General features: G+C 42.8%; 2 protein-coding genes, 1 non-coding gene and 1 pseudogene across 4 annotated transcripts; all 4 read left to right on the top strand.

Annotated features, from left to right (window-relative positions):
- The first annotated feature begins 22407 nt into the window (after positions 1-22407).
- LOC148775340 (large ribosomal subunit protein eL39-like) lies at positions 22408-22763 on the top strand. The gene has a single exon (XM_088844361.1). The coding sequence runs from the start codon at positions 22429-22431 to the stop codon at positions 22582-22584; it is 156 nt and encodes a 51-aa protein (XP_088700487.1). The 5' UTR covers positions 22408-22428; the 3' UTR covers positions 22585-22763.
- A 28850-nt stretch (positions 22764-51613) lies between these two features.
- Positions 51614-142493, top strand: TOP1 (DNA topoisomerase I). Of its 2 annotated transcripts, XM_055437372.2 has the most exons (21): positions 51614-51883; positions 52197-52221; positions 84489-84591; positions 101073-101196; positions 102534-102589; positions 105253-105348; positions 106265-106340; positions 111120-111232; positions 116160-116275; positions 119560-119681; positions 120598-120720; positions 122903-123090; positions 123354-123498; positions 132768-132911; positions 134178-134363; positions 135380-135448; positions 135961-136075; positions 137019-137146; positions 140010-140104; positions 140325-140474; positions 141467-142493. In XM_055437372.2, the coding sequence occupies exons 1-21, from the start codon at positions 51851-51853 to the stop codon at positions 141567-141569; spliced, it is 2310 nt and encodes a 769-aa protein (XP_055293347.1). In that variant the 5' UTR covers positions 51614-51850; the 3' UTR covers positions 141570-142493. The 2 variants fall into 2 exon arrangements, with proteins under 2 accessions (XP_055293347.1, XP_088699909.1); XM_088843783.1 differs by lacking the exon at positions 51614-51883.
- LOC129535463 (U6 spliceosomal RNA) lies at positions 85786-85892 on the top strand. Its single transcript, XR_008681660.1, has one exon. It is a non-coding gene; the product is annotated as a U6 spliceosomal RNA (small nuclear RNA).
- LOC129535556 (U6 spliceosomal RNA) lies at positions 133608-133705 on the top strand (annotated as a pseudogene).
- Positions 142494-144179: the final 1686 nt, after the last annotated feature.

Raw genomic sequence — 144179 nt, 5'->3', positions numbered from 1 at the left:
CCTCTGTCGTCCCCTTCTGATACCAAGCACTGTTGATGAATTGTTTTTGCACAATACATCATTGAATTCTAAAAACACTCTAAGGAAGGTATTGTTACCCTTTTTACAGGTGAGGACACTGAGGCTCAGAGAGTCAAGCTGAATTGCCCAAGATCACACAGCCAGCAAGTGGCAGAGCCTGGACTCTAGCTCAGACTTTCTGACACCAAAACCTTCCCTAAACCTCAGAGGAATCAGTGAGAAAGAAAATAAATACTTCCCCTGGCCTCACAGAGCTTACAGGCTAGTTGGGGCACAGAAATAGCAAATTCATTTATTAAGCGTCCACTCTGCATTAGATGAGACTTCCCGAGTGTCTCAGATGGTAAAGAATCTGCCTACAGGGCAGGAGACCCGGGTTCGATCCCTGGGTCAGGAAGATCCCCTGGAGAAGGAAATATCAACCCACTCCATTATTCTTGCTTGCAAAATCCCATGGGCAGAGGAACCTCATGGGCTACAGTCCCTACAAGGCATTATGTGCTGGGGATTAAGAAAGTGGCCAGGGTCCCTGCCCAAATCAAGCTTGTGGGGAAGATGGACATTAATCAAGCAATCACACAAATAAATATTGTTGTCATTCAGTCCCTCAGTCATGTCTGTCTCTTTGCAGCCTCATGGACTGCAGCACTTCAGGCTTCCCTGTCCTTCACCACCTCCCAGTTCAGTTCAGTTCAGTCGCTCAGTCATGTCCAACTCTCTGCGACCCCATGAATCACAGCATGCCAGGCCTCCCTGTCCATCACCAACTCCCAGAGTTCACTCAAACTCATGTCCATAGAGTTAGTGATGCCATCCAGCCATCTCATTCTCTGTTGTCCCCTTCTCCTCCCGCCCCCAACCTTTCCCAGCATCAGACTCTTTTCCAGTGAGTCAACTCGTCGCATGAGATGGCCAAAGTATTGCAGTTTCAGCTTTAGCATCAGTCCCTCTAATGAACACCCAGGATTGATCTCCTTTAAAATGGACTGGCTGGATCTCCCTGCAGTACAAGGGACTCTCAAGAGTCTTCTCCAGCACCACAGTTCAAAAGCATCAATTCTTCGGCGATCAGCTTTCTTCACAGTCCAACTCTTACATCCATACATGACCACGGGAAAAACCATAGCCTTGACTAGACGGACCTTTGTTGGCAAAGTAATGTCTCTGCTTTTTAATATACTATCAAGGTTGGTCATAACTTTCCTTCCAAAGAGTAAGCGTCTTTGGCCAGACATCTTGGAATGTGAAGTCAAGTGGGCCTTAGAAAGCATTACTAAAAACAAAGGTAGTGGAGGTGATGGAATTCCAGTTGAGCTATTTCAAATCTTGAAAGATGATGCTGTGAAAGTGCTGCACTCAATATGCCAGCAAATTTGGAAAACTCAGCAGTGGCCACAGGACTGGAAAAGGTCAGTCTTCATTCCAATCCCAAAGAAAGGCAATGCCAAAGAATGTTCAAACTACCGCACAATTGCACTCATCTCACACGCTAGTAAAGTCATGCTCAAAATTCTCCAAGCCAGGCTTCAGCAATATGTCAACCGTGAACTCCCAGATGTTCAAGCAGGTTTTAGAAAAGGCAGAGGCACCAGAGATCAAATTGCCAACATCCGCTGGATCATGGAGAAAGCAAGAGAGTTCCAGAAAAACATCTATTTCTGCTTCATTGACCATCTCCCAGAGTTTGCTCAAACTCAAGTCCATTGAGTCAGTGATGCCATCCAGCCAGCTCATCCTCTGTCATCCCCTTCTGCTCCTGCCTTCAGTCTTTCCCAGCATCAGGGTCTTTTCTAACGAATTAGCTCTTCACATCAGGTGGCCAAAGTATCGGAACTTCAACTTCAGCATCAGTCCTTCCAATGAATATTCAGGGTTGATTTCCTGTAGGATGGACTGGTTGGATCTCCTTGATGTCCAAGGGCCTTCTCCAGCACCACAGTTAGAAGGCATCAGCTATTCAGCACTCAGCCTTTTTTATTATCCAGCTTTCACATCTGTAAATGACTACTGGAAAAATCATAGCTTTGACTATATGAACCTTTGTAGGCTAAGTAATATCTCTGTTTTTTAATATACTGTCTAGGTTTGTCATAGTTTTTCTTCCAAGGAGCAAGCATCTTTTAATTCCATGGCTGCAGTCACCATCTGCAGTGATCTTGGAGCCCAAGAAAATAAAGTCTGTCACTGTTTCCATTGTTTCCCCATCTATTTGCCATGAAGTGATGGGACTGGATGCCATGATCTTCATTTTTTGAATGTTGAGTTTTAAGCCAACTTTTTCACTTTTCTCTTTCACCTTCATCAAGAAGCTCTTTAATTCCTCTTTGCTTTCTGCCATAAATAAACAACAGTGAAAAAAGACCTGAAGGAAAGGTATAGGTCCTGAGACTGGATTTCAGAGTGCCTACTTGCCCTGGGGTGGTGGTAGACTGGGGTAGGGCAGGAGAGGGGTAGTGGGTGGGGGGCGGGAAGCAGGGAAATCTTCTCTGAAAAAGTGATGCATTGAGCTGAGATCTAGAAGATGAGTGGGACTTAACTAGGCAAAGAGGCATCCATTCATTCATCAGCACATGAAGACAATGTTGCAGTCAGCCTTGTTTGCATTTTTTGTTGCACGTATAAAAATCCAGAAATAGAGGAATTTCCTGGTGATCAGTGGTTAGGACTCAGTGCTTTCACTGCCATGGGGCCAGGTTCGATCCCTGGTCAGGAAACAAAGATCTCACAAGCTGCATGGTATGAACAACACAACAACAAATCCAGAAATAATACACAGAACATTTGCTTCTGCAACTTGTGTTTTTACTCCACATTGTTCTTCAGATCTTCACACGTCAACACATAGAACCACTCGCTTCAACTAAGGAGGCCCTCATGCCGTTGACACCTGCCACATGCCCTGAGATTTGTCCATCCATGACCCTGCTGATTTCATTTGGGTTGTTTCCAAATTTTCTTGCCTACAGACAGTGCTATGGCCAATAGCCTCCAAATGGGTGCATCTCAAAGTGAATCTCAAAATAAGGCTTCCCAGGTGGCTCAGTGGTAAAGAATCCGACTGCCGATGCAAAAGATGCCACTCCAGGATTCTTGCCTGGAAAATTCCACAGGCAGAGGAGCCTGATGGGCTACAGTCCATGGGGTTGCACAGAGTCAGACATGACTGAGCAACTGAGCAGAAAGGGCACGGATGTTCCCCTGAGGCAGGGACCTGTGTGCTTTTAAATACTTTTCAACACCATTTTGGTGGAAATGGGGAGAAAATACATTTCTATTGTATTAGTAAAGAATGTATCTTTCTGCCACCCCTCTGTGCTGCCACAATGGTACATGTGAATGACCTGGCTGATGCTTTGAAGGATAGCAACAATGCGGGAGAGAGGCAAACGCCAGGTTCTTATCAGGCCGTGCTCCGAAGTCATCGTCAGGTTTCTAACTGTGATAGTGAAGCACAGTTACATTGGAGAGTTTGAAATCCTCGATGACCACAGTGCTGGGCAACTGTGAACCTCACAGGCAAGCTAAACGAATGTGGAGTGATCAGTCCCAGATTCAAGGTCCAGAAAAACGGCAGAAAAACCTGCTCCCATCCCGTTAGTTTGATTTCATGGTATTGACAACCTCAGCAGGCACCATGAACCCTGAAGAAACAAGATGAAATCACACAGGAGGGAAACCCTTGGATTCTTCTTCTAGGGTTGCAAGGTTGTTGTCGTTCAGTCACTCAGGCGTGTCCGACTCTTTGTGACCCCACGGACTGCAGCATTCCAGGTCTCCCTGTCCTTCACCATCTCCCAGAGTTCGCTAAAACTCATGCCCATTGAGTCGGTGATGCCATCCAACCATCTCATCCTCTGTCGTCCCCTTCTCCTCCGCCTTCAATCTTTCCCAGCATCAGGGTCTTTTCAAATGAGTCAGCTCTTCGCATCAGGTGGCCAAAGTATTGGAGTTTCAGCTTCAGCATCAGTTTTTCCAATGAATATTCAGAACTGATTTCCTTTAGGATGAACTGATTGGATCTCCTTGCAGTCCAAGGGACTCTCAAGAGTCTTCTCCAACACCACAGTTCAAAAGCATCAATTCTTCAGCGCTCAGCCTTTCTTACTGTCCAGCTCTCACATCTGTACATGACCACTGGAAAAACCACAGCTTTGACATACGTGCAAATAAAATGCCTCGGAGCACTCTGGAGAAAATAAATACAAAAACCTAAAAATGTATACAAAAACAAATGCATTTACTAGTTCCTGTACCTTAGCTGAAGCCACCTTAAGGTCATATTTCTGTAGACTTTGTTCTTTCTTCCCTTCTTTTGTATAACTTTTCCAAGATGGAGAACTTTTAGAAAACATACTTAAAGGGCTTTAAATGAGGTGGGGTTTGGGGGGGAGGCTTAAGACTGACTTTATTTATTTAAGTTTGCTGCTCTGGGTCTGCACTACTGTGCAGGTTACTCGCTAGTTGAGGCGCATGGTCTTCCCCCTGCAGCGGCTTCTCCTGTTGCGAGTGCGGGCTCTAGGATGTAGGCTCAGTAGCTGTGGCTCCAGATTCCAGCACACGGGCTCAATAGTTGTGGCACAAGGGCTTACTTGTTCCTTGGCACGTGGGGTCTTCCCAGAACAGGGATTGAACCCATGTCCCCTGCATTGGCAGGCAGATCCTTAATCACTGGACCACCAGGGAAGCCCCTGATGTGTGTTTTGTTTTGTTTTTAACTCACTCATTTCATAAACAGGACCACCTTTTGCAAGCCTGATTTCAAGGTTTCAGCTGAGCACTCTGTAGCCTTCAGGCTGGCAGGTCTCAGGCAAGTGGCATCCCTATAGTTACACCGGGTCCCCTGAAGATGTACGTTACCTAGAGGTAGGTGGCAGCTTGGAGGAGGGGCTTGTGTTTCTATTTAAGCTTCTGCACATTCGACCAGGGTGTACCCTGCCCAGTCTGTGAGGACCTTCTTGGGAAAACCTGAGTTAACCAGAACCCCGCTTCCTGCTGATCCCCTTCTGTGTTATGGCCCCTTCACCTGGCTCCAGGTGTATGTGTAAACTCTACGGGAGAGGTTTTAGAGCTTCAGGTGTGACACAGACCTTGAAGCCCATGGTGGGGGTGGGGCACCAGGGGTGCCTGCCTAGTTCTCATCAACCCCTTTTCTAGAATTGCCTCTGATTCTCAGAACTATGGCTAGTGACGGGTAAAATGGACTCTAAGGCCAGGACACACCACCTTCTCTACCGGATTCACTCACCAGGCACTCCCTTCTGTTCATGCTGTCAGGAGACAAACAGATGAATCGGGCTGAACAGAAAGTCGCATCCCTGGAAACGGACATCGGATCCAGCGCCACGAGGTGGCAGCACAGCCCCGGCTCTGGCCCTGGTCTCTCACTAGTTTCTAGTTCCACAGCGACCCTCAGATCTGTATCCAGACCTTGTCTTGCGGTTTCTCTGCTTATCTCAGCTGTGTGACTCACTCTGAGTCCGCCGTACCCATTAGGAAACCCCCTCAGCTCGCTCAGTTCAGTTCAGTTCAGTTCAGTCGCTCAGTCGTGTCCGACTCTCTGCGACCCCATGAATCACAGCACGCCAGGCCTCCCTGTCCTTCACCAACTCCCGGAGTACACTCAAACTCATGTCCTCCAAGATACTGCAATCTACTGGGATACAAGGAATCCTGTGCCCCTGAGAGTCCCATCACACTGGAGACAGAGTGGGGTTACCAGACAGCCCAGGAAAACCTAGAGGGGTCAGGAGGAGGTTCGGGCCAGTGTGCAGCAGAGACAGGGCTTCCAGAACCAAATAAAGTAGCCCGAGTCCCTGTCCTCAAGGCAATCAGTCCTGAATATTCATTGGAAGGACTGATGCTGAAGTTGAAGCTCCAATACTTTGGCCACCTGATGGGGAGAACTGACTCATTTGAAAAGACCCTGATGCTGGGAAAGATTGAAGGCGGGAGCAGAAGGGGACAACAGAGGATGAGATGGTTGGATGGCATCACCAATTCAATGGACATGAGTTTTAGCAAACTCCGGGAGTTGGTGATGGACAGGGAGGCCTGGCGTGCTGCAGGCACTAGAATCAAGGTGTCTGCTGGGCTGCATCCCTTCAGGAGGCTCTGAGGAGAATCCTATTTCCTTGCCTTTTCCAGAGTCTAGAAGCTGCCCGCATTCTTTGGTTCATGATCCACTGCCTCCATCTTCAAAGTGGACAATGTCACATTACTCTGACTGAAGCCAGGAAGGGTTCTCAGCCTTTAAGGACTGAGACTTAGCCTTAAGGACTCCTTTAAGGATTACATTGAGATCTCCGGGATGATCCAGAATAATCTCCCCATCTCAAGGTCTGTAATCTTAATCACACCTGCAAAGTCCTTTCTCCAATGCAAGGGAACATATTCACAGAGTCCAAGGATTAAAACCTGAATATCTTGGGGGTGGAAGGGAGAGGTTTTATCCAGCCTAGCATACACAGATTCAAAATCAGAGGTGAATTAATCTACCTACCCCTCCCAGCTTCTGACTAATGAAGTAGATTCAAAACAAAGCCTTTGGGGCTGCAGAATCTGAGCTCTCTCGCCCCTTGTTGCCAATGCAAATACCCAGGGTCTCCAGATGACATTTTAGAAGCCAGAAATGTAGGACATACCAGCCCAGCCCCCTTTAAGGGTAAATAAAGAATCTGCCTGCAATGCAGGAGACCCAGGTTCAATTCCCTCGGTCGGGAAGACCCCCTGGAGAAGGGAATGGCTACCCACTCCAGTATTCTTGCCTGGGAAAATCCCATGGACAGAGGAACCTGGCGGGCTACAGTCCACGGGGCCAGAAAGAGTTGGACACAACTGAGCACCTAACACTTTAACACACACTTTATATTTAAAAAAAAAAAAAAGGAGTGCTTGTCTAGACAGTGGGAGCACGTGGGAAAACTGTCTTTATTTCCCTTTATTGTCATTGTTTTACCATAAACACAGTTGCTCCTTGAACAAAGTGGGTCCAAGAGCTGAAAATCTTCGCCAAACTTTGACCCTCCAGTCGCAGGTCCACATCCGGGGATTCAACCAACCGAGACGCGTGTGGTGTGTATTTAGTGAAAAAAACCCGCGTGTGAGTGGACTTGCGCAGTTCAAAGCCATAGTTTTCAAGGGTCAACCCGGCATCGTTTTCAAGCAGAGGCAGACAGGATTAACCCACGTTACTGGCGGGAACTAGGAAAGTGGGCCTGACGCGGCCCCTTCTGGTTAATGGAGCTTCTCGCTGCAATTAAACAAATGGCCAGCAGATGGCGCGCGAGGCTCACAGCCGGCTTCTCACCCCGGATTATCCCTTTTCTGGGGTTGCAGAGGTGTGAAAGAGGTTCTCCCTTCTCTTCTCCAAAACTCGTTCTAGGAGAAGATGCCCGGAGGGGTCCCAGCAGGGCAAGGCAAGAGCACAAAGCTCAAGGGCTCACCCAGCTTCAAGGCAGCCAGCTTGGGGGCCTGTGCGCCCCCATCCTCTGAGGCAGTTGCAGGCTACGATCTCAAACCTGCACGCCTTGAATGAGAGGGTGAGTCCTGGCTGCAAGATAGCAGAAGGAAGGAGCAGCCGGTTTACCAGACCCTTAAGATGGTCCCTTACATACTTTTACGCACCTGTGTTATTTTATCTCATCTTTCCTGCAGCCCTTTAGGGGAATGAGCATTAAAATTAGTGACTTGCTGGGAATTCCCTGAGGGTCCAGTGATTAGGACTGGATGCTTTCACTTCCTGGGGCAGGTTCAGTCCCTGATCCTAGAGGAACTAAGATCTTGCAAGCTGCACAGCACGTGCACATCCAACAACAACATAGTGACTTGCTGGGGAGATAGTAGCCATGCTGGGGAGATAGTAGCCATTTTTTTAATCTCTCCAAATTCCAACAAAAATAAGCAAGGCAAATTAGCAAAAACAAAACCCACCAACAACAGTCACTTCAGAATTAGGTGCCAAAGGTATCCCCCCGAAAACACTGAAAGAATTTAAGTAGGGGAGCACAGCCCCCAGTAGCTACCTGGGTGTTATCAGATGTCCTGAGGTTCCCCCACACACACACACCAGGCTGTTCTAGCTCAGCCACTGGCCTTTGGCATCCCACCTGTTGCCAGCAAAGGGAAGCAAGGGGGTGTCTGAGGAACCTGACAAGCGGACCAGCCCCAAAGAGCCAGCACGTATTCAGTGGAGGGCGTGGAGGGACAATTCGAGAAGAGCAACTGAGTCTGGGAGGTGCCTGGCCGACCCCCTAGTGAGGGTGAGAGCCCTCAGGAAGGACTGAGAACTCTTGAAACTGCTTGGTTCCCTCCCGGACAAGGTTCCTCACTGCAGAGGAAATGCCTTGGAGCGGGATCAAAACAGGCAGTTTGACCAAGACAAAGGAAGAAGATGCAAATCGAAGTGATGGGAGGAGATGGAACCAGGAGACCTCAGAGAGCAGGCCACCATGTCTGTACCCTCCATGCAGACAAGAGGGGGAAGTAACCTTGAGGTTAGAGATGCATCCTGAACATCACCCTCAAATTCAGGAAAACTTGTTATGTCATTGTCTAGTCACTAAGTCATGTCCAACTCTGCAATCCCATGGAGTGTAGCCCACCAGGCTCCTCTGTCCATGGGATTTCCCAGGCAAGAGTCCAGGGGATCTTCCCTTCTCAAGGATCAAACCTGAGTCTCCTACATTGGCAGATGGATTCTTTATCACTGAACCACCCGAGAAGCCCTCAGGAAAACTTCATTTCAGTTCAGTCGCTCAGTCATGTCCGACTCTCTGCAACCCCATGAATCACAGCACGCCAGGCCTCCCTGTCCATCACCAACTCCCAGAGTTCACTCAAACTCATGTCCATTGAGTCGGTGATGCCATCCAGCCATCTCATCCTCTGTCGTCCCCTTCTCCTCCTGCCCCCATTCCCTCCCAGCATCAGGGTCTTTTCCAATGAGTCAACTCTTCCCATGAGATGGCCAAAGTATTGGAGTTTCAGCTTTAGCATCAGTCCTTCCAATGAACACCCAGGACTGATCTTCTTTAGGATGGACTGGCTGGACCTCATTGCAGTCCAAGGGACTCTCAAGAGTCTTCCCCAACACCACAGTTCAAAAGCATCAATTCTTCGGCGCTCAGCTTTCTTCACAGTCCAACTCTCACATCCATACATGACCACTGGAAAAACCATAGCCTTGACTAGGACCTTTGTTGGCAAAGTAGTATCTCTGATTTTTAATAGGCTATCTAGGTTGGTCATGACTTTCCTTCCAAGGAGTAAGTGTCTTTTAATTTCAGGAAAACTTAATTTCACATAAAAATGAGCCATAGCAAATCTGGAGGTCAGATCTCATACAAAATTAACTTAGGCAAAAGAATAATCCGGAGCCAATAGCATTCCTAAAAATAGGATAAAGCATGCCAGTGACACATTTCTTAAGGACAGATCAAAACCATAACCTTCTAGTTCAAAATGACCTTAAAAGCATCATCTTTAAATATGCAAGATGTGAAAGAACAACATAAACTAGCATTAGAGTTTTCATTAGAAAACAGAACTGCGGAACAAATTAGACATACAAAGGAAAGAACTTATTTTAGAAATGAAAGCTAAAATAGAAGAAACACAAGAGCAAATTAACCCAACCTTGAGATAATGCCAGAAGAGAAAAAGGTGAAAAGGGAAGAATATTATAAATCAACCAGAAATGAAGACAGAGGTTTTTTAAATATTTTAGAGAAAATGACAAATATTGAAATTAGGCCAAGAAGTTCCAACATACAAGTAATAAAAGTTCCTGAAGAAAAAAACCAAAGCAAGGAACAAATATTAAAAACAATTAATCAAGAACACCTACTGAATTTTTTTATTAAAATTATATATTGAAGGAGCATACTGAATACCTGAAAATATCAACCCAGCATAATCAGACATATTCAAGACATTCTAATAAAATGACTGGACTCCAAGGAAAGAGAAAAAAATCCTTCAGGCTTCTCAGTTCAGTTGCTCAGTCGTGTCCAACTCTGCGACTCCATGGACTGCAGCACACCAGACTTCCCTGTCCATCACCAACTCCCAGAGCTTGCTCAAACTCATGTCCATCGAGTCAGTGATGACATCCAACCATCTCATCCTCTGTTGTTCTCTTCTCCTCCTGCCATCAATCTTTCCCAGCATCAGGGTTTTTTCCAATGAGTCAGTTCTTTGCATCAGGTGACCAAAGTATTGGAGCTTCAACATCAGTCCTTCCAATGACTATTCAGGACTGATTTTCTTTAGGATTGACTGGTTTAATCTCCTTGCATTCCAAGGGACTCTCAAGAGTCTTCTCCAACACCACAGTTCAAAGGCATCAATTCTTTGGCACTCAGCTTAGGTAATAATAGTGGTTGACTTATAAAGAAAAAATATTCTATTATTATCAGGCTTTTCAAGAATAATACTGGGGACTTCTGTAATTGGTCCAGTGGTTGAGAATCACTCCTTAAACCTCAAGAAGAGATAACTCCTTAAGGATCCTTCCAGTGCAGAGGGTACAAGTTCCATCTCTGATTCAGGAGCTAAGATACTGTATGCCTCATGGCCAAAAAAAACATAAAGCAAAACAGTAACAAATTCAATGAAGACATTTTTTAGAATTGTTTTTAAAATACTTGTAAATGATTGTAACCCATCAGATATGTTAAAGTCTTAGAGTTCATAATGACATTGAAAAGGAGTTAATTGGTCCTCTCCTCTGGAGGATAATAAAGAACCAATTCATTTTCTTGTAAACTGGTGAACAAAGGGATAGAAGTAAACCTGTGTCCTGCCTCTCCTAGATGACCTGTATCCCTGAGCATCAAAGAGTAAATGAGGGGAAGCTTGCCTTTCTAAAAGTCTCTTTCCCTCGAGCCTGGTACTCTGTGATGACCTAGAGGGGTGGGATGGGGTGGGAGGGAGGTTCAAGAGGGAGGCTGATATACTGATGGCTGATTCATGTTGATGTGTGGCAGAAACCAACGCAATATTGGAAAGCCATTGTCCTCCATGTGAAAATAAATAAAAGCCTCTTTCCAGCTGATAAATGGTAAAGAAATGGTGGAACGTTGCCACCTTCAGCCCAAGTGAATTCAGGGACTGTGATAAGACCATGCATGCTATGTCACTTCAGTCATGTCCGACTCTGCGACCCCATGGATTTTAGCCCAACAGGCAAGAACACTGGAGTGGGTTTCCATGCCCTCCTCCAGGGGATCTTCTGGACCCAAGGATCAAAGCCGTGCCTCTTACATCTCCTGCATTGGGAAGTGGGCCCTACTGGCAGGACCATCCACTGCTACTAAAACAGGAAGAACATCCAACATTGTGTGTCACCAGAGGAAAGCACACAGGCTCCCTGAGGAGCTGGCCCAAGGGCTTAAACCCAGATCTGGCCAAGCCTCTGGATCCAGCTGCCAACTTCCAGGAAGCACAGAGGACAGAGGAGCACTCTGAATGGTGTTTTGCAGATGAAGTCAGCCAAGTCCATCCTGTGGGAAGCTCTATGAGGCAAATCATGTTCCCTCCCAGATAGCTTGTAAGGAACAGAAAGGGTCCAGGGACACCTCCGGATTAAAGGAAACTTTAAAGATGCATTTTTTATTTTTTAACAGACAAGTCTAAACAATCACATCTAGAAATACACACTTACATGATAAAGTATTGCAAGAAGATGATTACTGGGGCTTCCCTGGTGGCTCAGTGGTAAAGCATTTGCCTGCCAATGCAGAAGACGGGGGTTCAACCCCTGATCCGGGAGGATCCCACATGGTGAAGAGCAACGAAATCCATGTCTCACAACTACTGAGCCGGTGCTCTAGAGCCCGTGGTCTGAACCAAGAGAGGCCACCGAAATAAAGCCCACGCACAGCGACTAGAGATAAGAGCCCCCACTTGCTGCAACTAGAGACAAGCCCAAGCAGCGACAAAGACCCAGCACAGCCAAACGTAAATAAAATTACAAAAAAAAAAAAGTTGGAGAGAAGATCTCCCTTTCTCTTTAAAATAAAAGCTGGGAAGGAATCAATCGCATCAAGAAAGAGCTCTTGGGACTTCCCTGTGAGCCAGTGGCTACCACTGAGCCTGTGCTCTAGAGCCTGGGGACCACAGCTACTGAAGCCCGTGTGCCCTAGAGCCTGTGTTCCACAAGAAAAGGGACCGCAATGGGAAGTTTTCACACCACAGCTGGAGGGTAGCCCCTGCTCACTGCGACTAGAGAAAAACCTGAGTAGCAGTGAAGATCCAGCATGGTCAAAAATAAATACATTTTTTTAAAAAGAAAGAAAATGATGACTATAAAAGTCAGGCTACGTGTTCATTTCAGGGGAATGAGAGAGCTTAGATTGGAGAGGAAAACCTGGAGTTGAGGGGAGAGGCGTGCTTGCAAAGTTCTCTTTATTAACTTGGGATGTAGTTACAAAGATATTTGCCATAAGATGACTCATCAAGCCATACGTTTATTGTGTGTGGTTTTCTGTACCTGTGTTCACTTCGCAATAAAGGCTTCTTTTTAGACTGAAATAAATGATTGAATGAACCACCCTAAGAGGTCTCACGGTTCTCTTTTGACGGATGATAGAGGGACAACTCAAGAGAGGAACAAAGTTTGCCTAAAGCCATGCAGCTGCTAAGCCGTCCAGCTGGGCTAGAAACCCATATGAGATTCATCTGCTCTTTCAACAAACAGTTGCTGACACCTGCTGAGCTGGTTGTTGGGCAAAGAGCTGAGTTAAAACAGTCTGGCTTCAGATCCACCTGTCCTGCACGGGAGGGACGCAGGCAGTAGGTGTAAGGGAGACACGTCAGTCTCGGTACCCAGCTGGGTGTGGTCACAGCTCCCCCCCCAGGGCCCCTCCTTTCTGCAGGATCCACACGGTGCTCTCAGAAACTGTGCCCACGCAGCTTTTCTCAGCCCAGACTCTGGACGTGGAGATGACCTCACCTGACCACCTGATGAAGTTTCGCTTCTGTTTCTCATCATCTTCCCAGGCTGTTCTGTCCCCTGGAGAGGGAAGAGGATGTGGGAAAGGGTCCTGGCCTGAAACTAAGAGGTCAGCTCGCAACCCTCCCTTCTTATCCCTCCTGGGGGAGGCGCCAAGGGTTTGCGGCAAATGGGGTGATGATGAACCGGTACCATCAGCTCTGCAGGCTAGAGCCTCTCGCTTATCTGCCTTGGGATCTATCACTCCAGCATTTGACCTCATTCTCATAGAGAACAGGGCTTCCCTGGTGACTCAGGCAGCAAAGAATCTGCCAGCAACGCAGGAGACCCAGGTTCAATCACTGAGTCAGGAAGATCCCCTGGAGAAGGGAATGGCAACCCACCTCAGTATTCTCACCTGGGGAACTCCATGGACAGAGGAGCCAGGTGGACTACAATCCATGGGGCTGCAAAGAGTCGTACGGGACTGAGCGACTAACACACACACACACTTGTGGAGAGCAGGAGCACATTAGGTTTGTTGAGTGAGTCCAGGAATGGATTTGCTGTGTCAGCTTTTATCTATTTCACACAGAGTCCAAGGCTCAATCAACACTTTTAAAATACACCATCCAGTTTGAAGAAATAAAGTATATTTGAAACCTTAAATATATATACACACCATCCATAGACCCACAAACATAGAGGACAAACTCTATGGTTACTGGGACAGAGAGGGAGGGATAGATCAGGCATTTGGGACTGACATATAAACACACTACTATATATAAAATAGATAGCCAATAAGGACCTACTGTATAGCAAAGGGAACTAGACTCAATGTTTTGAAATAACCTGTAAGGGAAAAAAAATCTCAGTGTGTGTGTTGTGTGTGTGTGTGTGTGTGTGTGTGTGTGTATCATATACATGTGACTGAATCATTTTTCTGTACACCTCAAATTATCACAACATTGTAAGTCAACTCTACTTCAATTTTATATATATATATATGTTTATATGCTCTTTCACTCTAAAATGGGAGTTATGGTAATGCCTACCCCTAGGGTCATTGAGAGACTGAACCAGTTAGTAAATGTTGGATTGGCCAATATCTCTTTTTGGCTGCGCAGGGTCTTGATCGCTGCCTGTGGGGTTTCTCTAGTTGCGGAGCAGCTTCTTCTCTCCCGTTTCGGTGCTTGGGCTTCTCTTGTTGCACGGGTTCTAGATGCATGGGCTCAGCAGATGCAGCTCTCAGGCTCCAGGTCATGTGGGTTTCGGTAGTTGTAGCACGCGAGCTTAGCTGCCCAGAAGTATGTGGGATCTTTGGTTCCCGGACTAAGAATTGAACCCGTGTCTCCTGCATTGCCAGGCAGATTCTTAATCACTGGACCACCAGGAAAGTTCCACCTCTTTTCTTTATGTTGTCGAATCCATTTGGCCAGATGAGGACAAGTCCACAGGGCTTATTTCCAACGCTGCACGTGTGTGCACGCCCGTGTATTTGGGGGCTGTAGTTTTCTGTTGCTACTATAATAACCACTGGAACAAGAGCATCATAGTCCAGCAAGTCAGAGCTGGACTGAAACCAAGGTGTTGGCAGACCTCTGTCCTTCCTGGAGGCTCTTGGGTAGAAGCTCTTCCAGTCTTGCTTTTTCCAGCCTCTGGTAGCTGCCTGCATTCCAGACGGCCCTCGTCTGTCTTTAAGCCAGCAATTATATCACAGGGTTTTGCTTCCTGTTGTCACATCGTCTCTTTGACCCTGCCCTCCTCTTATCAGAACCTCCTGATTTCACTGAGCTCACCTGGATAATCCTGGATAATCTCCGAATCTCAAGATCCTTAATCACACCAGCAAAATCTTTTTTGCATGTGAGATAACAGATTCACAGGTTCCAGAGTTTAGGACAGCACCATCTTGTTGGGGCTCAGAGGGCATTATTCTGCCTCGCCTAGGAACCTAGTGTTGTAATCCTAGGATGCTGACTCCCCTGCTCTCACCTCTACCCACTGGAGTGGGGGGAATTTGGAAGCAAGGAAACATCCCTTTTCTCAGTCCAAAGAAATCTTGGGGAAATGTCCCATCAGAAGACAAAGAAAAGTGGACTTCCCTGGTGGTCCAGTGGTTAAGAATCTTCCTTCCAAAGCAGGGGACGTGGATTCGAGCCCTGGTCAGGGAACTAAGTTCCCACATGCCACAGGGCAATGAAGTTGCGTGCAAGACACAACTAGAAAGAAGCCTGCCCGCCACAATAAAGATCCCGCGTGCCACAACTAAGACCCAACACAGCCAAATAGATAAATAAATATTCAAAAGAAGAAGACAAAAAAGTGAAGCATCTTTGGGATCCTTCTAGAGTTTGGACAAGAAATTATGCTCATCTCCCTGGGGTTCCAACATACCCCTGTGATACCAGCCAAGGGGACAGCCAAGGGTAAGGGGCAGTGGCCAGCATTAAGCTTCTCCTGCGGGGGAAATCCAGTCCAGGAAAGACTTCCCTTCTGTGCTCACTTACGATTAAAACTATTATTTCTTTTCCAAATGAAATGGCCCAAAGAAGCAATGGCCCAGGGATCATTTTGAAAGCTGTCTTCCAGCTCTGCAGGAAGTATGAGCCAGATCCTTCCAGCTCTGCAGGAAGTATGAACCAGATCCAAACAAACAAAAAAAAAAGCCTTGAAATGCCCAGATTCATGTCTCCCCTGCCCCCGACCCCACACTTTCTTAGACTTGCTGGCTCCGGGTCTAGATTCCGAGTCGCAGAGACGGTGTAGGAAGGAGGAGGCAGAGGAAGGCAGGAGACCTTCTAGCCCCCAGTCCGCGCAAACCGCCACAGCTGGGGCCCATCAGGCATGCCTCCTGTAAAAATGGTTCTTTTAGCTGGAAGTCATAAATCTCCTCTTGTTTTAGTGACAGCTTGATTGTTGCCTTTGCTTTTGGGAGACACACACATAGGAAGTGGTCAACCTTCACAGTCACAAGGGGGAAGTCAGTCAAATGCCAAGATCAGAATCTGGGCTGTTAATCCCCCGGCAGGAGTGTGGAGAGGAGGTCATGCTGGGGATTGGAGACTCCGCTGGGATCTCACAAACCCAGAGCATCGCCAAGCATCGTGCCCAGGAGCTGTCCTGTCCCCACCTGAAGCCTTTGAACGTTTCTGCTCCAAACCGACCCGGCTGGTCCCAGCATTTAATTCTCAAAGGCAACCTGCTACTCTCATGCCCATATTGCTGAAATGGCCCTCTCCCTGTATCCCTCAAGAACTGACAGACAATTCAGGAGTAAAAGGGTTTTAAAAAAAATAAGAAGAAGAAGGTAAAGAAATAGAGTCAGAAGAGAAGTGAGAGAAGGGAAGCTGAGAGCAACCAGGGGTGAGGTTAGTGTAGACAGCTCAGCTCAGAGTCCAAGGGAAATCGTGGACTGCAGATATGATTCAGCTTCTTAGCAGCCATGGTGAAAAGGGAAACAAGATCCATCACGTGATTCATAAGGCCTGTGTCGGCTAAAAAGCAAAACCATTCCCTTCCCCCTCCAAGGAAAATGCTTATTTCTAGTGCAATGATGTAGAAGAAATTTATTCTGGAGTTCCCATGGAGAGGCCACTGTGGACAGAATGAATGAACACTGCCCCCAGGAAGATCCTGACAGCAAATCCAGCAACCGGTTTCCTAAGGCTATTTCTTAGAACTCTTCTTTTAAAAAAATTTTTTTTTATTAATTTATTTGGCTGTACCAGGTCTTAACTACAGCACACGGGATCTTGGATCTTCATTGCAGTACGCAGGATTTTTAGTTGCAGCTTGTGAACTCTTAGCTGTATCTTGTGGGATCTAGTTCCCTGACCAGGGATGGAAACATAGGCCCTTTGCACTGGGAGCTCAGACTTTTAGTCCCTGGACCACCATAGAAGTCTGCAACTACACCTTCTTGATGAAGGCCCAGAGTATAAGGCTGAAAGCCAGTTTAGTAAAAACAGTGAATTCCTGGGGAATCCTCCAAGGTTAAGTGCTACAAAATACCTGTTCAGATAGAGATTACGAAGAATTAGCAGTTAAGTGGTGGAAGTGGTCCATAATGAGTGTGTGCAATTGGGAGATGAACAAATTTTTACCTCTGTGCTTCCTGCAAGTTGACAGCTGGATCCAGAGGTTTGATCAGATTTGAATTCCTTTGCCTAGATTCTCGATGATTTGTGAAACACAAAACACTGATGAATATGTGTGTATGTGCTCAGTCGTGTCCAACTCTTTATGACCCCGTGGACGACAGTAGCCCACCAGGCTCCTCTGTCCATGGGATTTTCCCAGGCAAGAATATTGGAGTAGATTGCCATTTCCTTCTGCATGCTGATGAGTATGAGCTATCAACAAATACACACAGAAATATGGATGATTTCATCAACATGACATTGAGCAAAAGAAACCAGACACCAAAATATATGTACTGTTTGATTTCAAACACAGGAGACCCTTGAACAATGCAAGGGTTAGTGGGTGTCAACTCCCAGACAGTCAAAAGTCCCTGCACATCTCTGTCTGCTTCAGAGACAAAGGCATTGATAAAGAACTCACCCAAGGGTAGGAAGTTGAAAGAGTTTGGATAGAATCAGAACTCAAGTCTTAGTTTTTTGTTTGGTTTGGGGGCTTTTTTGCTTTTGTTTCTTTATTTGACTGCGCCAGGACTTAGTTGCAGCACTCAGGATTCTTTTCTTTTTTTTGGTTGGACCATGCGGGATCTATAGTTGCAGCATGCAGCATCTTTAGTTGTGATTGTGATCGCTAATCACGTACAAATTCCTCCCCACTCGAACTGTGGTGTTGGAGAAGACTCTTGAGAGTCCCTTATACTGCAAGGAGATCCAACTAGTCCATTCTAAAGGAGATCAATCCTGGATGGTCATTGGAGGGACTGATGCTAAAGCTGAAACTGCAATACTTTGGCCACCTCATGCGACGAGTTGATTCACTGGAAAAGACTCTGATGCTGGGAAAGGTTGGGGGTGGGAGGAGAAGGGGACGACGGAGAATGAGATGGCTGGATGGCATCACCAACTCTGTGGACATGAGTTTGAGTGTACTCCGGGAGTTGGTGATGGACAGGGAGGCCTGGCGTGCTGTGATTCATGGGGTCGCGGAGAGTCGGACACGACTGAGCGACTGAACTGAACTGAACTGAAAATAGAAATACAGGCGCTACATTTATTGAAAAAAATCCACATATGTGGACCCAAGCAGTTCAGACCTGTGTTGTTCAAGGGTCAACTGTATATAGAAGTATAAATACAGGTAAAACTGATATAAGCTTCCAGGAGTCAGGATGGTGGTAAACCTTAGGAGGTTGTGGCTGGTAGGGTGTGAAAGATGCTGGCAGAGTGTTGATTAATTGGATGTGTTTCATCTGTGAAGATCCTTATGCTATGGGCACTTTTTCAATGTATGTTACACGTCAATAAAAAGTTTTTTTAAGTGGTATCAAGTCATTATAGTACGAAATTTAAATTAGGGGTACTGTTTGGGAGTTGTTGATGGACAGGGAGGCCTGGCGTGTGCCAGTCCATGGGGTCGCAAAGAGTCAAACACGACTGAACAACTGAACTGAACTAAACTGTTTGGGAGGACAGGGCTCTAGGTTGTGACCAGGGTTAGAGTTCACTCCAGGGCTAGAAAGCAGGATAAGCAATAGCGTGGACGTAGGGTCAAGACCCAGGTCTTCAGGTTGATCAAGAGTCCGTCTTCAGCATGACCACTGCCATTCCAGGGTCTGACCACTTGGTGTCTCCACTCGACAAATTGCTAAGTGAGTAGCAGGCAGAACAGGGACATCTAGATCCATTAACTTCCCTGAGCTGGAATTAGGTTAGGAATGACTAATAGGAAATGTCAGAGGATGAATCTGAGTGGAATAGAGCTGGCCCACTTGGGGCTGGGGTCCAAGCCCTGCAGAACAGTGGGCAATAGAGGGGACCATGGAAGCGAGGCCAGCTCAGAAGCCCCCAGCTTTGTCCCCGATCTCAAGTCAGAATTGTTTCATTCATTCATTAATACAGCGTTTAATGAACTCCTGAACCAGACACTGAGGATCCAAGGAGGGGCAGATGGCCCACCGTCCCTGTCTTCACGGAGCTCACGTCAACCGCACACCTCCTCTCTCCCTGCCTAGCATCCACAGCTCCTTCTAAGCCCAGAAGAACCACCCATATTAGAATCCACTACGAAACAGCAAGGAGATCAAACCAATCAATCCTAAAGGAAATCAACCCTGAATATTCATTGAAAGGCCTGATGCTGAAGCTGAAGTTCCAATCCTTTGGCTACCTGATGGGAAGAGCCACTCACTGGGAAAGACCCTCATGCTGGAAAAGATTGAAGGCAGGAGGAGAAAGAGATGACAGAGGATGAGATGGCTCGATAGCATCACCGACTCACTGGACATGAATTTGAACAAACTCCAGGAGATGGTGAAGGACAGAGAAGGCTGGCGTGCTGCAGTTCGTGGGAGCGCAGAGTCGGACACGACTGAGCGACTGAACAACAGCAATCCAACCAGGTCCTCAGATAGGACCCCTCGCCCTTCTTGTTCCTTGTCTGTCTTCCCCACCAGATGGACATTCAAAGGGCAGGGGCCTCATTTGTCTTCTCAACTCTGATGTTCTCCAGGCCTGGCCCAGAGTAGATGATCAATCGCTGTCTGTTGAATGGAAGTGGGATAGCAATGAGGTGGTCACATCATCCCTACAGGAGCAAGCAGAGCAGGGGGCTTCCTCTGAGTCTGGGGCTCCAGGGTCCTAGACCTTCCAATTTTGCAAGAAGCCTCTGATGAGGCTTTTTGTGGGGTGGGCGTGATCATGTGAGTAGGACTGAGAGCTGGAGGTTTTAGGGCTGGGAAGGTTGCAGGGGAACAGAGAACCAGAGCGGTGCTGTCAACCCAGTTCACAGCCCCTGGGGTGGTTCCACTTCCCCTTTTTCAAAAGCAAACACAGTGGAGGAAGGAAGGGGCCAGCTTCCACAGCACACTTTGATAGGCCCAGGGACCTGGTGACAGGAACAGGAAATATGAGCCAGCAAAGATTAAGTAGGAACCAGCTGGGGGGTTGCCCTGCCTGCCTCCACCTGCAGGCAGTCCCCCAGCCACCTCCATCCAGCCTTGGCAGAGGATGAAAGGCAAATACGTCAGCTGAGTCTGGGCCTACTAGGACCCTGAGAAAGAGACTTGGGGGATGAGACAGGGCATAACTTTGGGGAGACAGGCTGGAGGGAAAGGGATGAAGAGCAGGAGCTGCAAGCAGATGCTCCCTGGAGGAGGGAGGAGGGTGGGGGAGCTTGAGACATGGATTTGGATGACCATGTGGTTCTGGGTGGTTAGCCTGGACCTTCAGAGAGTCAGTTTTACCCCATTTCGGGGGGCATCAGAAATGGGAACACCAGGGTCTACTTCCCCAGGGCCATCCAAATGACATCTCCACATATGCTGTTCCACTGGAGTGTGGAGTAGATCAGTACTGTTCAACAGAACCTTCTGCAATGAATTAGCCGTTCTGTAGCTACGTTTTCCAACATGGTGGCCACTAATCACACCATATTGGACAACACAGCTCCAGGCTCCTGTGTAAGGTGAACAAAGCCTCTTCCCACTATTTGTTTTTACCCCCTCCCCATCGTTCCCATTCTCTCGAATCCTACTTTTATTATGCCTCAAGCTAATCAGTCAAAATTATGTTGTAACGGGTACAAATTTCACAGGCTGTAAACTCATACAAAACAAATACGCAAAATGATTGATTTTTCTGTCGTTAAGTGGAACATCTGTCTCAAGTATCCACCCTCTGGTAGAGATTTACTGTCAATAAATTCAGGTTAAATGCAGTCAAGTGGGGACTTCCCTGGTGGTCCTGTGATTAAGGGTTCACTTGCCAATGCAGGAGACGCGGGTTCGATCTCTTGTCAGGGAAGACCCCACATGCCTGGGAGCAACTAAGCCCGAGCACCGACTCGTGAAACCCGTGGAAGCTACCACAGTGAAGGGCAGCCTCCGCTGCCGCAGAGAAAGCCCCTGTGCAGCGACGAAGACCCAGAGCCACCAAAAGTCAACAAGTAAACGCAGTCAAGTGACGATTTCCTTCTTCTTTTCCCTCGGAATACATGCAAGTCCATATCCTTTCACTGAATCTCTTTTTTGAGCTCCAAACTTCATCTCTGGATTCTCCTAGTCCTACATCTCCTGCAGGGGCAAGTGAAGCAGGCATAGAATCTCTTCTCAAAGACTCGTCCCAGCATCCAGTGTAACATACCATCCTTCCTGCCCACATACTCTTGCAGTTCCCACGCCTTATTAACATGACTGAACACCTCCTGTGGGCCAGGCATATTCTAAGCACTTTAAACCTTCAGCCGGTTTGGTCTTCCCAAAAACTCCCTGAGGGAAATGCTGTTAATATTCTCATTTTGCAGATGAGAAACTGGAGCACAGAGAGGTCCTCTGAAAAAGCTCACACAGAAGGTATTCTTGGGCTAGAACTTCAAAAATCAGTACCACATAGGATTGCATCCCCCAGCAATCCTACTTCTAGGAATCCATCCCCAAAATATGCTGCCAAAAGCCTGAGAGTAATTACGCACAAGACTTTTTGTTATTATACTCTTTGTAACAGCAGATGGATGGAAACTACCCAAATGTCCCTCAACAGGGGATTAAGTGAATAAATCGTGGTACATTTACCTGATGCACTACTTTGCAGCTGTGAAAAGGGAATGAGTTGTCTCTACATATTATAATAGGATGAATTTCAGAATATATCATTAAAGACATAGAGACATATTGTTAAAGACAGACTGAGAACTTCAGAACATATTTACCAAAAGAAGTGTATGTAGTACGCTACCAGTTAGGTAAGAAAGAGGGGATATAAATATATATACACATATATGCTTATATTTCTTAAAATTAAAGAAGAGGGACTCTCCTGGCAGTCAAGTGGTAAGGACTCCATGCTTACACTGCTGAGGGTTCAGTTTTAGTCCTTGGTCAGGGAACTAAGATCCCCCAAGGCTCGTGGTACAGTCAAAAAATTAATTAGTTAAAAATTAAAGAAGAAAACAAACAAAAAAGACACTTTAACAAACAATTACCTCTCAAAAGCAATATATATGGTATTCTACCAGTTACGTAAGACAGAGGGGATATATGTACACACATACACTTACACTCTTTAAAATTAAAGAAAATACAAAAATAAAACTTTTAAAAAATGACTACCTATGACAGAGGGAAAGACCAGAGTGGAGGGAATAGCTATGGAATCTAGACTTACCTGTCTACTTTATTTTGAAGACTTGGCTGTAGGACTATATCACTGTTCTACATCATTATTAAAGCAAAACTGAATTTCAAATAAAGTAATCCCTAAAACTCGAAATCAAAATGAAAAAGATGTCTTTTCTCTTCTCCGCCATCCTATGTGCGGTTGAGTTCACACCTCACCATGTCTTCTCACAAGACTTTCAGGATCAAACGATTCCTGGCCAAGAAACAAAAGCAGAATCGTCCCATTCCTCAATGGATTCAAATGAAAACTGGCAATAAAATCAGGTACAACTCCAAGAGAAGAAATTGGAGAAGAACCAAGCTGGGTCTATAAGCAGCCTCACATAAAAAGTGGCACACATGTTAAGACCACTTTTTTAAGCAGCCAAATCACAGTGAGAACATCACTACTGTAATGCTTGACTCCTGATGTTTCTTATTTCCTTACTATCAGTCCGAGACTCAGTAATAAATATGAAACGTTGGAACTGTTAAAAAAAAAAAAAAAAGAAACAGATGTATCAAACTAGGAATTCAGTTGATAGTGGAATCACTCACAGAAGAATCATTTCAAATAATTTTGATATGTTAATTTGACTATACATTCTTGGATTATACATAAATTTAGTGTTATTGCCATTAGAAACCCAGACTCTCAGTAGAAGGGAAAAGAAATATAAAACTGAACAAGTTAAGTGAAGACTCTGTAATCTAAATTAAATTTGAATTTATCAGTGTGAACTCAAGACCTCTTAAATTTTTTTTATCTCTATCCACTGAAATGACCTGGAAACAATTAGCAATGGAGTAACTATGAGTGCGCCTAGAGGAAAGATTGTGAAAGATCTAAATATCATTTCCCAAGAATCAAGGCTTTTTGGAGAAATGGCCAATTCCAGGTTTGGTGCAAAAAAAAAAAAATGTACAAGATGATCCCAGAACATCTTGCTATTCCAGAAAGCAAATAAGCTAGAAGGTCATGTCAAAAGGACTCAGAAATCAATTTGAAGAGATTCTATCTGGCTAAAGATGAGACAATTTGAGTATGAATAAGGTTTAAAATCAACACATTTAAAGTCCTTAAGTTCATAATGATACTCAAAAAAAAAAAGAAGAAGAAAAAGAAAATCTCATTGGATTCTCTTTGAACATGTTAGGGAAGCAAGTCAACATTTTGAAAGTTGGTAAATAAAAAGAAAGAATCAGTATTTTTTTTCTACTTTTCCTATATTAACTGAATCTCATTGTAATCAACTAATTCATTAGAGGAAGTTTCTGTTGATAGACGAATTTCTGCTAATTCAGTTCAGTTCAGTTCAGTCGATCAGTCGTGTCCGACTCTTTGCAACCCCATGAATCACAGAACGCCAGGCCTCCCTGTCCATCACCAACTCCCAGAGTTCACTCACACTCATGTCCATCAAGTCGGTGATGCCATCCAGCCATCTCATTCTCTGTCGTCCCTGTCTCCTCCCACCCCCAATCCCGCCCAGCATCAGACTCTGTTCCAGTGAGTCAACTCAATTTCTGCTAATAGGTGAAAAAAATTAAGAATTAGAGTTTTGGACTTCCCTGGTGGTCCAGTGATTGACTCTGTTTCCACTTCAGGGTGCGTGGGTCCAATCCGTGGTTGGGGAACTAAGATCCCACATGCCACATGGTATAACCAAAAAAAAATTTTTTTTAATTAGAATTTTGCATTTGGGGTTTTGCAGCCTTTAACAAAATAGGCTGAGGCCATGATCATCAATGGCTCGGAATGTCACTGAGAGAGAGATAAATACATATTCATGGTGTGCTTCCTGGTGGAGGTGTGCAGCATCACCTGTGAGGTATTCCTGCTAAAAAACCATCTAACCTGACTCTGTTAAGATACTAGTCACATTATATAAAGGGACACATTAAATGACACCACAGGGATGTGATCAGCAAAATCCACACTGTAGAAAACTCTACAAGACAAATACCTCATTTCTTCAATAAATAAATCGAAGAAAAGGGATTATCTCTCCAAGTCCTCTCTATTTTACTTCCCACTCTTACACAAAAATAGAGAGACAATGGAAGAGCCCGTACATTGAAAGAGTTTTAAGAGACATATCATTCAATGCAATCTATAGACCTTGTTTTGATCTTGATTCAAGCAAATACATCATCTGTTTTCAAATAACACAGCAATTGGGCATATTTGAACCCTGAAGGGACATTTGACAGTGTTAAGAATGTGTTGTTGATTTTGTAGGTACAATAATGGTATTGCAGTTACATGCTGAAAGTTCTTATCTTTAAAAGAGACACAAGGAAAGGTTTACAGATGAAATGATGTATACAGTGTGTGATATTTGCATAAACTCATACAGCGGAGGAGGGGGAGAGGTGGGCATATAGGAAGTTCACCCACGAGTTGATAACTGTTGAAGCTGGGTGATGGGTATGTGGAGGTTCATTACATTATTTTATCTTTGTATACACCTAAAATTTTCTATAATAGGGGCTTCCCTGGTGATCCAGTGGCTAAGACTCCACTCTTCCAATGCCAGGGGACCTGGGTTCGATCCCTGGTCGGGGAACTAGATCCCACGAGACACAATTAAAGAGCTTGCATGCCACAACGAAGATCCTCCAACTAAGACCTGGCACAGCCAAATTAATAAATTAATATGTATTTTAAAATTTCTATAATAAAAAATCTTAAGGGAAAAAGCTAACACTAATTGTTTTGTAGTGGTTCTGCATTTCTGCTACAAAAACCACCTCTGAGGCCAAAGGTACTTGTCTGAACCTGAGAAAGATGATGGGTTATAAGGCTGTGAAGAAGGAGAAGGAGGAGGAGGAAGGGAAGGAGGGGGAGGGGAGAGGAGGAGAAGAAGGAAAGAAATAATTGATTAATGCTTCAGTCTATTTTTTTAATTGGGGTGAAGTTTACATGACATTACATGAGCTACTTTAAAGTGTAAGTTCACTGGCACTCAGTACTTTCATCATGCTGAACACCCATCATCTTTGTCAAGTTCCAAAACATTTCCACTCCCCCAAAATGATCCCCCCACCCCTGCCCGGCCCTCTCCTGGCAACCACCTGTCTGCTTTCAGTCTCCATGGATTCACCTGTTCTGGATATTTCATATACGTGGAATCAGAGAACAGTTTCATTTCAAACTGTGTTCAACCACATGCGCCCTGACCTCTATTGTGTACCAAGCACCAGCTCAGCTCTAGAGATAAGATGATGAAGATGGATATATGACCCCAACCTTCATGGGGCATGAGACCATTGTGCAAATAAATACAATTAACTCTCTAATTACAAATGTGCAAATGCTGCAGAACTGAAGAACTGAATCTACAGGGACAGTAAAACAAAGGAGTGGGCCGTGAGTATCTGATCAGTGAATGAGGGAGGGCGTCTCTGAAGAGGTGACATTTTAACTGAGCCCTGGGGAATTCCCTGGCTGTCCAGTGGTTAGAACTCTGCGCTTTCACTACTGAGGGCCTGGGTTCAGCTCCAGGTTAGGGAACTAAGATCCCACAAGCTATGTGCCGTGGCCAAGAAAATACTTAAAATGTAAATAAACTGAGCCCTACAGAATGACTAGGGATGCATGAACCGGGGGAGGAAGGACAGAAAGATGTTCCTAGCCAGGTCAGAGGGTAGACATCGGAAGTCTTAAACAGAGGGGTCATGAAACTTGTTTGATTTTGTGAGTTTTTTTTTAATTTTTATTAACTGAAGTCCAGAGTTTACACCAGGGTTCACTCTTTGCGTTGTATATTAATAGTTCTGAGTTTTGACAAATGTCTGAGGACACGAGTTCACCATTACAGTATCATACAGAAAGTTTCACTGCTCTAAAAATACCCTGTGCTTGACCTTTCTTTTCTCTCCAGTTCCTCCCTGACCTCAACTGATCTTTTTACTATCCCTACAGTTTTGCCTTTTCCAGAAGTTGGGCTCATATAATATATAGCCTACTCAGATTGGCTTATTTCAGTTAGCAATACGCATTTACAGTTCTTCCATGTTTTTTCATGGCTTGATAGCTCATTCTTTTGTGTGTGGGGGGGGAGGGGTAAAATATACATAACATAAAATTTACCATTTTAAACATTTTGAAGCATGCAGTTCAGCAGAATTAAGTATTTTCGCATTGTCGTGCAACCATTCAACCCAAAGCTTAGCTCATTCTTTATTGCTCAATAATATTCCACTGTACAGATGAACCAGGGTTTGTTTATCCACTCACTTGAAGAGAGATGATTTGTTTTTGAATAAGACTACTGGCTTCCACGTAGAGGACTGATTGGAGAAGCACTAAGAATGCAGGCAGGGAAGCTGGGGAGGAGGCTAATGCTGTGGTCCAAGCAAGAGAGGATAGTGGCTTCTACTGGGGTGGTCTCAGCAGAGCTGGAAAGAAGTGGCCAAATATTAATATGAGATCACGAGAGGGTGGAATTATCAGGATTTGAAGATGGATTGGATGTGGGGTTTCCGGGAGAGGGAAGAGTTAAGGATGAAATCCAGCCTCATAGCTTGGGGGACTGGGTAAGTAGGTGGTGGTGCCATTGCCTGAGATGAGGAAATGAAAAAGGAAGGATGGATTTAGGAGAAGACCACAAATTCAGCTTTGCATTTGATACTTTGAAGCGTCTGAGAGATGTCCAAGTGGAAATGTGAAGTGACCCATTGAATACATGCGCCTCAGACCCCTTTCCCCTTTCTTATCAAACAATCCATCCCACTGACCTTAATTCTATTCCTAAACAGGCCACATTTCCTCCAGCCTCAGGACCATGGCATTGCTGTTCCCTTTGCCCAGAACATCTCCCCTGAGATGGCCATATAGCTAGGTCCTTCTGAACACTCAGATCTCAGGTCAAATAGCATCGAATCAAACAATCCTTCCTTGAACCCAAGTTAAGTCAGTCAGAAGGAGTGAGTTAGAGATCCACATGCACCAGATTTTGCTACAACGATGCTGCATTAAAAAAAAAAAACTTCCTTGCCATGGTGATGATTTTGAAATGTATAGAAATATCCAATCAGTATGTTCTGTAACAGGAGCTGACATAGTATTACAGGTCAATTATACTTCAGAAACAAACTCCTAGAAAAAGATATCAGATTTGTGGTTACCAGAGGAAGAGGGTGAACAAATTGGAGAGAGGTGGTCAAAAGGTACAAACTTCCAGTTATAAGATAAGTACTAGAAATGTGATGTACAACACGATAAATATAATTAACACAGCTGGATGTTATGTATGAAAGCTGTTAAGGGAATAAATCCTAAGTGTTCTCATCATAAAGAAAATTTTTTTCTGTTTCTTTAATTTTGCTTCTGTATGAGACGATGGATATTCACTAAACCTGCAGTGGTCATCATTTCATGGCAGTATGTAGGTCGAATCATTATGCTGTTTACCTTAAACCTATCCAGTGCATATGTGCGTGCATGCTGAGTCTCTTCAGTCATGTCTGACTCTGTGTGACACTACGGACTGTAGCCCGCCAAGCTCCTCTGTCCATGAAATTCTCCAGGCAAGAATACCGGAGTGGGTTGCCAGTATTCCTCCAGGAGTCCTTCCCAACCCAGAGATGGAACCCGCAGTCTCCTGTTTCTCCTGCATTGCAGGCGAGTTCTTCACCACTAGCGCCGCCTTCGAAGCCCAAACTTACACAGTGCTGTCTGTCAATTATATCTCAATGAAGCTGGAAGAAGAAGAAAAATAGCAGCTTCTACAAACTGAGTGCTTATAAAAGTAAGCGTGCATTTCTCACCCAGGGGTCTACAAGTCAGTTTGGGGTTCATCGCAGCTCTCCCAGGCTGGGCCCCAGGCCGTGGGGTGCGTGCCCCATGTGTGCCTTCTCCTTCTGAATCCAGGCTGAAGCAGCCCACACTGTCTGGGACTCATGGTTCTCACGATGAGTGACAGCTGCTCAAGAAGGGGAAATGGAGACATCGTCACACACATTCTTTTGGCCAATGCAAGTCACATGGCTAATTCCAATGTCAACACAGTGAGGAAGTGTATTCCTCCCATAGTGAGGAGGGCTGGGGGAAGGAAATATTTGCTGAACAATAATACAATCTACCACTGGACTCAACTTTTTTTTTTCTAGATAGCTATGTTTATTGAGTAATCCTCCCACACGCTTATGAAATACCATCTACTATTGCCTAGAAAATCCCATGGATGGAGGAGCCTGGTAGGCTGCAGTCCGTGGGGTCGCTAAGGGTCGGACACGACTGAGCGACTTCACTTTCACTTTTCACTTTCCACTTTCACACATTGGAGAAGGAAATGGCAACCCACTCCAGTGTTCTTGCCTGGAGAATCCCAGGGACGGGGGAGCCTGGTGGGCTTCCGTCTATGGGGTCACACAGAGTCGGACACGACTGAAGTGACTTAGCAGCAGCAGCAGCAGCAGCAGCATGGATGGATGGATGGATGGCTGGAAGGATGGACATGTAGATAGATGGCTGGATGAATAGATGGAAAGATGGATGGATGGATGGGGGAATGTGCCTTTCAAGGCAGGAAGATTCTCCTCATTCTTCAGATGAGAATCCTGAGGAAAGAGAAGCAACTTGCCTGAGGTCACAGAAACCACCCGTGTCCAGCCCAGCCTGGCTGGCTCCTCCAGCTCAGTTCCCTACACACAGTGAGTAAGTGATGGGTGGGGGTGGGGTGGGCGCTATTCTCTGGGCAGTGGGGCCACAGTTCCCATTCTGCCCCCTCACAAAGGCTTGGTTGACTTGCACATAATCGAGGTCAAGTACACCAGAGGATCTCCTTGCTGAAACGTAATTTCAGGACTCACTCCGAAGCCAGGTGGGAACTTGATTCGTCATTTCCGGGTCTCAGAGTCCTGAAGGCTAATTGTATACCAGGGGTGTGAGTCATCGGTGGCTTTAACTGCTGATTAAGTGTTCCATGAAATTCTGCATCCTAGCCCAACAATGCCCACCCTAAAGTACAGTCAGTCATCTAGATTTATACCACGGAGTGGGACACACAGCAGAGCTCAAACACCAGGCACAGGAAAAATCTGGAAGGACATTCTTCAGATAAATGGTGTGTGTCTTAGATAAACAGTGAACACTTCTTTCAAAGCAGGATTACTCAGGACTTTAGCTTGATATCTGTGTGTAATGTTTGAACAGTTCACAGTGAACATACAAGTGGCTTCTGCCATCAGGGAGGCAAAAGGCGTCTGAAAATATTTTCAAGTTCATACTAGCGTGCAAAAAGCAATCCCTCGCAGGATGGTTGGGAAATTCCCGAAAATCTTCCTTCAGGATCCTCCTCCCACACATTATCAGATACTCGTTTTCAGAAACACTGAGTCAATCCCCAACCACTCCTGCAGTCAGCACGCCAGCAAATACCTACCACACGCCAAGGGCTGAGTGAGCCACCAGGGTGACGGGTGTCAGGCTGGGGAACAGGTCGGGCAGGAGTCCATGAGGTCCGAATCCATATGCAGCTGACACGGATGGAATCGGCCCCTGGGCCAGACACTGTGCGAAGTGTTCCACATGGATTATCACATTTAATCCGCACGACAAGTCTATGCAGTCAGAGCTATTATTATCATGTTTTACAGCTGTGGAAACTGCAGTACGGAGAGGCGAAGGAACTTGCCCAAGGTCACAAAACGAGCAGATGGCGGAAGTGCCTTTCAATTCCAGAGTCTGTGCTCTTACCCGGCTACACCCCGCGCTGCCTCCCCGTAGGAACCTGCCCGAATTCCACAGGCAGGAAATTGTAGAGTCAGAAGTGAAACCAAGCAAGGTTCAGCAGCAGCCTCCAGCCTCATTGATAAAGTATCCTTCTCCCTTCCAGCCCTCCCCGTTCCTGGAGCCACCGCCAGCACGCTGGGTGACGTGGGTGGCTTCCCTGAACCTCATTTCCCATGGCTGAAAATGACAAGGTTATTGCTTATCCCCGGGAGCCAGAGAGGCTTGTGGGAGAGGACAAGTCCTCCCCTGGCCTGTGGGAGGCTCTCAGTTTAGATATATCTGTGTGCTTGCTGCTTTCCAGGAGTTAGGCGCAGTTGGCCAAGTGGGCACGGAGCAAGCCTATTCTGTGAGCTTTGTGATGGAGAGGTGTGTTAGGTGCCCTGGGGCCAGAGGCCGGGCACCAGCTGAAATGTCAAGCGTTTTCGATGGATCTGGAAGACTCGGCTGAGGGAAAACTGGAATAAACAACCCCCAGGAGCAGGGCGGGGTGTGGGGGGAAGAGAGGGGAGTCTGGTTCGTCATCTTTCCTGTTTTCCCAGCCTGGCCCAGTCCCAAAACCTCTTCTTAATCTTGTCAAGATTTTGGCCCTCTGCCCCAGCAAGGAGACGCCAGGAGGCCCACAGTGAGCCAAGTCTTCAAGGAAGTGATGTCTTCCGTGGGTCAAGAAAAGGGAAGAGGCTTTCTGGGAGCCAGGAGAAGGCAGGGACTAAACTCCTCCTTGAACCAGTGGAGAAATTGAAGCTTAGAACAGGGCAAGGTCTCTTCTTGATTTGCTGATGGCAGGTTTGGGGCAGGTGGCCCCGGCTCCGGTTACCCAGGACAGCATCTCCTCCACTGCAGAGCACTGACTGCCCTCTCCCTTCCCGCTCAAGGATAACCCAGGCAGGGGGAAGTTGACCTCACTCCCTCTCCCCACAGCTTTTTCCAGCAACATCTCTCCATCGGTGCACTGGGGACTTTGAGAACAAAGATGAGGGCCCCGTGGGTACTGGAGGAGGAAGCAGTATCTGCAAAGCACTTGGTACATTTGACCATGTAGGAAATGGAATTGATGGACCTTCTGAAACAAAGAGCCAAATCTCCCTAAGCACCTACTGTGAGCCTGTGTGGGGCCTGGCACATTCAACTCGATACATCATCTGATCATCACAGTAACACTGGGAAGTAGATCACGGCCTCATTGTGCAGATGAGGCAACTGAGGCTCACGGGGGAGATGTTTCCTGTGGACCCTACCTCCACCCCATAGCTCTCTTCTGAGAACCACACTCAGCAGTCCACTTCATCTTGGGCATCCTCACTGTATGCACATTTTGTTCCACCCTCCACTTGAACAACCCTAAATTCATCATCTTCCCCTCCCAAGGACTTCTGTTTTCCCATCACAGCCTCACCATTCAAAACCAGGGGACTTCCCCAGTGGTCCAGTGGTTAAGACTCGGTACTTCCACTGCAGGACACACGAGTTCCGTCCTGGGTAGGGGAACTAACATCCCGAATGCCTTGAGGCACAGCCAAAGAAATAAACAAATAAATAAAATTTAAAACAACATGGGATATCAACCCTGGCTCCACCCTCTCTGGGCTTCCCTGGTGGCTCAGTGGTAAAGAAGCTGCCTGCCAATGCAGGAAACCCGGGTTCGATTCCTGGGTCAGGAAGATTCCCTGGAGGAGGAAATGGCAACCCACTCCACTATTCTTGCCTGGAGAACCCCGTAGACAAAAGGTGCCTGGCGGGCTACAGTCCACGGGGTTGCAAAAGAGTCAAACATGACTTAAGCGACTAAACAGCAACAATTACAACCACTCTCTCGCCTGGTCCCACCTCCAAGTAGGAGTCCCTTCCAGTGGTCCCATCTCTGACTCTTTTGCCAGACGCTGGATTTCCTTAATTCTGGGGTTTGTAGAATAGTTTCCAGACTTCTCACTCCTCAATGACTCCAACAGTTTCTGAGTAGACATCCTCCCTACGCTCATTTACGCCCCATCCAAATATCTATTCTTTCTAAAAATTCAACTCTTCCTAATCTCACCTAGCGGAAAACCCTTCAATGGTGTCTCACTGCCCTCAGGAGAAACTCCTTACCAGGGCTTACATGCGTGCATGCTAAGTCGCTTCAGTTGTGTCCAACTCTTTGCGACCCTATGGACCGTTGTCCACCAGGCTCCTCTGTCCATGGGATTCTCCAGGCAAGAATATTGGAGTAGGTTTCCATGTCCTTCTCCTTCTGCAGGGGATCTTCCTGACCCAGGACTTATCAGACCCCCAAAAATCTTGACCCTGGCTGCCCTCTCTGGTCTCATGTTCGGTCACCTACCTTCTGTTCTCCAGCCCCAACATCAGACATTCCGGAATACTCACAGTTTGTCTTTCACTTCCAGGGCTGGGCTCATGCTATTTTCTCTGCCTTCCCCTGTCTAACTCCTTTTCATCTTTCACGTCTCAGTTTAGTCACCACTTCCTGACCAGCCTGTCTTGAAGCTTTGTGAGCTGCCCCTTCAGTGAATTCCCAGGGTCCCCCGTACTTCCTCCACTGGGCTGCAAACCCGCTCCCTGTCCATGCCCCTCTTTCAGCCCACAGAGCCTGCACAGCACGGCAGGGTGTTGAAGTAGCACCCTCCAATGGAAACATAATGCGTGCCACGTGCATAACTCGGTATTTTCTAATAGTCACATTTTAAAAAGCAAAATAGAAAAAGATGACATTAATTTTTTAAAGAATTTTTTTCTTGATGAGGAACATTTTTAAAATCTTTATTGAATGTGTTACCATACTATTTCTGTTTTATGTTTTGTTTCTTTGGCCACGAGGCGTGTGGGAATCTTAGCTCCCTGAGCGGGCATCAAACCGGCATTGCCTGCATTGGAAGGTGAAGCTTTTACCACTGGACCACCAGGGAAGTCCCTGATGAAGTTAATTTTAACGGTACATTTTAACCCAATATCTCAAAAATTGTCTTATTTCAACATATAAGCCAGATAAAAACTTTTAACCTTTGATTTTCTTCTAAGATTTTGAAATCTGGTGTGTGTTTTACACTCACAGTGCAGTGTCTGTGTGCTCAGTCGTGTCTGACTCTTTGCCACCCCATGCACTGTAGCCTACCAGTCTCCTCTGTCCATGGCCCACGGGATGTCTCAGGGAAGAATACTGGAATGGGCCGTCATTTCCTTCACTAGGGGATCTTCCTGACTTGGGGTATGAACCACCAGTCTCCTCTGTCCATGGCCCACGGGATGTCTCAGGGAAGAATACTGGAATGGGTCGTCATTTCCTTCACTAGGGGATCTTCCTGACTTGGGGTTTGAACCCGCGACTCATGCATCCCCTGCTTTGACAGGCAGGTTCTTTACCAACTGCGACACCTCGGAAATCTCTTTACACACAGCACATCTCAGTTTGGAGTGGCCACATTTCAAGGGCTCAGTATCACCATGGGCTAGTGCAGTTTGGGAGGATGCGTAAAGTTACCTGGTCTGTATCCTGCCCTGAGGACACTAATTCTTAGAAGTACTCACAGGCCTTCTATAGGAAAAGGAATTCTAAGTCATGTAAGTCTTCAAAACACTGACAAAGTGAATCAGTTTTTACGCTTCCGGATCTCCCGGAGTCTTATCTGTGCTAGTATAAGATGTGATATGAGACATAGGCCAGAGAGCATGAGAGCATGGAGCATTTGCTCAACTCCTTTGAGCTCCAAGCTCTATTTTCACAAAGCATTTCTGGGGATTAGTGTCCAGTGGAATGTTCTGTAGTAAATGTTGGTTTAGCCACATCCCTGAATCAGTCAATTCCAGGATCTCCATAAGAAGAATTCAGAGTTCAGAAAGCCCCACCTCATGTGCCTCTGAGCCTGGCACTCAGGAAAATACCCAAAACCTGAACATTGACTAATTAATTCAAGGAGATTGCAGAGGGCAGGGCTAGGATCAGTAAGCAAAAGCCGCAGCATATCTGAGCACAAACAGGACAGCTTTGGGGGTTTTGAGTGTGGTATGTGTTTAACAGTTTAAAGCTAACTTGCCACATTTTCTTGGAAAATGCAGTAGGTAGCCTTATGAGGTGATTTCTCCACCTAGGAGTAATCAAAGCTGGAGTTATGGGGAGGTGGGGGAGGCAGAATCCCCCCTAGCATCTCTAATTTCCCTCCTTCAGAACTAAACAAATAAAATAAAATCAAGAGGAAAGAAAGCAAAAAAATAAAAAACCCAGTGAGATAAGCACTTGAACTTTAGAGGAAGTGATCAGATGGACTTGCATGTTCTGGGCACTTTATGAAGGATACGCTTTGAGATTCTGCAGGCTCAGTGAAGGGTCAGTTTACAGCCAAAGACCCTTTGAGGCCACAGGTTCTTGGTTTTTGCTTTTTGGGGGGTTTCAGCCATGCCCCACAGCATATGGGATCTTAGTTTCCTCCAGGGATGGAACCTGCAACCTCTGCCTTGGAAGTGTGGAGTCTTAACCACTGGACCGCCAAGGAAGTCCCAGAATTTTTTGTTTTAATTCAGATTTTTGATCCATTTTATACACAGTCAACATCTGGTCAATGATGAACTGAATCAATCAATCAATTAAAATATGTGTCTAAGGGTGTGGATAAGAGAATGATCCAGTTCTCTTAAAATTGTTTTTGTGGGACAAAACCAAGCAGGACCAGTCTGTGCTGTTAAAGGTCATCAGGATAGTGGTTATGCTGAGGGCAAGGAGAGGAAGAAAGCACAGGGGAGTGGTGTTTCAGGGTGCTAACCCATTCTGTTTCTTAACTGGTTGCAGGTTATACAGATGGGTTAAGGTTCATCAAGTTGCCCGCTTTTGAGATGCGTACTTTTCTATGTCTATGTTACACTTTGGTAAGCAGTTTTATAAACTGCTTTTGTAATGACCGACTATTTTATCACACTAGAAGCAAAAGTGTGATTGTGATTAACCTAACTAAAATGATCAGGCCGGTCTGAGATTTGAGCTGAAGAGGAAGAGGTTAACCAACAGCCAGGTGTTTCTCATGGAGGCGCGGCCTTAGCCATTGGCAGACAGGCAGCAGATGGATTCAGACCAATCATCTTAGAGCCTCCAGGTGCCCATCAGTAGGATACCTGGAAGAACCTGGAAGTTGGAGGCTTTAAAGTTTGGAGTCTGGGCCCCCAGGCCATGCATGAGGCCTGACCCAAAGTAGGTCCTCAACAGCGTGTCCCTTTCCTTCCTCTCACCTGGATTTCAGGTATGGCAAGCCTAGAAGTGCCAAAGCCTTCTGCCAGAAGGGGTTGGAGTGCCAGCAAGGATCCCAGAGTCGGGCACAGCTGGGCTGAGTGGAAGGGGAAATGAAACCAACCCTTGCATGGCTCACATGTGCTCAAGCAACTGCAAAGAAGCCACCTGTGGTCAGTTGAAAACGTGGATGGGGGAGAAGGAGAGAGCTTCAGAGAAGTGGGGGAGGTGATGTGACTTTCAGGTGACAGGGAGAGGGGAGGTTAAAAAAAAAAGCAGCAGTTGAGAATAACAGGCAACACACCATGGGGTGTGGGGAGGGGGCAGAGGTAGGTTTCAGGTGGTGGAGATAAAAGGGTCAAAGGAAACAGCAGTTTATAATGGGCAACACAATGTGGTACAGAGGAAAGACAGCCTGGACTCAGAGTGGTGTTGGCAAAACACATAACCATGGAGTTCTCTCAGCTGTGACAATGGGCCAATAATAGTTCCTTCCCCTTGGGGTTGTTAAGAGCACAAAATCAGCTGATGCGTGAAAAGAGGTTGTGCAAATCGTGTGGCTGCTGTTCACGACAATAAGGGTATTGGTGATAATGTGATAGGGAGACACTTTTGATTCTAAAATTAGATCTGATTCTAAAGACACTTCTGATTGACTGGAGCGCCAACAACAATCGGAAACCTAGAGGGGAGGGGAGAAGCAGGGCTCTTAACTGGGGTGAATTTGAACTTCTATGCAAAATGCTGTATTTAAGAGCATCTGTGAATCTTTCATATATTATTTGTTGCTTATAAATGGAGAACAGCCTTTAAAAATTGTGAATCACTATATCGTAAACTTGTAACTTAATATTGTATAGCAATTATACATTTTTAAGAAATTTTAGATAAAAAATAAAACACTGTAGAAAAAAAAAAGAGTATATGTGAACTATTATATTTAGAATGGATAAACAACCAGGTCCTAAGGGATAACATGGGGAATTATAGCCAATCTCCAGGGATAAACCATAATAGAAAAGAATATTTAAAAAGAATGTATACGTGTGTATAACTGAGTTATTCTCTATACAGCAGAAATTAGAACACTATAAATCATCTATACTTCAATTAAAAAAATATAAAAAGTTTTTTAAAAAAGAGTATATGTGGGTTTTTTTGGAGGGAGAGGACCCATAGACCACATTCTCAAAGGGGTCTAGGACCTCTCCCTGTAGTTTAAGGATTACTGATCTAGAGAACTGAAGGCTCAGGAGAGAGAAGCACATGAAATAAGTGAGCCACCATCACCCTTGGATGGAGTGAGCCATCTCCATGACCTAAGGCAGGGGTTTAGCGGGTGGAGGAGAGTCTGAAAAGAAGAGACAGGGTTTCCCCGGTGGTTCTTTGGTTAAGACTCAAGCTTCCACTGCCGGAGGGCACAGGTTTGATCCCTGGTTGGGGAAGTTCTGCATGCCAGAAGACACAGCCAAAAAGAAGTAATGATTATACAAGCCACCTTTCCTGATCACAGAGCGTTAAAATTAGAGACTAACAATAATTTTAAAATAAATAAATGAACTAAAAAGAAGAGGCAAAAGAGAGCAAGTTTGTTGGAATGAAGACTCAGAGGAAAAAGCCAGCTCATTGTGGGGATGGAAAGGCGGGGAGGGGAAACTCAATTTTCAGTGTGGCCCAGGGAAGGCAGCAGAGACTGCTGGCTGAAGGCTGAGTGAGTGGGTGGTGGGCAAGCCGCCCAACCCAGCAGCTGAAGATTGGGAAAATTAGTGGGGCAGAATGCAGATTGGGGCAAGATCCTAATCACAGATATGAACTTAGGTCGTCTCAGAATGTAATTGGTGTTTAAAGGCGCAAGAGTAGATGAGACAGTAAGTCGGGAGAACACAGAGGCGAGGTCTGAAGATTAACCTTGACTGTGTGTCTGGGAACTGTGAAAGGACTGAGTGGAGAAATTCTTTCCGTTTGCTTGATGTGTGATGGGAAAAAACTGTCAGCCAGTGGACACTGTTCTCCATCTGAAATACTCTCAAGAAGAGTACTCTGCCAAGGGGAGGGACTCTTAACTATTGGCTCCATGGCTGTTTTAGGGACCCCCCCAGCCCCCGTAGAGTGGGGTGAGCTGAGACTTTGCTATCTGACAGCTGGGGGTTTGTATCCTGATTTGGCCATTTCAGTCATTCATTCGTACAACAAACATCTCTTAAGCATTGTCTACATGCCCAACTTTCTACCAGGTGCTTTTAAGCAACAAGGAGTAAGAGATGACCCTTGGGCTCAAAATTCTTACGTCTAGTTGGGGAAATGGACAACGACAGTAGCGTTCTGGGGATATGTTGCTATGAGAACAGATAGGAAGCTCATACTTCTCCAAGCTTCAGTCTCCTTATCTGCAAAATGGAAATCGTGTCACCACTTTAGGGAGTTTTCTGGCACATCCCAGGCCCCCACTTGATACATGTAGGAGCTCACTGCAGCCCATGACTAATTAATTTATTCAACAAATATTAATTGAGCATCCATAGGTGCCAGACACTGCTGTAGATGCTAGAAATTTGGCATTAAACTAAACAGATAAATAGAGTAGTCAAGAAAAGTCGCTCTGAAAAGGAGATATTTTAGTAAGGATCTGAAAGAAGTGAGGAAGTAGGCCAGGGAGATATTTGGGAAAAGGATGTCCCAGGCAGAAAAATCTACCAGTGCAAGAGTGCTAAGGCTGGAGGGTGAGTGGTAGGGAGACCAGTGAGGCTGGGGCAGGGTGATGAAGGTGGGGAGCATGATCAAGTCAAGGGACCAGGCAGGGGCAGGGGCAGGCAGGGGAAGACCTTGGCGGCCACGGTAAGGACTTTGACTCTTATCCTGAGTGAGACGGGAGCCACTGGAGGGGTTTGAGCAGAGACGTGACAGAATTTCATATTTTTCAAAGGATCACGATTTTAAAAGATTCCTTGTTCTGAGGATGTCCTACAGGAAGACAAACACGGAAGCAGGGAGATAATGGAGGCTAAACCAAGTGGAGGTGATGGAGTCTTGGGCTAAAATGGAAGCTGAGGGGATGGGGAGAGAAGTTTAGCCTCTGGATATTTAAGGTCGTGTCCATGGGATTTGCTGACGGGTTGGATATGGGTGCTGTGGGGTGGTAGGTAAACAAGAGAAACAGCCAAGGACATGGACTTCCCTAGTGGAACAGTGATTTAAGAATTTATCTTTCAATACAAGGTTAGATCAGGGAAATAATATACTGCATGCTGTGGGGCAACTAAACCCGAGGGGCCATGGCTACAAAAACCCACAGGATGCAATGAAGACTCGGGGAAGCCAAAAGAAAAAAAAAAAAGGAAGAAAGCCGAGAGCCAAGGTTGACTCAGAGGTTTGACCCGAGCCATTGACTGTGATGAGGAAGACCAAGGGAGTGGCGGGTTCGGGGTTGGGGGAGAAAGAAATTTGGTTAGAGGTGTGTTTAAGAAGCCCATTGGAAGGAATTCCCTAGTTGTCCAGTGGTTAGGACTCCGCGCTCTCACTGACAAGGGTATGGATTCGATCCCTGATCAGGGATAGTGGGTAGGCAGCTGGATATATAAATGAGGCCAGGGTGGTGGTGTGGGTTGGCCAAGGCCCTGACTACCGATATGAACTCAGGACTTGTCAGTATGTAACTAGTATTTAAAGCCACAAGTTGGATGAGAGAGAAAGAAAGGAGGTCTGAGGACCGAGTCCAGGAATTCTCTAACATCCAGCAGTGACAGCCTCACCTGCTTTTCATCTGGGGTTTCCAAGGCTCAACTTAGATATTCTGTAAGGTTTGGTGCAAATATTTTCTGTCTCCCAGTTCTCAATACTCACACACAACAGGAAGGGGTAAATTCCCCCAGAGGAACAAAAAGTCAATTTGAAATAGATTGCGTTGCCATTTTCCCCCAAATAACAGAAGAGCCAAGCTCTGGGTCTGATTTGTTGTTCATTGCTAAGTCATGTCTGGCTCTTTGCAACCCCAAGGACTTCAGCATGCCAGACTTTCCCATCCTTCACCATCTCCCCAAGTTTTTGCTCAAACTCATGTCCATTGAGTCGGTGATGATATCCATCATCATTGGACTCTTCAGCTTTCTGCCATCAAACCCTTCAGGCCACGCTTCTGAGGAAGAGTCTGCCTGACTCCCTAGCCCTGCCGGCTCTCTCATGAGGTTCCTAGACCCGTTGTCTTGTAACTGATGGTTTACTTGTCTAGCTCCCCTTCTGAACTGTGGGGTCCTCCAGGTGAAGGCCCTGTCTCATTCATCCCAAGACTACTACCAGAACCTGGCACTAAATATGCATCAGGAAATGTTAGTGGACCGTAACCACATGGCAGAAACCAAGGAGGATAATCCAGCTCCCAGGCTCAGGGTGTCTTTCACCCCAATCAGAGTCTGTTCTGTTGAACACCTTCTCTGACACCTGCAGCTGAGTCCTGGAAAGGTAGAGATAGATCCTGCAGAGTTGGACTTGACCCTTTGGGAAGAGACTATTCCCTGGGGGCCTGGATAAGCCATCCTGAAAAACAAGTTTTCTGAGCCAATCCTTCTGCGAGTTGTGGTGGGAAAGTCCTCAGAGCCCTGGAGGGGAGGTCGAAGCAGCCTGTGGTGTCTGAGAAGAAAAGAGGGGTCTCTGCTCCAAAGGGACCTGCTTCTTTACCTGATCCAGAATTCCTGGTGAAAGTGTTAGCCACTCAGTTTTGTCTGGCTATTTGTCACCCCACAGACTGTAACCCGCCAGGCTCTTCTGTCCATGGAATTCTTCTCTAGGCAAGGATGCTGGAGTGGGTTGCCATTTTCTTCTCCACAGGATCTTTCCAACCCAGGGATTGAACCCAGGTCTCCTGCATTATAGGCAGATTCTTTAACATTTTTGCCACAATTCCTGGTACATCAACTCAATTGTGCCATCACTTTGTCCAAGGAATGGAATGATCCAAAGGCCCTCTTCTAGACTAGATATAAGTGTGTCTTCTCCATCATAAAACAGACAAACAAACACACACACAGAAACCCTCTTAACCCCAGGTTACTCTGGTTCCTGCACTGTGTTCCTCCTTTCATGTATAACTAAACCTCTTCAAGAACTTGCCTAAACTTGTTATCCTTTACTTCCTCCCTCAGGCCCATCCCTAAACTAAGACGTTCCTTCCAGACCCTCCCGAATGAGCTCATCTAGTCTAGTCACTTCAGGTACCTCTTCCAGTCCCTCTCGTGAGCCCCAAATCCATGTATCCAGCTGTCTACCAGATATCTTGACCAGGCGACCCCACAAGCACTTCAAGTTTGAATGTACAGGAAGCAATTCATCATCTTTCCCTCAAACTAGGTCATTCCCCAGTGTTCCCGAGCCTCTGTGAATGGCACGCCCATCCTTAGCCTCAGTTCCTCCCCTCTCCCTTTCTCTGACACCTGATACATCAACCCTCTGTCGTGAATATCCTTCAAATGCATATCCACTCCTTTCCACCCTCACGGCTCTTCTGCTGATTAGGGTAGCATCGTTGTCATTTTTCCCTAGATGATGGCATCAGCCTTCTCTACTGTGGCCTAACAAGCCTCTCCTCTTGACACTTTCAAATCCATTTTCTATATTGTAGGTAGCATTTACTAAAATAGATATGACTGGACTCCTGTTGGTCCAGTAGTTAAGATTCTGTGTGTCCCTTATCTTCGACAAAGGAGGCAAGAATATAAAATGGAAAAAAGACAGTCTCTTTAACAAGTGGTGCTGGGAAAACTGGTCACCCACTTGTAAAAGAATGAAACTAGAACACTTCCTAACACCATACACCAAAATAAACTCAAAATGGATTCGAGAGCTAAATGTAAGACCAGATTCTATAAAACTCCTAGAGAAGAACGTAGGCAAAACACTCTCCAACATAAATCACAGCAGGGTCCTCCAAGACCCACCTCCCAGAATATTGGAAATAAAAGCAAAAATAAACAAATGGGACCTAATTAAAATCAAAAGCTTCTGCACAGCAAAGGAAACTATAAGCAAGGTGAAAAGACAGCCTTCAGAATGGGAGAAAATAATAGCAAATGAAGCAACGGATAAAGGATTAATCTCCAAAATATACAAGCAGCTCCTGCAGCTCAATTCCAGAAAACTAAGTGACCCAATCAAAAAATGGGCCAAAGAACTAAACAGACATTTCTCCAAAGCAGACATAGAGATGGCTAACAAACACATGAAAAAATGCTCAACATCCCTCATAATCAGAGAAATGCAAATCAAAACCACAATGAGATACCATTTCACACCAGTCAGAATGGCTGCTATCCAAAAGTCTACATGCAATAAATGCTGGAGAGGGTGTGGAGAGAAGGGAACCCTCTTACACTGTTGGTGGGAATGCAAACTAGTACAGCCACTATGGAGAACAGTGTGGAGATTCCTCAAAAAACTGGAAATAGAACTGCCATATGATCCAGCAATCGCACTCCTGGGCATACACACCGAGGAAACCAGAATTGAAAGAGACACATGTAGTCCAATGTTCATTGCAGCACTGTTTATAATAGCCAGGACATGGAAGCAACCTAGATGTCCATCTGCAGATGAATGGATAAGAAAGCTTTGGCACATATACACAATGGAGTATTTTTCAGCCATCAAAAAGAATGCATTTGAATCAGTTTTAATGAGGTGTATGAAACTGGAGCCTATTATACAGAGTGAAGTAAGCCAGAAAGAAAAACATCAATACAGTATACTAACGCATATATATGGAATTTAGAAAGATGGTAACCTTAACCCTGTATATGAGACTGCAAAAGAGACATAGGTATATAGAACAGTCTTTGGGACTCTGTGGGAGAGGGTGAAGGTAGAATGATTGGGGAGAACGGCATTGTAGCATGTATATTATCATATGTGAAATGAATCACCAGTCCAGGTTCGATGCATGATACAGGATGCTTGGGGCTGGTGCACGGGGATGACCTGGAGGGAGGATATGGGGAAGAGGGAGGTGGGAGGGGGGTTCAAGAAAGGGAACACATGTACACCCGGGACGGATTCGTGTCAATGTATGGCAAAACCAACCAATATATTAATGTAAGGTAATTTGCCTCCAATAAAATAAATTTAAAAAGAAAAAAAAATCTAAAAAAAAAAAAGATTCTGTGTGTCCACTGCAGGGGGCTCGGGTTGAGTCCCTGGTCAGGGAACTAAAATCCAAGAGGCTACATGGCACGGGCCCAAAAAATTAAAAAAAAAAAATTTTTAATGCATATGATTATGTTCTTCCATTGCTTACAACTCATCAGTGGCTCCCCATTGCTCTCAGGATAAATTGTAAACTTCTTAACCAACAAAAAATATCCTGCATGAGTTGGGCCTTGCTTACCCCTTCAGCCTCACCTCTTACCCTTTCTCTCAGTCTACCCCTCAGCCACACTAGCGTAATTCAGGGGTCTTACAAACCCCACTCTGGAATTCCCAAGTCTTTATTTCATCTGTTCTCTGGGCCTCTAGTGGTCATCTCCCTCACTTGTGTTCTCTGTCTTCCCTAATTTTCACTGGCTAGCTTCTGCTCCCAGTTGTAAGGCAGGCCTCAGGTTTGAATGTCATTTACAGAAGCCTTTGTTTGACTACTCATTTCTGGCATGACAGCATCCCTAAAGGGCTCCTGTAGCAAACATGCTGTGCATTATCCCCAAAGCATTTAACAGAGTAAGTGGCAACAACTTGTTCTCTTGTCTGTCACAACTACCAGGCCTGAGCTCCTTGAGGGAAGGGACCTTGTCTGTCTAATTTGTAGCTGAATCCTTCGCACCAGGCACCTGGTTCATAGGTGTTGTGATATTTATGTGTATGTGTGTGTTATGCAGGAAAGCCAGGGAAGGGGCAAATGCCACATGTACCTAGGGAGAAGAGGGACAGATAATCACAGAAGTGATTGGCAGGCTCCACAGAGATAGCCATTAATGGGACGGGGAGGAAGGGATCAATTCAAGAGACTCCAAGAATTTGAGCTGCTTGACTAGGAAGCGGGTAGATCGACCTATTCACCAATCAGAGACCATAGAAGGGAAGGGTAGATCCAGGGGAAAAGTTGAACCCAGGAGCAAAGGACTGAGGGGATCATCAAGGGGACACAAGCAGTAATTTGTGTGTGTTAGTCACTCAGTTGTGTCTAACTCTTTGCAACTCCCATGGATTGTAGCCCGCCAGCCTCCTCTGTCCATGGGATTCTCCAGGCAAGATTACTGAAGTGGGTTGCCATTCCCTTCACCAGGGGATCTTCCCAACCCAGGAGTCCAACCTGGGTCTCCTGCATTGTGGACAGATTCTTTACCCTCTGAGCCATCAGGGAAGGGCAGATGGGTAAATGTTTCTATAGCTCCAAAAAGAAGTCAAGCCTCAAGATACCCATTTGAGAGGCTCTCTGTAGGAGTCAGCATAGAGTCCATAAAGCTTCCAAGAGGAAGGTGGATAGAAAGAAAAGAAGATTGAGGACAGAAGTTTTGGGCATGCTGACATTGTGCTGGGAGAAGAGGAGGAGGCAGAAATAATGGCATTTGCAGAGGTAGGAGGAAAACCAAGAGAATTCATGGTCACTGGAGCCAAATGGAAAGGACCCAAAGAATATGCCCAGCATCACTGAGTACCGCAGGAAGGTGGAGGAGAATAAAGCTAATCTATTTGCAAACAAGGAAGTCTCTGATTAGAATGGAAGTCAGATCAACACCATTTAAGGGGTTGGATTATAAGGCAGAAAAGGCAGCAAGCATGGACTATCCTTTCCAAATATTTCAAGCATGCCAAGAGAAACAGTGACCTAAGGACCTTCAGAGGCAGCACAGGAATTAAGAGACTGTCGGCTCTATAGTAACACAGCTTGGGTTCAAATCATTACCCCACAACTTAAAAACTATTTAACTAAGTTAACTTAATCTTCCGAAGCCTCAGTTTCCTGGTTTACAGAATGATGAAACTAGTAGTACCGACTTGATAAAGGTTATTGTGAGGATTAAGTAAGATGATGTACGGGGAGCAGTTAGTCCAGGGGAGAGCACGTGGGAAGTAACTGCTTAATGTGAGAGATTATTTTTAACAAGTTCAAGAGAGAAAGCTGAGAGGGGGGAATAAGTGGAGAAGTTGCCAGGCAGGAGGGAGAGAAGATGCTGGAGGTGGAAGAGATGGGATGTAGGAGTCAAAGAGCTTGTTGGGGGCACGGGCAGGTATGTCTCTTCTGAACCTGATCTTGGCAAAGCTGTTCCCTGCTGATTATTTTATTATTATTATTTTAAATATTTTGGCCACACTGTGTAGCATGTGGGATCTTAGTTCTCCCACCAGGGATGGAACCCAAGCCCCCTGCACTGGGAGTTCAGAGTCTTAACCACTGGACTGCCAAGGAAGTCTCGTTTCTTTTTCTTTGTGTCGATAACCCCTGCTGGTTATCGAGCGGGGCTGTCATCTCTGTTCCGTTTTCTTGGGAGAGGCATTATCCAGGATTTCCTGGAGCCCCAGTTCCTGCCTCTTTGCCGCCCCCAGCCTGCTGGTGCTCCATGTGGAGGCAGCTGGACCCAAGTGGCAGGAGGATGTCCCAGCAGCATATCTGATGAGAGGGAGATTCAGGAACAGCTGCTGTCCTAAGTTCTCCTGGGGAAGTACCCTGGTCACAGGTCAGTATCCTGCTGTCCCCTTCAAGGGCTGCCTCTTCACAGTTATTCCAAAGACCTCCCAACCCCGCGTCTATTGATGCTTCTGAGACACTTGCAGTGGTCTCCATGGGCCTCCTGGATAATTTGCCCGTCTCCAGCATCAGCTCTGCCAAACTCTCCCCTACCATGCTGCCCATGGTTTGTCTCACACCTCCTCAAAACCCCATCACAGCTCATCCTGCGGGAGCTCCACTGTCACCAAGGGAGGCATCCCCACCTGCTGGGCCTCCTTCTCTGGTTTATCTTCACAGGTACCCTCTGCTCCACCCTGACCAAAGCTGTCCCTGCCCAGGATGCTCTGCCTTGGCCCAGGTGGCTCTTCTTCCTGCAATACCTTCCTTTTTCTTCCACAGGCCGCCTCCACATCTTTAGAGAATGGCATCTGACCAGAAATCTTTCATATTGCCCGCTCTGCCACCACTGGTGAGTTGAACACCTCCTTCCCAGTGTTCCCATAGCAACTGGTAGCTGGCCACCTCTGCCATGTGATTCTTCATACCTTATGGTAACAGTTGGGAAATATGTTTATCTTGTTATCAGACTAGGAACTTCTCCAACAAAAGGATTTGATCTTATTAATATCTGTGTTCCCAGGGCGTAGCATAGTACCTATCTATCATATAGCCTCTGTGTGTGTGTGTGTGTCCTCAGTCGGCCAGTTGTGTCTGACTCTGTGCAACCCCATGGACTATATAGATTGCTAGGCTCCTCTGTTCATGGGATTCTCCAGGCAAGAATATTGGAGTGGGTTGCCATTTCCTCCTCCAGGGGATCTTCCCAACCCAGAGATTGAATCTATGTCTCCTGCATCTCCCGTATTGGCAGGCGGATTCTTTACCACTGAGGCCTCTGGGAAGCCCCCATATATAAACTATATACTCCCTCATTTCTTGGGGAATAGTGGAATCAATACATGTCCTCATCACAGAAAAGGTATCTTCTGGCAGAAAGACAAAGTGAAAATGTGAAAGTAGACTCCCCAGGTGACCAGGCTCCTACATCTTTATCATCTGTCCTCTCGTGACTCTTCTGGTAAAGAATCCGTCTGCAGTGTTGGAGACCTGGGTTCGATTCCTGGGTTGGGAAGATCCCCTGGAGAAGGGAAAGGCTACCCACTCCAGTATTCTGGCCTGGAGAAGTCCATGGGGTCACAAAGAGTTGGACACAGCTAAGTGACTTTCACTTCTCATTCCACGACTCCAGGGCTGCCAGCTTTTCTGTTGTTCTCTCCTTTTTTTATTCCACAAAATTTAACCTTTGCTGGGCCATTACCAACAGGCAAAGGGTGTGTCTAGTTGTTACTGTGATGGCCAGCCTGGATCTCCTTTCTGGGGGTATCAAGCAGGTTCTATTCTGAGCATCATCTAAGTCTTGAAAGGGCAGCAGGTCCTTAGGCAAGGCACACATAGGAAAGGAGAACTAGAAGATGCTGCTGCCCAAGAATTGCCAGTCAAGGCTGTGCCAACATCCAAGATCAAAACCCTAGTGGGCATCCAGGTACCATAACAAGAGGGGCCCAGGTCCAGGACCAAAAGAAAACAGAGGCCTTGAGATTGCACAGGAGTCTAGTGTAGATTAGGACTTGGTATAATGCAGAGTTTTTTAGTCTTTAGTGACCCATCAGACCTCCATGAAGCAAAAGGAGAATTTATTTAAAGGCACAGGATCCGGGGAAATAAAGCTTCAAGAGATACTAAGAGCTGAGGACCCTGAACTCCATCAGGGCCTTCTCTTCTCTTCCTTCTCTCCTCCTTGCCTCCAGCTCTCTCTGGCCCTTTTGGCAGAAAATACCAGAGGGGCAGCTTCCTGATTTACATACTACAGATCCATCTGCAGGAAGAGAGACCAAACCACTTTCTCTTTCCTGGTTCCAAAGTCTCAAGGAAGTTGATCTGAGTGGCTCAGCTTGGGTCACACAACTGTAGCCAGAGGGACAACATCATATCTGTACCTTTGTGTACACTGTGCAGAAGCACAGGTTCCCTGAAAAGCAAAAGTTGTTCAGATAACCCTAGACATGTGCAGTTCTGGGAGCCAAGACTTGGGTTAAGGCAACAAGAACAATCCCATGCAAGCCAGAAGCAAATGACTATGGACTGTATCTTGGGTGACCATCTAGAACAAGAAGCCTGAGGGCTGGTCATTCCAAAGAGCCCAGTCTTAAGAAGCACTCTGGGGGAAAAAAAAAAAAAAAGACTTCTGTGCTTACATACATTTTGGAGATGCTTCCTGCCATGTGTATCAGCATATGGACAACTCTGGGAAGTCTCATGGGAAAAGACCTGTTTAACTTTAAATCATAACAATGTATGTATTTGTATATGGAGCCCTTCTTTTAGTGGAATATTGATAAATCATCCACCTTTCACATTGGAAACAGGCCTAAAACATCAGCTGTCATCTGCTAGTTATTTTTACAGGGGCTGGGATGGTCCATGAGTGAGCAGTCTTGATTTAAAAAGTAATGTTTCCCAAGCCTCATTTGTTTCCCTCTAACCTTTCTGGAGTTTGTCTTATATGTTCCCTCTGTGCCATTCCTTCACATTTTTATTTAAATCAATCAACCAACTTTTTAAAAAGCCCCATTCCAAACAGAGATATCCTGATTTTACATGGATTTGATGTGATGATTAAAATTTTTTTCTCATACACATGGAAATATATACATAATCATTAAAATTAAGATGTCTATACAGGCATTATCTATAGTCTTCTCAAGTATTAGGAGTGGGTGGACCATATCGTGGGGACACCAGATTGAAGTATCAGGTATCAGAGAGGGGTCAGGTGGCCTTGAGTAAGACAGCCAGCCTCAGCACACTGTCATCACGCATTCTGGCAGGGAAGTTCAGCCCATAACAAGGTGCCCAGATACCTGCATGTTTGTGCATGGGGACTATGCTTTGTGTGCCCTTTTGGCATGTGCATTCTGTTTTCATGGCTACTCCGATCTTCCTTGGAGGTACCTGGGAAATAAATGTAGATTATCCCTGGCTTTGGAGGTATGTTTTTGTGGTGCAGAAGTGTTAGGAGGTACTGTCTGCCTGAAAGCACTCCTCAGATTACTTTGGCCTTACTGCAGCAAACAAGTAGGAGTCACACACCTCACCTGGTGGCTTGCAATTGATCCCAAGATGGAAAGACTACGATGAAAGAATCCAAAAGCAAGGTGAGACTGGTTCTGGCAACTTGCTTGAGAGAAAGAACATAGCTTTGGAGGTAAGAGGACCCGAGTGTCAATCCAAAACTCACCACTTACTAGGTGTGTTCTCCAACAGCTTAAAAAAAAAAATCTCTTAAAATTCCACACTTACGGTTCTTCCCTGGTGGTACAGTGCATAAGAATCCACCTGCCAATGCAGGGGACATGGGTTCCATCCTTGCTTCAGGAAGATTCCACATGCCATGGAGCAACTAAGCCCATGAGATCTAGGGCCTGAAAGTCACAACCACTGAGCCCATGCGCCACAACTACTGAAGCTCGTGAGCCCTAGAGAAAGAGAAGCCACCATAATGAGAAGCCCTTGCACCGCAATGAAGAGTGGCCCTTGCTTGCCACAACTAGAGAAAGCCCGTGTGCAGCAACGAAGACTCAGCACAACCGAAAGTAAATAATTTAAAAAACTCCACCCTATTATCATCGTGCAGATGAGGAAACTGGGACTCAGAGGAGTTAAGCAACTTGCCCGATGTCACAGAGTTAATAAACAGGGAGTATATATATGACTATATATATATGTATGTGTGTGTGTATATATATATATATAAAATGGGATCTCTGCTAAATTCTCTCGAGATTCCTCCTTCTGAAACTATATATAAACATATAATAACTATACATTTATAAACGTGTCAATAATTGGTTTGACTTCCGTGTATGGTCCTAACCACTGCACTGCCCTGCTTTCATTCCTCATTGATCACATGCCTCTTCTGTAGGATCTCTGGCTGGGTGCTGGGGATCAAGTGCTAAGCAAGACACACAACGTCCCAAGCCCTCACAGACCTGGCATTTGGTAGGGCAGAGAGACATAAAATCGCCAGTTACCACCATTACTAACCTAATAAAAGTTGTGACAAGTGTCACAAAGGAAAAGGACACTCAATGAGGGGGGCAGTTGATTTAGGTCAGGAAGGAGGAGTCAGGGAGTGTGGAAGGGAGAAAATAATATTAAGATTGAGCTTTGAAGCATTCACAAGCATCAATTTTTTTCAATGAATTAGAATTGAAGTGTTTACCACTAGATATGATTTCAACGGTCCATGAATGAACACTTTTCATGATTTATTTGTAAATGATTTCATAAACACTATTATTTCACAGATATTATTACTGAGGATGAAACGAAAGAAGAGGGATGAATTAAAACATTAAGTACAGTAATTCCCCTACATTCACATGACTTCCGTTCTGAGAGCACATTCTTAAGTCCAACAAAGTTAGCCGAGGTATCCAACTAACATCATTGGCTATATAGCACTGTCCTGTAACAGGTTTATAATACTTTTCACATAGTAACACATAACAAACAAACACAAAAAATAAAACATTATAACAAATGATTTGTTATTTTTTATTGCACTGGGTCTCTGTTGCTGCCTGCAGGCTTTCTCTAGATGCAGAGAGTGGGGGCTACTCTCCAGAAGTGGTACTCTCATTGTGGTGGCTTCTCTTATTGCGCAGCACAGGCTCCAGGCATTCGGGCTTCCATAGTTGTGGCACAAAGGCCCCGTGGCTCCACAGTATGTGGGATCTTCCAGGACTAGGGAACGAACCTGTGTCCCCTGCACTGGCAGGTGGATTCCCATCCACTGCGCCACCAGGGTACAGAAACATTCAAGAAAATGTTCTTTTTTTGTCTTACAGTATAGCACCTTGAAAGGTACAGTAATACAGTACAACAGCTGGCAATACAGGGGCACCTTTGCATCTTTGAAAGTTCACAACTTGAAGGTTCATATGTAGCTATAATAATAAAGGAAGCGGTAATAGATATGGAAAAATTCACAAGGGTCACGCTTGAATTAAGCCAGTTATTCAGGATCTTGGCAGCTACTTTAAGAACTCTGAAGTTTTTCTTAAGATGAGAGAAGTTGTGGGAAAGGATAATGGTTAGACCTGGTGTTGAAAGAGCACTTTGTCTACTGCTGCAGAGTAGCTGTGAGAGGGCCAGAAGGCAAGTAGGGATTCCTGTTAGGAATGTATTGTAAGAATTAAGCAAGACATCATGCCCACTTCACAGGTGCGTGGGTGAGGCAGAGAGGCTTGAAGCAATGCAATCAGCTGGACTTCTGAGAAGCGGAGAGGAAGGTGTTCAGGGTGGAGCTTTTCTAGCTGGGGGACTTACCAGGTGGCTCAGAAGTAAAGAATCCACCTGCCAAATGCAGGAGATACAGGTTGGCTCCCTGGGTGGGGAAGATCCCTTGCGGGAGGAAATGGCAATTCACTCGAATATTCTTGCTTGGAAAACACCTTGCAGGCTACAGTCCATGGGGTCACAAACAGTGGGACAGGACTTAGCGATTCAGCTCGAAGGCATGGTGGAGGAAGAAGGCAAGATAAGCCTTGGAGAAACCTGTGAGGTATCCAAATGTAGATGTCAGGAAGGTTAGCAGGTTACTTATCTCTGACACTTGGACTTCCCTGGTGGCTCAGATGGTAAAGAATCTGACTGCAGTGCAGGAGACCCAAGCTCGATACCTGGGTCGGGAAGATTCCCTGGAGAAAAGAAAGGCTATCCATTCAAGTATTCTTGCCTGGAGAATTTCATGTAGAGAGGGACCTGGTGGGCCACAGTCAATGCGGTTGCAGAGAGTTGGACAGGGCGGACCGAATAACACACACTCTCTGACAGTTTAACTTTAGCAAAATAGACGACCTCATAGAGCTATTGTGAGAAATGAGAGCGGAGAGCACAGTAGATACGCCATAAGCCGCAGTTCTTTTTCCAATTTTTCCCTGCTGTGCTTCGCAGCGCACAGCGGGGTACACAGCCAGTTCGTGTTTACCCCGCGATTCGGTTCCATTCGGCTCCTACCCCACTCCTTTTCTTAGCACATTCCTGGCTCAGGAATATTTGAAGAATGCACAAACGAAATCAGGCCTCTTGTTACTCGAGACTACAGGTACGGGCGGAAAACTGGGGCTAAACCAGACCTTTGGCGGGTTGAACAATTTAAATACATTTTAAAAAGTGGGCGTGCTATCATTTTAAGAAGTTGGAAGGCCTGGACAAAGACTCCCTCCAAGCAGCCTCGGGTTCTGGTTCGCGAGCGAAGAATAGCTGGTGAGAACTTGGGGACCCCGGCTGCCAAAGTATTTGCAGCTCCGGAAAGACGCAGAAGCGTCTGGGTTACCAGCTCGGCCGGGGCCTGACGCTGTCCCGCGGCGGCCTTTAAAGGCCCACCACGTGGCCGAGCTGCCGGCCCAGGCCAGGAGGCGGTGTCCGGGCTGCGCCTGCGCACTGCCTAGGGGCGGGATCTGGGTTCCGAGAAAAGGCGCTGGGAGAGGAAGAGAAGGTTGCTCCGGGTGGGCGGCCGTGGGAGGAGTCAGTTTCTTATGCAAATCACAGAGGCGCGAGAGGGCTAAAGGGGCGGGGCTTGGGATGCAAAGCCGGGTCCCCCCTTAGGAAGCGCGAGGGGGCGGGCCCCGCCACCGTCGGCCTTCTTCCGCGAGTCTCTGACGTCAGCGACGTCGCTTTTAAAAGCGGCCGCGCAGGCGCAGTCAGCCGAAATGCGAACTTAGGCTGTTACACAACTGCTGGGGTCTGATCTCGCCGCCCGCCCGGCAGTCAGTCAGCCTCGCCGCCGCTGTCGCCGCCTCAGCGGTTCCGGTAGTCTTAAGCCCGCCCCACCACCTTTTCCCCGCGCCTCCCGGAGCCTCCGGGTGTCTCCAGTCCGCCCGCAGAGGCCGGCCGCGACCGTCTGCGTCTTCTCGGCGCCCCTCGCCGCTCCGGCCGACATGAGTGGGGACCATCTCCACAACGATTCCCAGGTACGGCCCTGCCAGGCCCGCCCGGGCCCCCGGCCGTGCCTCGGCCCTCCACGACCCCCGACTCTGAGGCCCCGGCCTCGGCCCGGCTGCTTTGACAGGCCAGAGCCCCTGACCAGGGGCGGCCAGCCGGCGGACGTCGGCTCCCCTGGACCTGGGCGGAGGCCGCCAACTTACAGTTTGGGGGTGCTGGCTGGCCCTTCAGGCCGTTCCCGGGGGGCGCAGGGTGGGCCCGGCTCCCGGCCGCGCGCGCTCGCCCGCCGCCCGCGGGGTAAATGTGCCTGTTTTTTCATGGTCCCTCCTTTTCTCTCCCCAGATCGAGGCGGATTTCCGACTGAATGGTGAGTGCGCCCCGCTTCCAGACCCCCGACTCCGCGGTCGCCGGCCCCGCGCCCGGCCCGAGCCGGGCAGAGGACAGACATGGCGTCCCAGAGACTAAGTCCCGGCTCCTCGCTCACCGGCCCCATTGTTCCCCTCGGGCCGCCTCTGGACCCCCTTTCCGGGGACCCCAGACCCCCCAGATCGCGGCCATCCCAAGAGGGGGCTACGGAGACCCCGCGTCGCCCGTCGCCGGGCCTCGGGCAGCCTTTCCGGGCCCGGATTCCTCCCGGGAAAGTCGCCTTGTCGACAGTCGGGACTTAGTCTCTGCGCCATTTTCTTTTTCTCTCTCCTCTCCTTTCTGTGCCTATGTGTCTTTTTCTGCCTCCCTCGGCTTCTTCCTTGAGCTGCCCAGAAAGAGCTTTCTGCGGAGTAAAGCCGTATAAATCACAGACCTCACCAGAGGGAAGGGTGGGAGCCTGAATTGTTACTATTTTTGCCCAAAGAGAACTTTATTTGGGGGGTTATCCTGCTTACTGCTTCTCTTGTTTGTTTCCTTTTCTGCTTCCAGAATGAAAGCTGCCCTTCGGCAACTGTTGGTTTTTTGTTTTTTCTTTCCCCCTTCCCGGGTAAGATGTTTATGGTAGGAAATAGGGCTCTAAAAGTAAAGCCCTCCTTGTGGAGTGCTTCGTATTTTGAGGTTGCTTTCCCCAAGTTGTGTTCTTTGCAAAGGTAGTGGTACCTCCCTTCAGAAAGTTTGCAAGTCCTCTATGGGCCATCCATTGTCAATGTTGGGCTCAGGCATATTGATTTCCTTTTTTTTTTTTTAATTTAAGTATTACTGACTAGAACTTTTCAGTGGGGCTGAGGTTCCTAAGGCAGTGTTTTTTTTTAGAAATGGAGTTTAGTGTAGTTGTCAAGAGGAGAGGTTGTTGAACATCTCATCTGGTCTGGTGTGTTAGCCATTTCTTGTGGGCTGTGGGGCAGGAAAAAAAAGATTTTATTTATTGAAACAAAGAGTGGCCAGTACCCACCCCTGCTTCCTGTTCATTCTTTTTCAGAAGTGGCTGTTTTTCAGGAATTGAGAGCTAGCTGGCTTTTGCCAGATCTTTATGTTTTTGAACCCTTTTCAGCCAAATCGAGGCATTTATTCTTTGAGTATTTCCACTTCAGTTACCTTGTGAAGATTCCCCCACTAAAAAGCTCACCCTGTGAGCTTTTCAGCAGTCCTGCTGAGGGAGAAGGTAACTTCTGTGCTGGGAATTCCCACTGATTCTGATGGTACATAATCCTGCTCAGTTGAATTTGGGTTCCGGGAACCTCTCCAATGGGAGAAGCTGATGACTAGCTTTTCTGATGTTGTAATCAGCAGTCCATGGTGTTAGCCTACTCTACAGAGAGCAGCCTTATGTTCAGATTTCCAAGTGGGGCATCCAGCAAGAGATGTAATCTGCAAGAAGAGAATCTGGGTAAAGTGTAGCATTTCTTGAGCACCTAGTATGTGCTAAAGCACTGTTTAGTGCTGGAGCTGAACCCCTTGGCTCCCACAGTGCTGCTCCTGCCTTCAGTCTGTTTGGGGAGACATAATTAGTTAATTATAAGGTAGGTGCTGGGGCAAACCTGTACCCCAAATGCTGCGCAAGTGACTAGGGAATTTAGCTTTGGGGGTGGGGAGATTTCTCAGAGGAGGGAGCTTCTGAGCTTGGTGTTGTGCAAGACTAGGTGCTGAGTGTCAGGGCTTGGAGTATTTCTTAACTATGTTTAGCCAACCTTATTTGAGTTTTAAACGAGGGAGGTGAGGCCCCTGCAGTTCAGAAAGCCACAGTGTGAGATAGGTTTCTTTGGGATGTAGGAGCAGAGAAAGGATGTGGTGAGTGAGGATGGAAGAAGTCCTTTTGACCTCTTTTGGAGGAAGGTAGGAACTTAATACATAAGAAGTGTTCTTTTTGACTCTCAGACTGGGCTGAGTAATCTATCCAGTAGTATCCAGTAGTAAAACAAAGTGTAACTATTGAATATGTGAATGATTGTAGAGGCTGGATAGATTTTTGCCATTTTTGTAGAGACTAAACTTTTAGAATGTATTTTTTCACTTGTAACAACAATAATTGCTAAATATTTATTGAATGTTTACTGTCTGCCAGGCAGGCATGAATCTCATCAGTTCTTTCCGTTGGATCATCTAGTTTAATTTCTTCCTTGGAAGAACCCTTACAAGTTAGGTACTATTATGTCTATTTCCATAGAAGAGGAAACTGAGACTTAAGTGTATTTATTGACTTTCCCATGGGCAGTGAGTTGGGCACTACAGAGGTCACAAGCTTAGCTGCCATGCTATATATGATTCTAGCATGAAAAAATTAAAAGCTGCACATCTCTGCTTTCTTACAGAGCTGAAAAATGCAAGAGGGAAAGATTTGATAGTTTGCTTGCTTTTTATCTCAGCCTGCTCCTTCAACTGCTTCCCCATCTCACTGAGAGTCTGACAGAGTATTATCTTTGTAAATATTGTCTAGAAGATGTGGTATTAGTAGCTCTGTGCTTGTTAAGTAATACACTGGTAACTAGTGATTGATTTATGTAAATATGGAAGGCAGTTTTTAAAAATCAATGTTTCATTATGCTCAGAGAAGTTATTATTGATCTTTGTATTAAGAGTTTGCTTAAGCATGATTTTAAGTGGACCTAACCCATCTTACAGATTGACTGTGCCAGTTTCATATGTTGAAACAAAAATCCCTCATTTGCCTGCCCTCATGCTCTAAGATTTAAAGGATTTTTTGCCTTTGGAGTTCATTCATTACAGTAGTTGAAACTGTTGCTGTTGTGTAGAATTGAGAACATTCTGGCCTATACTCAACTGCTGGGAATAAATCTGTTATTGAAACATATTTATATTTATGTTTAAAGTATTGCTGTAAGTTTGGGGAGTAGAAACCATGAAAGAAAAGACAACTTTTTGTCTGAGAGAAAAGACTCCCTTTCTAAGTGTGGTAGCACTAGTTGAAGTGGGGCTGAGCCATTACTATAGTATTGAGCAGACTGTTAAACTGTCTTTAGAGTTGATAATGGTAACGTTGGGAGTCAGTGGTCCTTTTGCCATTTCAAGGGCTTGAAGTTTTTGCCCATCTACTCCAGAGTTGTAGAGTTCTTCCCTCTTTGATATGAGTAAAGTATAATGCTCAGTTTCATCAGACATCAGCGATTATTCTCAGAATATGGTATCATTGTTTGACATTATCTTGTGTTGATTCTAGTTAGTGGATTCAAACTGGATGGTGGAATTAAATATAAATTGTTTTTGATGCTGATAGTTAAACTTCTGTGCTGTTGGGCGCTGGTTGGGATGGCAGGTGGAAAGGCTAATGATGGGGCTATCTGAAAATTCCCATCACATTTTTAAAACCAAGCTGATGGCACCATCAACTGAAATCTGGCACATCTTCCTACTTTATCCTGAAACACTTAAGCAAAACGTTGTCTTTCCTGCCACTGCAGCCAGATTCCTTGGGGGCACTTTTTCAGAATTAGTGAGCTGCTGTAGAATCTTTATAGTGAAGTCGCTCAGTTATGTCCAAGACTTTGTGACCCCATGGACTGTAGCTTACCAGGCTCTTCTGTCCATGGTCCATGGGATTTTCCAGGCAATAGTACTGGAGTGGGTTGCCATTTCCTTCTCTAAGGGATCTTCCTGACCCAGGGATCTAACCCAAGTTCCTGTATTCCTGTAGATCTTTACAGATGAAACAAAATTGGTTGTCAACACTGTACTTTTTAGATCACCAACATGTCAGAACTCACAAACATTTTAAATTCCAAAGTTACCGGTAAAATGTTAATATCCAGGAGTTACTAAATCGGAAATAGCTCATGATTTGAAAAGTAAAAACTAGATGATATTGCTTACTGTAATCAACCCATACTTGTTTTTGGTAAGTGTGTGTGTGTGTTAGTTGCTCAGTTGTGTCCGACTGTTTGAGACCCAATGGGCTATAGTCCACCAGACTCCTCTGTCCATCTAATTCTCCAGGCAAGAATACTGGAGTGGGTGCCGTTCCCTTTCCAAGGGCTCTTCCAGACCCAGGGATCTAATCCGGTTCTCCTGCATTGCAGGCAGATTCTTTACCAACTGAGCCACCAGTGGATAAGTAAAACAGAAAATAGGAATTCAGGATCTGTTCCAGAGTTTTAACTAATAGTAGCAAAACAGGAATCGAAATCTGGGTCTTTTCCTTTAACATCAGCGTAAAAATGGGAAATTGTGAGAATTTGAAGAGAAATCCATTAGTTTTTTTCTGGATCTCCGTGAGTTAGTAATCATTTATACAAATACCAGAGATCCTCAACATGTCTTAAAGCTTATATTTTAAAATTAGGCCTTTGGGGGTTTTTGTTTGTTTTCAACATGTGTGTGGAGGAGTGGTGCAAAAAAAGTCTGACTTTTGAGTCTAAATATGTTTGTGTTGTATGTTAATTATAGTTTAGCAGTTATCTGTTGCTGCTAATCGTATGGGAAATGATTCTGTTGTGCTTTCTGGATGTATTTCTTTCAGACATACTGCAGTTGTGCCTGTTAGTAGTAGATGGGTGTGAGTGCATATGTTATGTTGAGGATCTTTAACAACTTTTGCCATACTCAGTGCTAAATACTGATTTTCTTCAAATCCTAAGTTATTTCTTCGGAGGTGTTTTGTGAGGGATTGCGTCTTTTCCATATGAAACTATGTTGAACTCCAGTAAAGTTCTTGGTTCACTTGGAGAAGTAGATTCGACTGTAATTATTTACTTTCGAATGAGGCAATGGCAGTGCTTGAAATGAGTGTTTGATGTGGGATCCTGAAGTAAAAACTGTCTTTGAAAGAAAGGTAGAATATGGTCCATTCATTGCGTTTGGAGAGGGAAGAGAGTCAGTTCAGTAACATTTTTGTAAGATGATCTGACTGCCCCTTAATTATTTCTGAAATCATTAACTTTGCAAAATGAGGGCATTTGGGCAAGATGTTGAGAATTTGGCTTCTTAAGGTAAAAAGTTTGGAATGGGAGAACTTCCTAATCTGGTACTTTAGAAGTGAATGAGATATTGTGTTTAAAAAGAAGCTTTTAGATTGTGTTTAAACTTTGAATAGTAATAGTTGAAAGAAGTCTTTAATATTTCTATGCCTTGTAAATTGACGTTTGTGAAGCAGCTTTCCATCCCCATGGCTTCAGGCCAGTAGCTAAAGTAGGAACTCTAAACTAGAGGCCTTCGGTATGGAAGACCTAACATTTTGCCAACCTTTGCGCCCCGCCCCGCGACCTGCCTATCTAGGTGAGGGCAGTGTGCGGTGTTCTCTGTTGATAGCGTGGGGCCTGGGCACCATGCCGGGGATAAAGATGAGGGAGTGGTGTGGTGACAGTGACTGTAGCCTTGGTTTCATTAGGTGGGAAGAAGCTTATAGTGGAATATCTGTTAGATATTAATGGTGTTTTGGTAGTGTTGTGGGAAATGAGTAATAGTTTGCTGTAATGAGTTAGTAGCATGTAGATATTATTTAAAATTACACTTATTTTGTATGTTCAAGAAAAATTCTAAATATTTTTCACACTAGGAGAGAAGTGACTCAAGTGTGTGTCTAGGGTACATAGATTGTAATATCATCAAGCAGGACCAACTTTTACCAACTTTTGGATTGTGTCTATCTGTCATTTATGTTTCTAAGTTTTAGTTAAGGGATATTGGTAACGTAAGTTTTAAATTTCTTTTTGGTAGATACTCATTTTGAATTTGTTGTCATATTTTTAGATCCACTCAGTTATCTCCCTGCCAACTTTACCTTTCTGTTTGTTCTTGAGAATTTTTCTGAAATGTATAGTAAATATTTTTATTTACAGCTACCTTTTGCCCTCCCCAACAGATTTGGGTAGAGGTGCATCTCTACCAGTCTGTTAAAATTCCTCTCTGATCCTTTGAAATTAACGTTTCTGTGGATTTAAGGAGCCAAAGGACTCAGTTCATTAGCGTTCCTGAGACACTAGATAAGCTTCAGCAAAAGGTGTTTAAGCAATCAGCATAATTGAGGATTTGTCTTTGCTGTTGAGAACAAGTTTAATAGATCCCTGGGCATGATGACATTTTCTTGTATTTTTCTCAGCACAGCCTAGGAAAGATAGAGGCCAGGAACCTTTCTTGGAGGAGATATCCTTGGCTATTTGGAGTTTAGCAAAACAAACAAAAAAACAGTTTTTAAGTTTAAGGTTATTCCTACATTAGAATACACTGAAATATACCCTTTTGCCAGGTTAGTAAAATCAGATTTTAAGCTTGCTACCAGATGTGAATGCTCAGATTTATAAAGCTTTATAGGCAGAATACTGGTTGGGCAGAAAACTGACCTAGCAGATTTCAAGATCAGTGGATTAGGGAATCTCATTGACTGAGACCCCTTGCTTTACCTAGCTCCTGTAAGGTAGCCCCGTTATTTCTTTGCAGTCAGCTGAGGGCAGCAGAAGGTAAGTGGTAGGAAGGGAACTAATTTTGAGAGTTTGGTAGACAGTTTTTTGTTTTCATTAAATCTGAATTTAGTGAGAATAGTACTTGTTTGTGGGAGAACCAGAGACCAAAAAAGGAAATTTTCTTCTTTTTACACCTTCTCATCTCCCCTTTTTGGTAGCATACTGCGTTGGCCCAGATCCCAGAAATCCCAGTCAGGTGGTAGTTGGTAAGCTTCTAATGAGGTATCATAGCCTGCCCTTAATTATATGCTGGTAGAGATAGCTTAGACCCCTTACATCTTCAAGAGATGCTATGGTATTAAGACTGGAACCACATTGCTACTGAAGTAGGGGTGTAGGTGATGAAGAGGGATCCTGTGGGGAAATACTGTGCCCTTGAGCAGCTGTGGTAAAATAGAAAGTTGGAATAGAAATCAGAAAAGTCTAGATAAGTCCCTGTTCTTACTATGAAACTTGCCCCACTGTCCCCTGTTTTCTCATCTGTAAACAAGGATGGTATTTCTATGCTTCACAGGCTTCTGAGACTTAAATGAGTATATGATGGTGTCTCTGTGCCCACATTTTAAAGTTTAAACTTTGATCAAACATCATCTGCTCTGAGATGGAGCTTTATTTTGAATGTTAGGTTTGAAGTAGTGAGTTGGTGGCTCTTTCCTTCCTTCACTGATATTCTCTGTTAACATTTTAAATCTTCTGACATTTGCACAGTGAACAGTAAGTAGCACATGACTGGAGGTGGTAGATAGAGTCTTTACCTAACCAAACTGCATGATGTATGCGGCTCTCTTCTGACTATTAAGCAATCACTGTAAAATAAAACTTGGTGTATCCATATCTAGGTTTAGGCTAAGAGATCTTATACCATGGATCAAAAAGATTGTCAGGGAACTGTCACAATGGGAGCAGACTTCAAAATTAATGTTCAGTTAAAGATAGGCCAGAGAAAATAATTTTGTAGGATCAAAATTATAGCATAGTGTCTAATTTTCAAGAGTCTCAGAGATAAAGTCTTGCAAAGATAAATGTCTCAGAAATGTGTGGTTCTTAAAGTACATAGGAAAAAAGGAAAAAAAAAAGTGAGAAAGTGAATATAATACCGCATGGCTCTGTTGCCTTCAGTATGTTAACACGTCAAAGATAGGATTCGGTTTAAAAGTCTTCCGAGTTTCACCTCTTTCTTTCATATCATTTTTCTCTGATTCAGAATTTGAATAGTCTTGGGTCAGAAGGGTCCCCCCGACCCCTGGCCAAATCAGGTAGCTGTAATATAGTGGAAAGGACATTTCAGTTTGAGCTCTTGCACTTCTGCTCAATAGTGTGGTCTTTGAACAAGTTAATCTCTGAGTCTTAGTCCTTTTCCTGTAAACTGAGTCTATTAAATAGCATGTGAGGTTCATTTTCAGTTCAGTTCAGTTCAGGCGCTCAGTCGTGTCCGACTCTCCGCGACCCCATGAATCACAGCACGCCAGGCCTCCCTGTCCATCACCAACTCCCGGAGTACACTCAAACCCATGTCCACAGAGTCGGTGATGCCATCCAGCCATCTCATTCTCCGTCGTCCCCTTCTCCTCCCGCCCCCAACCTTTCCCAGCATCAGAGTCTTTTCCAGTGAGTCAACCTGTCGCATGAGGTGGCCAAAGTATTGCAGTTTCAGCTTTAGCATCAGTCCCTCCAATGAACATCCAGGATTGATCTCCTCTAGAATGGACTGGTTGGATCTCCTTGCAGTATAAGGGACTCTCAAGAGTCTTCTCCAACACCACAGTTCAAAAGCATCGATTCTTCGGCGATCAGCCTTCAGACTTTATTTTTTTGGGCTCCAAAATCACTGCAGATGCTGATTGCAGCCATGAAATTAAAAGACGCTTGCTCCTTGGAAGGAAAGTTATGACCAACCTTGATAGTATATTAAAAAGCAGAGACATTACTTTGCCAACCAAGGTCCGTCTAGTCAAGGCAATGGTTTTTCCCGTGGTCATGTATGGATGTGAGAGGTTCATTTTAGGAAGCGTAAAAACTTAGAACAGAATTTTGAGTTCCTTGACAGTCCTTAAAAACAAAAACACCTAAACAGCTTTTCAGAGATTGCTTGAGTAGCCTTCTGGACAAAGGGAGCATCTTCACTTTCTTTAAATTTGGATATTATGAGGTTTTACCCAAGGGAAGAGTCACTTGGGCACCTTGAATATGATAGTGTTGCTGTGAATCTGGGATGGGTAGGACTCAGGAGGGTGCTGACTTGCCTTGATTTTATGACTGCAAACCACTTTGTTTCTCATAAGATAAATTACAGTTTAAGAATCTTCAGCAGCGAATAACTTTCACCCCTTTGCCCTTGGGATGGGGCAGTATTTAGAGATGTACCCAGGGAACTAAAAGTTTTGTATTTAATTACAAATGGAAATTTTAATTTTCCATATTCATTTATTCAAACATTCAGAAAGTAAATAGCTGTAGTGACTAAATACAGATGAACTAGACAAACCCATAGAGTTCTCAGAAGAAATACTTTGAAGTTAGTAAATTGTATGCTTGTATACTTAGTTCCTCTGTGGGGATTCCATATTTTTCATTGGGCCTCAGTACAAAGGCTCCTGTTGTACCAGGGTAAGCGGGCATGGAAGGTGCTTTCTGGCAGCTAATGCTTCACTATCAGTGAAAAAGAGTGATGTCTCCATTTATTTCCAGTCCTAGGAGATTTTTTTTTTCCTCTCCCTAAAAAAAAAAGGGAAATTAGGACCTTAGATTTCCAAACGTGTCCAAACTCGTAACTTCTAGAAAAAAATTTTTTAGGATACCTATAAACTCATTATACCTTTCTCACCTGGAATAGAAGAATAAACTGGTTTTAAGTTTTGTGAATTTTCCATTATATTTTTGTATCAGACACCTGTTTTGCATAAATTTTAGAAGATTAGTTTTCAAGTTTCCCTGAACAGGTAGAGTTGCCACAGTGACTGGAAATAGTCACATTACGTGCAGGAGATTCATATGGCAATGGTTAATCATATATCTGCTTGAAATAGTTTAAATCCTTGAGCTGCATTGCCTGAAATAAAGGCTGTGAAATCACTGTCTTCTTAAATTTGGAGAACTGAAATCTTAGACTCAGTACTTAAAGTCCTGGGAAACTGGCATGAGTTGCCATTTCTTCTTCCAGGAGCTCTTCCTGACCCAAGGATCAAATCCACTTCTCTTGTGTCTGCCTGCATTGGCAGGTGTATTCTTTACCTCTGTACCACCTGGGAAGCCCATTACTATTGTTAGTCCTTGTTAATCCATGAAGTGTCATGGGCAGTACACGAAAGCTATTAAACTCCTTAGAGAAAGATTCAGAGAACATAGTAGTGTTATGTATGGTGATTTGAACACTAGAAAAATGATTGAGACTAGAGGTTAGATTTACTTTTCCTTATTCTTACAGTCAGTGTGTTTTTGCAGGAATAGATGCAGCAACAGTAGTTCTTGCTATTTAACATCAAAATTTTCAGTTTTAGTTAACCAGGAAAGAAAACAAAAAAAGAGAGGAGAAGCCCAAATTGGCTAGCCTTTAACTGCTGGCTTGTTACACTTGACTTTCAGACTGAAAGCTCTCTAAAGACACACATCCCAGCTCTGAAAAGAAAAGTCTCCCGGTTAACTCCCTTAGCATACAGAAGCCCAGGACAGATGGGGTGGCCTCATCAGAGATTCAGCTGGTGATGGTTTCAGTTCCGTCGCTCAGTTGTGTCTGACTCTCTGCGACCCCATGGACCGCAGCACGCCAGGCTTCCCTGTCCATCACCAACTCCCGGAGCCTGCTCAAACTCATGTCCGTCGAGTCGGTGATGCCATCCAACCATCTCATCCTCTGTTGTCCCCTTCTCCTCCTGCCTTCAGTCTTTCCCAGCATCAGGGAGTCAGTTCTTTGCATCAGGTGGCCAAAGTATTGGAGCTTCAGCATCAGTCCTTCCAATGAATATTCAGGACTGATTTCCTTTAGGATTGACTGGTTTGTTCTCCTTGCAGGTGATGGTTTGACCTTAATTAATTACTCTTTCCACCTAAAAATCAGATCACCTTCTTCCCTTAAGTACAGTGTGATATAAAAATTGGCACTTCCACAGAACTTTGTAATCTTTTACAGATGTTAGCATCCTCCTAATCTCAGAATATCAGGGAAGTTGTCTATTAGCAGAAATATGCTTGTTTTCTCTATGGGGAAAGAGATTTTGTTTGGGTGAACAAGAAGCTAAAAATTTTCCTTGGATAATCTGGAAAATGTTATTTAGGACTGGAGCTAACTCCTGGAATTTAGATGTCAGGTAGTTTGTATTGAGCTCAAGTTTTTAGGGGAATAAAGTACAATATGATGAAATATGTTTATAAGTCATTGAAAACAGTGAGTGTTTGCATAAAAAAGGCTAGGGGACTATCAAACAGAATCCATACTGATTGCACATGTGTAACTATGCACGCCTATAGGTGTTGTTGTACAAAAACAGATAATTTTGCTCATGGACTTCCCTGGTGATCCAGTGGGTTAAGACTCTGCACTTCTAATGCAGGGGGCTCTGGTTCGATCCCTGGTTGGGAATGCATGCTGCACACTGCCTGACCTAAGACGTGAAATAAATAGTAAAGTTAAAAAAATTTTTTTTGCTCAGTGTATTTATTGAAAACTTGATTTTTTTTTTTAAAAGGCCTTCTGCAGCAACCATATTTCCCAGAAAAAAGTTGTGTGTGTTCTTCTCCCACAAGTCTGTAATCATGTTTTGTTCTGTTAAAATGTTCCTTTTTACCCGGGAATACGTCTTTAGTATTTAGAATTTGGTGTGTGTGTGTGCTCAGTCACTACCCCATGGACTGTGGCCCACCAGGCTCCCCTGTTCATGGAATTTCCAGGCAGGAATATTGGAGTGGGTTGTCATTTCTTCCTCCAGGGGATCCATCTCCTGCATTGGCAGGTGGATTCTTTACTCCTGTGCCACCTGGGAAACCCAGAATTTGGTATTCTAGCTCCATTTTCCTACCTGTTCTAAAAAACATTAAAAAGCATTAAGTATTGTAAACTCCTTGGGGGTTAGAAACATCTCAGAGCCTGTTACAGTGTTGAAGGCATAGCCTTAATACTTAGTTTCCTTTCCAGTGAAATCTGCCTGCAGTCAACACTGAAACCCAAGTCAGAAGTAACCACTTTTCTCCGGCTTTCAGTAAGCCCTTTATTGTTCTCCTCCAGTTTTTCATTCTGGAGGAATAGACATAGGCTGGAGAAATTTAAGTGGTTTGCTTATTACTTACTAGGAAGTGGGCAAGAGCACTATCTCATTTTATATGGTCAATACAGATGCTTCTGACAAATGTTGAGTTGTGAGATGGGATCCTCCCTCTCTCCTAGCTCACCAGCTAGTTGATGATCACCTGAGGAACACTGAGAGCTTTACACTGTTTTCATTGTTCTCAAGCTAATTTGCATAAGAATCACCTGGAGTGTTTAGTGAAACTACGTAATTCTGGTCCTTTGCCTTGAAGTTGATTCTCTTGTGGTGCTACTGAGAAACCTGCAATTTTAATATACCTTTAACAGTTCGAAATGATTTTAATACAGGTAACCCTTAAATCACCTTTGGAAAAACTGATCTGTTTTATTTAGCTAAGGTCTCCTTTGTTTCATTTGATTAAGGTACTACTCCATTGGTCCAGCTATTAAATTTACAGAATATTTAAAAAGGGACCAGAACAGTGTGTTCAAATCTGTTTATAAAAGCTTGTTACTTATCCCCACTCTAAATATCTTCTACCTTTCAACGAGCATTTAAATAAAAAGCAGAAATAGTTAACTGACTTTGCAGCTGTTTAACTATGTGTCTCACCAGACCTCTGATCCTCCTGCTTCCATGTTTACCTAGCCACTATTTGATCCTGATGTCATCTTTTAAGATTGGGTGACTAAGGGGGCACACAAAGAGGGAGGGGTGGTTTTCAGACTAACATTCCTAGGATGGTTAAGGCAGGCCTTAGAAAACGGTTAAGTGGAGAATAGTTCAGTGGAATGCTGGGGATCTAACCTGTGGAGTTCACTATCTTCAGATTAAACTAGGGGTCTTTAGTTACTGATGGCACTGATTGAAGTAGCAGGATTTGAATAGAGCAGTGGTTCTTAAAGTGCAGTTTCTTGATCAGCAGCATTGTCTGAGAATTTGTTGGAAATGTAGATTCTTGGGCCTCTCCAGACTCACTGCCTCAAACCCCGGGAGCCAGGGCCCAGCCACCGAGGTTTTACAGGTTAGCCAGGTGATTGATACACACTGAGGTTTTAGAATCGATGGAATAGAGCTAAGATTTGAAGTTCACCTTCTCCCATTGTGCCTCACATTTTAAGAAGAAATGAAAAACAGTTGACGAAGTCCACATCCTTGCCAGTGAAATATAGACTTTGGAGTTAGATAAACTTGGTTTCAACTGTCAGTAGTTGGGTGGCCTTGAGCAAATGATGACTCTGATTCATATGAAGCCTATAATTAGTTTTGTAGTAATTCAGCCTCTTAAACAGTGTTCCTTGTTTTTTCACAACGCCCATAGCTGAATCTTAATACTTGCTCAATTTTTGTACTTTCATGTACTTAGGAATTTGGAGTAATTCATAATGGGACAAAAAAAGGAGCCAATGACTTAGTTAGCACCAGGAAGGCTTCTAAAGAGCATATACATATTCAGGCTTACACTTTGACATATATTTCAAGCACAGTCAGTAGTGATATTCTAGACAAAAAGGCCCCTCGTTTGAATTAGTAATAGGATGGTGACCACTTTGATACCTTTGTGGTCAGGCAAGGTGTGAACTGGGGGCCATTAGAGGCCCACACCCTTTGGAAACAGTGGCAGCTTAGGCTGAGCTGGTGGGTTCCAGTGTAGCATAGTCAGGAGGTTTGGAGTCACTTTCACTACTTCTCAGGCGTTCAGGGCCTACTTACTAGAAGCAAAGGAGGACAAGCTGCAGGAATGGGCCTGTCCTAATTGATCTGGCCCGAGATGGTACATTTTCAGGTTAGACAAGTCCTTTTTTCTTTTTAAGTTCTACCCCCTGGGAAAGGAGAAGCATTTTCACTACAGAGATGCCCTTGTGAAAATGTTACTCACTACTGAAGTGTATGTGAAATGGGAATCACCATCCTGAGGATCTTGTACTGGTTAATTACCTTTAGAGGCAAAGGTAGTAGAAATTTCCACTTTGTCTTGTATTTAGAGAACAAAGACAAATTAGTAAAATGGGACTTCCTTGCCATTCTCCTGAAACTTAAAATCACTGCTTTATCTGATTTGACTGATGCCTTAGTGGACGAATACCTCAATTGAAATGTCCTCTGGGTGACCCTCACTGAGATTCTGATTCTCCAGGAGCTCTACAGAAGTGGCCTGCTTTTGAGGTGGCAGTTTAGCCAGGCAAACTTTGGCTGACCTTAAGGAACTACATAGCATAGTGTCTTGCCATGTAGGGCAAAGGCCTCCCACAGGGCTCCAGCAGAGGTGTCTCTGGAGAAGAGAGTGCTAGGCAAGGAGTCAGGACAAAGGAAGTTTCAATCCTGTTTTGTCAGCTGTGACGAGCAAATCACACAGTGTGGTACCTCATGCTCTCTACTAGTGAAAGGAAGGTGTTGACCTGGATTCAGGATTTTCAGTTAGCACTGTCTAGGAGAATTTTCTCTCATGATGGAAATTGTTCTCAATCTGTGCTCTTCCACATGGTAGCTGCTGGCCATATGAACCTGTTGAGCCTTTAAAATGTGGCTCACGTGGCCAAAGAACTTAATTTTCAAATTTTATTTAAATATGAAGTAGCTACATGTGACTAGTGGCTTCATACAGGACAGCACAATTCTAGGTAAAATTTAGATAAGAGCAAAGAGATTTGAATTTAGATTTTGCTTGGAATATGGGAGGTTGGGGCTCTTGGAATTTTAAAATCCAAAACAGGTATGAATTTGTGTTACGAGTTTGAATAATAAACTTCCTTCTGTATGTCTGAATTGCCTTATCCAGGGTGACATGCAAAGGGGATTTATGACTGGTAAGTAGAGTTTACCAGAGCAGTTGCAAAGGTCAGACAGCTTTCCATTTTACTTGACCCCTTTAGCGCTACACAAAATGAACATTTAAGGTGCTTTGGATTGAGTAAATTTTCATTTTATCTCAGCAACCCTGTGAGATAAGTCATGTCTGTTTTGTACTTGACAAAACAGATTTAACTTTATTCGCATGTGTGTGCAGTCACGTTCGACTCTTTGCAGCCCCATGGACTGTGGCCTGCCAGGCTCTGCTGTCTATGGGATTTTTCCAGGCAAGAATACTGGAGTGGGTTGCCATATCCTTCTCTAAGAGATCTTCTCGATCCAGGTATTGAACGCAAGTCTCCTGCATGTCCTGAATTGCAGGTGGATTCTTTACCTGCTGAGCCATCAGGGAAGCCCAACTTAAGTTCATTTGAGTTGCTCACTTGTGTCTGATTCTGCGACCCCGTGCACTGTGGCACGCCAGGCTTCTCTGTCCATCACCAACTCCTGGAACTTGCTCAAACTCATGTCCATCGAGTCAGTGATGCCATCCAACCAATCTCATTCTCTGTCATCCCTTTCTCCTGCCTTCAGTCTTTCCCAGCATCAGGGTCTTTTCCAGTGAGTCAGTTCTTTGCATCAGGTGGCCAAAGTGTTGCCCAAAGTATAAGCCCAACTTATGTTTACATATATCTTTATGGATCACTGTACTTTAAAATGGTTAGTTTCAGCCTACAACGTCATTTGAAATTGCAAGTTTTTAGCATGTTGCAATACCAAGATGTTGAAGCTGAAACTCCAGTACTTTGGCCACCTAATGCGAAGAGCTGACTCATTGGAAAAGACCCTGATGCTGGGGAAGATTGAGGGTAGGAGGAGAAGGGGATGACAGAGGATGAGATGGTTGGATGGCATCATCGACTCGATGGACATGGGTTTGCGTGGACTCTGGGAGTTGGTGATGGACAGGGAGGCCTGGCATGCTGCGGTTCATGGGGTCGCAAAGAGTCGGACAGGACTGAGTGACTGAACTGAATACCAAGAAGTTAATTCATATTTGTTCAGTTGTAGTCAGTAATAAGTAAAATATCTGACTGTAAGTGGTAGAGAATCTAAGATTGTCCAGGCAAGCAAATAGTACCCAAGATGTTAACTCACCCCATGTGTTGCTTATAGTAAAAGCAGATCAGAACAACTTCCACACCCCATTTAGGGTCTTCCTATTATTTGCATGCTCACAGTGAACATAGCGAGTGAGTGTTGACTTACTTATAAGTGGGCCTATCGTTAGCCAGACAGCCTTAGCCTGATGGAACAAAGTGGGATTTTGTAGCCTTGACCACTGCCATGTAGTGAACATATGAGGTCTTAGGAAATAACTTGAGTAAATTGCTTAAAGACCAGGCACAGATCCAGTTTCCTTCACCTTTAGTTTCAAATTATGATGTTATTTTTGATGTAGGATGATGAAATGGAATTGGTGTAAAATAAATAGTTGAGTTTTGAACACTTTACTTTTGAAGTAACTGAGACTCAAGGCTGTATAGTTAGTAAGCGACGCAACTGGGAGGCTCATCGAAACCTGTCTGATGCCACTGCTTGAGTTCTTAAATGTAACACAAAACAAGGTAAGGGGGAGCCTGGGGGACTCAGTTGCCTCCTGGGAATTCTGGGTTGTAGTGGAATGACCCATGTGGTATCGGGCCAAGGAAATGCGCTTTTTAGAGCACTTACCGTCATTTACAGTGGATCCTTCCTTACCAGGCTAATTTCATTGACTAGAAGACTCTGTTGCACTTTAATGTATAATCCTTCTCCTGTTAAAGAAAGCTTGCCTACTTGTGCAGCAAAGACCCCTGGATAATTTATTTTTTAGCAGTTCAGCTTGTGCTTGGAACCAGTTACTCCCAGAAATCAGTAAAACCTCTGTTTATCCGAGTACTCAAGGAAAAGGATCTTTTTGTTAATCAGGGATTTACCACCCCCTTATTTTAAGAAGGCTCTTTGAAGTCTGCCTGTTCACTAAGGAATCTCATTGAAGGTGGTTAGGAGTGTGTAAACAAGTGTAATGTTGTTCTCACTTCAAGGGGAATAAATAAATTTAACTAGCTTGCTGCTTAAGAAGCAGAATTAGCAGTGGGCTAAGTCTTAGCCTCCTCTTCAAGGGTTTTCCTTTTTGTGATTAACTTTGTCTAGGTTTGCAAGAGCAAGTCGATTTTAACCACTTTTAAATCAAGTTGAATAATAGCCATTCATGGGCTGTTTGAAAGGAGGGAAAAAGTGAGAGCCAGGCTGAGCATGGATATCATTTAGGAAGAAGCCTTAGGTAAAGCTTGGAGGATTCTATTCACTTTCACACACAACTTCAGAGCAACAACACTGTCTCTACCTGGGCATTGGGGGTAGTTAATACTGTTACTGTTAAGTAGCTGTGGAGTTCTGCAAACTGTGCCTTCTGTTGTATGACCCATCAACTATGAATGGCTTTTACATTTGTCTTAACTAGTTGGGGAAAATTTATTAAATACTCCTAAAGCTAATAAAATGTTACATCAGTTATACTTCAATTTAGGAAAAGAATATTATTTACTATTTCATGACACAGAAAAATTATATGAAATGCAAATTCCATTGTCCATAAATAACATTTTACTGGAATGCAGTCATGCTCACTCATTTACATATAATCTGTGACTGCTTTAAGTCATCTTTTTTGTAGTCATTCATCTTTGCAACTGAGTCCCAGTGGCAGGACTTGAGTCACCTGTCTGTAAGCATGACTCTGCCCTGATATCCAGACAACAAAATTTCTATTCTAAAGAGCCTTGCTACCCTACTCCTTATCTAGATTGCAGTAGCTGTGTCATCCCTTATGTAGCTCTTCCTTTTTCCTCTCAGGGAGGAGCTAGGAAAGTAGCAGGTGAAAATCTCTTCCTCAGTTGTAGAGACTCAACAGTCTCAGCTGTAAATTAAAAAGAAAATCCCCAGCAACTGACTCAGCACCTTGTGCCTGCCCTTTAAAGGAACAGAGAGATCTAATTAAAATAGAAACTGAAAATCATTATCCTGTCCATTATTGTAGGTGGCTGATATTTGGGATGAATCATTGTTCAAAGGACCAAGAAATGACAGTGCAGGGTTTTTCAAAATATGTTTCTAGATTATAGTTACCTAGAGACCTTGTGTTATAATAGACATATATGAGGATGATCTTATTCCCAGGTCTCATACACAGGAAAGTTTGAGAACTACTGCTCTCAAGCATTCAGATTTTTTTTTAATATCCTAATGTCTTTAAACCAAAACAAATTTTAAAGGTCATAAAATTACTGGGACTGGAAGTGTAAGAGATCAGTAGAGGTTATTTTACAGATAAGAAACTTTTTAGAACAGAGCAGAGAAATAAGTGTTACCGAAGGAAATGGCAACCCACTCCAGTGTTCTTGCTTGGAGAATCCCAGGGACGGGGGAGCCTGGTGGGCTGCCGTCTATGGGGTCGCACAGAGTCATACACGACTGAAGCGACTTAGCAGCAGCAGCAGGACACCGTCATGACATTGCATGTTTGTTTGGTTTTTTATTGGAAGAGAATTCCTTTACAATAATGTGTTGGTTTCTGCCATATATCAACATGAATCAGCCGCAGGTATACACATATGTCCCCTCCCTCCTGAACCCCCCTTCCAACTCCCTCCCTACTCCCACCCTTCTAGGTTGTCACAGAGCACTGGGTTGAGCTCCCTGTGTCACACAGCAAATTCCCATTTGCTGTCTCTTTTACATATGGTAGTATATATGTTTCCGTGCTGTTCTGTCTATTCATCCCACCCTCTCCTTCCCCCACTGTATCCACAAGTCTTCTCTCTATCTGCATCTCCATTGCTGCCCTGCCGCTAAGGAGAACAGTATGGAGATTGCTTAAAAAAATAGAACTACCGTGTGATCCAGCAGTCCCAGTACTGGGCGTATACCCTGAGAAAACCATAATTGAGAGATGCATGTACCCCTTGCAGTGTTCCTTGCAGCACTTTTTTAACAATAGCTCAGACATGGAGGAACCATGTTCATCGTGTATATAATGGAGTATTACTCAGCTATTAAAAAAATCGCATTTGAGTCAGTCTTAATGAGGTGGATGAACCTGGAGCCTGTTATACAGAGTCAAGTAAGTCAGAAAGAAAAAGACAGCTATTGTATATTAATGTGTGCATATGGAATCTAGAAAGATGGTACTCATATTTTTAATACCATCAATTAATCGGTCCCTGGGAATGGGAGGCAGAGGAAGAGAGGAAGATGAACTTGAAGGAGCATAACAGAAGGAGTAGGATGGGAGAGGAGGTTATAAAACAAGTTAAAATAGGGTACATAGACAGGAAGGGGCTGAAAAGACAGATTGAGCTAATTGTAGTGTTGTAAAAGCATAAAAGGAGTCCAATTTAAATGCGGAAGTGGACTGGAAGGAAAAACATCCTGTGACCTTAACCCTTTTTTTGGTATGAGATTGAGGCCTAAAGCAAACCAGTTGGCTGCTTCATGTTGTGTCTTTTCCATGGCAAGGACATGAAACAACAGCTGAACATTAATCTTAAGGGTTGCTGATGTTCCAGAACCAAGATAGTTTCACTTAAATGTTTTTAAGTTAGTTTCTGGCATTTCTTCTAAATTATGTAGACATTTGAGAAAATTATCCATTTTAGAATTTGAAATTGTGTTGCAGAGCTGATAAAAACAAGCAGAAAATGCCATAATTAAAAGACTCTTAGTCTTTTAATGCAATGGACTACTAAGTTTCTGGTGATGGACTTTTGTGAAGTATTGAATATTGAGGACAAAAACTTAAGCACTTTGCAAAATACTTGGCAACTTCATTCTGATTGTTTGACCCTTTCTTTGACTTGGCGTCCATAACTTTTTTGTTTTTTATAATTTTTTTGGATGGGTGACATCACCAACTCAATGGACATAAGTTTGAGCTAACTCCGGGAGATAGTGAAGGACAGAGAAGCCTGGTGTGGTGCAGTCCGTGGGTTCGCAAAGAGTTGAATGACAATAGCAGTTTATTTGCACCAGGTCTTAGTTGGGCCATGCAGAACCTTTTTAGTTGCAGCATGTGGCATCTAGTTTCCTAATCAAACTTAGGCCCCCTAAATTGGGAGCCTGGACCACTGGGGCAATTCCCTTCATAACTTCTTATGAAGGTCTTTTCCAGTTGCCAAATTAAAGTCTGATTGTGGAACTTCATGGGGCTGCATCCAAGGAAAACTTGGGAAACCTGGGCAACTGTGGAGACCTCCCCCCTCCAACTTCCCTTTTTCAAAGTTACTTTATTTAACAGCTGCTGCTGTTGGGAAGGGTTGGGGTGGTTATGATGCTTATTATGGAAGTTCATGAGACCAGAGACTTCATACTATTTCCTGCTGTACTGCCACACCTAAAACAATGCCTGACACAGAGTTGGTACTCAGTAAATATTTGAATGGATGAATATTGTTAACTCCAGTTTCATAAAGAAGGGAAAAGGAAATACTTAAACTTTTTCCATCTGCTGTCTTCTCAGCTGGTGTTTTTTTGTGTATTAGCTTAAGATGTATGAGGTCCCTAATGAGGAAACCCCATTAGTTTCAATAATTAACAAGTCTGTTCATGACAGAAGGTCTTGTTATATACAGTATACATCTGGGGAGAGCAATTGATAATTTGGACTTTAAAAGTTGAAAATGTTACTAGTCCCTTGTTTCATTCTTGAGTTTTGAAGGATTTTCTTTAGAGTTGAATCCTCCCGACATTTTTCTCTTCAATCTGGAGCTCTTTAAACTTTTAGCCAGAACACCCTCCGTCCTGCATACTTTGAAAGGCTATTAACTCTGCACTGGAATTTTGGAAATGTTCTCAGTGAGAGTCACTATAAACTAGTGATAAGGTACATGTATTTGTATGGCTGAGTCCCTTTGCTTTCCACTTGAAATCATCACAACATTGTTAATCAGGTACATCCAATATAAAATTAAAAGTTTTCAAAAAACAGTAATAAAGACTCCTCCATGGACTCCAAATTGAAATCAGCCACCCATTAAGATGGATCACAGACTGGGTTTCCTGGACTGAAGCTGCATCAACATTGGTCAAGTCTGAATTTAGACAGCTGTGTGGGGGAGAGGGAAGGGTAGAATTCTTTTACCCCTGAACCCATCCCCTCTTCAGTGACAGACTTTCAGCCTTCCTGACTCCTTTTAGTTTTGCATTAAGTTCCTGAGGAGATTCTCGCACACCCCTGATACTGACCACACTCCAGATGTCAGTCTTTATCACTGAAACCAGCTTGTTATCTGGCCTAGGCAAAAACAGCCTTAAAATGTTAGAATGTACTAGATGTAGAGTGTGTGTAGAATAAAGATTTTGTTTGAACTCCAGCTTCTGAGGATGTGGTATCCACAGATTTGAAGGTCAAGGAGGAAGAAGGTGCAAAGATTTATCCCAATAGAAGTGGCTTAATAATTGAGCATATGATAAATATCTCCTTTAGAAAATCAATTTTTTCACCAAGTATTTTCACCCAAATCACTGTCTATTTTCTTAATGCACTGACTATATTTTTGTGTTCAAGTTGAGCAAAGGTTATCATTGACAGTGTTATTTCAGGGCCTCTTTGGGGAAGGCATCTTTTGGTTGAATAAGCATTCCCCACTCCTGTCCTCTCCACACTTGACTATATTTGAAGGAAGAACCCATCATATTATACAGTTACTACTTTAACCCTCAAACCCTTTGTCAAAAGTCCATGTAAAGAGATCTGCCTCAAAACATGGCAAAGAACCCTTCTCTGTACCAGAGAAACCTCTGCTTTTGTTTATCAGGAAGCAAAGGAGTCTCTTTCCTGCCCTGATCTGATTACCCTGCTCATTTAGAAGAATGGTGGAGAAGTGAAATCCTTAACAGCACGGTATTGGTGTTAGTCGCCTCTGACTCTTGGCAACCCCATGGACTGTAGCCCGCCAGGCTCCTCTGTCCGTGGAATTCCCCAGGCAGGAATACTGGAATGGGTCTCCACGAAATCTTCCCAACCCAGGAATTGAACCCTGGTGTCCTGTATTGCAGGCAGATTATTTACTGTCTAAGCCACCAGGGAAGCCCATGATCATGGAATAGTTGCTAAAAGGGTCAGAAATTTTGCCAATTTCTTAGCGTTTTTTCTCTCTTAACAGTGTAAATGTTAGTGCTTGGGTTGGATTGTAGTTGCATTAGAGAACCTGGGTGGAAAAACTTGGCAACACTGTTAGCTGCCTGCTGATTGCTGCTAAACTCATGCAAATATTTCTACCTAGGGGTGTTAACTGGTGTTTCTTAAGTGCTTCTCTTTTCCTGGATGCAGATAGCCTTTTAGTCATCATTGGCTGGTCAGGGAAAGTAAATGGGCCTGGGTTGCTGCCTTAAATTGGATAGGCTCATTTCAGTTTTATATAAATTAATCATGCAGAAGATTCAGTAATAATTGTACCTTATTGACAGTTATCAGTGTACTTGGAATTTTGTGGAGATTAGCCAAGAATTCTGTTACAACCACGCACAAAGAATTTTTTAAATTAATTAATTAGTTTATATACAGCATGCGGAATCTTAATTCCCCGACCAGGGATTGAACCTGCACCCCTGTATTGAAAGCATAGATTCTTAACCATTGGACATCCAGGGAAGTCACAAAGACTTTGATTTAGTACATAAAGAATTTGATTTAATTTGAAATAAAATTATTTAAGGTCACTTAAATTTTCTACATCTCAGTTTCTTCATCTATAAAAGAGGTAAGTTTACCAAGATCACAGGTCTCAAGTCAGTGAACATATTTGAAGCTCTTACTCATTGACTTATGCTGCCTTCTTACAGACCCCGTAGTTAAGTGACTTTCCCCAAGGTTATACAGTCACCAGTAGAACAAGGATTTGAATCAGATCTTCTCCACTCTGTTGAACCAGCCTACTTCCTTCAGGGATTGTTTCCAACATGCTGTGCTTATCTGTGATGTCTCTGATTGTCATTAGGGTTTAACTGTGATCTTTTGTTCTAACAACATTCTTGAACTTTTTTTTTTTTTTGGCTGTGCTGAGAGACTTGTGAGATCTTAGTTTCCCGACCAGGAATCAAACCCAGGTCCTTGGCAGGGGAAGTGTGAAGTCCTAACCACTGGAGTGCTGGGGAATTCCCATTCTTGAACATATTTAACGAAGTGTTTTCTAGGCTTGGCTTCCTTTTTCGTGTAATTTGTATATGTGTCTGGTTTCCCTGTGAGGAGTGAACTCTTCATCTTACACCTCATTTGCTGCTGTTCTAGCTACTTGGGGCTGGTTCTGTACCTGGTTTCCAAACCTGCAGTTTCATTGTTAGCCTAGGATAACTCTGGGATTTTAATTTCTTATATATATGGATAAGAATCAACTCAAGCACTTCCTCACTGTCAGGAAGCATATCTCACTTAGTTTTGCTCAAACATAAGATCAGTTGTTCAGTAACAACAGCAGTAATAATGACAGTAATAGTTTGTCTACTTTCATGGCTCATCTGCCAAGGATGCCCTTTGTCTGTTCTCAGCCATGCCAACTCCCTCTTAGCCTTTAGTTAGACTTAGCTGAAGCACTGCCTCCTCTGTGTGTGCTTAGTTGCTTAGTTATGTTCAACTCATTACCACCCCATGAACTGTACTCACCAGGATCCTTTGTCCCTGGAATTTTCAAGGCAAGAATGCTGGAGTGGGTTGCCATTTCCTTCCCCAGGGGTTCTTCCCGACCCAGGGGTTGAACCCGCACCTCCTGCTTCAGCAGGCAGGTCTTTACCACTGAGCAACCTGGGAAGCCCTTCCTCCTCCAGAAAGTCTTATACCTCTCTGCCCTCTTGGATTCTAAGCTTTTTATTTCTGTTCTTTAGTGGAATTGTTTCTCCTCAGTATATAACTTTTCACTTGGAAACAAAGGAGGCAGGTGACCCAGATTCATTATTTTTACTCTTAATGCTATTTTTCAAAATGCCCATAATCGAACTGCCATACTACTCTTTCTGAGAAATAACAGCAGGGCAGAAAAGTTGAAAATTCTGCCATCGTGTAAGAGCCAGAGGTAATGGCACATGTCTCATGTACAGACATTTAGGAAAATGTCTATTACCTTTTTAAATGTAATGATGTAATGATGCAATAAAAGCACTGTTGCTTTAAGGTCATTTGACATTTGAGATTTTGGGATGAAGGAAAGGAATTTTAATCCATTCCAGCAAGTCTAAAATTAAAAGTTTCTTCTCTACTGACCTGATTTGCTCTGCCTTCATGTATACATGCTGCTGCTGCTAAGTCACTTCAGTCGTGTCCGACTCTGTGTGACCCCATAGACGGAAGCCCACCAGGCTCCCCCGTCCCTGGGATTCCCCAGGCAAGAACACTGGAGTGGGTTGCCATTTCCTTCTCCAATGCATGAGAGTAAAAAGTGAAAGTGAAGTCGCTCAGTCGTCTGACTCTTAGCGACCCCATGGACTGCAGCCTACCAGGCTCCTCTGTCCATGGGATTTTCCAGGCAAGAGTACTGGAGTGGCTTGCCATTGCCTTCTCCGTCACGTATACATAGACCAGCATAAATTTTCTACCTTCAAAGTATATCTTCAGGCTACATTCCTAGATATGGCTTGCTGGGTCTAAAGATGTATGCATGCATGCTAAGTCACTTCAGGCATGTCTGACTCTTTGTGATCCTGTATAGGACTGTAGCCCACCAGGCTCCTCTGTCCATGGGATTCTCCAGGCAAGAACACTGGAGTGGGTTGCGATCCTCCTCCAGAGGATCTTTCCCACCCAGGGATTGAACCCACGCCTTTTATGTTTCCTGCACTGGGAGGCAGGTACTTTACCACTGGCACTACCTGGGAAGCCTAGGGTCAAAAGTTGGTATGTATTAATAAGTTAGTTCTGCTGAATATTACCAGATTCCCCCTCTATGGGCGTTATATGAACCATATGCACTTTTTCATTTTTCAAAACTGTGTATTAGATTTGGTAAAATCAGTACTGCTCAGAGGTGCGAAAACTGGATATAATACATAAACATACTATCTTGTGCAGAATGCATCCTTAGAAAGAGATAAATATTGGTCTTGTGTGAAGTGGGAATATTTTCTTATTATAAGAGTAGTAAAATCGATTGAGACAGTTTGAGTACTCTAGCAGGTGGTAGTGCCCCTTTTCTCTTGTTTGCTGTTGGCTGTGTTGGGTTCCTATCTGGATTATCTTCCTGGATTGTAAACCCCTTGAGGGTAGAGTGTCTTGATGAGTCTAGAGGAGGATGCTTTGGATTTAAGAATACATTTAAAATGGTTGTAAACTGAATTAACGCTCAGAGTCTAATTCTGAATCTAGTAGTAGAAGGTTGTTGGATTTTTGCTGTTTGATTTTGCACATTATCCATCAAGTCATTTTGTAGTGATCAGATCAGTTCATTTCAGTCGCTCAGTCGTATCCAACTCTTTGCGACCCCATGGACTGCAGCACGCCAAGCTTCCCTGTTCATCACCAACTCCCGGAGACTACTCAAACTCATGTTCATCGAGTCGGTGATGCCATCCAACCATCTCATCCTCTGTCATCCCCTTCTCCTCCCACCTCAGTCTTTCCCAGCATCAGGGTCTTTTCCAGTGAGTCAGTTCTTCACGTCAGGTAGCCAAAGTATTGGAGTTTCAGCTTCAGCATCAGTCCTTCCAATGAATATTCAGGGCTGATTTCCTTTAGGATGGACTGGTTGGATCTCCTTGCAGTCCAAGGGACTGTCAGGAGTCTCCACCAACTCCACAGTTCAAAAGCATCAATTCTTCGGTGCTCAGCTTTCTTTATAGTCCAGCTTTCACATCCATACATGACTACTGGAAGAACCATAGCCTTGACTAGATGGACCTTTGTTGGCAAAGTGATGTCTCTGCTTTTTAATATGTTCTCTAGGTTGGTCATGACTTTTCTTCCAAGGAGCAAGCATCTTTTAACTGAAGTCACTATCTGCAGTGATTTTGGAGCCCAAAAAAACAGTTTATCACTGTTTCCATTGTTTCCCCATCCATTTTCCATGAAGTGTTGGGACCAGATGCCATGATCTTAGTTTTCTGAATGTTGAGTTTTAAGCCAACTTTTTCACTCTCCTCTTTCACTTTGATCAAGAGGCTCTTTAGTTCCTCTTCACTTTCTGCCATAAGGGTGGTGTTATCTGCATATCTGAGGTTATTGATATTTCCCCCGGCAATCTTGATTCCAGTTTGTGCTTCATCCAGCCCAGTATTTTGCATGATGTACTCTGCATATCAGAGTCTTTTCCAGTGAGAATGAGATGGCTGGATGGCATCACCGACTCTGTGGACATGAGTTTGAGTGAACTCCAGGAGTTGGTGATGGACAGGGAGGCCTGGCGTGCTGTGATTCATGGGGTCGCGGAGAGTCGGACACGACTGAGCGACTGAACTGAACTGAACTCTGCGTATAAGCCGGGTGACAATATACAGCCTTGACATACTCCTGTCCTGATTTGGAAGCTGTCTTTTGTTCCATGTCCAGTTCTACCTGTTGCTTCTTGATCTGCATATGGATTTCTCAGGAGGCAGGTCAGGTGGTCTGGTATTCCCATTTCTTTAAGAATTTTCTACAGTTTGTTGTGATCCACACAGTCAAAGGCTTTGGCATAGTCAGTAAAGCGGAAGTAAATGTTTTTCTGGAACACTGTTGCTTTTTCAATGATCCAGCGGATGTTGGGAATTTGACCTGGGGAAGACACAGATACTTAACCTCTTTTGTCATTTGGAAATCTCTTTACCTCAGAACATTGGGTCACCATGTGAAGTGAAAGTCTCTCAGTCATGTCCCACTCTTTGTGATCCCATGTACTGTGTGGGATTCTCCAGGCCAGAATACTGGAGTGGGTAGCCTTTCCCTTCTCCAGGGGATCTTCCCATCCCAGGGATTAACCCAGGTCTCCCTCATTGCAGGCGGATTCTTTACCAGCTAAGCCACCAGGGAAGCCCTGAGATAACTGTAACAAAAGATGTTGATTCCTGTTTTCTTGCTCTGTTCATTTACATATCTATCCTTAAGTTAGAGTGAAAGGAATTAGTTGTTAATGTCTTCTGTCTTCTCAAGGATTTCAGTGGTCTTCCTCCTGTGTCTTCATCTTAAATATTTGGATTCTAGGATTTGAAATATTTGTTATCAAGCGGGTGAATGAGGTTTTCTGATGATATAATATGCATGGCTTGTTCCTTTCATTTCTAATCCGTTAGTTAAAATCAACACAATTCTTGTTGCGTTTAACAGGTGCATAAAGTGGCAAGATCCTTTCTACAAAACATTTTTAATAATATCTATTCTTAGATGAACTCCAGTTAAGGGAAAGAGTATGTACTAAAAGTAATCTTCAAATCCATTAGCATGCTGCCTACAAACATTTTTGCCGTGGGGAACATACATCATTGTACCCTTATTGGCTTCAGTTTTTACTTGCTGGCTTCTCTTCTGTCCAGCATTTTTAAATGTCCCACTGTTACCTTAAATACAATAGGACTTGAGTTAGTTTCATCATTTCTTCAGTCTTTTTGTGTTCCTCCTTTTTGTTCTGCACAAATTTCCTGTGTCTTCTTCTAAGGCACCTTGTTCCAGCCGCCTTGACTTAGTCTTTGAATCTTCTTTGACTCTTCTGCATTTATTGATCACACATCCCATGAGTTCCTAGAACTGGATTCTACTTCCATTTTTTTCAACATGCTTTTACATTTTTTTCTCAGCCTCTTCGCTATCAGTTTTTTTATAGATTGCTTCAGAAACACTAGCTAGTTATTTTGCTTTTACTTTTACCTTCTACCCACACTGCCCTTCAATTAATCTTCCTTAAGTATGGCTTTCATTTTGTTCCTTTTCTGCTTGAAGTGGCTCCTTGTCATCCTTAGAGTAGGACACCCTGACTCTTGGGTTAATTTTATCAAGCTTTATCTCTTACTGCTCCTTAACACAGATCCTCTCTTGAACTAGGCTAGTCTTCTTTTGCCCTACCATTATATAATAAGAAAAAAATAGGGGATTGGAAGGGACAAAGCTTAAAAATAAGTGTTTAACTTTTATTCTGAAGTTTCAAGCCTATTTAAGTAGAGTAATACAACGAACTCCCATGTGTCTTATCTGCCTCTTCAATAACTATTAATATCAGCCTCTTGCCAGTCTTGTTTTATCTATCCCCGTTTCCCCCCATTTGGGGGGGGGTGACAATATTTTAAAGCTAATTGCAGACATTATTCACCTGGAAGTATTTCCGTATGCATCTATCTATCTGTTTACCTAGTGCAGATCTACCCTGTGATGTTTCCCTTTCTGTTTGTTATTTAGCTTGTTTACGCACTTTTGTTGTTCAGGAGATCAACTCATTCCATTCTGCCTTTCTGTCATTTCTCCTCAGAAGGTCCAGCCTCCCCTGAAGAACTATACTACAGCTATTAGGATATTTAAAGTCATTGACATATGTCATTTTTGGTACCCGTCACAGCACACATAGCACAATTTGAACGTATAGTAGACATGTGATAACTTTTAAATAGGGACACTTGGGGTTCAGATCTTTGACCTAGGTCTTATTTGCACTGGTGGAATTTTCAGCTACAACTTTTAAGCTTCTTACCAGACATTTTGGTTTTATGTTTTTAGATTAGCAATAGCTTTGAAAGAATTGGGGATGTGGCTTTAAAAATCAACTTTGAAGTTTTGCACACTTAAAACAATAATGTTTTTGGCAGACTGGTTATCTAAAACCTACCTGGAATTATTTTCAATTTATCTTTTACTTAGTTTTCTTTTTCTTTAAAGCTTTTTAGTGAGTTAATAATACTACTTTTTCCTGTGTACACCAGTATTTGTCAAAATAAAGTTTTAAAGCCTGGCAGTTTTTTTAACTTCTATTTTTTATTATGAAAGTGACTCATCTTGGGGAAAAAATTGGAAAAAAAGGCAAAGTATACACATGAAAACTCAAGTTACTCATAAATTTACCACCCAGACTACTTTTTAACTTTTGGTGTCTGTCTTCTAGTCTTTTTCAGACATGTTTATGTGTTTGTATACACAGAATATTTCTTCTTTTTTTTTAATTATGTCGCTGCCATAGCCTTGGGCCACAATAGCAGATGCTCGTGTTCTGTTGTTTGTTAAATCTGGCCTGTAAACAAAGTCAAACAACACTGGCTTCTTTCTGGTTGTAGTGCTAGTGGCATGGTTTGTCAATTATTATGATTTTAACTGTAAGTACTTGTTGAGGGCAGAAGAAATCAGGGTATTAATTATTATCAGGTAAACAGGCTAACAGCTTTGTATCAGATTGATAGCATTTTAAAATTTCGGACTTGAGATTTTCAAAAGTTGACGGGTTCTCTGTGCTATGTGGAAGATTGGGTTCTGGTACCACATGCTTTTATTTTCCCATCTCGGTGAGATGAGAGTGTCTTATAGCTGGGGGAATGGTCATGCAAATTCTGTTTCTCTAGGGCCTGGCACAGAATAGATACATAATGGATTATGCCAAATGTGATTTATTTTTGCTGTGAGCAAGGAGTGCTGTGGAACACACACGTTATCTGTACATTATTGTTAGTTGTCTGTTGTTATTAAACATGTTATCTCAAAATTTAGCACCTTAAATAACAAACATTTGTTTTCTCACACAGTTCGTGTGAACCAGGAATCCAGGAAGAGCTTAGCTGGGTGGTTTAGCTCAGAGTCTGAGTTGGCAGTCATCTGAAGGCTTAACTGAGACTAGAGGACCCAATTCCAAGGTGGTTCATTCACATAACTATTAGCAGGAAGTTTCACTTCCTCACCAGATAGGTCTCTCCATAGGGCTGCTTGAGTGTCCTAACAGTGTGGCAACTGTCTTCGCCCAGGGCAAGGAGAAAGATCCAATGCCTTTGATGGCCTTCCTACTGACATTTCCACTTTATCCTGTTTTTAGGGGTGAGTCACTATGTCTAGCCCATACTTAAGGAGAAGGAAATTAGGCCACAACTTGAAAGGAGGAGTATCAAAGAATCTGTTGGACATATTTTAAAACTACCACATGCGTTGAATACATAAACTACCAGTTGATTCACAGTCAACATTAAGGTGACCTGACTCCAGTGAGCTGCATTTTTAATATGCCTTTGGGTTAATTCTGATACACTAAAATTTGAGAGTCACTTGCAGCCATGAAATTAAAAGACGCTTACTCCTTGGAAGGAAGTTATGACCAACTTTGATAGTATATTAAAAAGCAGAGACATTACTTTGCCAACAAAGGTCCGTCTAGTCAAGGCTAGGGTTTTTCCCGTGGTCATGTATGGATGTGAGAGTTGGACTGTGAAGAAAGCTGATCGCCGAAGAATTGATGCTTTTGAACTGTAGTGTTGGAGAAGACTCTTGAGAGTCCCTTGGACTGCAAGGAGATCCAACCAGTCCATTCTTAAGGAGATCAGTCCTGGGTGTTCATTGGAAGGACTGATCCTAAAGCTGAAACTGCAATACTTTGGCCACCTCATGCGATGAGTTGACTCACTGGAAAAGACTGTGATGCTGGGAAGGGTTGGGGGCAGGAGGAGAAGGGGACGACCGAGAATGAGATGGCTGGATGGCATGACCGACTCTGGACATGAGTTTGAGTGAACTCTGGGAGTTGGTGATGGACAGGGAGGCCTGGTGTGCTGTGATTCATGGGGTCGTGGAGAGTCGGACACAACTGAGTAACTGAACTGAACCTAAAAAGTAGAAAGAGATAGATACCATGTTCATGGATCAAAGGACACAATGTTTTTATGTCACATCTCTGCAAATTGTCCTATGAACACAAACTCCTAGCTGGCTTTTTTTTTCTTTAGGAAATCAACCAACTAAATCTAAAGTTTATATGGAAATACAGAAGGTAGAATAGCAAAAACAATTTTGAAAAGGAACAAAGTTAAAGTACTTATATTATCTGATCTCAAAATTACTGTTGAAAAAAAGCTGTACTCTGAAGCTTTAGGAGTTAATATACTCTGCTTTGGGGCCTAGTAACAGATCTACAATTTTGTGGTCATTTCATTTCCAGTTAAGAGGCCCAAGGCAGTTCAATGGGGAAAAGACAGTCTTAAAAAACGAAGAAAAAAAAATGGTGCTGTACATTGTTATAGATTTTAAAAATGTTCCCTGCCTCTTACCTCTGTATAAAACTCCTAGAAGAAAGAATATTCACGATACTCATGTCTAACCAGACAGTTGTCATGCATGATATATAAAGAACTTGTGGTAGTGGTAGTGTGGTTGGTAAGTTGTATCCCAACTCTTTTGCTGCTCCACGGACTGTAGCCCACCAGGCTCTTCTGTCCATGGTATTTCCCAGGCAGGAATACTGGAGTGGATTGCCATTTCCTTCTCCAGGGGATTTACCTGACCCAGGGATCGCACCCTCATCTTCTGCATTGCAGGGGGATTCTTTACCACTGAGCCACCAGGGATTCAAATAAAGAACACAGTAATAAGGCAAACAAGTTTTTTTAAATGGAAGAAAGACTTAAAGAGAACTTTACCAAAGAAGGTACGAGCGGTCAATCTGCATATGAAAAGATGACCAACATTTAATCAGTAAACTGAATTAAAACCACAGTGAGAGACCACTACATACCTGCTAGAATAGCTAAAATTAGACTGATTATATTAGATGTTGGTGAGAATTTATAGCAGTTGGAACTCTAATCCATTGTTTGTGGGACTGTATAATGGTATAATCACTTTGCAGTACAGTTTGGCAGTTCCCTGTAAAGTAAAACATACACTTATAGGTGACCCTGTACCTTCATCATTAAGTATATACCCAAGAGAAATTAAAACATGTCTACACAAGGACTTGTATATGAAAGTTCATAGGAGATTTATTCATAAAAAAGCCAGTGCCTGAAAATAGCTCAAATGTCCATCAGCAGGTGAATGGATAAATAAATTGCAGTGTATCCCAACAATGGATTACCATTCCAGTAAAATCTAACCAACTACTGATATATCCAACAACATGGTTGAATGACAAAAATATGTTGAGTGAAAGAAAACAGACCCAAAAGGAGAATATCCTGTAGTTCCTTTTATATGAAACTAGAAATTTAGACAAATCTAATCCATTGCGCTAGCAGATCAGTGGTTGCTTCAGGCTGGAGGTAAAAATGGGGATTGACTAGGAATGGGCACAAGGGAGAATTCCAGGCATGATGGAAATGTTCTAAATTTTGATTGTGGTAGGGATTATGTCTGCTGGAGTTACTCCTCTGTATCTTTGAAATGTATCTTACTCTGTAGAAATTTTACTTCATTAACTTGTATCTCTTAAGTTTTGGATTTTCCACAAGTTAACATAGATAACCATCTGATCTTGAGAGGTGGTGTTCAGAATTTATCCTTTGAATCATTTATGGCTTAGTCTTCTAGTACCAGGTCTAGGGAGAAGAATGCCAAACTGTTACCTTCTTTTACAGTAGAATTGGCTCCCCCTTCTCTTCCTGCTTATTTGTAACGATTCTTGGTTTTAGAGGTAGGGTAATTGGATGCCTTGTCTGGGCTGGTTTGAGAAGTCTTTTTCTCCAATGGAATATGCTATTATAGTTAGCTACCATGCCATTTAAGTCCTGTCATTGTGCTTCTTGACCAGCTCATCAAGGTAGTTGGGCAGGAGATAGCTCTTGACTCCTCTTAACTGACTCGTATCTTACGGTTGCAGATTCTCATAAACACAAAGATAAGCATAAAGATCGAGAACATCGGCACAAAGAGCACAAGAAGGACAAGGAGAAGGACCGAGAGAAGTCCAAGCACAGCAACAGGTAAGCACTGAACCATCAGGCCCCTCCTCATTCAGGTCCATCCGTCATCATCCAGGTAGGCTGGGCTTACTTGGAATAGGCCTTAACTTGAACCACAGGTAAATAAATACATGGATAGCAAATTCATCAGAGACTCTGATTCCAGAATCGTTAAGGGTATGACCTTGATAATTCAGGCTTTACTGGGGATGCTATTGTTCATTCAGATCAGAATGTCCAAAGCAAGTGTGGTAAATTGTTAACACAGGATGGCATTTCATCAAGTGTCCAGAGAACTTGCTTGATAAAAGGTGACTGGATTGGAAACTTGATAGATAGAGATTGATATTTTTCTTCTTTCTGCACTTTAAAGGGTTTAAGTTTAAAAATTCTTAACTTAGGCTTCCATGGTCTATTAGTCCCTGAAATCATATACAAAAGGTTGGATATATGAGATATTCCTGAAGAGAACATTCCTAGCTTTCATCAGTTTACCAGAGGGATTCAGTTCTCACAAAAGCTAGTGACCACCAGTGTAAATGAAACTCAGAGGTGTTGCTCTCAGGGATCCAAGAGGAATCAGAAAGATGTTTTCTTGTTCATTTTGCCTCCTTTTTTTGGTGTCGGTGGCAGGTGGTTAATCCCAAAGACAGGGTATCTTTGGGTATAGGACTACTTATTGAAAATGAGGACTTAAACTTCCATTTTGAGTTAAAGGCAGTTGTTGGGGGAAAGCCATCTGATATTCCCATAATGGCCTAAATTTTGTAGGAGGGAACTTAAAGCACAAGTGCCTTCAACCTAGAGTCTCTTATAACTGCTTCATTCAGTTCAGTTCAGTCGCTCAGTCGTGTCCTGCTCTTTGTGACCCCATGAATCACAGCACGCCAGGCCTCCCTGTCCATCACCAACTCCCTGAGTTCACTCAAACTCATGTCCATCGAGTCGGTGATGCCACCCAGCCATCTCATTCTCTGTCGTCCCCTTCTCCTCCCGCCCCCAATCCCTCCCAGCTTATTGTCTATAGGCAAGATATTTTTAACATAAATATGGTCAAAAGTTTTTGTCCAGTGTATACAAAAATCAACAAGTAAATAAAAATGAGACAGATAATCCAGCAGAAAAATTCATGAGAGGATGGAGCAAGCTCTTCGTAAAAGAAGGTATCCAAATGGCCAGTGAAAACACTAGGTGCTCAACAATATTCATCAGGGAGTGCTCGCTTTGACAGCACATACACTAAAATTGGAACGATACAGAGAAAATTAGCATGGCCCCTGTACAAGGTTGACACACAGATTTGTGAAGCGTTCCATATTTTTATGCCTTATCAACCCAAATATCAACTGATAGCATTTCTACTAAAATTTCAAAATATAAATAGGTTCACAGGAATATGTGCTGTTGTACAAACACAAGACCAGTTTAAGAATTTAAGAAAGAATAAAATGTACCAACATATCAAAATAAAAAAAAAAACTTTCATCAGGAAAATACAACCTTAATATAATACCCTATGCATTGTAATAGTATCTAATTATTAAAATAATGCTAATACCAAGACCTTCAAATGATGTGAAGCAATCCCATTTCTGATGGGACTATAAATTGTTGAATCATTTCGGGAAAACTACTTAGCTGTGTTTTCTAAAATTACCATATGTATACCCTGTAACCTAAGAATTCTATTCCCGAGTATATTTGCAATAGAAATGTGTGTTATATGGGTACCAGAGGGCAGGTAAAAAGCTATTTAGAGCTGCATTGTTTTTAATAACCACAAAGTGAAAATCTCCCAAATGCCCGTTAGTAGTAAAATGGATAAAGTGTGGTATGTTCATATTATATCTTCAGTTCAGTTGCTCAGTCGTGTTCGACTCTTTGCAACCCCATGAATCACAGCACGCCAGGCTCCCTGTCCATCACCAACTCCCGGAGTTCACTCAAACTCATGTCCATCGAGTCGGTGATGCCATCCAGCCATCTCATTCTCTGTCGTCTCCGTCTCCTCCTACCCCCAATCCTTCTTAGCATCAGACTCTTTTCCAGTGAGTCAACTCGTTGCATGAGGTGGCCAAAGTATTGCAGTTTTAGCTTTAGCATCAGTCCTTCCAATGAACACCCAGGATTGATCTCCTTTAGAATGGACTGGTTGGATCTCCTTGCAGTCCAAGGGACTCTCAAGAGTCTTCTCCAGCACCACAGTTCAAAAGCATCAATTCTTCGGCAATCAGCTTTCTTCACAGTCCAACTCTCACATCCATACATGACCACTGGAAAAACCCTAGCCTTGACTAGACGGACCTTTGTTGGCAAAGTAATGTCTATGCTTTTTAATATACTATCTAGGTTGGTCATAACTTTCCTTCCAAGGAGTAAGTGTCTTTTAATTTCATGGCTGCAATCAGCATCCACAGTGATTTTGGAGCCCAAAAAAATAAAGTCTGACACTGTTTCCACTGTTTCCCCATCTATTTCCCATGAAGTGATGGGACCAGGTGCCATGATCTTTGTTTTCTGAATGTTGAGCTTCAAGCCAACCTTTTCACTCTCCTCTTTCACTTTCATCAAGAGGCTTTTTAGTTCCTCTTCACTTTCTGCCCTAAGGGTGGTGTCATCTGCATATCTGAGGTTATTGATATTTCTCCTGGCTATATATAAATAAATATGAAAGTAATAAACATAGGTGAATTCCACAAACCTATGTTGATTGAAGGAAACTAGTCAAAAAATGCATAATGTATGCTTCAATTTGTTTGAAATTCAGAAACAGAAAAATTAATCAAGATCTTTAGAATCCAGGATCATGGTTATCTTTGGTGAGGAAGGAAAGGTAGCAGTTGTACAATGGTATGAAGGGAACTTCTGGTGTGGTATCAGTGGTATTTTTCTTGACTTTTGTGCTAATCACATGGTAGCTTTATTTTGTGATAACTCTTTGAATTCTGCATTCTGTATATATGCTATTTTTATTTTTTTAAATTATTTAAAACAAAGGCTTATGGAAAAGGCACAATAAAGTAAATTCTTTCTGTCTTTTTATAATCATTAAAAATTTTTAAATGAAAATTTTAAGGGAAGAAGTCTTTATGAATGATTAAAATAACCAGATTAATTTTCTGTAGTGAGGATGTTTCTTCAGGAATCATCTACCACTCCTGTGGTCTTTCCCCACAACTTGCTCATTTCTTATCACTTGATTATCTAGTTTCCATTAGTCCAGTAAATTTAGTCTTAGTACTAATAGTTGAATCCAGTTCGCATGCATCTTTTTTTCAGTTTATAGTCATCTACCTAATATTAATATCTATGTAGATTTGAGAGCAAAGATTATTGCCGAGAATAAAGAAGTTCATTTCATAATGATAAAAAAAGGGACTAATTAATCATGAGGACGTAACAGTTACAAAGCTTCCCTGGTGGCTCGGTGGTAAAGAATGCGCCTGCCAATGGAAGAGAGGCAGGTTCAATCCTTGAGTCAGGAATATCCTTTGGAGTAGGAAGTGGCAACCCACTCCAGTATTATTGTCTGGAAAATTCCATGAACAGAGGAGCCTGGCAGGCTAGAGTCCATGGGTTCGCAAAGAGTTGGTCATGACTGAACAGTAGCAAAGAGGATGAAGTTATAAATGTTAATATAATCAGTTATAACTGATATCAGAGTATCAAAATAGATGAAGTGAAAACTGTTAGAATTGCAAAGAGAAATAATATTTATAGTTAGATTTTACTACCTCTTTCTCAATTGATGGGAAAATCATTAAGGATACGGAAGACTTTAAACATCATCAATGAACCTGATTTAATTGATATTTATAGAATAGTACACTCAGCAGTTAAATACACGTGGAACATTCGCCAGTATGCACCATATTCTGGGCTGAGGCCTTCTTGAAACCAGCTTCCCCTGGCTTTCCACTTTGCTGGCTACCTTTTTCATCTTCTCATTCCAGTTCGCAGAATGATTCTCTTAAGTCTGGCTGTCTTTCTCTGCTGCATCTCTTGTGATTCACCCTTCTTTCACCTTCCATTTCCAGTCTCTCTTAACTGCTTTTCTGTTCCTCAAACACAGAGTGTCTTCTGAATACCTCTAGGTTTTCAAATGTACTGTTACTGGTTCTGGAAGACTCTGTTGCCCTCCTAATAACATTCTTTTAGTTGCAGCTTAGAGTTCTTCCAGGTATCTTTTCTGCCTGTCTCCCCCCCCCCTCCCAACCCCATATTGAAGTACCATTTTTATGTCTTCTCTGGCACCTTGAGTATATCCCTCTCACAGCCATTACCAAGTTGTGGTGGTGGTGTAATTGTCTCTCTACTTTTTTGTGTGACCTATTGGACTCTTGATGGTCCCTGGGAACAACATTGGGTTCTGTTGTATTCATTTATGTCCTCAAGGCTTAGTATAGTACCTGACAGACAGGTGGTACTTAGTAGTATATATTTATTGAATCAGTGAGTGGTTGACCTATGGTTACACCAGTTACCATCTTCTTTCTCCTTTTCACATATTCTCAATATTCTGTAGCAGAGATCCCTTTGGCCATTCCACATTTCGAACACTGTTTTTTTGTGTGTTTCTGTCTGAAATACGTATAACATAAAGTTTGTCATTTGGGGGAAGTGACATTCACTATATTGTACACCCATCCCTAGTATCCATCTTTAGAACTTCTTCATCATTCCAGATAATCTCTGTACTTCTTAAATAATACCTCCTTATTTCCCCTTCCTCCTACCCTTTGGCAGCATCTTTTCTCAGTCTCTGTGAATTTTTCCGTTCTAGCTACCTCAGGTAAGTGTCATAAAGTATAAAGTATTTGTCCTTTTTATGTCTGGCTTATTTTCCTTAGCATAATGTTTTCAAGGTTCATCCATTTTATTGAATATCAGAATTCCATTCTTATTTATAGTTGAATAATTTCATTGCATGGCTACCACATTTAAAAAAATTCTTTCATCTGTTGATGGGTACTTGGATTGTTTCCACCTTTTGGTTATTGTGAATAATACTACTATGCACCTGGGTGTACAAATGTCTGAGTCCCTGCTTTCAATTCTTTTCGGTATATACTTAGGTGTAGAATTGCTGATCATGTCACACAAGAATTTTTATCTTTCTTGCCATATTTATGATGTGCTAGTTGATGTGAGGGGCCAAAAATATATGAGATAGTCTTGACTATGGAGAATTTTATCATCTGAGGAAAATGCTTACACATGGATCAGATGAAGAAAAACTAATTTTCATGTTACCTGAAATCTGTCCAAAAAAAGACTTTAAAAAGATAGAAGTTAATATTTTAACCATAAGCTTTTAAAAATGAACGTCTTATTCTCTGACATATCTTACTTTACCAACCATAATTTGCCATTTATGATGGAAGAAAAGAATTAGGTAGAAGTGGCATAAAAGGCTTTGGGACAGAAGTTTGATCCCTGTCCTGTTTTACCAAAATCTTTTTAAAAATTTTACGATGTAATTTTGTTAAAAAGCTTTATTCATCTTACTTTTTTAAAGTTTTTGTTTATGGCGGTGCTGGCTCTTTGCTGCGTCGGCTTTTCTCTGTTTGTGGTACACAGGCTTCTCATTGCAGTGGCTTCTCTTGTTGTGGAGCACAGGCTTTAGGGTGAGCGGGCTTCTGTAGTTGAGGGACACACAGGCTTAGTTGCTCCATGGCATGTGGGATCTTCCTGGATCAGGGATCGAATGTGTGTCTCCTGCTTTGGCAGGCAGATTCTGTACCACTGAGCCAGCAGGGAAACCCAAGGATGTAATTTCGACATCCTCTTTCTTGAAGTCCACAGTGGCTTTCTTAGGCCTGTCTAGAAGAAAGTCTCCTGGTTCTGGCCTCCCCACTTAAGTGTCCTGTGATGTTGACTAGTTTACTTAACCTTCCTCAACTGAACTTTCTTGTCTTACTTAAAAGCATACTTTTACAAGATTATAGGATAGGTAAATTCAGGAGTTTATTCTGTGCAGTTTTGTGCCTTTTAATATTTTCTTTATTTTCTAATCAGAATACTTGAAAAATAATAGCTTGTTTGCCAAAAGGCATTGAAAGAACCTGCCCTCTAGGTTTTGTTTACACATGACTAAATCTAGCCCTGGATCTCTAATTCACATGTGAGTAAGTTTAAGACAGTTTAACCAGATGATGTGTTGTAAGCAGACTTTTAAGTACTTCCTGTTTTGACCTCTGTTGACACACTGCCGCTTTGTAACAAAGCAAGTGTATTGGTTATGGTCCAGTAAAATCCTGTACACCGTGTTCCTTTTTAAATGCCTTCTGATCTTTCTGGTGGTTTTGGGTTTCTTTTTCTTTTTCAGCATATTAAGGAATCCTTGAGGATTCTTTCATCACCTCTGAAGCCCAGAATAGTTAAGATTTAGCATGTTCTGTTCCAAAATGCTTTATTTTAAAACTTTGCTTATCAACCCTGCCTACTTTTGTGGCCATCTATTATGAAGAAAGAAGTTCTACAGTACAGTATGTGTTTCTATATTCCTTCCTTCTCTGCTAGATCCTAGCATCAGTGATTTTTCATTAGGTTACACTTAGGACCCAAATCCAGGAGGCCTCTTTCTCCTGCATAGGAATATTGTACTGCTTTCTTGGAGTGTCAGAGAATGGGAAACAAGCCTTTCTGAGACAGATGGGATTTAGACCTACCTCTCAGGAGGTCCCATCTTATTCATGTACTTTCTCCTTTTATTATTCTCATCCAGGGTGCTCCATAGGGCAAGTGGGGTGTTAAAGGTCATTCCGTCTCCTGTCTTCTGTGTGTGGACAGGCCCCAGGTCACACAGCAGTGTGGTCACAGAGTGGGGCTGAGCGGCCAGGGCTTCTGAGCCCCGTGTGACTGTAAAGGACCTGGTGTGGGTAACGCAGATCCCTCTCCCTGAGAAATGGTATCGTGTAACTGTCTGTGTTTAAATCCAAGCACCTCTTTCTCATGCATATGGTAGGCAACTTAGGTTTTACAATGCCAGATCATTTCAGATGCTGCCTGTTTCTTTTTGGCCCCAAATCCCTGAATGTTTAGGCACTAGAAGTATTAGCCTCATTAAATTCTGACCCTGTGAAAACCCCGTCTCTGACTATCTGGCCTACAGGAGATTTATACAAAAGTCAAATAAAAATAATTTCTTCTATTTGTCTCTGATACTGCTTTTTTCTGTTAGCATTGATATTTAGCACTTCCAGTCCTTTAAAGCAGTATATAAATCCTCTCTAAAGAAACAAAAGGAATGCTCTGACTAGATGCTAGAATCACTGAGCTTGTAGGATTTCACCCAGATACTTCTCTTGAAAGGTTGCATTCTTAGCATGAATTATCTTTAATACTAGACCTGTCATATCTACAACATCATTAAAAGCAGTTGGGGGGACTTATTTTAGAAAATAAAGGACTATCACATGTGAAACATAAGATTTCTCCTGCCAACTTTTGACCGTGAGCATCTCTCGTCATTTTTAAACCTGACCCTCAGAATGGAGTGAAAAATTTGTGGAAATCCAGGGAAGATAGAAAAGCAATGCTGTGAAATATAGTAAGGGAAGTGCTTTTTCAGTCCTGTTGGTAGTACTGATTTGTGCAGTCAGTGTGAGAATAAGGATGCTTTTGGCCTGCCTTCCCTTCAGTTCCAAATCCTACCTGAATTAAAGTTGAAAGAACATAGAATTTTAGGGAAATGCACTGGAATTAAGCAACTGGTTCTCAGATTAGGGAATTTTTTCTGAAAGTAATCACATTTAAAAAGATGTGTTTACTGCTTTTTTTGGTGGGGGTTGGGGGGAGCTATTGCTGGAGCCCTCCATTTATCTACACGTTCTCATAGCAGCCTGTCTCAGGGAAATGGGCAGTTAACATAGGTAAGTGGAAGAGTTTGGTAGTTAAGAAATGTGACTGAGTATCACTGCCTTTCACATGGGAGTCCATGTGATGTAGTGAAAAGCACACTGAAGTAGAAGTGGAGAGGCCGGGTCCTGTCGCTTACTAGCTGTGTGTCCTTATCCAAGCCGCTTACCTTCTGAGTCTTTTTCCACTTTGGTTGAATATTAATAGCAACACTAGCCTGGTCAAGCTTTCAAATGTGTAGGGGAGAATTCAATGTAAGTATGCATATAAAAGCTGTTTGGAAACTGACATACTCAGTAATTGAGATTATGATGAGTACCACAAGCCTGATAGAATTGCCATTCTAATAAATTGAAGCTGTTGATTTTGGTAGTTGAATCTAATTTAATAGTTACTTGTTGATAGCAAATTTGGTGCTCTAGTTTTCAATGATACCTAGCCCTATTATAATGATCTGTAGTTTTTTTTTTTTTTTTAGCGATTTCATGGTGGAAAGGGTATTTGAGCTAGCCATGGAAAGATGGTTAAGATCTTGACAAGGGAAGGTGATGGCTAGAAAGAGTGACTTTCCAGACAGTGAGAAAAGATAAACAAAATACAGAAGGGCTATCATGTACTTTCCACAATTTATTGTGATCCACACAGTGAAAGGCTTTGGCATAGTCAATGAAGCAGAAATAGATGGTTTTCTGGAACCCTCTTTCTTTCTCCATGATCCAGCGGATGTTGGCAATTTGATTGCTGGTGCCTCTGCCTTTTCTAAAACCTGCTTGAACATCTGGAAGTTCACGGTTCACATGTTGCTGAAGCCTGGCTTGGAGAATTTTGAGCATGACTTTATTAGCGTGTGAGATGAGTGCAATTGTGCGGTAGTTGGAGCATTCTTTGGCATTGCCTTTCTTTGGGATTGGAATGAAGACTGACCTTTTCCAGTCCTGTGGCCACTGCTGAGTTTTCCAAATTTGCTGGCATATTGAGTGCAGCACTTTCACAGCATCGTCTTTCAAGATTTGAAATAGCTCAACTGGAATTCCATCACCTCCATTAGCTTTGTTCGTAGTGATGCTTTCTGAGGCCCACTTGACTTCACATTCCAAGATGTCTGGCTCTAGGTCAGTGATCACGCCATCGTGACTATCTTGGTCGTGAAGATCTTTTTTGTACAGTTCTGTGTATTCTTGCCACCTCTTCTTAATATCTTCTGCTTCTGTTGCTGCTGCTGCGTCACTTCAGTCGTGTCCGACCCTGTGTGACCCCATAGACGGAAGCCCACCAGGCTCTCCCGTCCCTGGGATTCTCCAGGCAAGAACACTGGAGTGGGTTGCCATTTCCTTCTCCAATGTGTAAAAGTGAAAAGTGAAAGTGAAGTCGCTCAGTCGTGTCCGACCCTCAGCGACCCCACGGACTGCAGCCTACCAGGCTCCTCCATCCATGGGATTTTCTAGGCAAGAGTACTGGAGTGGCTTGCCATTGCCTTGTCCATCTGCTTCTGTTAGGTCCATACCATTTCTGTCCTTTATTGAGCCCATCTTTGCATGAAAAGTTCCCTTGGAATCTCTGATTTTCTTGAAGAGATCTCTTTTTTTCCTGTTCTGTTGTTTTCTTCTATTTCTTTGCATTGATCACTGAGGAAGGCTCTCATCTCTCCTTGCTATTCTTTGGAACTCTGCATTCAGATACTTAATATCTTTCCTTTTCACTTCTCTTCTTTTCACAGCTATTTGTAAGGCCTCCTCAGACAGCCATTTTGCTTTTTTGCATTTTGTTTCATGTACTTTGCTCTGGGGAAAATCCAGTTAGGTGGTTGCCTGGGTTAATAGGATGGATTAGAAAATGTGGCCTCCAAAAAGTTGCTTGATGCAGAACTATTAAATACTATTTCAAGAAGCTGAGATTTGATTCTGAAGGGAGCAAGAAGCCACTGAAAATAGTTGAGAAAGGGAAATACAAGACTTAGCCACAAGTGACATGAGGGGGGACATCTAAGAAAAAGGATTCCTAGCTTGAGTAACTGGGTGACTATATACCCTATTAATAAAGAACTTAGAGGAGAAATGGGAGTTCTGTAAGATTCCACTCAACTCCCAAGTTTTAATAATTATTGGGATTTTGCCTGATAACCTATAATGGTGGATGAGCATTAAGAAATCTGGGACTTCCTTGGTGGTCCAGTGATTACAAGTCTGTGCTTCCAATGCAGGGGACCTGGGTTTGATCCCTGGTAGGGGACTAAGATCCCATATGCCCAGAAAAAGTAAGTAAAGAAATCTTCACTTCTTAAAGCCTTTCAGAAACTAGTTTCTGTGCTTTTTTTTTTTTCCAGAGGCAATTTTAGAATTTACCTACCTAAAATTTTTGATTTAACAAACATTCAGTTCAGTTCAGTCGCTCAGTCGTGTCCAACTCTTTGCAACCCTGTGAACCACAGCACACCAGGCCTCCCTGTCCATCACCAACTCCTGGAGTTCACTCAAACTCATGTCCATTGAGTCGGTGATGCCATCCAGCCATCTCATTCTCTGTCGTCCCCGTCTCCTCCTACCCCCAATCCCTCTTAGCATCAGACTCTTCCAGTGAGTCAACTCGTCGCATGAGGTGGCCAAAGTATTGGAGTTTCAGCTTTAGCATAAGTCCTTCAATGAACACCCAGGATTGATCTCCTTTAGAATGGACTGGTTGGATCTCCTTGCAGTCCAAGGGACTCTCAAGAGTCTTCTCCAGCACCACAGTTCAAAAGCATCAGCGATCAGCTTAGCTTTCTTCACAGTCCAACTCTCACACCCATACATGACCATGGGAAAAACCATTACTTTAATTATCTGCTTTCTTTTGAAGGGCCATGGATTTCTTCCTTCCACAGGTTAGAATTTTTCTAGATTCTCCCAGAGGAATCCCCTATGACTCCATTGACTGCAGCCTTGGGGGGGCTGTTGCCTTGAGGAAATGGGCAGGTCGCTGGAATGAGTTTGTTCTCTTAGCCATTAGTGGCTAGGTCCTATTCTCAGAAGATAAAGAGGCTCCCACTACTCTTCCTAGCAGTGTTTCCTTTTTTTTTTTTTTTTGCCTTATTTGGGGAGTAAGGCACCAGAGTGGTCAAAGGCATAATAACTTCCTGAGTTTAAATCCTAGTTACTGCTCATTAGATGTATTTTCTTGGGTGAGTTACTGAACCTTCCCATGTCTCAGTTTCCATATGTGTAAAATGAAGATACTTATCTCAGAGTTTTGTTATGGGGATTAAATTGCTTAGAAGAGTGCCTGGGACTTTATACTGTTTTAAGTGTCTGCTAAATATTTTTATTAGTGATAGAGGACAGACCATTGTTTTAGTTTTCTTTAAATGGTTTCCCATAGCCAACATCCTAGCTTCCCAGATGATCAGACCGGGGTTTTTTCCTAAAGAGGCAGCAAATGCCTTCTCGAGGCAGAAGAAGAATATTTTTCTGTCTTGGGCTTCCTGCTGCCACCCCGCCTACTTCCACTGTCTCTCTCATCCGTCTTCGTAAGTGCCTAGGGGAGCCTGGGTCAACTCTCTGTTTTGTCTGCGCAGGTCCATCAAGTGTCGCACAAGAGGTGTGATGGATACAGTGAAATATCAGCTGGATCTCTTTTGGAAGCAGCCAGAAGGGCAGTATAATGGAGTGATTAGATGCATGGGCTTCAGATGGCCTGGGTTCAAACTCTGGCTCCACTAGTTGCCAGTTGGACAAATAATTTAACTTCTGTCTCTCTTCCTGAATTTTTTGTTTTTGCTGTGCTGAATCTTTCCATTTATTCTCTTTGGCATTGACTTTTGCTTGTCCAGACTCTGATGTTTGGTAGATTTTATCTCCAAACAGATATGAGCACTGAGCCAAGGAGTCAGCTTCTGTGTATACCCAATAATTGGATGCTTTCTGAGTTCCTGATGATGAAATTTATATTTTATCAGAAAGTGTTGACCATTTTAGATATTCTAGGAATGCCAGCTACTGTCTGTATTTTAGTGTTCACCGTACCCCAGACTAAACTCATTCTTAAAGTGTATTTGTTCTTCACATCTCTGGGTTTCCTTACTATGATCATTATTAAGCTTTTCTAGTTTATTTTTCTTATTTAGCCACACTGAAGTTTCTTCAGTATTGGAGTCACCTGTACTAAGCTGCCCCAGACTGGCCAGTATTCTGCTGCTGCTGCTGCTAAGTCACTCCAGTTGTGTCCAACTCTGTGCGACCCCATAGACGGCAGCCCACTAGGCTCCCCCGTCCCTGGGATTCTCCAGGCAAGAACACTGGAGTGGGTTGCCATTTCCTTCTCCAGTGGCTAGTATTCTAGTCCTCAGTTACATTTACAACCCATTTTGTGACTTTTACATATTGTGCTATTGCGTATGAAAAAGTAGTGGGATCAGTACATAGACATGGGTAACAGCTCTTAAAACAGATAGTCAACATATGAACTCCTCTTCTGCAGTGGTCAGAATTTCCATCATCTCACTATCATCAGTGGAAAGGTAATGCCCTTTAAGCCACTGTGAAAGTCAAGTCAGTTTTAAGTCTTTTGGAAAAAGAGGTACATGTTAGGAAATCCTGAATGATGATGAGTCAGCCTCACTGATCCCAGATTGGCTGCATTTCTACCACTGGCCAAATCCTGCTTCTGACTTGCATGGCACGGCCTTCGACATGCTTCTGTGTCACAAGACTTTGACCTCCAAAAGCATCTGCTACTCACTTCCGGTAGATGCCTAGGAAAGACTGACACTGGGGTTTGCTCTTTGGCAGCCCTCCTGTCGGTGTCAGGTTATGGATGAGGGGGTAGGACTCCCAGTACTCTGTTCTCTGCTTCTGGAGGCAGGGACAGGAACAGCACACGACAAGTAGACACGATGTTACCATTGTGTTCAGAGACTTAATACAGCTTCATAAACCCACATTTCTAACAGTCCCCAATGGAATGCCTTGTTACCACAAGATGTTCCTTAACTCTGAATCTTCTGAACTCAGTATAAACATGCAAACTTGTTCTCTTCTATCTAAACAATTGGGAATAGAGGAGAGTGAGATGCCTTTGAAAAGTCAAGTTGGTAGTTTCATCTCTTTTGGGCTTTGTGATTAATTGTACCTACAAAGGGATTACTACACTAGCAGAAACTTTGAATTTCCTGAATAGATTTCCCTCTGGTTAGCAGGCAGAGGAAGTACTGACTTCTTTCACTTTCCTGGGGTTGGCCTGAGTATCAGTGCCACTGCCATGTCATTTGTTGACTTCTTTTCCCTGATCTCTGTGTGGTGTGATAATGAATAGCAAAGCTGAAAACTGGAGGCCTGTGTGTATACTCATGGTGCCCATGCTGTGATTGCCAGGAGACCAAAAAGCCAGTTTTCTGGTGTAACAGAATCATGTTCAGAGAATTGCTTTCATTGAGAAAGAAAAGCAAGTAGGGGTGGTGGAGGCAAGGAGGTGGAACATAAAGGAATAAGGACTACAGAGTATTCCTAAACTCAGATTCCTGAATCAGCCATTTAGTTTCATGGGAAGACAATCTAAGAGGTAGCTATCCCAGAGTTTTATAATTTCCGATATCCTAGGTCTTGTCTAGAAAGTTTTCACTTGATGGTAGAGGAAAATCTTTTAACTTTATACATCAAGTCTTAGACTGCCCATGCCTTTGTCTCTTCACACTAGGCTTCCCTTAAGTGGTGGCTGTCAGCTTCATGGAAATTTAATGATACTGATTTACTGGAAAGTGCTCTGAACTTAGAGGTGGAAATGCTGAGTTTAAATCCCAGCTGCCCTTCTTTCTAACACTGTAGCTTGGAATAAGACTGAACCACTGGCTCCTCTGTTTCTGAATCAGTAAGGAATAACAGACTCCTTCACAGAGGTGTTGTGAGAACTGAATAAAATAATATACGTGAAAGCACTGAACATATTGCTTGCTTAAGTTTGTCCTTTTTTCTTATTCTGGGGGGAAGGTATATCTAACCATTAATATTACAGATGTCATTGTTCCAGATTTTTTGCTTTTAGGCAGGAACTTCTTTAGATGACCATTAATTCCTCTTAGAGTTAATGTTCAAAACAAACAAAAGCTGAAACTTCAGTGCTTGTATATAAAATAGTAAGCTCACACATTTTGCTGGTAGTATCAAAACCATGGGCCTGTGATTTCGTATATATAAACTCCTGCAGAATCAGTTGCAATCTTGATAGCTACTTTTTCACCATTCTAAAGCCAAAAGAATTCAGGAGAACTGAAGGTAAGAGCATTATTGTAATTGGGAGCCATTTTGTACAAAATAAAGAATAAGTTGTTTCTAAAACACTGTGCTGTGGTGAAAACAGATTATGAGAGCACATTGAGTGACTTCGTAATAATGCTAAGAATAAAAAGCATAGTGGGAAAAATTGATCATCATGTGCTAGTACACTAGAATTTTTTTTTTAAACTGTACTTACATAGAAATCTGTTATGTTCCAGTGTGTGGCACATTTAAATAACAACCCAGTAAGAACAACACAGAGGGAGAAATATATAAACCAAGAAAGTGGACATTGCTGTATTTTCCTCTCTTGATAGTTCTGGGTCTTTCCCAAACCTGTAGTCCTGTTTATACTCATCCCCCTGCTCTCCTGGCTGGATTTCATAGTTTTTGCTGATTTATTATCCAAACCCCCATCATTAGTTGGGGCTCCTTTTGTCTCCAGAGATGTGGTTGATACCACTTGCTGTCCTGATCCAGGTTCTGGGGCTCTTGCCTGACTGATACCGTTGTCTGTTTCTCCCTTTCTGGACTTGGGTGTAGCTGAAAGTGCTAGCCAGATATCTTTAGGACAAACTTCATGGAATGGTTGTAACCTAATGACCTCATTGCTGGTAAAATCTGTTTGTTTTTTTCCTGGGCTGAATGTGGTAAATGTGACAGATGGGAAATACAGTCTATGGTAGGAAAGGCAAGAGCCTATGCTGCCTGTAGGATTGACTGGCTGTCAGCTGGGGTGGTTGTCAGCTATCCTGTTTCTAGGGATGACCCCCAGTTCATAGCCCTTGAATTCACATTCTCTTCTGGTAACTTGTGGAATATATTGGCTGCTGCGGTGAGCAGGGACCTTAGCCGCCTTCCCAGTGCACTGAAGAAAATAGTCATCCAGTGTCATGCCACTTTAAAATACAGCTCCTCTTCCGGTAGCGGAGTGGCGGATTACCCTGTGCCCGGCAAAATGGAACTTGAGGCCATGAGCAGATACACCAGCCCCGTGAACCCAGCTGTCTTTCCCCACCTGACCGTGGTGCTGCTGGCCATTGGCATGTTCTTCACTGCCTGGTTCTTCGTTTATGAGGTCACGTCCACCAAGTACACTCAGGATGTCTACAAAGAGCTCCTCATCTCCCTGGTGGCTTCACTCTTCATGGGCTTTGGAGTCCTCTTCCTGCTGCTTTGGGTCGGCATCTACATATGAGCTCCCAAAGGTTCTAACCAGGCAGCTTTACTGAATCCCTGCTTTTGTAAATTAATTTTTTTTTTTTTTACTGTGGCTGGAAGTGTCCCACCTGTTACTACAATAAAGGCAGATGTGACAGCCAAAAAAAAAAAAATACAGCTTCTGAATTTTGCTCTTTAGTTTTTGTCCACTTGCATGTTTCTATATAACTGCAGTTATTTTATATATTCCTCTTATTTTGCTTGTCTTAAATTTATCATGTATATTTACAGGACTCACAAATTATAGCATAATGGCTACATAATGATAACTGTGATGTATAGCTGTGGTATATCACAGTTTCCCCCTCTGATTATTTACCAAGGCTCTATCTGGTTTCTTGGTGGTTTTTTATTTGTTCGTTTGTTCTTGTTTGTTTTTTCATCATGGGAAGCATCAGAGTGAACATCTTTCTGTAATGCTTTTCCCAGAGAGAAGTCTCCAGGAGCTAGACCCCAGGATATGAACATTTTAATGGCTTTTGTTTTATAATGTCATATTTTGTTTTCCTGAGGAGTAGCACTTTTTTTTTAATAGTATTACCAGTGTGTACATAAACGCCTTTAAAAGCAAGGCTTTGAAAAACAGGCCCTCAAAGCATGCCCTTGCTTTGAGATAGGGCTTTTCTTATTGTGAGGAAAGGACCAAGCAGGATTTATAAGCCTCTTGTAGAAGTGACTAGCTTTTCCTCAGCTGGCAGGAAACATTGACTGTGTTGGGCTGCTCACTGCACAAAGCCCAGGCATGGCTACCTTTGTGGTATGTCTCTAGTCTGGCACTGAGCCACTAAATAATTTTTGTTGAGCTGTTCTTACCTCCTCATGTCAGATGTGAGTGCTCAAGTTGGAGCTTTCATTATAGTTTTTAGCTGGTAGAATGTTGTAGAAATACAATGGATTTGCTGTATCATGGACACTTAGAAAAAATGTCCTGGTGTGTTTAGAATAATCATGTTTCTCCCTTTGATTCCTTTGCTCTTTGAAAAACTTAAGACATTAAGCAAGATAATGCCTGATGTAGTGAAGAGCTTCCACTTGAACTTTCTGTCAGGACTGGTTATTTAAAGCATTGTAAGTTTCCATGGTTCGTGTTATCTCAGGGTATCTTGTGAGTTAATCTTGTGAAATGAATCCTGTGGTTCCTACTCTGGGCTTACTGTTTGTGTCTTATTTTCACAGTGAACATAAAGATTCTGAAAAGAAACACAAAGAGAAGGAGAAAACCAAACACAAAGATGGAAGTTCAGAGAAGCATAAAGACAAACACAAAGACAGAGACAAGGAAAGACGAAAGGAAGAAAAGGTACAGAACACCTAGTGGAGGAGGAAGCGGCGTGGGCTGATTTTTCATTTTGTTTACCTTTGAGAGCAAGTAATGAAAGTACCTTCATTGGGTAGTAAGAGCCTCTGACCTTTTTTTTTTAATTTGTTTTTTTATTGAAGGATAATTGCTTTACAGAATTTTGTCATCCCCTGACCTTTGAATGAGAAAGTCTGTGCCAAGAGATGTCAGAGCCTACCAGAGTCTTAAATGATGAAAACCAAACTTTACCACTGTATTTCATGTACCAAATCTATCCATGTCATTACCTTCCTTTGTGTGGTAAATTAAGGGATGTAGGATATCTGGAAAAGTCAAGTTTTCTTTCATGGGGAAAGTTAGCTTTGTTTTTGAGAGAAGGCCTAATACCACGTTGGTCCTCCGTTGAATGAAGCTTCTTCCTGAGTAAAAATTTAGTGACACTGGTGCTCTTTGTGGCTTTGGTTCCAGTATAACCAGCATAAGCCTTCTCAGAATAAGCTCATCTGGCTGTGAATGAGTAGTAGTACTGTGCCTAGCCTTTTTAAAAAAGTTTTTTCGTTTCTCAGAAAGTAATGCTGGATGGACTTGGTAAATTCAGACAATATAGAATAGGGGACAGTAGTGAAAAATAATCACCCTTTAACCCTCAACTCACTGTCCTCAGGTCTTTCCCTTTGTGGAGGCAGCCACTGTACTTTTTTTTTTTTGTATTCTTCCATTGGTACCCTACGCGTGTGTCTACATGTATATTTTTGTCTGGAAATTTGAAGGAGGGTGAACATGAATATACTTTGCCTAAGTCAGTGAAGATGGGAAATAAAGTATTCCTTTTCGTTTGGGTTTGTTTTTTTATTTCCTGTCTGCACTGCCAAGGGCAAAACTTTGAATTGCTGCTGCTGCTGCTAAGTCGCTTCAGTCGTGTCCGACTCTGTGCGACCCCATAAACGGCAGCCCACCAGGCTTCCCCGTCCCTGGGATTCTTCAGGCAAGAACACTGGAGTGGGTTGCCACTTCCTTCTCCAATACGTGAAAGTGAAGTCGCTCAGTCGTGTCCGACTAGTAAGTGGAGTATATTTATTGAGGGAGGGGACCTACCCTCATTTAAAGGTAAAAAGCCACTAATTTGAAGGGAAACACTTCCCAGTAAAGAACTGTAAAAAAGGAGTCTTAGAAAAGTGTCAGGACCTTTGGTTCATCTGTTCAATTTTGCTAATAAGAGGCAGTCTGGGATCAAGATTTCCCAGGAGTAGAGGCCAAATCATCTCAAGTAAGGTAGAAACTTCTTCAGCTTTAGTCCTTTTAAGGTACTAATCAGTTACTGTGGTTTTACCTTTCAGATTAAAGCTTCTGGGGATGCAAAAATAAAAAAGGAGAAGGAAAATGGCTTTTCTAGGTAAGACTCTGCTGTCTTGGCTCTCTTGCTCTGTGTGTGTCCAGCAGGCCAGCTGCCCATGTTGCAGTGTTGCTTGAGCTCACCTAAAATGCACTGACCTGGCCATCTCCAGGTTTTCAAGGAAGTTGGCAGTGAAAGGACTTGGTCTTAGCCAATGAGAGCATTTCTAGAGTGTCATTTAGCAAGACTGACCAGCACATTTTATAGAAGGCTATTTTGAGTGGAGAAGGTTGGCAGGAAGAAGTTTTTTTTTTATTGAGATATAATTTACACTTCCATAAAATATACCCCTTTAAAGTGTACAGTTTATTGGTTTTTAGTTTTTCACAAGGTTATATTACCTCCCCCACTACCCTCTATCTAATTTCAAAACATTTTCATCACCCCTAAAAGAAAGTCTATTAGTCAATAGTAATTTTGGAGTTTCCTAAAAAACTCCTACTCTGAATTCCTTGGTAGTATTCCTTGGTTGCTCATATATAGAAACTGATTTGATCTGCATTTTAGGGACAGGGGTAGATTTGAGCAGAAGTATTTTCTCTCTTTTCCAGAAGGAGAGGTCACTTTCCAGGGAGGTCACCACAATCCAGAGGTCACCTTTTCTTTCCTTTGTGGGACCATTTAGATTCTGTTTTCCTCATCAGCTGCAGCGCCCTAAAATAAGTCCAAATGTTTCTCTAGTTTCTAAAAAAATAAATAACATTCTAACCTGCTCCACTGAATGGCAGAATGGATTTACCAGGAGTTGTTGGGACTGTTTGCCTTATTATCCAGGGCAAAATGTTTTGAAAGTTTTGCTTTCTTGAAATTTTGAACTTTCAGTTTCATTTGAGAACAATTTTGAAAATTGTTCTTACCCCAGGAGAAGCAAGTGCCCTCTTCAGGCATGTTCTGTAACTGTTCCAGGAATGCAGAATAATAAAATTCAAGAAGCGTTAAAGCTGTAAGCTAGGCATTCTGATCCTTAGATATAGTGACTGAACACAGGGCAACTATTTTCTGCCAAGAGATGGCCTTGGACTTTTATTAAACTAAGACTAAGATATGATTAGACTCTCTGGACATGGTGTGGAGTCCTGGGTTTGATTTCAGACTTTTGGGTTAGATGATCAGAAGCATACCCTTTGAGGCCATGGTTGCTCTGTTCACTTTGCTGGTCTGCTTGCCACCTTGCATCTTTGTCTTGGTAGAGAATCCACATACCTCACTGAATTGGTTTTTTAAATTTTTTTCTTCAGGCCTAGTAAGCCTTCCCATGTGCTTTTAACCTCACTTATGATGGTACTGCTGCTGCTAAGTCGCTTCAGTTGTGTCCGACTCTGTGCGATCCCATAGACAGCAGACCCCCAGGTTCCCCCGTCCCTGGGATTCTCCAGGCAAGAACACTGGAGTGGGTTGCCATTTCCTTCTCCAATGCATGAAAGGGAAAAGGGAAAGTGAAGTTGCTCAGTCGTGTCTGACTCTTCACGACCCCATGGACTGCAGCCTACTAGACTCCTCCGTCCATGGGATTTTCCAGGCAAGAGTACTGGAGTGGGTCGCCAGTGCCTTCTCCGATGATGGTACTAGGATCTAGCATTTACTTAACTAGTTGGGTAAATAGTGTTGCTTTCTTTCTGGTGCAAAACTTTTGGAGATTTTGAACCCTTGGGTTGGTATCAGTGGTTTCTGTGGAGGGGAGAAGCAGCTATAAAGGTTGGCCTTTGGGGAGTGTACATAAATAAGGAGGGAAAGTTAATCTCTTTAAATACTCAAGTTCATTTGCAAGCAAGGGGCATCCAGTATGCTTGTGGGGAAGGGAGGGGCAAGGACAGCATTGAAACCCTGTGAATATACTGACTTTATTTGGCAACTAAATCTGGATGCTTATCCCTTGGCCCACTTAGAGATAGGGTGACTTCCTTTGTGTCCGGAGGCCATTCCTTGTGCTGAGTGAGTTAGCCTTGTGGATGCTTCTGGCTGTGAGCAGTGAGGTTCTGACAAGATGTGCCAGGCCTGGGAACACCCCAGGCTGTGGTGGTGACTGGCCCCTTTGGTTTTTTAACTTGTTCTCTCCTCTTTTTTGGTTCAACATAGTCATCTAACAGAATCATCTTTTTATATTGAGAACGCAAAATGCTAACAAAAATAGGACAAGGTACTCTTCTGTGTATAAAGTAAACCGAAGGAGGAAGTTGAACAGTGAATAGATTTGACTTAGAATGACTTCAGTTTTTTGTTCTGAGCCTCAAGTTTGGGGAATATATTTTTATTCCTTTTTTGGTGAAAGCTATATTTTAGCTTTGGAGCACTAGAATAATCAACTCAGATCGCTTGTGGGGTCAGGTACACAGTAGATCCCTCAAACAAGGGGAAGAAACAGCTTAAGTTTGTTCCTACTGTGATGTGGATTGTGTTGGTAAAGACAACCAAGAGGTCATGGAAAGAATACTGACCAAAAATGAGGGGTTCTGATCCCTGACCTTGATCTCACCTCTTCATCTATAAAATGAGGACACTGTTGCGGTGAGAATTAAGTGAGAAAAAAGTGCTCATGGAGAACCTTTTAATATGTACACATGGATGTCATTATCCTTCTGTTAGCGTCTTCTCCCAGCTTGGCATTACTTTTGTAATGTAGATTTTCTAACACTCACTGGCGAACAATTTTTTTTTCTCTCCAGTCCACCACGGATTAAAGATGAACCTGAAGATGATGGCTATTTTGCTCCTCCTAAAGAGGATATAAAGCCATTAAAGAGACCTCGGGATGAGGATGAGTGAGTACTTCTTACTACTTTTGAGTTTTGAAAACAAAAAAGAGGGAGTTGTTAAGAGAATAGTACATAGAACCTTCTGCATTGGTTGAGTTTTACTCTTTAGGAATTTGTGATTAATAGACTGGGTGATTGATTTCTCTTTGAATGTGTATTTACACTTTTCTTACATTTTTTTCTTATTAATAAGGTAATGCCAAATAATCCAGAGTTCATGAAAAATATTTAAATTATTTAAGTTACTTTAAGTGTGTCATCACCTCTCACAGAGAAGTTTTCATTGTTAAAAGCAGTTTTTCCTCGAATCTGTGCCCCTTAATACTTTCTCAGTGAAGTTTCCATGTATAAAAATAATAAAATTGCTCTTACTTAAAACATGTATCTTGAGGCTTATATGTGCTTCTTAGTTTCAGTCAGTGAGGTTAAATCCTATTCATTGTTTTCAGCCTTGTGAAATTTATGATGTTTTGGGAATCTACAAAGGATTTATGGTAGAATGTAGTTGGAAGGGGAGGAGGGAAATACTTAGCTCATTTGTATGTGTTTAGAATTTATAAAGAATTTCTTTCTTCCCCTTCCCCGTCCAGTTATTACTTTGTGGTAGCCATTGTTGCACTGTGTGTTTGCCTTCTAGTATTGTCTGTTTCTGTACTTAAACCTCTACTCCACCTCCCTTCCAGGCATGCATGTAGTATGAAGCTGTTTGTTTTGTTCTGCATAGGGTTATAACTATTGGTCCTTGGTCTGGCCTTCTTCACTTTCTCCATTCCTGTTCTTGACTGTAGAATGCCCAGCCAAGAAAAATAGCAACCACGCCTGCCTTGGAGGCCGCCAAGAAGAGTTTGGAGGTCCTAATCCTACTGGTGAGAAGTACTGAGTCACACTTGTGTTAACTGCATATTCATGTTCCCCTTTCTAGTGCTGATTATAAACCTAAGAAAATTAAAACAGAAGATATCAAGAAAGAGAAGAAACGAAAACTAGAGGAAGAAGAGGTTAGTAAAGAGACATAGGCCCTTTGGGACTTGAATTTGGAATAGGGAGTTTTTTGATAAAATAACTTTCAAAGGCAAATGGCTTTTAGGAGTTTATTGCTCTGTTGTAGAGGAAACACTGGGAAAACTTACGTGTGTGACAGTGGCTATGGCACTGTTAGTTTTAAGATATTAGCTTCTGGCTTCCTGGGTGTCCACTCATAGCTATGTTGCCAGCTGATATGTTCTTAGAGAAACTACACCATCTTCATACATACAGAAAGAAATACTAGCAAGAAATCATATTTTGGCTTAAAACCAGGAAGAGTTTTCCCTGGGAATGTTTTTTAGCTTTTTTTTTTTTAAATCTAGCAAAGCTTGCCTGTCACTTATTTTGGGTAACTCTCCCTATTTAAAGTCCTTTAATGGGTGTTGCTTGGACATAGCTTGAAATCCCGGTTCTTGACCACAGCTGCTCCCTGGGTCTTGTGCCTCTGTAATTTACCTTGTTCCAGCCTCACAGACCTCCTTTGTTTCTTTTTCACACTAGATTCTTCTGTGTTTCAGGGCTTTATGTAACACGTGCTGTGTTCCTTCTGTCTGGAACACATATAGTCTTCCTCTTTTTTTCGTTTCCTACCTTATGCTAAGTCACTTCAGTCGTGTCCGACTCTGTGTTACCCCATAGACGGAAGCCCACCAGGCTCCCCCATCCCTGGGATTCTCCAGGCAAGAACACTGGAGTGGGTTGCCATTTCCTTCTCCGATGTGTGAAAGTGAAAAGTGAAAGTGAAGTCGCTCAGTCGTGTCTGACCCTTAGTGACCCCACGGACTGCAGCCTACCAGGTTCCTCCATCCATGGGATTTTCTAGGCAATAGTACTGGAGTGGCTTGCCATTGCCTTCTCCGTTCCTACCTTATAGCCTTCCTTAAAATCTCAGTTTCAATTCAAGTACTTTTCTAAGCATTTTATGTGATGCTTGTGGTAGGTTTAACATATAGTAATATGGTTACTTATTTTGACACTTGTACTAAAGAGTGTGGGCAAGTAATTCAGAAAAAGATGTCAGAAATTCACAGGGGATTTCATCTTGCACTCCTGAGGAAGAAGTGGTTGAGTGAGTTCTTAGCTTTCATCCTTTATTTGAGGTTAGCCATTGTCTTGGGCAAAATGGATTCACAAATGTAAAGTCCACATGGAAGTATTGTCAGTAAAGATAGTGATCGTAAGGGGCAGTGAGTCTTACGAGTGTAAACTATATTGTAGTAGTAGCAGGATTGATAATTCAAATTAGGGGAGTTCCCTGGTGGCTTCGTGGTTAGGATTCTGAACTTTCACTGCCATGACCTGGGTTCAATCCCTGGTCAGGGAACTGAGATTCCATGAGCAGGCACACACCCCACCCCCTGCCAATCAGATTAAATGTGCTTACTGTGTGCCAGGCACTGTTCTTCATGTTTTATAGCTGTCATTTCATTTAATCTTTACAACAGCCCTTAGAGGAAGTATTGTATTAGTATCTCCATTTTACACATGCAGAAACTGAGGTATGGCGAGGTGAAATCTTTTGCCCGAGGCCACACAGGTACTAAGTGGTAAAACTGGAATTTGATCCCACGTGGTTTGATTCTAAAGTGGACACACTAGATGCCATGTCCTCTTTCCTGTGGGACTTTGCTGATCCTTTAATTTCACAAGGAGGGAGGAGGAGTGTCTAATGAAATCATATGAAACATGAATGAGTAGGTGAGAGATCAGGGCCTGGATTTAGGGAATTGTAGTTTTTCTGACGATTAACCTGCCGGGAGAAATATCAATAACCTCAGATATGCAAATGACACCACCCTTATGGCAGAAAGTGAAGAGGAACTAAAGAGCCTCTTGATGAAAGTGAAAGAGGAGAGTGAAAAAGTTGGCTTAAAGCTCAACGTTGAGAAAACTAAGATCATGGCATCTAGTCCCATCACTTCATGGGAAATAGATGGGGAAACAGTGGAAACTGTGTCAGACTTTATTTTTTTGGGCTCCAAAATCACCACAGATGCTGATTGCAGCCATGAAATTAAAAGACGCTTACTCTTTGGAAGGAAAGTTATGACCAACCTAGATAGCATATTAAAAAGCAGAGACATTACTTTGCCAACCAAGGTCCATCTGGTCAAGGCTATGGTTTTTCCTGTGGTCATGTATGGATGTGAGAGTTGGACTGTGAAGAAAGCTGATTGCCGAAGAATTGATGCTTTTGAACTCTGGTGTTGGAGAAGAGTCTTGAGAGTCCCTTGGACTGCAAGGAGATCCAACCAGTCCATTCTAAGGGAGATCAGTCCTGGGTGTTCATTGGAAGGACTGATGCTAAAGCTGAAACTCCAATACTTTGGCCACCTCATGAGAAGAGTTGACTCACTGGAAAGGACTCTGATGCTGGGAGGGATTGGGGGCGGGAGGAGAAGGGGACGACAGACAGTGAGATGGCTGGATGGCATCACCGACTTGATGGACATGAGTTTGAGTGAACTCCGGGAGTTGGTGATGGACAGGGAGGCCTGGCGTGCTGTGATTCATGGGGTCGCAGAGTCGGACATGACTGAGCGACTGAACTGAACTGACTCTGCTCTTGGCACAAGTTCAGGTTTATGAGAGACATCTCAAGGAACTGAGCATGAAATGTTGAGTAGTGAGTATGGTAGTCACTTCACTTTCATGTAGACTGTCAGTACAGACTAGTCAATAAGAAATTCACTAAAACTTCAACTTTCTATGTGTTCTCTATTGCATTTATGCTTAGGTTGCATTTATATAACAATACATTTCTCTGCATTTCGAAGAGATTAGTAGTAACTGTTAAAGCCATCTGGGAAAAGAATGGTTGACTTCATTTATTTAATTGTCTTAGCAAACATCTCCCTATAGGAGCAGGAAAAAAAAGCAGGCTGAAAGACTGAATCAAGACCCAGTCTTACCGTGGTAGGGACCACAGATGGCAAGAGAAGTCATTAAACCTCTCTGCTGGCCATGGAATTTTTCAATTCTGGGAATTGTTCTGTAGTCTCATAGTAACTGATAATCTCATTGTGAGGCTTGAGAACATATGATGGAGCCAGTAGTTTTCCTGATGGAACCACCTGAATGCCTGTTCAGAAGCTGTTCAGAGAATGTCTTAACTGAAAAGCATTACCCTTTCCTGTGGGGTGTTTCAGCCTAAACAGCAAACATTATCTGAATTCTTGTGATCCTTTAGTATTTTATCCTCCCAGACATACTTATACTTTTATATTCTCTAATTCTGTTTTAAAATATGTGCAGTACTATAGTCTTTCCCCTTCTTTTTACACCAAAGGTCATTTTCTTTCCCTGAGTTTATCTTGATTGCCATCCTACCACGTATTCCTAGAATGTTTATATATTTCAGTCATTCCCATGAGTCACATTCTGTTATTTTTCTGGTAAACTTGGGCTCTCATCATGGTCAATAGCAGCTTTTTGACCTTGACCAAGTGACAAAACCTCTGTCTCAGAGTTTCCTTTGACTATAACTGGAAGAGGTCAAACCAAACTGTCTACAAAGTTCTCTCAAGTTCTGCCATTCTGTAACTGATTTTAAGATGACTCAAACCACCTTTCAAAGGTATGTAAATCTTGCTGAATAAAAGCTTAAATTATATTGAATAGTTAGGACAAAGGAAAATATTCTTCAGCAGAGTTCAGATTCTATAAGCAGGACTCCCTCACCTGGTGAATAGCTCATTTTTGTCTGTGTGTGTGTGTTGAAATTTTTATATTGGTACATGTTTGTTCTTTTTCCATGCCACTGTGACAGCTCATCTCAGGTTACAGTTCAGATAAGTACTATGGTAGGAACTGGTCATTGTTGTAGTACTTCCCAAGTACTTGCTTACTACTTCCTGATTTTGTGTATGCAAGTGGCATTAATAAAGTATTCCCACCAGACTTGGTCAGAAATTTCCTTCCAAATGGTGTATTTAATACATAAAAGGTCTCCGTGCCCATTATTTGATGGTATTCAGTTCAGTTCAGTCACTCAGTCATGTCCGACTCTTTGTGACCCCATGAATCACAGCACGCCAGGCCTCCCTGTCCATCACCAACTCCCGGAGTTCACTCAAACTCACGTCCATCGAGTCGGTGATGCCATCCCATTCTCTACCATCTCCTTCTCCTCCTGCCCCCAATCCCTTCCAGCATCAGAGTCTTTTCCAGTGAGTCAGCTCTTCTCGTGAAGTGGCCAAAGTATTGGAGTTTCAGCTTTAGCATCAGTCCTTCCAATGAACACCCAGGATTGATATCCTTTAGAATGGACTGGTTGGATCTCCTTGCAGTCCAAGGGACTCTCAAGAGTCTTCTGCAGCACCAGAGTTCAAAAGCATCAATTCTTCGGTGATCAGCTTTCTTCACAGTCCAACTCTCACAAGAGGTTTAAAGATGCGTAGATTTTAAAATAAATGAGGATAGTACACTGGGCTCTCCCTCTAGCAGTGCTGTTCCAAACTCCAGTGAGGCTAAAAATAAACAAACAAAAAACCAATTTCCCAGGCTCTTCCCTTGCAGAATGAGTGTTTTTATCTGCTTCTCCAGACGTGTCTGGGAGTTTTAGGAAATACTGCTTTAGAAAAAGTACCAGTAAGTTTTTATTCTTTTACCTCATTGAGTATTAGACTTAAGAACCTCTCCAGTTTTAATATTCCATGATTCCAGTTTTTCTTCTTAATGGCCCCCGAGAACTACTTTGAGAAGTGTGATTGGTCCTTAGTTAAGTGCTTTCTCACCATGTTTCTTTGTAGGATGGTAAATTGAAAAAACCCAAGAATAAGGATAAAGATAAAGATAAAAAAGTTCCTGAGCCAGATAGCAAGAAAAAGAAGCCGAAGAAGGAAGAGGAGCAGAAATGGAAATGGTAATATCTCAGCCCTGGGTTAAAATGGTAGCTCTTTGATTCTACAACCTGATGAAACAAGAATGTTGATTTAGTAAAGTTAATAACCTGATATTTTGGGGAGGAGGGAAGTACTTGAACGAATCTCTGTGGGCTAACATTCTGAAATAAGTCTTGCAAGTCTGGGTGAGACCATTAACTAGCTCTTTCCCTATTGGATCTCAAAACAGGGTCCCACTCTATTTTTTCTTTTTTCCCAGAGCTATTTTTTCTTGTTGGGAACCCTAGCCCATTGTATTACAAACATTTTCCCTTAGGGTTGTTTTCTTTTCTTTCTTCTTTTTTTTAATGATATGAGTTTATTTGCCATATAGAAGATTTTAGTTTTGATTTTTCAGATTTACAAATATTTTCCTTATGGCTCTGTTTCCTTATGCCTTGTTTCAAAAGGTCTTTATTATTCTACAATTATAAAAATATCCACCCAGGTTTTCTTGTGGAGTTTTTTTTTTTTTTAAGCAAATTAGGCAATTTCCCACGTGATTTATAGAATAATCCATCTTTTTCCTCTCATTTTTAAATGCAGCTTTATTTTTATGCATGTTTCCATACACACATAGGATTTCTATAGTTTACTCTGTCTTTTAAAACAAGTAGTGAAAGGAACAGTCTGATAGAAAAATGAGGAAAAGGCAATTCATTAAAGAAAATACATGATTAGCAAACATCTTAAAATATGAACAACCTCACAAGTAGCAAAGAAAGATGCAAAGAAAAAAATAATACATCCTTTTGTTTAACGTCTCTCAGATTAGGAACAATTAAGAAGTATCAAAATATGCGAAAACAGGCATTCTTCAGTATGGGAAATGAAGATTCAGACAGTGAAGACTATCTTCAATCGAGGACAGTTTAGCAGTAACAGATTACTTCTAGGTGTTTAGAGTTTTGAAATAAATTTGTATTTTTAATACTGGCTTTTCTTAAAATTTTAGCTACTACATCTGTATTATACATGATTTGTATTTATGTTGAAAACATTCCAATGATTCAGAGGTATATGAGTTAAGAGAAAATGACAGTTCCCTTTCCTTCTTTCTCCCATTCCCATTTTTCTTTTCTAGCTTTGAGGGAACCACTGTTTGTAGTTTGGTATGTAGAGTTCCAGACCCACTGGTATGCGTCTACTCTGTGGCTTTTGTAATAGAGAGCAGTAATCTTGCCAGTACCTCTGAGGAATGAGGAAACATCCATGACCAGGGAGGTGGCTGAGAGGAGCAGAGCCGCAGTGGCAGAAAGGCTCAGCACAGCTGTATGATCAGGTGTGGACGTACGTGGGTGAAATGAAGTGTAGAAAAGGAAAAATACAGAGCAAAGGCAATCTGGGCTTCCCTGGGGTCAGAAAACTAAAGAACATGTATTTTAATTTTTCTCATTTTTCTTTCTTTTTCCATTGAAACTAATCAAAGTTTTTAGTGATAGGATATTGAAAGGTTTTTATGACCTCTAATAAAATTCTTTTTAAGATGAGATGATGTGATTATATAAGTCAGGGGCTGTTATTTGGAGTGGTGAGTTAGTAAATCGTCATCTGTTATATCTGTCTGTGGCTGGGTGCTCAGTAAGTTTGTTGAGTGACCAAGTTCATTTCTTTGTCATCGTGCTCTCTCCCACTTCCTTTGGAGCCCTGGCTCTTTTTGGGCCTGGAGGCAGATATACTTATGTTCTGGTCCAGCCTTGTGTGTATGAAAATAACTAGCCTTGAAGGGTCTACTAGCCTAATTTTGGCTCTGTGGTTGAAATTCTTATCACTGTTAACACATGTTAATTCTGAGAGACTGTGACCTATGGTTTGTTTTCTTGTTTTGGTTTAAGTGGAATCACTGAAGACGGTAGGTTTGGGACCGAGCAGCCTTTGCTACAATCTCCAGTGCATGTGTTTCTCAAGTCTGGCTGTAAAATTGTGCACATTCTTAAGCACAGTGCTTGAATTTACCACTGTAAATCTTTAAAGGTGGAGAACAGGAATGATTGGCCTCTTACTGATTGATTGTGCTTTCTTGCTGCCACTGTAGGCTTGTTTCTTAGACTCTGAAGTCAGTGGTCCAGTCTTCAGTGACTGTCATTGACAGCCTAGTCAGGGAACTTAAATGGCAGATGCTCTCATTTTTACTACTCCTTTTGCTGTCTCACTAAAACAGTTACACTGTTTACCAGTTTGGCAAACGTACAGGTCTCTTGCTTCAGGGCAAAGAAGACTTGTTCATCCTGCCAAACACAAGCCAACTGTGAGCCTTTTCCTCCTCTCCTTGGTGATTGTGGGGATGGGAAAATGGTCAGGATCCCTGTGGGTTTCTTTACTGTGTCATGTTTTCTCTCTGGAAATAGCAGTACAGGTGGTGGCAGTATGCTGAGGCTCAATCATAAAAACTTCTTAAACCCAGCCCTCCATTTTTTTTCAGAATTTATTTTTAATTGGAGGATAATTGCTTTACAATATTGTGTTGGCTTCTGCCATATATCAACATGAATCAGCCATGGGTACACACACATCCCCTCCTTCCTGGGACCTCCTTCCCCATCCCACCCCTCTAGCACCAGATTTGAGCTCCCTGTGTCATACAGCAAATTTCCACTGGCTATCTGATTCTATATATGGCGGTGTATATGTTTCAGTGCTACTCTCTCAAGTTGTTCTATCCTCTCCTTACTCTGCTGTGTCCAGAAGCCTGTTCTCTACATCTGGGTATCTGTTGTTGCCCTGCAGATAAGTTCAGCAACACCATCTTTCTAGATTCCATACGTATGTGTTAGTAAACGTTATTTGTCTTTCTCTTTCTGACTTACTTCACTCTGCATAATAGGTTCTAGGTTCATCCACCTTATTCGAACAGAGTCAAATGAGTTCCTTTTTTTTTTTTAATTTATTTTTTAATTCATTTTTTAATTGAAGGATAATTGCTTTATAGAATTTTGTTGTTTTCTGTCAAACATTAATCAGCCATAGGTATACATATACTCCCTCCCTCTTGAACCTCTCTCCCATCTCCCTCCCCATCCCACCCCTCTAGGTTGATACAGAGCCCCTGTTTGAGTTCCTTGAGACATACAGTGAATTCCCGTTGTCTGTCTATTTTACACATGGTAATGTAAGTTCCCATGTTACTCTCTCCGTGCATCTCGCCCTCTCCTCCCCTCTCCCCATGGCCATAAGTCTGTTCTCTACATCTGTTTCTCCATTGCTGCCCTGCAAATAAATTCTTCAGTACCATCTTTCTACATTCCATATATGTGTGTTAGTATATATTTATCTTTCTCTTTCTGACTTACTTCATTCTGTTTAATAACCTTTAGGTTCATCCACCTCATTAGAACTGACTCAGATGTGTTTCCTTTTTATGGCTGAGTAATATTCCATTGTGTGTATGTACCACAACTTCTTTTTCCATTCATCTGTCAGTGGACATCTAGGTTGCTTCCACCTTTCGATGAGTTCCTTTCTATGGCTGAGTAATACTTAAAAGCTTTTGCACAGCAAAGGAAACAATAAACGAGATGAAATGACATCCCTCAGAATGGGAGAAAGTAATTACAAATGAAACAACTGACAAAGGATTAACCTCCAGAATGTACAAACAGCTCATGCAGCTCAATACCAGAAAAATAAAAAACCCAATCAGAAAACGGGCAGAAGACCTATACAGACATTTTTCTAAAGAAGACTTATAAATGGCCAACAAACATGAAACAATGCTCAGTGTCAATCATTATTAGAAAAATGCAAATCAAAACTACAGGGAGGCATCACCTCACACTGGTCAGAATGGCCATCATCAAAAAATCTACAAACAATAAATGCGGGAGAGGGTGTGGAGAAAAGGGAACCCTCTTGCACTGTTGGTGGGAATGCAAGTAGATATGCATTCCATATTCCTGTATCCACTATGGAGGGCAGTATGGAGATTCCTTAAAAAATGAGAAATATGACCCCATTTTTACCTGTTACCCATCATAGCTTTAGAGGGTTTCAACTCTGCATTGAGTGTACTTTCGTGTGAGGGTTGAGCCATTGGAACATTAGTCCCATATTTATTCTAAACAGATTCTTCATGAAAAGATCTAGAAACTGGGGAGTTTGTTGGTGGGGTTAAGTGTGATTAGTACATGTTTTTCCTAACTTTTTTGATGAACCATTGATGGGGACCTAAAAGGCCAACACTGTTATTTTTATTTCTATACTAGCACCTATTGATCCAGTGATATCAGCTTGTGTCATAGGATATGTTCTTTCTCTTTAAACTGAGGTTTAGTGTTGAGTGAATCTCTTAATTTGCTTAAATGCTTAAGTTATCGTGAGCCCTTAGGATGGAATCTTAATTTTAAAACACTGGAGTTGGGAATTCCTTGGCAGTCCAGTAGTTAGGACTCCTAACTTTCACTGCTTGGGAAATCTCATGGACAGAGGAACCTGGTGGGTTACATCGGGTTGGACACGACTTAGTGACTAAATCACCACCACCGTCACTTTCTCAAAGGGTGGTTTTCCCGTACCTTCACTCAATATCTCCATTCCCAGGAGGCCTTTTCCTTTGTATCAGTGTGTAAAATAGTGCCTCCATCATGTACACGATTGTGGCTTACTTTTACACCATTATGATAAAACAGCTGTGATCATTGCTAAATAATGAGCTCATATACTCAATTTCTTTGAACTAAACTGTTGAAATGTGTTTTCCTCCATTCACCTGAGTAATCCATCATCTTTGTTGTAAGCATTGACTGTTTCAAAGGATGCTAGTTGTTTTTGACCCAGATCTTGAATGTGGGAACCAGAGTCATTCCAGAGCACCAGTTAGTTGAGCAGATAATTATTTTGGTATTTAATCAGTGATAATCTCAATATCAGGTAGAGTGATCACTAAATGAGGTTGTACTTTGTCTTTTAAAGGTGGGAAGAAGAACGCTATCCTGAAGGCATCAAATGGAAATTCCTAGAACATAAAGGTCCTGTATTCGCTCCACCATATGAACCTCTTCCAGAGAATGTCAAGTTTTACTATGATGGTGAGTTGTTCCAAGGTTGTCCAATTCTTGGCCAAGGAAAGAGTGTGCTTCTGTTTAGGAATAGAAAGTGGGGAAGCATCTTGTTTTGTGCTATCCTTTTTGTTTATTTCATTTTGTTCTCATGTCATTGTATGGTTTGGGGAAAGGGCCATCAGGCGTTGACTCTTAAAAGCCCATTTGGTACAGGAAAAGTTCCACGAGAAAGGAGCTGTCTCATCTCCCTTGTTTCCCTTTGAGGCGTGGTCTCAAAAAGGTCCAGCTACATAGGTCGCAGCCAGCGCTTGGTCCACAAGCTAAATGTTTTTATCTGAGTGACGTTTCTAAGGAGCTACTCTTTGTAAGAGTTCTTAGAAAAGACTTACTTGAATGGTAGTATTTTATTTTAGTGATATAATGCAAGCTAACAAGCTACTCATTGCTAGAAATAGAATTAGTGCTTGGTTGGGGACTAATTAATTAGTCTGCATCAACCTCTAGGTAGGGCTGATAGGTGTCTATCACTCACTCTGTATGGTACAACGCTATGCTGTTGTCCTTTGTGCAGTCAAGTCTGATGAGCTGCTCTGAGGAAATATCCTGCCTAGCTCTTTGCGAACACTCTTAGACCTCTGTCCTTGGGTTGAAAATTTTGAGAGTAGCCCTTGATGCTCCCTTATTGGCGTATAGCAGTATGCAGATGGTAATATGCAACTGATTTCCCTCATTCCAGGGGTTTTCTCTAGAAATACTCAACTGATTTCCCTCATTCCAAGGGTTTTCTCCAGAAACGACCAGAGCATTATTCCTCAAACTCTCATGTGCTTTAGATTTACCAGGTGGATCTGGGCTCATTTAATTGATATTGAGTGATCATGGGTGCTTCTGAACCAAGTGGTCTGCTGACCAAACTTTGAGAACCTGAGCCAGGAGAACTGCTGAAGAGCACGTCTCTGTCCACCAGCAGTGGTCTCGGGCCATGGATGCTTAAAGGTCAAGGGGTAGTAGTTTATACTGAAAGGCTGGGTCTTGCAAATGAAGAACATGTCAAACTTATAAAACTGGGATTCGTTGTTTTAAACTGTATTTATTCAACGTGTTGTATTCAGACACCAAGACCCAACAGTGGACAATACTGACGAATCTCTGATCTCATGGAATGTGTGATCTCGCAGGATTTTATAGCCTCATTCTGACCTGTGTTGACTGGAGAGCATGGGACAGAATTCTACCATTAGCCCTTATAGTGGTCATTCTGGAGACTCTGCACTGTGACTCAAAGCCAAAACTCCAATGATAAGAAAAAGCCTTAGTTAATCATAAAAGCGCAGATATTCTATAGCCCTGGTATAGGTTTACCTTTGGAGTTGAACTTTAGGAGACTCAATTGGTGAAGCCTAACTTTGAGGTCCAAAGTGATTTGAAGGAAAGCTGGGTTCCTTTCTTTAGCCTTTGGGTTTCCCTTACTTTCAGAGATGGGAAGCCAAGGCTTGAACTAATCATCATGGTCACCCTGGTCCCTTCTACATTCTTGCCCTGTCGGAGCTGCAGCTCTAGGGCTCTCACATTTTCTCATTTGGTCTTTCTCAAATTTCTTCCCTTTGATTAGGTAAACTCCCACACTGCAGTAAGTCAAGAAGTTGTATTTGACTTACTACCAAGTTGATACCGTCAGTCCTGCCTACTCTCTAGGGAAGAGAATTCTCAGACTCCTTTAGTGCCTGCCAGGGAGGAGGGGCATGGGCTGGCCGAAGCAATGAATGACCTCTGAGAACCTCCAGTTTTCAGCTCTGACTCAGCAGTTTCTTATTCCTGGAGCTCAGCCCTTCCTACAAAGCACTACTATTGCCAGGAACCTCTAAGTCATCCTCCTACCCTTCTACTGCTGGGAGCTGTCATTTCATCTTTTGGCAGCTCATCTGAAACAGGAGGCGTCAAAATTGCTTTCTCTATTGGGACAGAATTCAGCAGAATTTCCCAGAGTATACCAAATGTATGCAAGAATAGCTTACATTGTTTCTTGCCTTTTATTTCATTGTATTATTCTTAGTGACTTACTGGTTTCCTTTATATCAGAAGCATGTTACATCTTAACTGGCAACACTGGTTCAGACTTGAGTGAATTCTGAAGTGCAGGAACCTCCTGAGAAGCCAGCCTGTCCTTCCCAAGCTGTGTTCTTTGCAAGGAGTTAGAAGGTTTAGAGGGGAAGTGGCGCCACCTGTTGGCCTTTTAAAGTTATAGATTTCAAGCAGGTTCTTTGTCTTCCCTGAAAGTTTCAGTTTAGAGCTCCAGTTCCCTGTACCATCCCTGCAATCAGTGATGAAACTGTCTAACCAGCATGAGATGAGATGTCTTCTGAGTTTTGAAATAAATGGAATTTGGGTTAAGTTTTAGTTTTCTGTAATAAATGTGAAAATCCTTGGTGAATTACTAATATCTATGTAACAGGTAAGGCAGTGGAAAAATGTGTATAATGCCAAGAACCCCAGTCATCCCTGTGTTCTGGATGAGTTCTGTTTCCCTGAAAGAGGCAACTCTATAATAATGCCTGTGTTCCAGGGCATCTCAAACTCTGGTGTGTACACTAGCCACCTGGGGGTCTCATTAGAATGTATGTTCTGGTTCAGTCAGTCTGGGGTGGGGCCTGAGATTCTGCATTTCTGCCAGACTCGTGATGTCAGTACTGCTGGTCCATGAGCCATACATTGAGAAGCAAAGTTCTAGAGGAAGGTCTTACTTAGATTTTTTCATATGGGATATCTGGGCTTGCCTGCTATGAATATATATTTTTTTAATTCATATTCCACCCACCTAACTTTGAAGAAGAAAGATGCCTATTTCTTTTCCCCACAATTCCTTTCTTCCACTCCCTGTCCTATCCCTTCCTCCCCTTCTTGAACAGAAGCTGTTTAGCTTAGCAGTGGCAGGAGTCCCTCTGAGGATTTGATTTTTAAAAACCATTGAAGAGGTGTAAAGGACCCTGCTTGCTGAAAGGAAAAGGAAGAGTGACTGGGCCTCCCCCAGGTCATCCCTGTCCTGAGCAGGCTCCTGGGAACAATTTACTGGCATAGTCTCCAGAGAATGACCCAGGTAAATATCTGCTAAAGAGAAGGAAAATTCTTACAAGTAGATGTTAATCGATAATACTGTTTTTGTTGTTGTTGTTACCACGCATCACCAGACCTTTATATATATACCTTCAGAAGGTAAATAAACCATTATGAAAGACGATGTCTCCAGAACCTCAGTGTTTAACCTCAGAACGTGAATACAGCACCTCATTTTTTGGAACCACTTTTGTCTCTAGGTAAAGTCATGAAGCTGAGCCCCAAAGCGGAAGAAGTAGCTACGTTCTTTGCAAAAATGCTCGACCATGAATATACTACTAAGGAAATATTTAGGAAAAATTTCTTTAAAGACTGGAGAAAGGTATTGTAGCCCATGTATTAATATACTAGCCCCTTAACAAAAACAGTGATCTCTACTACTAAGTAATAAATGATAATTTTACCAAAAGAATTCCCTGATGTACAGTTTGAGTTTTATGAATTTTATTGTATTGAAAGTTAGGTTTTTTCCTCCCCCCTGTTCATTTACTGTATTATATAGGTTTTCTATCCAATAAGAATAACTGTGTTTCTTTTCCTCTTGGCTCTTCTGCGGCTGTAGCGGGGAGAGTTTATCAGATTAGGTCAAACAGAAACCTCAGCTCCAGTTCAGCAAAGGAAAGTTTGTCTCAGGACTGCCCTCTGTCTGCTATTGCAAAGAGACATACATTAGCATTGTCCTGTTCCCTTTTGATTCATGCTCTTTAGCTTTAGGTACTTTCTGCTCTTAACACCACATATCCTTTGCCTAGGTGATTTTAAACAATTTCCTTATTCTTAATTTGGAGAATGTGAACAGAGGCTAAGCTGAAGTTCACTTTCTGAATAGCTGTAAAAATAAGATTTAATAAATGAATAGAGCAAGGATGCTTCTAAGAGAGAAGGAGCGTGGAAATGTTTCTCTCGTCACTAAATGATATATATATTTGTGTTTCTTCGGCTGTGGTATTTATGCTTAGGAGATTGTGGCAATGTGTTACGGAATCTAAGAAATGACATGAGAGTTACCCTTTTCAATATTGTTATCCTAAACATGTTTCTACCACATGCATATTTGATAATAGAACAAGGAAATAAAATTGTTTCTTTTTCCCCCCCAAATTCTCAAGTTTAGATTGACTGTCTCACTAGATACTCTTGGACTGAGAACATGATACTTTGCTGTAATTGTGAAGAAACTTGAGGGCTTATTAGTTTATTTACTGTCTTTTTCTGTCTCCCCCTTTTCTTTTAACTAGGAAATGACCAATGAAGAGAAGAATATTATCACCAACCTCAGCAAATGTGATTTTACCCAGATGAGCCAGTATTTCAAAGCCCAGACAGAAGCTCGGAAACAGATGAGCAAGGAAGAGAAACTGGTACTGCAGAATTTCTTAAACCTCTGGAGAATTTTGAAATAGTGATTAGTTTAATTTTCTTCTTGGTTCTTACAAAACAGTTTTGACTTTAATGATTTCTACACTAAAGATTTAAGATTCTTGGCCTAGTGAAGTCTCGATTTTCTTAAAGGGTTTCATGTACACTAAAAATTGTGAATAGGCGTTATGTTTAAATGGCTCAATATGAGCTGGTATTCTGTTAACCTAAAAACCAGCCAGTAACCTCCAGTAATACAGTGTTTAAGGAAGAGTAGGTCTGACCTACAGTGGCTCCTAGATGTTAGGGACTTAAGACAGATAAAATCATGGTGGCTATATGTATACACGCGCGCGCGCACGCACACACACACACACACACTCTCTCTCTCTCTCTCTCTCTCTCTCTCTCTCTATCTTTGATCTGTTTTTAGCCACACTCATCCAACTTCATCTTCTAGCTGTGGCCAACCTCATTTCTGAAGGATCTTTCTAGTATCTGACTGGGATGTCACTTTCTTCTAGAATATTGGTAGGCAAACTATAGATAGGCTGCTCGTTTTTGTACAAAAGCTTTATTGAAACATGCCACATCTAACTTGCTTACCTATTATCTATGGTCGCTTTCATTCAGCAGTGGCAAAGTTGAGAAATTAGAACAGAGACCGTATGGCCCTCAAGCCTAAAACATTTTCTGTCTAGAAAAAGCTTGCCATTCCCTGATCTGGAGGCTCAAGGCTGGAGTCTGACTTTTTTGGCTCAAGGCTGGAATCAAAAAAACAGGTTAGCGGAGGTCTGGAAGTTAAGTATTTTAAGGAATTCTTGGCACCTCGAAGTCTTAAATTTCAGTATCTTAGACTTGCATGTTTATATAATTTAGGCCATTGTATCTATATAACTCACTGTTTGAGAGTACCTATTTGACCTTTAGTTTAAAAAATTAGTTAATACAGACATGGTAAGAATGATACCCACATCATGCTTTGCAGTCTCAGTTTAGTCATCTCAGTATTCCAAATTAGTGAAATTTATTTTATTTTTCACTTCAGGAGTGTTTTTCTTTTCTTTTTATTTATTTATTTATTTATTGTTTGATCTTTTTTTTTTTTTTTATTTTACAATATTATATTGGTTGGTTTTGCCATACATTGACATGAATTCGCCCCAGGTGTACATGAGTTCCCCCTCCTGAACCCCCCTCTCACCTCCCTCCTCCCTTTATCCTCCCTCTTGGTCATCCCCACACACCAGCCCCGAGTATCCTGTAACATGCATTGACCCTGAACTGCTGATTCGTTTCACATATGACAACACACATGTTTCAATGTCATTCTCTCAAATCATCCCACCCTCACCCTCTCCCACAAAGTCCCAAAGACTGTTCTGTACAACTGTGTCTCTTTTGCTGTCTCGTATACAGGGTTATATTTCCATCTTTCTAAATTCCATATATATGTGTTAGTATACTGTATTGGTGCGTTTCTTTCTGTCTTACTTCACTCTGTATAATAGGCTCCAGTTTCATCCACCTCATTAGAACTGATTCAAATGCATTCCAGGAGTGTTTTTCAAACTAAAATCCATGTCAGGAGGTTCTATAAGTTATCACCATGTCACAGCCCTGCCAAGGTTACCTGTCACCAGCAAGTTGGGAATCTTTATCTATGCACAAGGCAGCAGGACTTAGTTTAAATCTAATTGCTGAGTATAATATCAATATGAGGGAAGGGTTAGCACAGGGTAAGGAGGCTCCAAATCTTTCCGTTCTTTGGAGAAAGGATCGCAATGTGAAATATATGTACCCATGTACTAGTAAAGAATCGATAGCAGGTTTCTTTGTGCTGGAAACCCTGTGTGAAATAATGTTCATATGGGGATTTTATTATATTTAATCTTTTAGAAAACTCTGATTTTCCAGGAATTCCTTAGTGGTTCAATGGTTAGGACTCTGAGCTTCTACTGCAGGGTGCCTGGGTTCAGTCCCTAGCCAGGGAGCAAGATCCCACAAGCCATGCAGTGAAAAAGAAAATAAAAATTACATAGGTTTTCCTTTATCTGAATTTGTTTCTTAAGTGATTTTTCGACTTTTCTTTACCTGGACCTTTTCTCGCACAAGAGCTAAGAAATGTGTAAGTAGAGAACAGTAGATTGAATCCTCTTTGAGTACTTTTCGGCTGTCTTCCAGAAAATCAAAGAGGAGAATGAAAAATTACTGAAAGAATATGGCTTTTGTGTTATGGATAACCACAGAGAGAGGATCGCCAACTTCAAGATAGAACCTCCTGGGCTTTTCCGTGGCCGCGGCAACCACCCCAAGATGGGCATGCTGAAGAGACGAATCATGCCTGAGGATATAATCATCAACTGTAGCAAGTGAGCACAGTTTGTCCTTTGGCCAGAAATGAAGTGAGGGGCTTCCTTTGTTCTTGGTAGTTTGGATTTCCCCCCCACATTACAGAAGACTGTTTGGGAGCAGCATGTTATTTCTGTGTATAGATCTTCAGGTGCTTATCATGTATTGACTGGTGAGGAGGAAACTTGGAAATACACGCTCACAGATTCATCCACTTCCAGTGATGAAAAGTGAAATTGGTCATTACTTCTCACCTCACTGCTCTACTGCTTTATTTCCACAGAGATGCCAAGGTTCCTTCTCCTCCTCCAGGTCATAAATGGAAAGAAGTCCGACACGATAACAAGGTTACTTGGCTAGTCTCCTGGACAGAGAACATCCAAGGTTCTATTAAATACATCATGCTGAACCCCAGCTCACGAATCAAGGTAAGTGGTAGCCAAGAGCTGCACCAGTTAGTGGGGCTGATAATCTCTTGTCATTTTTTTTGAAATCTAATGTCCTCAGCCTCTGGAATCACTTTGACAAATTGAAAACCATCCCTACCCACAAAAAAAGGGTACTTTTCATAGTTAGCGTTATCTGGTGACCTCCCTAAGATGTTTTCTACATCACATTGTAGTCTTATTTATTAATTTGGAAATACTAATGGAAATCCCTGTATGAGCCTGGCACAGTGTAGGTATGGTGCTAGGAATTACATTGGTAAACAAGACAGACACACAGTCCTTGCTTTTACATTGCCTACAGTCAAGTGGTCAGACTGATGAAAAATGTGGTAAATGTGTGTTGGTTTCTACAGCTAGTTCTCTTTCTCTTCCTCACCTTTCTGGGCTCTGAAGAAAGGAATATAATTACTCTGAATCCAGAAAGAGTTGTAAAATCTGGAGTCTTACATACTTTGTCTTCCTAAGGCTTCATCTGAGTAGATTCCACCAGGACTTAATGGGATAATGTTTGGGAAAGCATATCTTAAACTGTTATGTACACATGTGCTACTGTTTATTGATGCTGTTATTGAAAAGAGAAAACTCTCTTGGAAGGACTATCAGTTCTTGTTAGCCTGCTAGGCATACCCTGCTTGAATGAGTCCCTCAGATATACTGTGGAAATATGAATGGCAACTTAAGAGATGAGTTCTGCAAAAAAAAAGAGTCAGGGAATTAGTTCTGTATAAACTGACTGTTTACATGCAGGGCACTGAGAGCAGCCCCTCTTAATCTTGGTTTATAGTTTATTAAACACTTGTTAAGATTTGAAAGCCACAACTCAAAAGGCCATGTGTCTTTTCAAGACCAGACTGCACATTTTCTAGCTTATAGTCCTGTGTCCTAATGAAAAATGCCCCTGTATATATGTTCTTCAGTGTAATTGGAAAATGACACTGTTCTTAGTTTAAAGTGAGCATAGAATCGGAAAGAGAACTCCCATGGCAAGTAAAAGTCAAATCACTTTAAGAAACGTTATATTCCTGTTCTGAAATACCACAGAGCTATAGGGTGATCGAGGTAGATGAAAAGTGGTTTTAGCCCTGAAAGAACTTATGGCCTGCTGGGCAAATTGGGTAAGAATTCAGTTGTATTAGAAAGGTAAATGTTAAATGCTTTAGATAAAGGGGAGCAGTTATTCACAGCAGTTAGAGAATAGAAACAACTTCTAAAGGAAATTTGGTTGCAGTTAGATCTCAAAAGAGAGGTATTTCAAAGAGCAGTGTGTCATATGGACAGAGAGGAGGGGTACGAAAAGGAGTAATAAAAGGAATTATCAAGTGATGGTGAGGTAACATTGTAAATATGCTAAATGTCGCTACTGCTGGGGTGAATTTTATATTACACAGTAAAAAACAAAAATTATCAAAATGAAGGATACTGGATTACTGTTAAAAGTATTTTCATGTAAGTTGACATTTGATTCTTTTAATAACCATACCATACATGTACTCATGCCACCATTTTACAGATAAATTTAGTCTCCGAGAGGCCAGATTGTGGCCAACCTTAAATGCCGCACTAAAGTGACTGGACCATGTTCTGCATTTGATGGAGAACCATTGACTTGGAACAGAGGGGGGTCTTGCTCCGATATACAGGCATTATGCACAGTCACATTAGAATGTAAACTGTTGTCAGTGCTGCAGAGGACACAGGGTACCATTTGAGCAAGTACCAGAGCACCTAATCTGGCTTCCAGGGCCCAGGAAATGGCTTTTTGAGGAAGTAACGTTTAAAATGAGACTTACAGGGTGAGTAGGATTTATCCATGGAAAGGATAGGGGAATGGGCATTTCAGACAAAGAAAAGCAGCCTTTTGAAATCTCTGAAGAAAGAAAGAACTGGGTGGTCTCAGAGACAGTAGTTTGAGTATAATGATCAAGAAAGATACGATGAGGAGGGGACTAGAGACAGGGATGCAGGCCAGATCTTAAAACACTTCCTTCAATTTTTTTAATATTATCTAAATCCAGTAGGAAGCCACTGGGTTTTAAAGGGGAATGATGCCAGATTTGTGTTTTAGAAACTTGTGATATAATTGATCATTCCGACTGCTGCTCTGTGGAGACTGGATTGGACCCAGGAAGTAGGGAGACCAAGAGGAGGCTGTTGCAGTACTCCAGCCAAGAAGTGGCAGTGACTTAGAATGATGGCAGCAGGGGTCAAGAGAGATGAACAGATGCCAAATACACGAGGACTGTGCACTCTCATAGGCAGGATTCACACTAATTGTAGGAGAGTCTCTGGGGTTCAGAGCCTTGTTAGCTAAGCTGAGTGGAGTTCCATAAGGGCAGAGAGCCAGCCAATTCATTGAGACAATATCCAGACACCTCCTATGCACTGTAAGGACTTAGGCAGGTTTCTGAGTAATGGTTATGGTAGTAAACCTAGAAAGTCACATAGATGTAGGCCCTGCCTAGAACCTTATATCCAGTGCAGAGTGGCTCACTCCAGCAGCTGGGTTGCGATCCTGAGTCATGAAAAATTGTTAAAGGCTTGGAGAGTGGTACTGTTGAGGGGAAAATAAACGTGATTTCTTAAGCTTTCTGCCTGTCCTCAGTTATCTCCGACTCAGAATAGATCTTCAGAGGTTGAGGTTTTGACAGTGTGTTAAATAGTTCTTAAGTGCATTGCCAGCAGGAGATAAGAGTCTCTTTTTAGATAAATGTGGAAAGATACAAGCAATAAGGATTTTATTTTCAATGATATATTTCCAATATACAAAAATAGAACAGTCATTCATATAGTGTCCTCCATCTGCCCGTGTCAAACCTTAACATCATGTCCTATTTCTTCAACTGCTTCATTTCATAAAAAGTATTGTGATAAACATAGCTGAAGCTCACTAGGTAACATTTATCTCTTTCCCTGGAGAATACTAAAATGAATTTAATGTTTTCATTCTTGTGTATATTTTTAGTACATTATGTGTCCATGAACACCATGTAGTGTTGTTTTACAAGGTTTGATTTAAAGTTAGATATTTATTGAGATCATTTTGCAACTTATTTCACCACCCTTTGGTTTTGAGAGTTTATTATCTTGATACATATTTCTAATTTACCCATTTTTATTTGCTGCATAGTATTCTATTATATAAAAAATCATCTGTTCTCTTGTCAACAAACATTTAACTAGAGTTTACAGTCATTTCCTAATGTAAATAGTGCTGGAATAAACACATTTTCCTTATGTATATAGATGAAAATTTTCTTTAAAGATTCTTTTCAGATATTTCCAAATTGTTCTCTAAAGTACTGGAACCAGTTTACCTCACCACCATCCTCCCAACATTGTGCTCAAGTTTCTCTTTTTTCCGTATCTCTGCCATCGTTTCTAAAAATTTGCTCTTTAAAAGATGTTTGGATCTATGATCCATTAGAATGTATTTTTGTATATGGTTTGAGGTTGAGATATATTTTTTCCAAATGCATAACCAGTTGTCCCAGAACAAGTTAGTTGTGTTTACCCCCTCTCTCATTGATGACATTTCTACATGTATGTCATATTGTTTCTGGGCTCTCTGTCCTGTTTGTATGTTTCTTCATCAGCAGCACACTGTCCGACCTACTGTAGCTTTACGAAGTCTTACTATTGAGTAGGACAAGTTTTCTTTGTCTCATTCTTCAAAATTGTCTTGGCTCTCTGCTTTTTCACATTAATTTTGAGATAAATTTGTCAAGTTCTAATGAAGGCTATTGAGATTTTTTTTTATAGGATTGCATTGAAATTACAGATTTTTTAAAAAATATATACTTTATTTGGCTGCACTGGGTCTTAGTTGCAGCATGCTGAATCTTTAGTTGAGGCATGTGAACTCTTAGGTGCAACATGCGGGATCTACTTCCCTCACCAAGGACCAAACCCAGGACCCCCTACATTCTGAGCACAGAGTCTTAGCCAATGGACCACCAGGGAAGTCCTGAAATTATAGATTAACAGGGGGGAAATATTGAGATTACTTTATTGAATCTTCCCATTCATGAACCTGTTACATGCCTCTCCATTAATTCATGTCTTTGACTATATCCTTCAATATTGTGTCCTAATTTTTTCCATAGAGATTTTACACATGTTTAAAATCTTTTCTAAGAGGCCTTATAATTTCTTGTGCTATTGAATTTCAAGTATTTGTTGTTGTTACTACATTTTTGTTTGTTATTACTGGAGTAGTAATGCTGTTGATTTTTTAATATTGATCTTCTATCTAGTAGCTTTGCTGAACTCCTATTCTAAAAGTGTCTGTGTCTTTTGGAGTTTCTATATAAACAGTTAAGTGACCTATCAATAGAGACAAATTTTTACTCTTCATTTCCTATATATATATATATATTTTTTTTTTTTAAGTACAGATATATTTTTAAAGATACTCAGACTCGACTGTCACTCCTAGGGCTTTATTTATTTTAGAAAAGTCTCAGCCATAATTTCTTCCACAGTTTCTAGACCATTCCTTTGCATTTTATTTCTTTATTTCTTTAGGTCTGATCTTCATTTGGGCAGAGTTCTCAAGGACTTACTTCTACTCACTAATTCTCTATTTGATTATATCTAATCTAAAATTTACCCCTCCTGTAATTTGCTTCAATTATATTTTTTCAGGATTTCTAATTATTTTTATTTCAAATTTACTTGATTTCATTTCATTTAAGGCATGTGCTTATTTTATCACTTTTGGAGCCCTATTTTTAGTAGTTTGGTTTTTTTTCTCCTGAAAATCTTTGTTCTTTAAAAATGTTACCTGAAGTGAATTCATGTGCTGATTATTTTTGTTGACAGTTCTTCTAACCTGTTTCCTCATGTGTTTTGGAGTTAGTTTGTAAGCCCTTTTGACTGGGAAGTAGTTTTTGTGTCCCACTCCCTTTTCTCTTTGCTCTGCACTCCTCTGCTCACTCCTCCTGTCTTAGAGGGAGTCTAGCCCAGCCCAAGGAGAAGGCAATGGCAAGCCACTCCAGTACTCTTGCCTGGAGAATCCCATGGATGGAGGAGCCTGGTAGGCTGCAGTCTGTGGGGTCGCTAAGGGTCGGACACAACTGAGCGACTTCACTTTCACTTTTCACTTTCACACATTGGAGAAGGAAATGGCAACCCACTCCAGTGTTCTTGCCTGGAGAATCCCAGGGACGGGGGAGCCTGGTGGGCTTCCGTCTATGGGGTCACACAGAGTCGGACACAACTGAAGTGACTTAGCAGCAGCAGCAGCAGCCCAGCCCAGCCCAAGTTGACACAGCCCCTGCTTCAGGTTGCGTGGAAAACGATAAGGCCCCTTTTTGCATGAAGCACTTCCATTGCTGTGTTTTTGGAGGAAAGTGATGATTAAAGCATGAATTCATTGACCTGATCTGACCCAGAGGTCTATAAAGAGTACATTTTTGTCAAAAAGGGTAAAGGGTGGTAATTGGTGGTTTTACTTCATGGAAGACTTTGGGTCCAGTTTATAGGAGGCTGCCATCAAGGGGGACATCTTTCTGCTCAGCCTCCTGAGATTTCTCCTAAGATTGCTTGTTTTTGTATCTATATTTGTTCATTCACTTCTCCCATGTAATATTGCTAGACCTTTCTACTCCATCTCTGCTCCATCAAGGAATTTAACTCAAGTATGATGTGACTTACGGATTTTTGATAATTGAAAATTTTTGGTTTGTGAAGGGTAAAAGCACAGCTGAAATGTGTCCCTCTGATGTATGCTGTCTTTGCCGCTTTCTAGAAACTTGGATTGGTCTACTTGCGGTCATAACCAGGGTTACAGTACTTCCAGTCTCACAGGTCATTGAAAGGATCAAGACTTTTGAGAGTCACAGTAACACATGGTCCAGCTACTGATAAGATTGTCCTGAGCTCATTCACATCTGTGTGTGCTCATCTTGGTTTGTTCTGCTTTTTCTCCCAGGATTTCCATTAAACAGACATTTTCTTGTAAGTGTTTCCATTCCTTTCTTCTTCCACTCTGTATTTGGTACCCATAGAATCTGAAATGGCAGGGGAAATGATAGCTCTCTGGAACCTGTGTTTTCAACAAAACTCTGATCCCAGATAAACTATGGATATAGAGGTTACAAAAGGACTGCTTATAGTAGGTATTCAACCACTAAGTCCAACCTCTGCCAAGCATTATCTGGTCTTTTAACCGAGGAAGTCATCTTTAGTAAAATAAATTAAGGCTCCTCAAACCAGTTTTAACTTTATAAATAAAATTCGTAATTTTCCTTGTAAATGAAGTATAGCAACCTTCAGGATCACTGTTGGTATCACATTGCATTCAGTCATACTGAAATATTCTCAGTGCCAAATACACATCTCTGCTTTTTCTCTTTAGAAACTATAATTCTGGGGTTTCAAAGATGTATGTGTCTACAACCTTTTAAATGTAACCATCTGGGGATTACAGGCTGGATTGAAGAAAAATGCCTTTATAAAACTTTATAGTCTTGGGAAGCTCTGATTTTGGTGAGGAGAAAATAAGACATGCTTATTTTAAAAAATAACGTTCTGAACCTGACTTTTTAGTATACAGTTCTAAATTTTAAAGCATAAAAGAGCTAGAAGCTAGAACATTAAAGCTTCTAGATGATGTCACGGCAGAACATCTTCATGACCTTGGAGTAGATTTCTTGGACACAGAATAAACAATAAACAGTTGAAACATTGAATCATTTAAAAACTTTTGTTCAACAAAGGACACTACTAAGAAAACAAATACACAGGTAATAGGGAGAAAGCATTTGCAGCATGTGTAGCTGACAAAAGGCTTGTATCCTGGATATACAGAATTCGTATCATTCAGTAATAAAAAAGATAAACATCCTCATAATAAAAGAGAAAAGGTTGGATGCTTTAGAAGACAGAGAAACAGCCAATAAAAAAGCACATGAAAGAGCACTACTCATCATCACTAACTATCAGTGGAATGCAGATTTAAGCTGCAGTAAGCTACTATTTCCAGTTCTAGGTATTTCTGCTGCAAATAAAATAACAACATATGTGAACAAAGACTGTACAGCACTGTTCATAATGCTATATTTATGTGAGTCTAAAACTGGAAACATCCCATGAGTCCATCGTCAGAAGAAATACAGTACAGTGTAGTCAGACACATTAGGGGTCATCATAGAATATACCATGTATATAAATATGAGGGAACTTTCTGGATTGACAGAAATATTCTCTTAACTTGATGGGGTGTGGGTTACATGGATTATGGATTGTCAAAACTGATCTAACTGTATACTTAAAAATGTGTAACATAAACTCTTTTTAGAAGATTTAGAGTGAAATATTGAAAGGAAGTATTAGAAGAAAAAATACTACCTATATCTCAAAAGGATTAGAATCTATAAAGAACTCTATAAATCCATAAGACCAACATATTTAAGAATGGACATGTACGGAAAGCTGGTTAGATTTTATTTTTAAACATGGTATAAATACCTAGGGCCAGTTTATTGTCTTTTGCTTAAATTACGTGTGTTTGGGGTTCAGATTGCCATTCACTCTCTGAATTCTATTCAGGGAAGCTGAACACTGCAGGGATAAGCATACTTCCTAGAAGCCAGCCCTCTCCTGTTAGACCTACTTCAGTTCAGTTCAGCTCAGTCAGGTGGCTTCTCCCATCACTCCCATCTCTGTGTCCTTATTTGAGAGAATCCTGGATCCCTGTGCTAGGAGCCTAGCCGCCCGGTGAAGAAAAGTTGGTCTGGTGGTTATGGCCTGTGAATGACTGACTTGTTAGGTTTGTGAACTGCGTCAGTGGGTGTGACTAAGGAATGGGCAAATGAAGACAGACTCAGGTTTTGGTGGCCTGTGCGCATCAGAATGGTGGGAAAGAGCCTGCTGCTGAAGCGGAGACTGCGCTGTTGCAGGTGAGCCTTTCGTGTGTGTGAGAAGGGTTGTCAGGGAGGTTCTTAACTGTCTTGAGATTTATTACTTACAAGAGGAAAGCTTCTGTCACACCTTTTTCTTATTTGCCCTCTTCAGTGTCAAAATATACTTAGAAGAACCAGAGAGAAATTTTCAGCTTTCCATTGTCAGCATATAGAACTTGGATATTTCTCCTGTATGACTCAACCACTAAGTCACCCACCCACAACAACAGGTAGTTAAGGAATCGCTTGTTTTGTAGCCAAACAAGCACACAGCACTATACCACACACAGTTGGGGGAGAGTGCTGATGACTCATTCGTGTAGCTGGGTAAGCTTTCGTTTGTGAACGTTTGGAACTGGAAGTAGCAGACATTTCTTGCTTCGTGTGTCCCACACTCCCACATGCTCAGGCCAGATGCCTTGACCACAGTTCTTAGGCCTCAGAGATTACATGTCTGTGTCTTAGGTAGAAATCACTAGCTCTCCTTGGTTGTGGGCTGGGAGAATTAAGAGCAGAGATTCTTGAGTTCTTAAATTCTGTCCCTGTGTCCATGTCATACAGTCTGTTTCTGGCCTTGTAATAATCTCTGATTTTCTTCTCTTTTTTTTCCCCTTTCCTTTCTCACTTGACATTATCATCAGTCCTTGCTTGTGACTTTTTCCATTTAACAAGATCACAGAAATCTTCCCTTGCTCTTGATTAGATTGTCTTTTCACACCCTTTTAAAAACCTTACATTGGCTTTAGAATCAATTTTTAAACCTGCCACCAAAAGCTCTGATGTTAAAAAAAACTGTCTTCACAATAACAGTTTCCCTCAGTCTCATCAAGAATACTTTTAAATGCAGAAGTTAGAAAATGGCGAATAATTGTAGCTGTTCCTGGAAGTCATTGTGTTCCTTAGTAATTATAAGCTATAATCTTTGGTTCTGCTTCCTTGACAGTTCCATCAAACTGTGAAGGATTGTCTTGAATTTAATGAAGTTCAGTCCTAGCAGAAAACTGCTCTTGGGTCACAGATTCAGCAGCAAGACTGTGATGCTGATGTGGGAATAGGGATGTTTATACCCTTTGTATTGACAGAAGTTAATTTGGGGGACATATCACATGGGCTTTCTTAAGAACATAAAACATTTCACAAAATGAAAGCCAGAGGCTTTTTTAGCAATCAGACAGGAGCCAGTTCTGCCTGTCAGGGAATGGGACCGTGTGCATTGTCACCTAGTAAATGCATTGCTTAACTCAAGTTCCTTCTCTTTGGTTCAGAGCTCTGAACTTGGATATTCAGTGTCTGTCTCTATTCCACTATCCCTAAGCAGTCCCCCCTTGGGTCTGGTCTTTGCAGGGTGAGAAAGACTGGCAGAAATATGAGACTGCTCGGAGGCTGAAGAAGTGTGTGGACAAGATCCGGAACCAGTATCGGGAAGACTGGAAGTCCAAAGAGATGAAAGTCCGGCAGAGAGCTGTAGCCCTGTACTTCATCGATAAGGTGAGGGCATCTTCCTGTCACACTGCCTACCATGTTCATCTTCATGAAGATGGAGGAGGCTTATATTCCTCCAGGCCCTGTGCTTTTAAGTACTGCTGGAGAGGCAGTGACAGCCCAGTAATCTGTCCTGCTCACCCAGTCTCTAGCCTAGTAAGGAAGGTAGAAGTGGAGAGACAGGTGTTCAGTGTCAGACTGACTGCTGCTGTCTCATAGAAGGACTTTCATGAGTCTGAATGTGCCGGAAAGACTGACATTTTCAAACTCTTTGACCATGTGCCACCCCCCAAAATATTTTATATCACAACCCAACATATATTTGTGTTTGTGTATAACTGAAACCAATGTCGCACAAAACAATGCTCAGCCTTTCTGCTGCTGCTACTGCTGCTAAGTCACTTCAGTCGTGTCTGACTCTGTGCGACCCCAAGGCCGGCAGCCCACCAGGCTCCGCCATCCCTGGGATTCTCCAGGCAAGAACACTGGAGTGGGTTGCCATTTCCTTCTCCAATGTGTGAAAGTGAAGTCGCTCAGTCTTGTCCAACTAGTAGCGACCCCATGGACTGTAGCCCACCAGGCTCCTCTGTCCATGGGATTTTCTAGGCAAGAGTACTGGAATGGTTTGCCATTGCCTTCTCCGGCTCAGCCTTTCTACGAGCAGTGAATTCTGATAGGGTTTCCTCTGCCTTACTTTTAAAAGGGATGGCAGCACACAGAGTAAAATTGGAATGATACAGAGATTAGCATGGCCTCTCTGTAAGGATGACACACAAGTTCATGAAAATTAACTAAATGATCGCCAATGTGTCACAACTACAGTTTTAAAGACAGTGCTTTTGAGATCAGTTTCTCGCACTCTTTCAGGAAAAAAAGGTTTCATGTTTTCCCTTGGTTTTAGCACGGTTTATGTTTAACACAAGTTCTGAATTAAAAATTAAGAAAAATTCAGACTAGCTGTTTGAGTCTGATTGCCCACAGTTTTAAGTATCTTCTTTCCTCCATCCCCATTTGAGCGGACAGAGTAGACAGACATGTTTTTTGGGGAAGGTTAATAGCCCTTGATTTCTTTCTCCACACTGTATTTGATTAGGCAAGAAGCAACAGTGCAGATCCAGAATTCCTGGGCCTTGGCAGACTGATGCCCTGGCCCCAAAGAGACTTGGGAGGCTTCTGATTTGGGTTTCCTAGACAGTGTATGTATGATATTGAAGTTATTCATTCATGCTTATCTTCTCTCCACACCCCCACCCCCATCTCCTCCCTGGACAGCTTGCTCTGCGAGCAGGCAATGAGAAGGAGGAAGGAGAAACAGCGGACACTGTAGGTTGCTGCTCGCTTCGTGTGGAGCACATCAATCTGCACCCAGAGTTGGATGGTCAGGAATACGTGGTGGAGTTTGACTTCCTGGGAAAGGACTCAATCAGATACTATAACAAAGTCCCCGTTGAGAAGCGAGTGAGTTAATGTGGCCTGAGCTCCCTGGCCTGCTTTTGCTTTCATGACTTGTTTAGTGCTTTTCCTGTGCTCTGTATTTTGCTGCACACTAGGGAAAATGGTTTGAGAGAGTGAAGAAGTACTGTTTGGCGTCCTGTGTACCTCCTTTTAGCCCTTGCCCTTTACCTTCACTATGCTGCAGAGCATGCTGTAAAGACGGTCCTCACCAGAACTTGCACATTATCTTTATCCCATTGTATTGTTTTAATGATACAACCACACTTTAGTATCCCTTGGTTGTACTGCAGATTTGTCACTTTTGTAGCTTTGCTCAACTTTCCCCCAGCTCCTGATTCAGCAAAAAGGTAGCCCTTGAATCTCTGGATCTCTCAGCCCAGAGCTGAAGCGGGTACTGTAGTGCCATGGCCCCCAGAAGGATTGTGCTTGACCCTACAGAGTACAGTACCCCGGCAGTCCAGCCCTTCAGCAGTCTGAAATTTCATCAGTAACTGGGTTTTGCTGACTGCAGAAATGTTCCAGGTTAAACGAAGCTAAAGAGATCTGACAGTTAATGTAATACCTGAGTTTAGGTTGGATTCCATACTGGAGAGGTGAGGAATATCAATGGGTCAACTGACAAAATAGGAATATGAACAAGATTGGATAAAAATGTGTCTGTCTAATTGACAAAGCTGAGAAGTTCTGTGTGTGTATAAGAAAATATCTCTGTTCTTAGGAAGTACACTGAAATACTCAAGGGTAAAGGGCATAATTATGTAAGTACCAAGAAATGACTTTGAACAAATAATTAGGCATATACACATATAGATGTAGAAAGGAAATGAGTGTACATGTACACAATACGAATGCACAAATACGAAATGAGGTAAAATACTAATGGTAGGTGAATTTCGGTAAAGGATATGGATTTGGTTTTGTTGTTTTTTGCTTTGTGGAGTTTTTCTTTTTTTGCAAGCTTTATGTTGTAATTATTTTCAAAGTAAAGATAATAATTAGGCTCTGCTTATTTCTTTTAGGTTTTTAAGAACTTACAACTATTTATGGAAAACAAACAGCCTGAGGATGACCTTTTTGACAGACTCAATGTGAGTGGACAGAGCCCACTGGCTTGAAGAGGGGCCCAGCCAGAGGCTCCACGCCCCTGAAGGAGAGGGTTGCCTGGGAGTGACTGGGGCTTTGCCCTTAGCCTGTCCCGGGGCACCCTGCATACCCTCCCTTCCTCAGGCACACACAGATCCATGGCCACAGCTCTGGGATGGGGTGGGTGAACCCTGCCTTCTGTCCTCCTCTGGCTCCTGCATATCCTTGGCTGGAAGCTCAGTCACCACTGCTAGAGACGCAACACCTGTCCCTGAAATCTTACTGGGGAAGATCTTAATAGGGAAGGATACATATGCTTTATTGGTCTGCTTAAGATCAAAGTGCTTCTTAGGGAGGTACATGCACCTCTGTATTCTAGAATTCTTCTTCCTTTTCCTATCCCACTGGCAGTACAATTAACTTGTAATTGCATAAATGTCCTAGAGCTTGCCAGGAGGGCCTGGATGGTATGGCTTTTACCTAAATCCCATCCTTTTTGTTGCTTTGTCTCCTCCAGACTGGTATTCTAAATAAACATCTTCAGGATCTCATGGAGGGCTTGACAGCCAAGGTGTTCCGTACATACAACGCCTCCATCACGCTACAGCAGCAGCTAAAGGAACTCACAGCTCGTAAGTACTGCCTGGCCAGACCGGGACCACATTAGTCAGCTGAGTCCTAGATGTGTTCCACTTTTCCTTCTTAACATTGTGACTGGAAACTTTTCCCCTCCACACCTCGAATAGAGGGCTAAGGCTTATGGCTAAACAGATCAGTTCTGTCTCCCCCATTCCTATTCTTCTACATAAGCTTTAAGGAATGCTGACAGGGGCTTTCTATCTGCTCTGAAAGTGCCTGTATTTTGTGTATTGTATCTGTGTTATTTAAGAGCTCACCAAATGAAGATAAAGTGCTATGATGTTCTATTAAATTGGAGAGAGTAAGGTTGTCATGGTTACTAAAACAGCATAGGAGCAGATCCTTTCCCTGAGGTTTCTTTTTATCCCCCTTTAAGAGTAGATCGTATTCTCCTAAAAACTGGCGGCTGAAAGTATCACCAAGATCCGCAAGCTTTTTTCCTCTGGAGTCTAATTCTAATGAATTTCCACTGTCCTCTAGAAATATGTCAAATGGTATTAGAAAATGGTGTTCAAAAAGCCAAAGGTGCGTGTGTTGAGTGAGGGTCAGTATTTTAGGGTGTGGTAAAGAATGCTACATGACACCAGTGAAAACATTTCTCAGGTGACACTTTATATTTTCCTTTCTGGAAGATACAGTACCTTGTGGTTTTAAAACGTAAAACTTATGGACTCTTCATTTTACCCTGCTTTCTAGGCTATTTGTCCCAGTTCCATGCTGTTTTGGGTGGTTAGATGGGGGAGATGAGCACTGGGGAGAGCAGGTGATGCTGTTGACTCTCAGATTTTGACCTTGTGCCTTGGGGGAACCTGAATTGATCATCTGAATGAGATGAGGCCCAGTAAACCCTGAGGATGGAGCGCTGGGGAAGGCACACTGTGTGTTCTCTCTCGTTACACAAATTGACTCTTCATCACCATTTTTCTTTCTTTCCAGCTGATGAGAATATCCCAGCAAAGATACTGTCTTATAACCGTGCCAACCGAGCTGTTGCAATTCTTTGTAACCATCAGAGGGCTCCACCAAAAACTTTTGAGAAGTCCATGATGAACTTGCAGTCTAAGGTATTTTGGATCTGGGGGGTAGCAAAATCGAAAGAACCATGTCTGCTATGGTGATTTACAGTCCACCCTCTGGGCTGGGCTGGCAGGTGGCCAGTCTTAGGTCTGTTCTGGAAGAAAGGTTCATACTAAAGATATATGGAAATATGATTGTAGTTACTCCTGATCGAGACACTGAATATCGGGTTTTCATTGTCCAGTAAGTATTTTGAGTTGAAAAGCTAAATTTAATGTAGCCTCTTTGAAATACTGCTGATTCTTGTCCTTCTACATGAGGATAATGGATACAAAGGTAGTCTTCCCAGTTCCTTTCCACAGCCCAGAAGTACAACTGTTTCCAAATTAGATTGTTTTAAATTGAAAGGATGATGAAACAATGATATTTAATTTCCCCTAATCCTAGCACAACTATTTTTATTTTTACACATTCCACATGAATCATATTTTTATATAGCTCATCGTCAAACATCTGTTGAATACTGGCTCTGTGCCAGAGCTGCTGCCCTAGAGGGAGAGACTGACACGCAAACAACGAGATGCTGTTCCTGTCTCCTTCCTCCAACTCTGCCTGGTACTGACCTTTTAAGCTGCAAGGCACTCAACATTTGATGATGACCTGATGATCGTTTCTGTGTTACCTATGGGTGCATAACTAATCCATTCTAATGTATTAACCCACCATGAGAATTTGTAGCTATTTCACTACAAAGTAGATACATGGGTTACAAAGTAAACCAATTATCTTAAAATATATTTACCCAAAAGTCTGATATAGTAGTAGACATGGTTTTACTAATAGGTGGGTCTAATAATTGTAAATGTCAAGGTAGTAATGAATATAAATGATACTTTGATTTCTGCAACAATTACAATATGAAAATATACATACTGTCTCTTGGTGATAAAGTCATAAGTATTACTGATAATACTATGTTTAGTTGCCCATATCCATAACTGAAGAGGAAATGAGTTTCAGCTAGGGGTTAATGAAACTGCAGATTGCTTCTTTTCCTTCTGTGTTCACGAAATACTATACCTGGACAGCTGGAGTTCAAAAGCTACTGCTGTCGAGTGAGGCTGCAGACATGTTTCCAGGCCCAGGGTGTTTTCCTTCTGTTGAAATTTCCAGATAAGCACCCAGGTGTAGTACATATGGGTCAAAAGACACACAACCTGCAGTTGACGCTTCACAGGCTGCCTCGCTTTGCTGACGGAGCGCACCATCCACACAGCACGTAAGAACGTGTTCACGGACGCCTCAGACCCTTGGACCATGCGACTGGCAGGCAGAGAGCCTGTCCAGACCGCCCATCCTTGTGCCTCTGTTAACAGTGGTCATATGGCGCCATTTACTCTCCTCATGCTATCATTTCAAGCCAGAAATAAAAGCATGAATATTCAGGTGGTGTTTACCTAATTCAGGAGACCCATCCCTGGAGCATGAGGCGGCGTTTTGTTGGTCTCACTCTGGAACCACTGTTTGGGCAGTCCAGGCTGCCTGCCAGACGAGCCCTCTAAGCCCAGGAACCCTCTCCTGTGTGCCCACAAAGCAAACACACACCCCTGTTTGCCAAGTGAATCAATGGGGTCTTTAATGCTTTGAGAGAATTCAACATAGCCTGCCAATTTAGTATTCACAGAAATGGTTAAAAGATTGTGGTTTGTTGCATTTCTAGCCTAAGAAGAATCTGGCTAGTGGTGTGTGCGACGCTTTTGTGTAGAGTCAGTTCCTTCAGTTTGACTTTGGACAACATAGATGTTGGAAGTAAGCCATTCATAGTAAAATGTATTTAATGATTCTCTCACAATGATGGCCTCTGTTTCCAGTCTTGGGCTGTGTGTGTAAATCTAACAGACAATGCCAGGCTGAGAGCAACAGCCCAGTGTATGTGAGTCAGGCATGTATTTATTCTGCAGAGGTTCCCTTGGTCTTAGGGGTTAGCACAGTGATAGCAGGTCGGGGTTCTCCTGCCCCAGCTGTAAGCTCACCACTCTGGGACCCCAGCCCCATAGTGTTGCCTGCTGCTGTCCTCAAGTGGGAACTGAGAATGCAGAACTGGTGCTCTCAAGCAAGAGGCTGGAACTGTCCTTTTCTCTTCCTTTAAAGACCCTGGAGATTTCATTTGGAGAAAGAGCTTCATAGCTAAGAAGTTTTCAAATCTGCTTTGAATGATAACTATTTGAATTTCCTTCCTGTCTCAGCTTTCTCTCCTTTTAAAAACAGAATGCCAAAGCCATGCCATGCCATGTATTGGCTTGGAACAGATGAGGCTGAGTGGTTTGGCTCCCTGGGTGCCTTTTAACTGCCGTTTTCTAGTCCCTTGGGTATTCTTTTCAGTGCATCTTTTATTTTCTGGAGGGGTTAGCAGCTCTTCTCAAAGTGCTGGTAGAATCTGAGGAAGGAGCTGAGCTCAGCAATGTAAGGACTCTTGTCTCAGCTTCATAAACAGTATCTCCTGCAGGATTCTTGGGATGGAGGTGGCAACCTGGCACAGGATCCATTTGATAAACAGCTTTCACCTGTCATCCTCTTCCCAGTGTCTAAAACCAAAGTGTTCTCTGATTGAAAGATTAGCACCCACACTCCCAGTCCCAGTGGCTTCCTTCCCTGAGTTTCTGGATTAATGGGTCCCCGAGTCATTGCCATAAAACCTTCATTTCTTCAAGGGTGACTGAAGAATATAAATGGTCAAGTAGCATTGGAATTCAGCACCCGCTGCATATCTACTCTGTGCCTTCATGAAGCCACCCCTGGGTGCTTTAACAAGAACAGCCTACTTGGTGAAGACATCTTGTCTTAAGGAATCCTGTTTTCTCTCTGGACTTACTTTATTCCTAAGTCTTACTGTTGTTCTTCCCTACCCAGATTGATGCGAAGAAGGAACAGCTAGCAGATGCCCGGAGAGACCTGAAAAGTGCTAAGGCTGATGCTAAAGTCCTGAAGGATGCAAAGACCAAGAAGTACGTGCCTGGTGTGATGCAAAGCTGGGGGCTGGGTGAGAGAGAAAAAGGGTCCCAGCATCAACCAGAGGTCCGAGCTTTCGTAGGGTTTCTGAGTGACATTCTGGAAATGTCTGGGCCTGTGGCTTTTCTGCTTTTACTGCCCCTGGGTGGCAATGTGGGGATATGGTGCTCATGTCCAGAGGCCAGGCCCAGTTCCTGATGACTTCCTTTCTTCCAGGGTTGTAGAGTCAAAGAAGAAGGCTGTCCAGAGGCTGGAGGAACAGCTGATGAAGCTTGAAGTTCAGGCCACAGACCGAGAGGAGAATAAACAGATTGCTTTGGGAACCTCTAAACTCAATTATTTGGACCCAAGGATCACCGTGGCTTGGTAAGCACCATACCCTTCTTGAAGGCCACCTGCTGGCTTGGGAAGGGTGAGGGGGTTCCAAGAGCATTGTCAGCTCTCACAGGCAGTGCCTAGATCGCACACTTAAGAGCATCTTCTGCCTTCTGCTGTGCGTACTGCAAATGCACTGGGACGTCCTGGTGGCCTGAAATGGTTGATCCTGTTATACCACCTTGGTGTTCATTATGTCTGCTAAGGCAGGTATGGTCCCCGCCCCTAGTAGAACTTTAGGACAGAAATACAGACTCTTAGTCCTTATTGAAAGAAAAATAAAAATGAGCCCATCTACCTAAACTTAACTTTATAATAAAAAAAATTTTTTTTTATAAATGAAGGAAAGAAGGTACAAATAAGGAGAAAAGAAAAACAAAAAATGAGAATATGGATCTGAGCAACCTATGCAAAGAGTTTGCACCATTGTTTGCTTGTTTCCCTGTAAACTACCCCCCAATAAAATAATATCCAAAATAAATGAATTTTTTTGGAAGATGCTTATTAGTTAGCTTGAATTATTAGTTTCTGGGCTTAAGAGGAGCAGCCATCCCCTGTGGGCCAGGGGTTCCAGCCAGCTCTTGTCCCCTTTCTTTTCTTTGTGTCCTGTCTGGTGCTGGAGGTTTGGTTGGCTTTGAGAGGCAATAGAGTATAATGGTGAAGAGCGTGGAATCTGGAGCCAACGTGCTTGGATTCACTTTTCAGCTCCATGCTCACTAGCTACATGAGAATGAAACCAAATCACCTAACTTCTCTTAGTTTTCCATCTGTACCTTTTTCATTTGTACACCTGCAATCGTACCTACTTTAGAATGTCAGGATTCAGTGAGTCAAGCACATGAAGCCCTAAGAACACGTCTGGTATCTTATTAATTCTCCTTCTCACCAGATGGAACAAGAGAAGGCACATCCAGGCCCCAACCTGGGTCTGGCCCATGTCTCCTGAGACACACTAATCCCCCTTCTCTCTCCCTTATTTGCAGGTGCAAGAAGTGGGGGGTCCCCATTGAGAAAATTTACAACAAAACCCAGCGGGAGAAGTTTGCCTGGGCCATCGACATGGCTGATGAGGACTACGAGTTCTAGCCAGTCTTGAGGGGCAAGAGTTCTGTGAAAAGGAACAGTGTGGTTTGGGAAAGATGGATAAACTGTGAGCCTCGTTTGCCCTCACACCTGAGGGAAAGAGGCAGCAAGTCTTAATTAACATCTTTGAGAAAAGATATTATAAGGGAGAGCTGAGCCAGTTGTCCTATGGACAACTTATTTAAAAATATTTCAGATATCAAAATTCTAGCTGTATGATTTGTTTTGAATTTTGTTTTTATTTTCAAGGGGTCAAGTGGATGGGAATTTGTCAGAGTTCTGCCAGGCAAATTCACTGTTTCACTGAAACATTTGGATTCTCTTAGCTACTGTATACGAAGTCCGATTATATTGGTGCGTTTTTACAGTTAGGGTTTTGCAATAACTTCTATATTTTAATAGAAATGAATTCCTAAACTCCCCTCTCCCCCATTTCAGGAATTTAAAATTAAGTAGAACAAAAACCCAACGCACCTGTTAGAGTTGTCACTATCTATTGTCATGGGAATCAATTTTCATTAAACTTGAAGCAGTCGTGATATCGGCAGTGTTTTGGTTCAGACACCTGTTCACAGAAAAGCATGATGGGAAAATATTTCCTGACTTGAGTGTTCCTTTTTAAATGTGAATTTTTATTTCTTTTTAATTATTTTAAAATATTTAAACCTTTTTCTTGATCTTAAAGATCGTGTAGATTGGGGCTGGGGAGGGATGAGGGGTGAGCGAGTCTAAGGATAATAAATAATCAGTGACTGAAACCATTTTCCCATCATTCTTTGTTCTGAGCATTCTCTATTCCCTTTGAGATACCCATCTTTTTCATTTAAAACCCCAGTCTTTCACTTGAAAGATTTTATTGTATAAAAGTTCCACAGGTAAAAAATTTAGAGGAAAATGAGTATTTGGTCCAAAAAAAAAAAGGAAAAATAATCAAGATTTTAGGGCTTTTATTTTTTCTTTTGTAATTGTGTAAAAAATGGGAAAAAAAAACACATAAAAAGCAGAATTTTAATGTGAAGACATTTTTTGCTATAATCATTAGTTTTAGAGGCATTGTTAGTTTAGCGTGTGTGCAGAGTCCATTTCCCACATCTTTCCTCAAGTATCTTCTATTTTTATCATGAATTCCCTTTTAATCAACTGTAGGTTATTTAAAATAAATTCCTACAACTTAACGGAAACTTGGTGTCTGCCTCTCTGTTAGCCCAGGGCCCCGGGCCAGAGTAGGGCTCCAGGGCTGGGCCTTGGTGAGGGATGTGGTCTGCCTGCTCCCAGCTGCAAGGGTGCCTCCCTCCCCAGGAGCTGGGGCTGCATCTGTCTTGCCACACCGTGGGTGTAGGCTGAAGGGGAGGGAGCCAAAGTCCACATCCTTAGAAGGCAGGCCCAGGAAGTGAGGGCGGGTACAGAAAAGCCAGAACAGGTGGGGTGCAAGAACTATATTTGGAGTCTAGGGTAGGTTTATTGAGCAAAGTGGAACAAGTGTATTTGGGAAGCAGATTTTAGAACGCTTCTGTGTGTGCTGGTGAGAAGCAGTAGGGAGCTTCTTTGGGCCTACTTACATGGCTAAGTTACCGTTAGGATGGCAGGAATTAAGGATACTAAGCCAGTTAAAACACTGAATCCCAGAAGCTCTCTCCAGACAGAGACAGATCCTGCTGACTGAGAGAGGGAGCAGTCTGGAACCACTTCTCTGTGCTCTAGTACCCGAGTCAGTCAGGATCCCTACAAAAATTGTTCCGCCTTTCATCCTAGGTTATAGCTAAGTCTGCGATGAAGTTGAAAGATTAAGTCTCCTGGTCAAAAGGAGCAGGGGACAGGAATGTCAGAGTGGTCAGAACTGGTCATTTAGCTAGCCCTAAGTCCTCTAGCCTGCCAGCTAGGGGTATATTCTGGGAGGAGAGCCATCTATCTGCCTGATGGTCTCTGAACTTCTGGACTGGGGCTGGGCCAACTGCAGAGAATCCTGAAGGGTCCCTGGCAGCCTTTATTTCATCAGTCAGTGAGGGAAGCAGCATTCACCCCAGGGAATAAAGGAGGGTACAGAGCCACTATTGCCTTGGAGCAAGAGACCAAAGCCAAATATTTTGAGTTCAGTGGTTTTGGGGAAGCTTATACCATGGAACGTAAGGAATAGCAATAGAGAGGCTTGTCCACAAGCCCTATCAATGCACTTGAGCAGGACCTGTCACAACCAGGGGACAACCTTGGGCCACCCCTGGAAACAGGACAGGAGGCCCTGCAGGCACATTGTACTGGTGAGCAGAAACTTGTGCCTACCTTTCCTGGCAAGGACCATTCTTCTGAGGGCAGGTGCAGAGCAACTAGATGCTGGTCAAGAACGGCTGTGAAGAACTTCTGGGCGGTCGCAGCCGGCCTGAGAGAGCAAGCCAGAGGATGGGGAAGCTGACCCGACCACTGCGACAAGGGAAGAGGCTAGACCAGGTGAGGGCGAGGCATGCAGGGCCTCAAAGGATGCTTGAGCATAGTCAGGAGGACCACCCCCGCTTCCTAGTCAGCTGGCAGGTAGGGTCCCTCCTCCCACTTCCAGCCCTTAGGTCAGATGTGCAGGGTCTGCCCCACCCTCTCCTGTCAGGCCCTTCCGTGATGCTGGGG

Source organism: Moschus berezovskii, chromosome 15 (genome assembly GCF_049115385.1).
Source record: "Moschus berezovskii isolate FMDL1 chromosome 15, NW_MosBer_1.0, whole genome shotgun sequence".
Lineage (NCBI taxonomy): Eukaryota > Metazoa > Chordata > Mammalia > Artiodactyla > Moschidae > Moschus > Moschus berezovskii.
Note: the sequence above shows the minus strand (reverse complement) of the source record. Positions and strands in the feature narration are given on the sequence as shown.

What these genes read in the sequence shown, in the direction of transcription:
- LOC148775340 (XM_088844361.1), top strand. Translation starts at nt 22,429, where the DNA reads ATGTCTTCTCACAAGACTTTCAGGATCAAACGATTCCTGGCCAAGAAA.
- TOP1 (XM_055437372.2), top strand. Translation starts at nt 51,851, where the DNA reads ATGAGTGGGGACCATCTCCACAACGATTCCCAG. An exon ending in CCCTGTACTTCATCGATAAG is followed by an intron (nt 132,912 to 134,177) that starts GTGAGGGCATCT and finishes CTCCCTGGACAG; the next exon opens with CTTGCTCTGCGAGCAGGCAA. An exon ending in AAGGATGCAAAGACCAAGAA is followed by an intron (nt 140,105 to 140,324) that starts GTACGTGCCTGG and finishes CCTTTCTTCCAG; the next exon opens with GGTTGTAGAGTCAAAGAAGA.